This window comes from Peromyscus maniculatus, chromosome 18 (genome assembly GCF_049852395.1).
Source record: "Peromyscus maniculatus bairdii isolate BWxNUB_F1_BW_parent chromosome 18, HU_Pman_BW_mat_3.1, whole genome shotgun sequence".
NCBI lineage: Eukaryota > Metazoa > Chordata > Mammalia > Rodentia > Cricetidae > Peromyscus > Peromyscus maniculatus.
In genome coordinates, this window is record NC_134869.1 from 27816202 (window position 1) to 27960380 (window position 144179).

The window sequence follows — 144179 nt, forward strand, 5'->3', positions numbered from 1 at the left end:
TGTGTAAGACCATGTTCTCAACATTAGAAAGTGTAAAACATTGCTAGAAACATGGTGAAGTTATCACTAGTTGGAAAAATCAGCTTTGCTTGTTTTTATTTAAATTAAACATTTTAGCTGGAAAGTTGGCTCAATGATTAAAAATTCTTGCACCTCACAACCACCTGTCACCCCAGTTCTTGGAAACTTGACCCCCTCTTCTGGCCTTCACAGGCTCCTACAAGTAGTGGCATACACTCATGGGTAAGTACACACAGATAAAAATAAAAATGACTGGCGATCGTGACTGCTAAGTGAGAGAGAATCAGCTTTCTCCAGAGACAAGCCCTTTGATGGGTTATCCAGACCTAAGTGGTCAGCCGCACACATATGTATATACAGACAACAAGAACGGGAATTGGACTCAGGAGGTTTTACATGTCTAATTATGAAAGAAGACATGGATTCCAGAAGGAGTATAGGAACACAAAAAGGGGCTGGAACGGGGGAAGATGGATGGAAACGATGTAAGCATGATGTACAAAATTCTGGAAAAAGTAATAAACAATATTAAAAGGAAATAAATAAAAATAAATCTTTAAAAAATAAAATCAATTAATTACATGTATAGATTATCATACAAAGTAGTTGAATCCATCACAATATCTTCCTACATGTGTCTCTATAATTGTTTTATCATTCATTTTTCCACCCCATCTTCCTTCTGGCTGGTTTCCTTCTCTGTCTCAGTAATTCCAAGCTATGCTTTCCTATGACATTTATTCCTTTTCCTTCCATTTGTCACTTACTCTTCCTCCTCCCTCAAGATTTACACACACACATACACACACGCACACTCACACCACACACACCTCTCTCTCTCACACACACACACACACCACTCACATGCACTCTCACACACCACACACACACCTCTCTCACACATACACACTCATACACACCACACACACAAACCACCAGCACACACACACCCTAACACACACAGCACACACACACTCACTACATAGCAAACACACACCACACACACACCACACACACACACCACTCACATGCACACTCACACCACACACACCTCTCTCACACACATACATACTCACACACAACACACACACACACACACACTACACACCAGGCACATGCATACAGACGCGCGCGCGCGCGCGCACACACACACACACACACACACACACACACACACACACACACACACACACACACACCACCTTTTATATCTAGGTTATGGATTTGTGAGGGAACATAAAGCGTTTGTCTCTTCCTGCTCTTGTTTTACTGCCATGAACCGGACTCTGAGGGAAATTGAAAACTAAACTGACTCAGGATTGCCATCTAGTGGAAATTTCTTGTGTAGCAACAACAGATTAATCCCCTTGGGCTTTTCTTAAAATAAAACATGAACATTAAACTGGAGGAAGTGTTCTGTCCAGAAAATGGTGTATGCTAGCTAATACCTGGAAATTAAAAGAAACCGTTTTTAAAACTAGAATTGGATGTAGGAAGCAATTAAAGTCATAGTTTCTTCTCTCTCTTTTTGCCAAAACTTCCCAGCCTAGGAGGAAATTTGAGGCAGGAGTGCCCTGGAAACCCTGTACATGGAATGGCTGATACAGGTTGAGGAGGCTTATCTCTGTGTGCACATATTCTTGGTGGGAAGGAGCGGCATGGACATAAATATCATGAGACAGAAAAAAATGACAAAGGAAATAACCAGGAGTTGAAACAAACCATTAAATTTTTGATCAAACAGTTTGGGTAGTGGTGTAGATGTGACTGTAAAAAATTTTTAAATTATTGCTAAAAATGAACAAGAGAAAGAGCAGCCTGATGGAGATGAGAGGGACAGTCATGGATCCCAGGAAGGAGGGAGTCATACACTTAAGACAAAGATGTTTGGAGCACCAGTAGACAGACACCTAAGATTCCTACTTGAGGGGGGAGGCATGTAGGCCTGTGTGGTGTAACTACAACTTACAGTTTTCTATGAGGACACATTTATGTTTTCTGAAGTTTTGTGCACTGTGGAAGAGTGAGACTTTTGCTAAATGCTGCAGTTTGCTCCACGTTATCCCGACAGGTGAAAAAAGGAGTGTGTCTGTTGCTACTCTGTAAGTGGACTTCTTAAAGAAGTAGAGCCCTAATTTTAGTATTTCCAAATTGTACCATAAGGTGCTTGTTAGCAATGTGGCACTTTTGATGCAGAAGTGTAGAAAAATGGCGTCTGCTGAGCCAAGAGAGAATCAACTGGTTGTTGGTGTCTGCCGGACAGCAGCTAATCCTGAGAAGAGGTGAGCACATGTGAGATTTTGGGCTGTTGATGGTACCCAACTGCTCTTTGGATCTGAAATCTCTAAGAGTAACTGTTCATCTTTGATGGTCTGCAATTTTGCTAGTTTCCACCCCTAGCTAATTTTTTTTCCCCAGTTTTAGTCCAAAGTTCCTCCAAAGGATCGTGAATTGTTGAAGACACCAAAAAGAAAGGTTCACAAGGTTTCTACGAGGTGACACAGTGAGAACATCAGCTGCTGGGAACATATGATAGATATGTCATCAGCTGCTGGGAACATATGATAGATATGTCATCAAGAAGAGAGTGAAGGCCTCAACTTCCTGATAGCAAGGAAGGGCAAGAATAGAGTTCATGGCACTTGATAAATGCCATTAACACAAGATAGTAGATGCTCTGCTGTTAGAAGACAGCTATTCTATTTTTAGGATCTAACATTCTCTTACTTTCCCAAGTAAGAGAATGGTAAATTAAATGACAAAATCTGGGTTATAGAAGGCAAAATGAGTTTGGTATAACTCATGGTCAGGAAAACCAGAGTGATTTTTGAGTATTGCTCCATCCTCATTCTTCAATTGCATTCCTTGGATACATAGTGTAGTTTTTCAACACATCTTTTCTGCGATAAAAAATATTTCATTAGTGTATTTTGAGACCCAAGAGATCAGTTCTCTGCGTTGATGTTTTAAGTTATTACTAAAATAATCAGTAAAGGTGTAATAAAAAGACAAGCTTAGGGAACATATATGACTCTAAATACAGACAAGGAGGTTACACATGTCAAATCTGCCATATATTATATCCACTTGTGAATGACTTCAATTTCAATGACAGAAATCAAAAACTGCAAAACAGGAAACTGCCCAGCTAGATCTGTTCCCTGACATTGAATACTTTCTTGTTATGCACTATCCAAATATAAGATATCCCTTTCCTACATTGTTGAAGAATGTGGACATTAGCAAAGGCATGGCAGAAACAACCAGTGGCCAGTACAAATGTGTCTTCTCAACAGCCACATAGTCAGCCATTTCCTTTGACTTAGTTTGGAAACTTTCCAGCCCACAAAGGGAAGAGGAAATAGCATGTGCTACAACCAACATTAGTCCATGGCAATCTGCCACACATTCTCTTCAACAGACATTTAATTTTCGTGCAATCTAGGACTGTGAGGCAGAAGATGTTATCAGAAACCTCATTTGAAGATAAAAGCTCTACACCACCTCTTACCCAGGAGATGAATGATGGTTAGAAAGGCATTGAGATCAGGTTTTCACCTGACTGTCTTCTGTATGAGAAAGGAAAATTCCATCAAGCAATGGTTTGTGGGAACATTACTAAAGTAGTTAGGCAGCATTTACGAATTTAAACCAAATCGTAAATTAGATTAAATTGTGGAAGGATTCCTTCTACAACATCCTACAATAGAAGATATCAAGAAAATAAGTATAAACTTTGCTTTGGAGTCATGTTTCTTCAGTGAAAAATGTTTTTCCTAAGCCTGTTCATTTCCCAGGAGAAAACTCTTACATAGAAAGTTATTTTGCAACAGGCAAGTGATATTTTTTTTTGTTTACTTCTACCAAAGAAATTAGAGATTGTAGTCTTGTAGTAAAATTTTCAATACAGGGAAATTTTCATTTTGCTTCTGTATAACATTTCTTCAAATTAAAAATCTGATTAATCATGTTTTTTCAAATTATCAATCATGTGAGAGGTCTCTGAATTTTGTGTCCATATTTGAAGAAGCGCTTATATCCTAAGGTCTCATAGAGGGAAGAGTGGTTCAAGCATGCCAACAGCTTGAGTGGAGAAAACCCTAGGTGAGGGAAGTGGAAAGTTTAGTTTTAGTTGAGTCCACACATTCATGGTCACAGTTTTGGGTTTCAAGCCGCATTGCCAAGATTAAAGTTTATAATTAAATCCCCATTTTACAAAGATGTCAGTTAGTTTATTCAGTGGTTTTATGATTTAATTACCGACTAAGACAACTTATTCCAGGCATGAGTAGTTTTAATAGTAAAGTATAGCTTTGATTATTAACGTGGTGTTCCAGAGGGACTGCTCTCTTGTGAAAGGGCAATTCACTGTGAGACTTCCCAATGTTCAAACTTGTTCTTGCTTCATGCAGGGCATTTCATGACTCAGTCATGTAGTTTCCACACAGCCATTTTAGGGCAGCTGCTGCCTGGCCTCTCCCTCTCCAGCACACATACATTCCCTCCCCCTATGAATGTAGTTATGCATGTGTGATCCAAGGCTACTGAAAAGAGGATATATACATATGAATCCATAGAAATATGCTGGCTCAAATGATCACAGTTTCTACATCTGTTCATAGTTCCATGAAAGAAGAAACCCAAACCAATAACAATGATCTATAGTACACAAGGCAGTGATAGGCAGATCCTGAAGCATGTACGTAAAAGCCTTATTACATAAAGCTGTGACCTTGTGTTCCCATTTGATTGTCATGAGGAGGACAAGTGCAAATTTGTGTCCCAGAGAGATAGTGACATTTGCTACTGTAATGGAAAGCAAAATAAAGGACAGCAATGGACTTAACTAACAATAATTTAGGAAATCAAAAGTGAGAGGGAATTATAGAATCATCCAGTACATTTTATAATTAGTATTTCCGCAAGCTATGTAGTTATAGAACCACAAAATTCACTAATAGAACCTAAATAGAGCTTACACATACTTGATAAAACTCTAAAAATAGAATTCAGCTGAGTCTATAATTAAAAGTTGAGAACCACTGGCTACATCTATACACACATACAGAGTAGTCATGAGTCACTTAATGATGGTGATGTGCTCTGAGAAATGAGTAGTTAGATGATTTTGTCATTGAGTAGACTTTCTAGAGCACACTTATATATCTAGATGGGAAAGTATGCTACACACTCAGCCTATGTTTACATCTTATGGGGCTGAAATTATATATAATCTGTTGTTGATGTAAACACTGTTATTTCTATACAGTTCATAGCTGTGTTTTATGATTTTGTCAAGTAAGGATGGAGAAAAAGTGAGAAAGAAAGAGAGGCAGAGAAAACAAATACATTACCTCCATGGATTAGACTAGATGAGATGATATGAAACAGAGAAACAAGATTTATGAAACAAAACACAAAATGATGCAATAATACAATATGTGTTTAATATCAAAGCTAAACTACACGGTACTAAAGGAAAAGTTCTGTCGTGTGATATGAAATCTGAACACAGTAAATTCAGTCTCAGATCTGTAGTGGTCAGGTTGCACTAATGAACTCATTTCACTTTCCCATACCTCAGTAAGAAAAATCTATAAAATGCCTTCCACTTCTAAATTCCTGGTTTTAATTTTAAATGTAAGCAAAATAGGAGGAGAATGCTTTTACTCTCAAAGGGTTTTTGAAGAGAACAGGACTCGAAATGGGCTTTTTTTTTTTTTCGGTTTTTTTGAGTCAGGGTTTCTCTGCGTAGTTTTGCGCCTTTCCTGGAGCTCACTTGGTAGCCCAGGCTGGCCTCGAACTCACAGCGATCCGCCTGCCTCTGCCTCCCAAGTGCTGGGATTAAAGGCGTGTGCCACCACCGCCCGGCCTCGAAATGGGCTTTAACCAAAGAGTAGGTTCTAGAAAGAATGAAAGGGAGGCTTCCAAACATGGGAGTGTGAACATGAGGTGAAACCTGGTGTGTTGAATGGAGTGGCACGTCCATCAAACCCTGAGATGTCATGTGAATTAGCAGAGGGTCCTCAGCAGAGGCAGGAGTTGTATCAGAGGAGATGTTTAGGAAGTCAGAGTGGGAACAATAATGAATGTGTTTATGAACTGACAGAAGCAATAGAGTGAGGGGAGAGTAGAAAGGATTGAGTGTTGAGGAAGTAGTTAGACAAATAAACAGAATCAAATAATTTAAGGAATAAAATGATGCCTTTATTTATCAGGTCTGCTAGTGTAAAGACCGCTTAGTCAAACAGTATGTTCTGAATGAGAATATAATTATGTCAAATGGGTATACAGATATACCAATTTTAGGATACGGCTAGTCAAGGGAAAAACAGTAAAGGAAACACGCCTATTTTTATTTGTTCATTTCATGAGTAAGGAACAGACCTTCATTGGGCCTGATAATGGTGTACCTATGACCCCATTACTGAGATTGAGGCTGGAAGATCACCTTGAGTCTAGGACAGTATAGGACAAAATAAGTCAAGAACAGTAGACAGTTATATTCAGATATGCCTGTCATCTGTGTCTATAGACACAAAGCAACCATGGTTTTCAATATCATCATAGCACTGTAAAAATGACCACCTGAGTTTTCTAAATACTTTCAATGAATAACAAGCAAATGGTGATATAGAGTGTTCAGCACAGACCACGATGAAAGTGTTGGCACACGTGATACAATATTCTAGCTGTATCATCATAGGTAAGACAGCTTTTACAGTGTAACTGGTAATTTGTGGATAGGTTTAAATGTGAAAGGAGTGCATTGAGTGTTTCATGGAAAGAGGGAGAGGATTCTTGCCATTTTGCAGTAGATCATCAAATTTGTCCCATTCAGAGGAAGTTCAATGAAAAACGCCATGTTCAGGTACAGTGTGTAAAAGTAAAAAGAAATGTATAAGAGATGAGAAAGTCTGACTAAGACAAGCTAAGAGGATGTTTAATACTTCCTCTATGTGAAAAATTGCTGAAGCTGAATTTGTTTGGGAGCGGTTGTTCTCTCTAGACAGGAAGCCACAGAGCACTTAGGTATATTTACTGTATGAGTTGCTTCTGAACAAAAGACATGTAAGCCAGGGGAAGTTAAAGGAGTTTTCATAATCACAGTGAGAAATTGCAGAGTTATTCACTTATCTGATGCACAGACACGTCATTGTAAAATGATGGAATAATAGCACTCAGAGATTTGGATGGGAAATATTATATCTGAAGTCTGTCTAATGAAGAGTGACAAACTACAGGACTAGAAATGAATATTGAATGTATTGTATATCCAAAATGCTTCCCTCTGAGAAACTATGATAAATAGTTTGTGTTTGTCTTACATATTCATCATTCTTAAAAAAAACAAACACAACCTTATTCTTGCACTAAAGGAAAGTGTTTAATTACACGCACAGCAACATAGTGTAGTCACAAATCAGTCTGTCATTGTCCAGAAAGAGTCATTTTATGTTTAGATCAACAGCACTGTGGATATATTTTATTCACTTACTAACTTCTTTCAGTTTTATTGAGGTATAACCATCAATACATTGTACATATTCAAAACACAGAATTATGAGTGGGATCTGTGTTTTACTCATGAAACTACCACCACAAAGATTGTAATAACATGAGAAGGAACACTGGGCACAATAGAGACAATCATCGCTTGCACTATGTAATTACTGGCATAAAAACATTAATTAATAAGCGTTGACTCACTTAGTCATCCTAAGAAATGAATGAAGTAGGCATAACATTTATCTTCCTTTAAGAAAATAATGGTATAAGTCAGTTAAGTAAACTGCTCAAGATCATTCAAGTAGTTAATGTCAATCTGAGTTTGAACCTAGGCATTCTAGAATATAAATTGTTCATGTAAACATATTGTTCTCTCTATATAATGATAGAAGCACCAGATAGAGATAGAATTTCTTTTACAAAAACAAAATCACATTTAAAGATTACATGTTTAAATTAAAAGTAGTAAATTTTATTTTACTTGGATTTAATAAAATACATAAACAGAGGTGAAAATGAAGGAATTATTGAACTTTAAATAAATCCTTCTTCATTACTACAGATATTATTTCAACAAGATCCCCATAAGTTTAAAAAATAAATTTCTATAAGCAGTAATGTGATAAAAGGAAATTATGACCCTAATTTGGTTAGTTTAGTGCCCCCTAAGGTTTAGAGGTAAAATATTATTCAAATCAAATGCAGAAGACTCGTATGACACTTCCTAGGCAAACTGCCACTTTCAAGCAGCTCTTTCTTTCTCTGTAGGTCTAACTATGAGAGTGAGTATATGTATAGCTGGGAATTGACACTTTTAAGTTGGTTGAAACCACTGGGATTTTATTGAATCCAAGGTAATATTGAGATCTGACTGTGTCGTGCTCCAAATTACTATGTATTGTGAAGAACAATGTTCTGCAGACTGTGCCTTCTTCTAAGAGACTCTGTTTTATAAACAGCTTTTGACTCCATTTTGAAGACAGAGGATGGCTATGCACCAGGGTAGACTCTAAGCAGTACTATCTATTCAGTAATTCCCATCAGCACAGATTGGCAAAGACTTAGTAAAAAAGGTGCATACCTATAAATTTATTGGGATGAATTTGGACTGTAGGGGTTCATGAGCATATTAAAGCCATATTAGGTAGACCAAGAACTAATTGGAAGCACAGGACCAAAGAAAGCATACAACTCCCTCAAGTGAAGCACAAAGAAGTGGACAGAACATTAATGGTGGCCCCTAACACTCTATTGAGAACCTTGTAGTTGCTCAGTTCACAAGGTTCAATGCCTCAGCAGTTCCAAACTGATGATGAAGACCTTCAGAATTCCTAGAGTCACAAATTCCAATATCCATAAATGATGGCAGCAAAAATAGCAGCAGCAAAGAGTTAGATGCACTTCTCATCAGTGAAAAGGCAGACAGGAAAATATGTTTTTTTCCTCAGATCTCTCTATAACTGGCATACCAACTGAAGGTGCTTCCCACTCTAGGAGAATGACATCCTCCCAGTTCATCTTTCTAGGAAAACATCTTACACATCCATCTTGAGGATCGTTGGAGTCCATTCCAGACCCAATTAAGCTGACAACCAAGAAAAACCACCCAAATTGTTTTGTTTACAAAATTCAGTGTCTAATAACACATGTGTGATTTCAAATGTGAAAGCCAAAACTCTCAAGATCGTATCACATTCTTTTTTAATTAAATTTATGTATTTACTATACATCTCAACCAAATTTTCCCATCCATCCCCTCCTATCCCCTCCCCCAACCTCCTCTGTCTGCCCCAATCTACCTCTCCTCTGTTTCTGTTCAGAAAAGGGCAGAGCTCCCATGGATATCAACAAAACATGGCTTATCAAGTTGTAGTAAGACTAAGTACCCCTCCACCCCCTTGTATTAAGACTGGGAAAAGCAACCTAGTATGAGGAATAGGTTCCCAAAAGGCAGCCAAAGCATCAGGGACAGCCCTTTTTCCCACTGTTAGGAGTCCCACAGTAGACCAAATTACACAACTGTTACATATATGTAAAGAGCCTAGGTCGGTCAGTGCAGGCTCCCTGGTTGTTGGTTCAGTCTCTGTGAGCTCCTATGAGCCCAGGTTAGTTGATTCTGTGGGTTTTCTTGTGATGTCCTTGACATCTCTGTGCTCCTACAATCCTCCCTCCCTCTCTTTAGCAGGGTTCCCTAGCAAGCTCCACTTAGTATTTGGCTGTGGGTCTCTTCATCTGTTTCTGTTAGTTGATGAATCTAGTATCACATTTCTACAGTTTTAAACATCTTTAGTAAAATTTTATAAATTGATTGTTTCAATCATCTCAATCCCTCCTTTGTGATCAGTCTATCTAATTTTCCTATATCTGTTTTTGAATAGCATTGTGATATAATCATTAATGTAGCCTGATATTATCATTTGACATGATTATTCTAATTTATACTTTGTTAATAAATACTATACAGTTGGAATGAATGGGATCTCAGTTACAATCTACAATTTATTAAATGTATGAACATGAATAAATTCTATAGTAAATAAATTTAAGCATTTATTTTCTATAAAGTATGAACATTATGAAGTAGCTGCTAAGCAGAGATAATATGTTCAGCATCATTGTCACTATGACAAATGCTAAATACATATAGATTTTTATTGTTATTTTTGTTGGACAATAAAAATGATATTTATTTAGTTGAAAGTTCTTCCTGTTCCAAAGTATTAGCCACAAAGATGATTGCAACCATACTATGATTGACTTAGAAATATTTCGGCAATTCTATGGTACTTTTAAACTTGATTCATTACATATATTGTGAAAGAAATTTTCCAAACAGAAAATAAATAGACCGTTTTTAGTACCATATGTCTACTTACTAGAAACAGGAGACTAGGGAGATCAAACAAGTGTCAGCTGTGACAACCTTCTCTTTAGGCTCACAGCAGAGATGATTTTTAATGATGGTAGAAGTCCAATTCCATTCCCTTTGACAGAGAATGGTGAAAAGTGACTGTATCTACAATTGGTATTTTTACAACACAGAGTTAGTAAAAAGCAATTGCTCCAAGGACTGTGATGAGTGAGTAACACACTACCAAGGAATGTTCTGCTAAAGACAGAGACTAAGTAGTGATATCTTCTGAGAGAAGATTCCACGGAAAGCACACCAGGTTTCTCTATAGTAGTGGAGTTCATGTACAAAGCCCTACTTCTCACTGACATATTAAGAAGAGATGTAGAAAATATTTGAATGTCAGCAGAAACCATAGACACAAAATGTTGGGAGATGTGTCCAAGAGAAGGGCTCCTGTGAGTTTAACACAGCTAATGGTAGACTTTGATTACTCTCCATCAATAGTCTGCAGTTGTAACTGAAAAAACATTAATAAGGCCGGGCGGTGGTGGCGGCGCACGCCTTTAATCCCAGCACTCGGGAGGCAGAGCCAGGTGGATCTCTGTGAGTTCAAGGCCAGCCTGGACTACCAAGTGAGTCCCAGGAAAGGCGCAAAGCTACACAGAGAAACCCTGTCTCGAAAAACCAAAAAAAAAAAACAAAAAAAAACCAATAAGTTAAAGGGAAGTTTTCTGTGCATTTAGCCAGAGTAAACTGTGGCAAAATAAACCCTTAATTTGGCAAGAAAGAAAGGAACTCTGGTCACTGGGTTTGGGGATTATATTTTTGTCAAAAGAACTCAATGTCTCAAGGGAAGAAACTCATTCACTGTGTTCAAAGTAATTTTCAGATAATCATGTTCTTTTAAATCTTTTTTCTCTGGGTTGTTTCCTGAGCCATTGAACACTTAAAGTTTAATTCTAACTCAAGTACACTGTGAAAGTTCTGAAAGTATCCCTCAGAGTGAGAAAGGAGTCTAATCCTCCCTTATTTAAAAAGGAGAGCTGTTCTGGAAGTCAGGCTCTGTACTTGAATTGAGACGTCCTAGAAATAAGCTTCCTGGCCACTGCCAGATTGATTCTCCTTGTCTTGTGATCAATGTGTTGTCTTCAGCAAAAATAATCTCACTGTCAAGTTCTGGTGGGCAACCAAGAGCAATAGCAATCATCTCTATTGTTTGTGAGGTCTCTGGTAACCCCCTGACCAGAATCTCTGTGGGAGGTCTTCAAGACCTGGCATCAGGCATTTTGTATGAGAACCATTATTTTCTGGAAGGAGTGTGATTTCCTGTTTGGGGTGATACCATTTAAACCCTTTTAGTGTAGGTGTATTTTGGAAGTTTATAAAATAGTGTATTTCCACATGGCTTTTAAAACATCTTTAGGGATGGCTATAGCTATCTTTGCCCATTCTCTACCCTACTTGCCACACTTATAACCTTCCCCATTATTATTCCTTCACCCTTCATATCACCTGTGTTCTACTGTCCCTATTTCTTAAGCTCTTTTCTCCCTCATATCCTAATGGTCCCTTTCTAGTCTACGTTTACTCCAACTTAACCACATCAATAAAAAAGGTTTATTATTTCAACTCCACACTTCATAGAGGTCTAATATCCAGATAAGGTAAAGAACTCAAGAAAGAAGATATCAACAAACCAAATAATCAAATTTAAAAATGGGGTACAGGTCTAAATTGAGAATTCTCAACAGAGGAAAGGCAAATGGCTGAGAAACCCTTAAGGAAATGTGTAACATCCTTAGCCATAGGGGAATGGAAATTAAAATTCCATCTTACACATGTCAGAATGGCTAAGAACAAAAGCACAAGTGACAGTTCATGCTGGAGAGGATATAGAGCAAGGGGAACACTCCTCCATTGCTGGTGGGAGTGAAAACTTGTACAGCCACTGTGGAAATCAATATGGCAGCTCCTCAGAAAATTAGAAAACAATCTACCTCAAGACCTGGCTATATCACTCTTGGGCATATACCCAAAGGATCCCTATCATGCCACAAGAACACTTGCTCAACTATGTTTATTGCTACTTTATTCATAATAGCCAGTAACTAGAAATAACCTATGTGTCCCTCAAGAGAAGAGTGGATAAAGAAAATGTGGTACATGTACACAATGAAGTATTATTCAGGTGTTAAAAATGATATTATAAAATTTGCAGGCAAATGGATGGAACTATTAAAAAAGCAGCCTGAGGGAGGATAACACTGATCCAGAAAAGGGGAAGCAATGGATGAAGAGAGCATGGGGAAGATGTCCCACATTTATGGCACAGAGTGGAAACAGTGCAGTGGAAGCTTCCTAGAATCTATGAGAGTGACCCCAGTGAAGACTCCTAGTGATAGAGGATACAAACTCTGTAGCCAGGCAAGGTATCCCGTGGTGGGTCAGGGTTGCATTTGGTTGAGCTGTTGGCCAAGGGAGTTCCATGGAGATATCCAAACAACCCAGGCTGATGCTAGGACAGAGAGTCACTCTCTGCACACTGAGAGCTGAGCCACATTGCTGAGAAAAAATATCCACAGTTCCTTGAACTTAGAGGTTGAACTGGTACCAGCATGGAGTCTTCATCCCTATGTTCAAGTCTATTTAGCAAAAGAAGGTACTCTGCAGGTTATAGAAAGAGAAACCTGGACACTAAACCTGCCACAAAACCCTTGGCCTACAATTTGTCCCGCCTGCAAGATGTACTGAGATAGTGGTGGTGCAGAACTTGGAGTGTGGCCAACCACTGTCTAGCTTAACTTGGCTGACTCCCTCTAGGAGAAGGAGTCCATGCCTGACTCCGCCAGGGCAGCTAGGAACCAGAAACTGGATAACCCAGAGACCTACCTAGAGTAGAGCCAAACATGACTGAAAAAAAAAATCAATGAAATGATTCCTAATGGTATTCTGGGTGACTTGTCATCATCAGAGAGGCTTCCTCTGGCAGCAGATGGAAGTGGGTGCAGATACCTACAGCCAGACATTATGAAGAGAGCCTCATTGGAGGTCGCCATTGGTTTCCACCATTCAGAGCTCAGAGAACCTTGCAGAAGAGGGAGAGAAAACATTGTAGGCATCACAGGAGATTAAGGACACCAGGAAAACAGGAGGACATGGCCCAGTAAATCAACTAGGCAGGGCCCATATGTGCTCACAGAGACTGAAGAGGCTAGCACAGGGCCTGCATAGGTCTGCACCAGGTCCGCTGGGTATATGTTATGGCTGTTAGCTCGGTGTTTCTTCATGGGACTCTTAACAGTTGGAGCATGTGCTTCTCTGACACTTTTGCCTGCTCTTGGGACTCTTTCCCTCCTAATGGGTTGTCTTGTCCAGCATTGAAATGAGGATTTTTATCTTGTCTTATTGTATCTTCTTTTCTCCTGTTTCATTGTTTTTCTCTTGGAGGCTGGCTCCCTTCTGAAGGGAAATAGAGAGGAAGTGGATCGGGAGGAGAGAAGTGGCAGGGAGGGCAGCTGGGAGGAATGGAGAAAGGGGAAACTATGGTTGAGATGTATTGTATGAGAGAAGAATCTCTATTTATATAATTAAAAGGTTGAAAGCCAGGAGCCACATATGAGAGCGAATATGTGGAATATTTCTATCTGTGTCTGGATTACCACTCTCATTATGATTTCTTCTAGTTACATCTAAAACCTGCAAATTTCATTGTGTCATTTTTCTACTGAGCTGGAAAAATTCCATCGTCTATTCATATTAAATTTTCATTACATATTCATCAGTTGAAGGGTGTCTAGGGGTTTTCTTTACCTAGCTATTGTGAATGGCACAGCATTGAAAATAGATGAGTATCTATGTAGTAAGATATAGAGTCCTTTGGGTATATGCTGAGGAGTGATAAAGCATTTCTGTACAAGGAGATCTGTATCCAGCTTTGTGAGGAACCTCCATACTGATTCCCGCAAAGCCTGCAATCTCCTCCACAGTGAATATATTTTCTCCCTTTCTTGTATCCTTGCTAGCTCACACTACCATTTTTTTATTGATCATAGATATTCTCACTAGGATAAAATGAAATCTCAAAGTCATTTTTTACATGCATTTTCCTGATTGCTAAGGATCTTGAAAACTTGTTAAAATAGTTCTCAGTTCTTAGTCATTTATATTTCTTATTTTGAGAGCTCTCTATTAAGTTGCATAGATCATTTTGTAATCAAATTGGGTGTTTTGTTTTGGGTGTGTGTGTTTAGTTTTTCTTTTCTGTTTGTTCTTTATGTATTTCAGGGACTAATCTGACACATGTATGGTTATCATTGATTTTCCCCATCCTGTAGGCTGCTTTTCACTTTACTGATGGTCTTACATGATGTACAGAAACTTTTAGCTTGATGAAGTTCTGTTTGCCAATTGTTGTTCTGATTTTCTGAGCTACAAGTCCTATTCAGAAATTACTTAGCTGTGTCTGTAAGTTGAAATATGCATCCTACTTTTTGTTCTAGCAGTTCAGGGTATTAGCTCTTATTTTGAAGCCCTTAGTCTGTTTGGATTTGAGTTGGTATTCAATGTTCCCAACACCATTTGTTCAAGATGCTATCTTACCACACTGAATGCACATAATCTAATCTGATATATCATACATATATTGCTGTTTAGTGCTGCCACAAAGGCATGCGTATAGAACCATCTGCCAGAGCATGGGCAGTCTCTGTGCCTTTACACTGGAAGAAAATTGACTCTCCTTCTCCTCCAAACCATCAGTTGCTGATAGATCCTCAGCTATAGCTAGGCATTCGTTATCTCATCCTTATTTCATGCCGGGCTTTTGTCTGGATTGATCTTGTGCATGTCTTTAGTGTACAGTCACAGCTGACATCAGTTTATATATGCAACTGCCTTGCTGTATGCAAAATCACTGTCTTGGTGTAGCCATCCACTGCTCTGGCTTTTGGAATGCTTTCACCCCCTCTTCTGTCAGGAACCCTGAGCACTGGGAGAAGGGTGTGATATCAATGTCCCAGTTAGAGAAGAGCACCCAGCCTTCTGTTACTTTGTGCACTTTGGAAAAGTTGCAAGTGTCTGGGTTAATTGCCAGCTACTGCAAGAAGCTCCTCTGATGAGCACTGAGGGATACACTAATGTATGCTGTGATGGTAGTTTTTAGGAGCTAGTTTAATACTATATTCTTTCTTGAGAAAATTATTGAGTACAAAAAATCAATTGGGCTGTATATTTTAATCATCCAGATGAAAAATAAAACCACTACCCTTTATGTTTTATGAATATAGCCATAGGCCAAATAATGATATTGCAGTCAACAAACACAGCACATACACAGTTGATCCTGGTGTATTCAATTGTCCAGTGATATCTTAGTTCCCATAATATTAGTGCCACTATTGCACCAATAAATCTTGAAGACAAGTTACTGTTGTAGGTCATGGGTTTGCAGTTGGCCTTCCATTTTCTTATGCCTCCCCCTTCCCAACTCACTTCCTCTTCTCTCTGGAACTTCTGCTCTGCCGTTAAGTACACAATGAGAAGATTTATTAAAAATCACAAGTTCAGCTTTCAGCTTCTTTATCTCTTCATATCTGCTCCCTAATTTCTCAATGATGTGATTTCAACACACACAAACGTTCTCGTTGGATGTTTATACAAACTATCGCGGAACAAGGATGACTGGACTGCTACTCACATCACCAGTGAGGCTACCTGGAAAACAGGACCCCAAGAAAGACATGGGGATCACCCAATGACGGAGAAATGGATGAAATCTACATGAACAGCCTGGACATGAGTGGGAGCAATGAACGGCAAGGGTCGAGGGAAAGAGAGCGGGAGATCCCACCTGGATCAAGAACAGAGAGGGAGAACAAGGAATAGGAGACCATGGTAAATGAAGACCACATGAGAAAAGGAAGAAACAAAGTGCTAGAGAGGCCCACAGAAATCCACAAAGATACCCCCACAAAAGACTGCTGGCAATGGCCAAGAGAAAGCCGGGACTGACCTACTCTGGTGATGGGATGGCCAAACACCCTAATAGTTGTGCCAGAAACCTCATCCAAGTACTGAGGAATCTGGATGCAGACATCCACAGCTAGGCCCCAGGTGGAGTTCTGGGAGTCTAATTAGCGAGAAAGAGGAGGGTTTATATGTGCGAGAATTGTTGAAACCAAGGTTGGATAAAGCACAGGGACAAATAACCAAACGAATGGAAACACATGAACTATGAACCAAAGGCTGAGGGGCCCCCAACTGGATCAGACCCTCTGAATAGGTGAGACAGTTGATTGGCTTGATCTGTTTGGGAGGCATCTAGGCAGTGGTACCAGGTCCTGGGCTCACTGCATGAGATAGCTGTTGGAAACCTGGGACTTATACAGGGACGCTTGGCTCAATCTGGGAGGAGGAGACTGGACCTGCCTGGACTGAGTCTATCAGGTCGATCTCAGTCCTCGGGGGTGGCCTTGATCTGGAGGTGGTGGGAATGGGGGGTGGGCTGGGGGGAAGGGGACGGGGGCAGGAAGGGGGAGAACAAGCTGTTATGTAGAACTGAATAGTATTGTAAAATAAAATAAATAAATAAAAAAAGAATAAAATAGAAAATTCAAGGACTAATTTTTGTAGCATTTGACCACATCTACTTTTTCACAGTTTTGGAATACTTGCAGAATTGGTGTTTTGTGGTAATATTGTAGCAAAGGATCTCACCTCTCTTCATGTGTTTACCACGTGTCAGGCACTGTCTCTAGCTTTTGTATGCTCAACAACCATGTGATAAAAGTACCTTCCTAAGGTGATTTCACAGGTGAGAAGATGGAATCTCGCAGGTTATATTGAAGAGTTCCTTTTGATGATTAATACAGGGAGGGTGTAGCTGGAACTTTTCCAGTGTCCCGGCTGGCCAGAGGTTGGGACAAATCTCTCCCACTCGCATCCCCCAAGTAAACATACAAAGGCTTAAATTACTCACAAGCTATATGGCCATGGCTCAGGCTTATTATTGACTAGCTCTTACACTTAAATTAACCCATAATTCTTATTTATGTTTAGCATGTGGGTTGGTACCTATACTCAATTCTGTCTTGTCATATTGCTTCCTCTGTGTCTAGGTGGCGACTCCTGACTCAGGCTTCCTCTTCCCAGAATTCTCCTTGTCTGCTTATCCTGCCTATACTTCCTGTCTGGCTACTGGCCAATTAGCATTTTATTTATCAACCAATCAGAGCAACACACATTCACAACATACAGAACGACATTCCACAGCAGGTGGGGAAGAATAGAAAGTCAGATTCGTAGAGTACAGGAAAGTACAAGCACAGTAAGATGCTGAGATGGCCTCACTGTGATTTGTGTATGCGCACATGAAAGCCAGAGGTTGACATAAGATTTTTCCCATATTTTTGAGACAGGAAGTCTCATGGAACATGGACCTGACAGTCTGAGCTTGAGTAGTTATTCCTTGGGATCTATCTGTCACTAATCCCTCAAGTGTCAGGACTACATGCTGTACCTGGTTTTTCACCTATGTGTTGGAGATAAAAACCAAGTCCTCAGACTTGCTGAGAAAGCACTATATTATCTTGATCATCTCTTCAGTATTAAGGGAGAGATTCTTGTATCTCTACTCAACCTCTTCATAGAGCAAAGAGGATGGAGTTTATAAATGTCTATTATTAAAATAGAGACACACATTCATATAGGAAGACTAAACAGAGTATCTTTGAAGGAAATTGAAGTGAAGTTAATTTTACCAGTCAAGCACTTTTAGATTATTTTTAATTTGTACTATGTATCACTGAGCAAGTGCTTAATGCTTGATTTTTTTCCTCCTTTGGATTAGTTTCCTAGAAACTTCATATATATGACTAGAAACTGAGAACATAGCATGATCATTTTAAATCTTTGATAAGATTGCTTTGAAGCCTCTTGACTCTCATAGTTATTTTTTTTTCAGCGTTAATTCATTAGCTTGGTAAACCACAAAATTGGTCATAGAAATGTAGAATCATGTTATAAAATTGTAGCAAATTTTAAAACCTCAATGGAAAACATTAGGATAAATTAAAATATAATCAGATAACAATGAATAATTGTGATATTTTGTTTGTGATCTAACAAAATTTTCTTGAAGATGAGAGGGTGGAGCTAAGCCACTAGTTAGCCATAGAGGCCATGCAGTGATGATACACACCTTTAATCCCAGCACTCAGGAGGCAGAGTCAGACAGATTTCTGTGAGTTCAAGGACACCCTAGGCTACACAAGACTAATCAGGTCTAAAAGAGAAACAGAGCCAGGCAGTGGAGCCTCATGCTTTTCAACCCAGCACTCTGGAGGTGGAGACAGGAAGTGATATGTGATATGGCTGGGCCGAGAGAAGACCGGAGCTTGGTGTCTTTTGGCTGAGGATTTCGTGAGGTAAGAAATAGTGGCTGGCTGCTCTGCTTCTCTGATCTTTCAGCTTTCACCCCTATATCTGACTCCTTGTTTTTGTTAAGATCAATTAGGATACATGCTACAAATAATGCTGTTTTTTTTCTTTCCAAAAAGGAATTATAGTTACTTCCATGAATCTGGTGATCATTTACTTCTTGCTGGGTCATTGACTTCAGATAGAAATTGTGCCCGTGGCTATGTCAAGACTGCCCTCAAATCATTTTTGTCACTTCCTTGATAATCCATGCTCTATATGTTGCTCACATTGTTATTAATTTTTTTTTCTAAAACTGATTATGTCTTTCTCAGGGAAAGAAAAAAGTAAGTAGGTTCCGTTACGGCCAGCAGGAGTGGCCCTTGGCTTGCCACCTCCAAATGGAGGTAGGAGGGGACATCTAAGAACAGCAAGGGCCAAGCTGCCATCAAAGAACTGTGCCTCTTCTCCCTAAACATGTGAGTAAAACACACATAATTACAGAGACCCACGAAATAGTTGAAAACAGTAGACCTGTGTTGGATGAGAAGGCATAATAATCAGTATGTCTCAATTCTGGTTTTGCTCCAACAGGATGGTAAAGGCTTTCCCTTGTCAAACTGATGTTTTTCACCATGCTCTAGAGAGCACTTCTGGTGAGGAGTGGAGAGTCAGGGAGAATCTATACCGTTCTGGGTAGTGAAGTAAAAACATGAACAAGTTGAATATATATGTGTGTGTGTGTGTGTGTGTGTGTGTGTGTGTGTGTGTGTGTGTGTGTGTATACACACATATGTATTTTTCCAGCTCTGCTTAACTAATAAAATCATTTCAGATATATTATATACATTTGTCTAGCGCCATGATTGCTACATAGCTGATTCTGAAAAAAAAAAAAACAATTAATTGAACTTACTATGTTATATTTACTATGCTAAAAAGTGCAAGAGATATGCATGGCAGAAGCATATAATAGAGAATATTTTCATGAAGTGCTTCTGCAGTGCAAACAGCACAGAGGTATGTATCTTTAACGTGGATAGCAAGCCTATCACGTAATTACTTCCTAGTAGAAACCAAGTACATTCTTATTTTCTTCAATACTTGCTGCATGGAGTTTAACTGGATAAGACCTTCATATACTGAGAAGATGACATTGAACTTTAGCCAATACAGTCCCATAAATCAGAGTGTCTTTAAATAGTCCATAGAATTTCCACACTCAAAATTATTTCAGTTTATTGCCCCAAACATTATGCCCATTCTTCGTTGCATTTGTTGAATGCTTTTCTTGTTTATATCTTCCTTTCCTCTCCTTGTACTATTCCTCAATGCATCCTCTGTTTGAGTCAGGTAGACTGTAAAGGAGTTTTGCTTAATTTAATTAATGCAAAGGAAATGGCTATCCTAACAAGAGAAGCAAAGAAAACAGTCTCAGAGTTCCCTCTGCCAATGAATGAGACTTTTATTGCCATGTGTAGATATGGGCTAAGAATAGTAATAGAAGAAAGGAACCAGACACATAAGCTGAAATAATTTTGAAGTCATTGGATTATTTGAAGAATTTTTTTAAATCCTATTTATAACTATGATTTAGTTGTATTGATATTCTCAAACTCAAATTTCAAAATATAACAGAAAATAAAATTTATGGAATGGTGAAAGATTTTAGTACACCAAGAAGTGGAACATATACAAACTATCAGAACATACCATTTAATTTATTCCTTAAAAAACAGTCTAATATATTAATGGTATCCTAGGTTGTATTATAATGTTGTTTTAAGTTTGAATAACAGATTTTATTCTTCAGAACTGGACATATAGAATGTGTAAAATCTTGTTAGACATAGTGGTTATAATCCTGTGCCAGAAAATGCCAAGGCAGGAAAATCTCAAGCTTGAAGGCAGCCTGGAATACATTGGTAGACACTATCAGAAGGAAAAAAAAAACATGAAAAACAGAAAGTGAAAATTTTTCACCAATCAAGAATCTTAGATTTTAGCTGAAGGCTAAAAATCCAGCTAGTCTAAACATCTTTGTTTATCAAATTTTTTTAAGTATTTTAAAACTTACAAAAATATGGACAAATCCCACCAGCACATGGGGGAGGGTCAGAACTTGAAGAGGACCCTAGCTACACAGGAAATCTGAGGCCAACCTGGACTGCAGAAAACCCTGTCTCAAAAGAATATATATATATATATATATATATATATATATATATATATATATATATATATATTCATATAAAATCAATAATTATTGATATATAATTGACATATTGATGTGTTGTATAAATTATATCTAATTATATGAAAATTATATATGATTTATATGATAATCAAAATAAATGTAAAAAATCCAGTTGCTCAGTAAGTCATAACTTTATATGAGAAGAGACTGTGACCAGGGGATTAAAAAGATGTCACCAAGTTAGCTTGAAAAGGGATTAGGCTGCCAGTACAGTATAGTAATGTGCCAAGGACAGAGATTTCATGCTCAGTCAGGATGATGTGATCTCCTCATCACATTTTAACTCTGTGCTCAGGTGATCACATGGCACTCATTAAATATTCTCAGCTGGTGTGCCTAGACGATATATCTGTAATGTCTCAACAACAGGACCACCCAAACACGACCTGAACAAGGAGGATACCAAAGGACACGCCAAACTGCACAGGAAAAAGCCCATGGGGGCGCAACCCAACACTAAGAACTGAGGTAACTGAGGAAAGCTGAGAGCGGAAGAGGTAATCGCCCTCAGGGAAGAGCACACCAACTGGTTGTGCAATGTCAAACATTCATTCCTGAAAAGATACAGATAAGTATCATCATTTGCACCAACAGGTTATGTTTAGGAATATGTATGTTTAGGAATATACAATACATATATCATGCAATGGCAATTAGTGAAAAAAGCGGCCATGATTTCGAAGCCAGCAGTGAAGGGGTATAGGAGCAGTTGGAGAGAAGAAAGGGAAGGGAGAAATGCTGTATTTAAATTGCTATCTCAAAAATAAACAACAATAAAACCATAAGGCTGTTTGAAAAAAATATATAAGATGAAGTTATATTCAAACTATTTCTCTGTTTAAATTTTTCAAATTTATAAAAATAGTTTCTAAAACTCCCATATACTTTTCATATAGATTTGCCAATTGTCAAACATTTCTTCAAACATTTACATAGATATAGGTAATATATAAATATAGACATAAACATATGTAGATTTAACTTTCTATCATTTTCAGAAAAAAAATCTATAGTAAGTAGCAAGTATGATATTTTTATCCCTAACTGTCATAAAACCTTAAAATATTGTCCCCTAGAACAAGGACATTTTCCTACATAACTGTAGTAACATCATGATGCCCCTGAAACTTAACATCAATACAATAATAGTCAATAATAGCTATTAATGTATAAGAAATCTTTCCAAACCTATGTATTTTTTCCTTTCATCAAACATTAAATAAAAATTGAATTGTCCATCCATTGTCTTGTCCTGTTATCATCTTTCACCTAGAGCCATTTAGACTTTGTGACATTTACATTTTTCATCAGATGCCAGTTGTATTAAGGAATGTCTGTAGCTTTATCTAAATGTATTTTCACTGTTATATTCAGATTATACGACTATACTAAACATCTTGTTTCCAGGTGATGCTGTGTGGGGGTCTAATATATCATATATTTGAGTCTGTCATATTATTGCTAAAGCTACTCTTAGTCACTTGAAGAAGATGATGTACCCTGGGTTTCCTCACATTGATGTACTTTTAACTTTTCCAATTGCCATGTATTTTGTAGTAACAGGTATGGCCAATTTAACTCAAAATTCCCAAGCAACTTCCTTTTTCATTTCTTGTCTTTCCTTCTTTGTCAATGATTTTATTGCACACAGATGGCCTGTTGTTAAATCAGTTATTACATCCATATTTAAAACTGGTGGGTTTGGTTTCCATAATTCTTATCACTCTATTCATTTGATACTAGTTACTGTGCAATCTGTTGTTTGTGTTATAGTACTGATTTTTAAGCTGTCTTAAACTTGGAGGTGAGGGTAACAGGCTGGCTTTTTTTTCTCTCTAACTTTAGTATGACCCCATTCCTCTTTGTGCTCTTCAGAGGCTTCTGCCACTCAAAGATCTTTCAGGTTCAACTTTTGTGTTTATCCTCAACCTGAAAACAATTGAGATTTACAAGCTCTTCTTGGTGGTGGTTATGTTGTTAGATAGCAAGGTCTTGGAACTCAGGCAGCTCAAATGTTACTTGGGTTATATTATGTTTTTGTATCATTCTGTGGATGACGTTAAGGGGAAATACATGCCAAACTCTTGTATTCTGAAGCCATATGACATCCAGCCTTTGAAGGGTTCTAAGTGATTTGACAACATGTTCTTTTAATTTTATTGTACTTATTTGTGTGTGTGTTCATGTGTACACATGTGTGTCATGGTGCATGTATGAATGTTAGAGGACAACTTGTGGAACTCAGTTCTCTTTTAACATGGAGCTCCAGGGAATGGAACTTAGGTCTTCAGATTTGTTGGAAAGTTTTTAACCCTGATGACCCATCTCACTGGCCCTTTATAGCATTTGATGTGCAAAATCTTTAGCTCTTATTCTGTATCCTCTGCTAATTCACCCATAGCATAACCTTTCACTTACATCATCCTTTCTGTTTCTCAGACATGAAGACTCCTATTATACGCAACAGCTTCTCACTATTGTAGAAATTATCTTCCAGTTGCCCCCTTGATATGTAGATTAGCATCTCAAATAATTAGCATTTATTCAAGTCAATATCACATCCTCTATAGACATATGAAAATCTAATAAATGAGCTTATATGACAACTCAGATATGCATTGCTTATTATTTTGCATGGTTATGCTAACAGCCTGAAACAGTATTATGTTTATTTGATCCTAACTTTATGATGGTTTTATGTCCACAGCAGTCTTGCCCTCTTTCATTTCCCATACACCAGAATGAAGAAGCTTCAGCCAACATTTTAATTATGGTCTGACCCAAGTTTCATTTTGTAATAATAAAAGCTGGGATTAGTTTTACATTACCCAGTATCTTCTATAATAATTTACTGTTTGATGGTGTATTAATTAATTGTTTAATGTTATCTACCCAACTAACCAAAAACCACATTAAAAACAAATTTGTTAATATTTAACTTACTTAAACAGTAACACTAAAAATAATGTAAAATATAACATTATTTTTGAGGAAAAAATATCCGACCAAGGAACGCAAGAAAGGTGGGTTATATTTACGTACACAGTTCAAGATTTTATACTTCGTTGTGGTGCAGGAGGCAGGGTGGGAAGGGATGGAGGCAACTGATCTCACGTCATCTATGAGCAAGAAATAGAAACACAGGGAGAATGCTGGAGCTCAGCTCACATCCTCCATTCATTTAGTTGTTCAGTTAGTTAGTTAGCTAGCTAGTTAGTTAGCTAGTTAGTTGGTTAGTTTAGTTAGTTAGTTAGTTAGTTAGTTAGTTAGTTAGTTAGTAGGGTTTCTCTGTGTAGTTTTAGTGTCCTGGATCTCACTTTGTAGACCAGGCTGGCCTCGAACTCACAGAGATCTGCCTGGCTGTGCCTCTCCAGTGCTGGGATTAAAGGTGTGCGCCACCACTGCCGTTTTATTTAGTCTGGCATCACACCCCGCAGCATAATACCAGACACAGTTAAGGTGGGTCTTCCTACATCCCCCAACCAATCTAGAAACTCCTTCACAGATATGCCCATAATTGGTTTTCTAGGTGATTCTAGATTCTGTCAAGTTGACAACCAATATTAACCACAGAAAAACACATAGTGCTTTAGATACCATGTTTCTCTGTTCATTTATAAGAGGAAAGGAAGCTTTCTTGTCTGGTCAGTTTTCTAGCTGGTAAGGTACTATCAAGTACCTTAAGCACACTTTTCAAACCCAATTTGGAAAAGTAAAATAATTGGTTTATTAGTACTGTTCCTATATTTAATGTGTTATTTTTATGCTTTCCCATGTTAATGGCCCTTGAGTTTGAAAACATAAATTCACACTGGGAAATACGTTGCTTCGGAACAGAAATACAAATTTGACACAGCTTACTTGATTTTCTATTGGGCCTGGTAAAATTGTACATACATAAACTTTTAAAATTTAGAAATAAATAATGAATTCTAGCAAGGAATCTAAGAAATAGAATTCACATATTTTAATCATATCTATAAATGTATAATCTTCTCCTCTCTTCAGAAATTACCAATGATCTGAATTATAATTCCTTCAGAATCCTGAGGTTGTCCTGAGCTCATTTGCTGACTTGACTTTTATTTGATCTATTCGGCTGCCTGACACACTTAGTGCTTTTGACGATCATGTTTGTATCTGGCAGGTACAGCTTTAAAACAAATGAAGGCAATCGTTTGTCTGAGCTTCCGTACCAGTAGACAGCTTTCAGAATGGAATCAGTGTTTCTCCAGCTAACAATCCTCCTGCTGTGTTGTACAGGTTCTTCCTTGTATATATGAAAGAGGTGGTGCTACTTCTCACTTATTCTGTGTGTGAAAGTATGAGACATGCCTGACTGGTATGTGTGCGTGTGCGTGTGTGTGTGTGTGTGTGTGTGTGTGTGTGTGTGTGTGTGTGTGTTTGTGTGTGTGTGTGTGTACACCTGTGCATCTCTGCACATGCATGGAAGCCAGAGAAGGATATTGAGGCTGTTTTATTATCTCTCTTTCCTTACTCCCTTAAGGCAAACTCAGTGGTAGCACAGTCAGATCTCTGTGAGTTCAAGGCCAGCCCGGTCTACAGAGTGAGTTCTTGAATAAACATAAACAAAGAGTGAGTTCTTGAATAAACATACATACAAATATACATACATACATACATACATACATATATACATACATACATACATAAATAAATACAGAGCGAGTTCTTGGATAAACAAAAAACAAACGAATGAATGAATGAATGAATGAATGAATGAATGAATGAATGAATGAATGAAATAAGACAACTTCTCTCAGAAACCTGGACCTAGGCTCTTGACTAGCAAAAGGCAGTAATCTCCCTATAATAATGGTTCTCAATGCTACTAATGCTGTGACCCTTGAATACAATTCTCAATGTCTGGTGACCCCCCCCACCATAAAATTATTTTGTTTCTACTCTGTACCTGTAATTTTGCTACTGTTATGAATTGTAACATGAGCTTCTAAGATGCAGGATATCTGATACACAGCCCCCAAAGACGTTTCAACCCATAGATTGAGAACCACTGTCCTAATGTATTGGGATGACGTGTGTGAGTGATCACACTCAGCTTTTTACAAGGTTACTGGGGATTGGAACTCAGGTCCTTATGCTTTGACAGCAATCACTTTTTACCTTTGATCCATCTCATTGGCCCCACAGCTTTTTACTAATCTCATCACAAAGAAGGTTAAACTGGTTTATTTGTGGATATTTTCATTGCTTTGGTTTAAATCTCTGTGCAATATACAAGGGTTAAAATCTTATATTGCACCACACACATGCACATAATTACTATACATCACTAAAAATGTTTAATTTTCCTGAAGAATCAAACCTTACATAATGCAGCAAAATGTGCTATAGTGTCATTTTCATAAACTGATTCTAATAAAATTTTATATTCTTACCCACAAGATGGTGCTATTTCCCTACAAGCAAGGCTATGAACTGATCTGTGGGATGAATATGAAACTATAAAATTCAGTGTATGGGACAAAAAGTAAATATTTTTCTATATGAACAGAATCACAAAGAACTGTTTGCTCTCCATGTCTATCTTCCTCAAATACTCTTAGACTATTAATTTATTTATCAATACTTTAATGCCATGTTAGCATATAGGACAAAATAGAAATATTTTATAAATGAATTAGAGCCACATAGAATCAATTTTTCTTCAGGTCCAGATCTCAGATACTTTTCCCTTAGAGCATAAATCTATTTTTTTAAGAGTTCCATGTCATATCTCATGAAATACTCAGTTTTCTCACAAATCAGCAACTGTCAAATCACTACATCCAAACGTGAGCTCCTGACAGAATAGGATGAACCAGCCCAGCCACTTCCAAACCTGCTCAAGCCACAGTTTGCTTGTCTCATCCTTGTAGAACTTACCTCTTCAAAATCTCTGTCTCATTCGGAGTGCAATCCTGGGACACGGACTCTCTTCTTCCATCCTCCGCTCTTGTCCTCTTTTCCTCCATGCCAGTCAGAGAGCCTCTGTGACTGTCTGCAAACACAATCAATAGTTCATTTCCCTTCCAGTTCTTTCCTGTGCTAGTTAGAATGTTGTTGACCAAGATATTTGCCACGCCATCTTTGCCTCCTTTTCAAGCAGATCTTTTTTGGTGAGTTCTGACAGAGTTGAACATGGCCAAAAGTTCACAAAAAAAACCACTTTTTATCCACCTCTTCAATGTTGCTAAACCAATACTGCAGAGGATTTAATTACAGTTACACATATGTGTGTGTGTGTGTGTGTGTATGTGTGTGTGTGTCTTCATTCCATGAGATCAAAGATCTTATTTGTATAATACATTCAAACCATAGGTCTTGAACAGTAGATAGTATCTATCAAATGAATGGATTTATTCTAAGTATTAATAAGTAGTGTTGAAGCAAACAAATTTGATTTGTAATTTACAGAAGACTCTCTACATAGAAATATGGAAAAAATGAAATAAGATATCAGTTTTACTACATAATTGGCATGTGTCCAGAGTAGAAAAAAAACAGTTTCCCCGAGCCCACTGGGCATGGTCTGCTATAATCTGATATTGTTCTTAACCTGTAGACAATGATAGAAATTGAAGCAGAAGGTTGTGACAGACACACTAAGTTTCCCAACGTATGTGACACAAACACATTTGTCATGTGTAGACATACACAGACTTCCCTTTAGCCTCAGCTCCTTGTTTTATGTGAGGTTTTAATTGTGGCTTTTATGCCTAATCTGTGTATGTGCTAAGTGGAGGGAAGTGGTTGTGGTTAGAAGAGACAGTTTGTCTGATTCAGTAAGACATCACTATGAGAAGCTGATATGGGATATGTAGGCTTCTAACAATTATACAGAAATGGAGTCAGGATTTTTCTAAACCAAAACTTTTGGCCATGTTCAACTCTGTCAGTCTTTTGGGGATGCTTGAGGCTATAACTATATGTTTTATCAATTGGATTGCTTTTCATAGTTTTACTACTTTGGCTAAACACACTTGCTATTAGTTTTTGGCTAAATTGAAAAATGAGTAGTTAGTAAACTCTAAAATTAGTTAAAACGTCAAAACTGATTACATAGAGTCAGTGCAAGCGCTCTATAAAAATGAGTGTTCCCCTTCCTAAGAATACTCAATTCGGTTTCCAGAGTGTGGCATCTGATGGCTGTCCCGCCTCTCCACCCACAGTCTCAAATTTGGCTATCATCAAGCCCAGCTTCAACATGTTTCAAAAGCTGAGTAATTGAGTACTCAGCTCTACATTCACAGTCCTTTGTACATCTGCCAATTTCATCCCATAACTTTACAAATACATTATGTTTTGTTCCCATTTTCTGATATTTTGTGCTTTAAGCTTATACATCTTATAAGTTGCACCTTTCAACTTTATTGTGTGAATAATGGGTGAGGATAAAAAAGGAAGCTAGATATTAAATAATTTAGCCAGATCACTCTCAAATGGTACTTCTGTCTTAGTTAACAAAATAATTCAAGAGCCTTGGTTTCTTGGATATTATCTGATCAAGGTTTGTCATTAAACAAGGGTGATTTTTCCATTTTTCTATTTTGTCTGATTTAGAATTGCTTATTCAAATATCTGAAACAATTTTTTAAAAGTTACTTTACAGTTTTTTGTCGTGTTTTAGTTTCTGTTACACATGTTTGCCTGTCTTTCTTTTATGTGCAAGACCCTGAAGATCACTGTGTGTGTGAAACACACACACACACACACACACACACACACACACACACACACACACACACACACACACACAGATAATGTAGGTATAAGACAAATGCTGTAAACAGAAATAACACTTGATATTTGTAATCTGGATCTTTTAAGAACAGAGTGGGTTCCCTGTTATCTTTCTTTCCCCCCTGAGAAACATGGACCCAGCTCAATATTCCAAATTTAGTAGAACCTGAGATGAGTGGAAAACCTTAGCTAATTTCCTACAGTAATGGTCCCCACTGATGTCTGAGATATGTGTGAATATTTAGGAGATAAATTTTAGAGTAGCTAATCATGCTGACTAATTGAAAACTATAAAATTATGTGTTGTTTGGGGAAAATGCACAGTAAATTATGCTACCTTATCATTATTAATTACATAGCTGGTAATGACTTCCACATTTTAGTTTACTGGTAATGTCTTTCATATTTAATTTTATTTAAAAATGTTTAGTTCAACAGTCCCCCTTGAGAAGGACACTATATTGCTAATTGTATAATCAGCAGAATATCTACTCTCTGCTAAGTAATGTGATATGACTTGGGCTACAAAGAGGCATGGGCTCTATTCCAACCAAGTTTAGAATCTCCTAGATAGTCAGCTAACAAATAAAAACCACACCAATCCAACAGGACAGATTCCCTGGAGGAAGAGCTTGGTGGTCAGGAACAGGGTGTGGTCTAATTGGGAAACCCAGGAGGGCTGGCAGGAGAGATCTAGGTGAGAAGTCATTCTCAAAGTCTGAAGCTGAGATCCACATCAGTGATGGAAGACTGGACCTCTGCAAACCTCCCCATCTTCCCAAAGAAACGTATCTACAATGACATCATTGTCTGGCCGAGAAGAACCCCCGCAAAATCGGAGCCAACATTATAATTGCCTACAACTTGATCCCGGGAACCAGTGCTTGAAGTTAACGTTTTAGGGAAGGGGGAGAGAACTTATTTTCATGCTTGCAAATTGAAGTTTAAAGCTGAAAACAAGTAGGAGCAAAGAAAATTAATTCTCTCCCAGCTCAAAACATTCAAGAAACTGCACATTTGGCAGGGAAATTCTAAACAGTCTACAAGTGCCAATATCAGAAGAACAATCTTTACACTATGTAGAAAATTGCCTGTTAACCCTTCTCCAAAAATTTAATTTTGTAAAATGAAAGCAAGTTCTGTTCTTTAGCTATAGTAGAAGAGTATGTAGTTCTCTTAAATTATTGGAGAATGTAAGTGAGATTTCAAACAGATTATTTCAAACAGCTTTAGACAACAATCTTCCTAATATACTGCTCAATCCTTTGTGTTTATAAAGTGATTGGTGCTTTCCAAAACATTTTTATATACATTATCTCATTTGATTCAAATAGATGAAATGTGCATATAATTACATTAAGATGTGAACGTCTTGGCAATACCACCACCACCCCCGAATTAAATGAGGTTACAATGTAAGTAAGTCCTGTCTGTCCAGGGCCAGAATAAAATAAAATCACATCCGAGATAGTATTAGATGACAAAAGACAATGAAGGAATCCACGGAGCACTGGAACGACGCCTTACAGATTCAACTCCGCAACTATCATCACGATCACACCAATTCTGTACAGTCATAATCCATTAAAGTATCTATGGGGTGTTTAGCTCAATTGAAACAATCCTCTTTCAGGACCTGCATTCCACCAGCAAGAACGCCTTTGTAGTAAAACTTTCTCCTTCTTGTCCTTAAATGTCATCTAAAATCATTGGAACCCATGTACTTAATTTAAAACAGGATGATACAAGGGTATTTTAAATGTAGAACCAGATGTTACTCCCCCGCCATTAAGCACTCCTGAGATTTTCCTCCATAGTTCTCCTCAAACCAATCACCTTTTTTTTTTTAACCCTTGATCTTGTAATTCTATTTTCATCACAGCCATTAGAATCTGCCTGCCAGGGCGCCAGCAGGATGTCCAGGAAGGGTCCTCATGGGGGGGGGGGGGGGGTTAGCATCCAAGGTGTTGGAGACCAGGGGCCTTGAACCAGACCAATGACTCTGCAGTGAACACTTGGAAATAGAGATATAGGGAGCAGGGAGTATATGGCGAGACTTGTTGGGTCACATTGTGGCTTCCATGATGAGATTTCTAATTCCTTTCCTTTTTTATTTTTTAAATTCATCATTTTATTTTCATTTTTTTTCTCCTGATTTATTTATTTATTTATTTATTTATTTATTTATTTATTTATTTATTTATTTTTACTGGATGTTTTGGCAGGGCGTGCAGGAGCAGAGGGCAGCAGCTAAGGGATGGGGAATGAATGGGATCAAGATACATGATATGAAAAACACATAGAATAAATACATTTTATTAATAATTTTTTTTAAAAAAAGAATCTGCCTGCCATGCTGCTTTTTAGGTCATTCAGGGTCATTCAGGACATCCTACCTCACTATGCGCTCAATATCTCCTCCCCTTCCCCCAGTTCACTCTCCTCCAAACAGAAAGGCCCCTTGCTCTGCTTAGAGTGCTGTAACGTCAAATCTGCCAGCTTAAGATATGAGTGCCAGGAAAAATAAAATCCAAGCTCTCTCGTAAAAAAAAAAAAAATTAAGGATCTCAGGATCTTGATCATTTTCATTGCATATCCTTAAAGTCAGTCCATTTATGAATCTGAAACTTATTACCACACTTGGTAATGTACCTACCATGTTTAGAAGTTCAAGGCTATCCTCAGTTGAACGGCAATTTCAAGACCAGCCTGTGCTACATTAGAAACTGCTTCAAAGATCATTTTTTAAAAGAATGTGTAACTCATTATACCTGTGCACAGTTGCCTCGAATACCCACATGCTAAACTATGCAGCATCCTCATTGACAGCATTGGTAATGTGGCAGCTTGCTCTGGATCCAATGTCTGTATCTCCATCAGTCTATTCAGGCTGCGTTAGATAGTAGTGTAGACTGTGTAACTGTTCTGGTTTGTTTGTTGTTGCTGGTGGTGGTTTGATTTGGATTTTGTGTTTGTTTTGTTGTTTGTTTTGTTTTCTTTGTTGACTTGCCATAAGCTGGAGTCACTGGGGAAGAGGGCCCTCGGTTGAGAAAAATGCCTCCATCAGATTGGCATTTAGGCAAATCTGTGGAACATTTTCTTTGTTAGTGGTTGACTTGATATGGGAAGGCCCAGTCCACTGCAGATGCTGTCACCTGCGGGCTGGTGGGACTAAGTGGCATTAAAAAAAAAAGCAAACTGAGCAACCAGGAAGACCACGCAGCCAAGTAAGCAGCACTCCTCCACAATCTCTGCTGCAGTCTATGCCTCCAGGCTCCTGCATGAATTCCTGCCCTGAATTTCTTCAAGGATAGACTATGACCAGGACATATAAACCAAACTAACCCTTTTATCCCCAAGTTGCATTTTTGGCCAATATATTTATCACAGGAATAGAAAACGAACTGGACTCCACTTATCATAACATAAAAGCAATTGCCCATGGTTCTGTAGGCTATGAGGTCCAAGATTGGAGCACTAGAACAGTCGAAACCACATGAGGATCCATTCCTCCTAGAATGGATCTTCTGCCTAGTAGTGCTTTTCATGGTAAAAAGGAGGTAATGGACTCCTTTGAGCCTCTTTCATAAGAACCATATTCCCGTTCATGAGAATAGAACTCTCATAAGCAACCACCCCCAAAGGCCCCTCCTGTTGCTACTATTGAACTGGGAATTAAAATTAAACATAGGTATCGATTGGGGATGCAGGACACATATTTAGATTATAGGTGCAATTCAGTTAGCACTTATTATGGAGAGTGGTCATTATTACGTATCAGAGCGTGGAGATTCTGATAGCAGGACAAGAATGCAAGGGTTCCATATGCAATTAAAATGATTAGTGGACTGGTAGTCTCAAATGAAGTCCAATGGTTTTTGAATGGATGGTGAGTGGTAAGATATATTACACAATAGAGCAGTGCATCAGTCTGTAGTGGGTAGCTACATTCCATTCCAGCTTTGGTCTGGAAGTTCCAACCCCCATTGAGGCCTTGGTAACTACCACACCTACAAGGTGGGGCCAAGGGAGGGCCCTGAAGACCCGAGATCAGGATGCGGTTCTCTTCCTGTTTTGGACCCTGGACGCTAGAGGTAGACGGAGGAGAGTTCTCCAGAGAGAACATCGCCGGACTGCTCTACATCTTCCCCAGAACTTGCCACCTACCTATCCCTTCATTTGTAAGTTACACCATTAAATAAATCTCCCTTTTAACTATGTGGAGTGGCTTTAATAATTTCACCAATATCAGTCATGGAAAGGAGTGCTTGAAATTAATAATTCAAGAGGCGCTACCATCACTGATCATAGCCAGGACACAGGTACTACCGAATAGACAGCTATCTTTTGGACTGGGAAATATTCTCTCAATTCTGTATGTTGAAACTGTAGTCCCAGTGGGCACACTTCCTTGAAGGGATGGAAGCATCAGGAGGTGGAGTTCAGTGTCATGGGAGTTTTGTGCCTTTGAAAGAGGAACAGGGATTCAGGACCCTGAAGTAATTGCTTGAAAAGATTGCTGAAGCCATGGGCCCAAGTTCATCTTTCTTCAAGTTAGGTTGATTTTCTCGGTTATTTTGCTACAGCAACAGAAAGCTGACAAGCACGGATATTCCTTGAGGTGTTTACAATGAAAGAAATCCAGTTTCTCTGTGCAGTTCTCCAGTGAAAAACAAAGCCTCGCAAGTGCAACATGCATACAGCTTTTGACATCTTAGGAGATGTGGAATGATCAGAAGAGATATTATCAAATGACAAGGTTAACATATATGTTCTGAAATACTATATCCACTTGAAGAGAGAAAACTTGACAAACTATTGTTATGAATTGTAATGTAAATATCTGACATACAGGGCATCTGATATATGACCTCTGTGGAAGGGTTGTTCGCCCCTCAGGTTGAGATACACTATTTAGAGTATGCCAGCATTAACTAAGAAGTACAGAAATGCCAGGTGGCGGTGGTGGTGCAAGCCTTTAATCCCAGGACTCGAGAGGCAGAACCAGGTGGATTTCTGTGAGTTTGAGGCCAGACTGGTATACAGAGCGAGATCCAGGACAGGCATCAAAACTACAGAATTAGGGTCCCAAATTAAATTCTACTATGGTTGAACAATCTCAAAAAAGTGTCACTATTTGATAACTAGGGAGAAATCTGAAGAACATTCAATAAAACAGATCAGGACCCCCAAGAGGTCACACAAGTCCTAAAATCCACAAAGCATGACGTTTACTGATTAACTTTTCCCTTGTCAGTCATATCATTTTTCTTTATTAGAAAAGTAAAGATGAAATCACATCAGAACCAAGAAGAAATAAAAAGAAAACATGTGGTTCAGTGTTACTGAAGTCAGGAATTTTTGTTCCATTAAAGCAAGAATTTTCAAATAAGTCAATGTGGAGTGTTGAAGGATATACTGTAGTCATAAAAATACACTCTCACAACTATAGCCATGAGTTATTTCACTAAAACATTCACCTGCTTTTGTAATATCCAATGAGTTCTACTTTAGTGATAGTTAGCTTAAGTAACAAAGTTTCTGAAATGTAATTAATTGCAAGTAAATATGTTTTACAACTTTAGTATTTCCATATTTCCTCTTAGAAGAAAAAGAAAGGACTTTTTTTTCTTTTAATACTATAATGATTGAGCTAACTTAATGCTGTTGACTACCATGCATTAGATTTCCAACTAGGCCACACACTGTGATGGAACATGAAAAAAAAAATCCTGTTTTAGAAAAATGTGAGCAGGTATTTCATGGTCTTGAGGTAGCCATAAAGAGGAAAATTAATGAGAAATATACTAGCACTGAAAATTCCTGTTTTCTAGAATATTTCATTACAAAAACAAAGAGACATTGGATGAGGTGGGAATATGTAACCACAAAGGAATATAGACATTTCCCCCATTTTTAAATCATATTTTTATACAATATATTTGATTATGTTTTCCCCTACCCCAACTCCTCCCAGATCCTACTCATCTCCTTACTCATCCAAATTAATGATTTTTTCCTCTCTCTTCTTCAAAAAAGAAAACAAACAACAAAGAAAACCCAAGAAACAAAACCAAATAAGCAAAAAAAAAAAAAATCAGTGGAGTGTTCAGCATTGTTAGTCACTAAGCCATCCAACATGGCAACTTTTGCACTTTAATCCTTCTGCCTAAGGCTTTCCAGTAGCTGTGATTACAGGTATGTGTCACCACACCTGACAAAAGCTGGACACTTATATGAGTTTAGACAATTCAATCTGATAATATATCAGCTCACCAACATGGTGACTTTTAATCATCCATCAGTATCGAACCCTTGACCTCTGACTATTGACTAGTGTGACAGAGGAATAAAATGTTTAGTTTTATTTAAAGAAATGGGGCTAGAGGCCACCACATTAGACAGTTCATTTTCAAACGATTTTAGCTACTTAAAATTATTGGGTTTGGGTGATTCAATTCCTCCTAATTTCAAAATTAATACACTGCAATAGACAGTTTTGATGGTCACAATGGGAGACTTACACATTGTTAGTAACAAGTTTGCATTATATTCACTTTATCCTTTGAATCAACTCTATTCATATTATTTAAATTTACTCATCCAATTACCATATGTAATTATTACTGAAATAGTTAAATGTCATTGTCTTAATCTAATTACTTAGAAATATCATTACATCCCTAAGTGTTACCATCTTACGAAAACATTATAAAATGATGAGGAGGAAAAAGCTTAAAACTCACTGAATTTCATAGTATTTTGATTGTCTACAAGATTGTCACCATACTTACTTAAAAACGTGTTTCAAGTTAGTCAAAACAATTCTACAAATAGTTTTGATAAACAAGCTTATTTTGTCTAATTTGAAAGGTATTAAAAGGGATTCTGTCAAGAACATTTTTCCATCTGTCTGGATCATAATCCTCAGCCTTCACAAGACCTCTTTGTTTCCATGCTTGCTGCCCTTGAGGATGCCTTGTACTCTAGAAGATAGTCTACTACTACTGCCTCACTATGATGGTATAATTCCTGACTACATTCTAGATTCTCATCCTTACACCACAGAGAAGTGTAACTCTCATCCCTCACCTCTCAGAAGCTTCTTTGGCGATAGATGGGCACTAGTACCGAAAGCCACTGCTGATCCAAAGACAGAGAACAATGACTATGGGGTACCCCAGCACAACTGAGCCTTCTGTATGACCTTCCTTATCTAAATTCAAGGAGTATTATGAAAGAAGGTGGCGAAGATAGAAGCGGTAGGACCAGGGTGCCTGCTTGGAGAGAGTGTCTCCTACAGCTGGGAAGCTGCACCCAGGTAATCTCAATGACATGGCTCCCTAAACAGGACATCAAATCTAGCAGCACCAATCGACATGCCAACAAAGAGGGGCAATTCTAAAGCTTCAACCCTATAAGAAGAACTAACTACAGGGAATTAATGGTTGCCAAAGGAAGCAGACTTAGTCCTCTCCAATGGCACGCCCCTTGATAGGTTAATCAGTCCCAAGAGGTCAGCCCTAAATACACACAAGCAATGCTAAAGGATCTTAACAGAATGTATTTATGAACTAGCACACACATACATACACACACACACACACACACACACACACACACACACACACATATATATAATAAGAGGCCATGAATTTGAGAAAAAGTAAGGGTGTAGTTGTGACACAGGAGGAACTTGAGGGAGCAAAGAATGCTATAAATAAGGTACTCAACACGTAAAATCCTCAGAAGACTAACAAAAGCAATACAAAAGACACGGCATTTGTTACTTCTCAGTTTCGGCATTAGAGCTGTTTTTGTAAAGCCATACATCGTGAACATTGGGAATTTTGTCTTCACAACGACAACAATAGCTAGTAGCGCCTTCTGTTGCACCCAGTCATTGTACTCAGAGTGACCTGCTGATCGCACACTTAGGTTCACATCTCCACTCCCCAGGCAAGTCGACTTGAAGGCCCTGTCTTAAGGAAGTCTCTCCCACCTGAAAGCACCTTAGAGTTCCAGTCTAGCCTCCATGTGTAGAACGAGAGGGTGTAAAACAATCACAAAATCCCATTATATGAAAAAAATGCTAAACAATACAAAGAAAGTCATCACAATGCTCTGCAGCATTTCTTATCCATTTCTTATCAGAGCTGGTACAACACTGAGAACAGTAGATTTCGCCAAGTCAGTTACCCCACGTAGCAGAAGCCAGAACTTCAAAAGACAATGGTGATGTGAATTAGCCTTCCAAGCTTGGAAGAGATCTCAAATAAAATAGAGTAAATGTAAACCTCAAATTTATTGTTAGATATTTTATGAGCTGCTTGGACACACACACACACACACACACACACACACACACACACACACACACACACGCAATTTCTCAGGATAAATGAAACTTCTGAAAGACATCATCTTGTAGATCACATTAGTGATGCTTATTTCCTTAGATGCAAAGTCTCTTAGATACGGTCTCAATGCCTTCCAACAGAAATTCATCTTTCTACTTTTAAATTGTAGTGCAAAGAGTGAGTCATGCTGTATTTTAAATGCATGGCTGAAGTAATAAAATTATTCTTTTGTTGTTGTTGTTTTGTTTTGTTTTGTTTTGTTTTCAAAACAGGGTTTCTCTGTGTAGCTTTGCGTCTTTCTTGGATCTCTCTATGTAGAACAGGCTGGCCTCGAACTCACAAAGATCCTCCTGCCTCTGCCTCCCAGGTGCTGGGATTAAAGGTGTGTGCCACCACCACCTAGCTGTAATAAAACTATTCTACTTTGTTGTGCAGACATTATTATGTTAACTGATGATCTATACAGGCGTTGAGGAAAATAATTTTATTCTTCATAGTTATTTTTTTTTTTTTTGGAATTCCAGTTAACGGAGTTAAAAGCTGTTTGCTTTTAAGTTTCTGTATGTTCTCTAATGTAGAACTATTTTCAAATCTTCAGCAGGCTGCACAAGAGTAAACCAGAGCAGAGGTCTGAATGGCGTTTGACACTATAAATTAGTAATCCTATTAGAATTACAGTAGTTATGAATTAATCCACTCAAGTGATGTATCTTAAATTAGATTTTCAGTTTCCGGCCTGTGAGTTGGCTTCAGTAGTATGGCCTTTGCGCGCCCCCCAGTGGACAAATATATATGGACTGCACAATTTATAAAAAAAAAAAAAATACCAAGCTACTTTAAAAGTCCAGAACTCGTTATTTAATATATAAACTCACGACCATCTGGATGAAATCTCATCTTGGGAGAACTCACAGTTTTCATTTTCTTCTGGAGCCTGGGGATCCAGCAGGACATGGTGTGGGCACCCTAGAGGAAACTCTTCCAAGTTTTTCTGCCTTGAGCATATGGTTAGAATCAGCAGTTCACCCAGCGCCAGCTTATGACAATGGGCGTGCATAGGAATAACATGCAAGCAATCAGCCGAGAGCCGGCTTTCACATTCTCCCCTTGTAGAAAGGGCTTTTTACACCTTATGGAAAAGGTAAGCTAGACGGGGCTAATATTTTCCTCCCCAGTTAAGGCAGCGCGACTGCACCTAAAATGGTGTCAGACTTTCCATTCCAGCTCCCGATTTTCAATACTTTAGCTCTCTGTTGGAAACCTTAAACGAACAAGAACAACAGCAAACACATACTCAGGGATGCTATATCTCAGGCCGAAACTTTGTCATTAAACAAGTAGTCTGGATATGAGAGCCACTGGGTGAAATTGAGTTCCATTTTTAATCGAGGTGGAACAAACGGAGGCCCACATTGAAAGTTTATTTATTTTTTCTAAACAACGAGTTTTTTCCAAGTGTCTTGGAAGAATCATAATAGATAAAGTGTGTCCACAGGACTCGTGCCTATAAGGCATACCTAGACATTCAGATTATTATAATGCTGTACAGGGACCTTCTTCTGTAAAATCAGGTCAAGGCAGTATCCTCCCGGCCTGTCCTTCTAATTCACACACACATACACACACACACACACACACACACACACACACACACACACACACACACACACGTCATTTATAAAATATGTCTGAGCAAATAATCTTAAGTTTCTCTCACCCTGGTCGGTGTCGCCACAGCACTCAAAGCACAGCCCAGACAGGTTGAGGTTTCTGTGGTCTGGGTTCCTCCCTCCCCATACCTGTTCCCATAATTAAAAAGGCAGATATCAGTCTTGGTGCTAAGAAAAGGCTTTAGTTCTGGGTATGCAATTCATCAAGGATTTTTTTTTTTTTATTTTAACGTGAAGATCATCAGCTGACCGAGGGACTTAGCTCTCTTTCATGTGATGTGCATTTCTCCGTGTAGGGGATGGTGGGATCTCAACTCCCTGCTTTCATGGCATAAAAGGAAAGGAAAGGTTCAGAAGGGAAGAAGAAGGGAAGGAATGGATGAGGAGAGGGGGAGAGAAAGAAGAGTTAAAAAGGTAATCCAGTGAATTCAATATTGGGGCAAACCTATGCTTTGGGCATGGAAACTTCTCTTTAAACTTGTGAAAACATTTTTTTTTCATTGCCTTGGAAAAGACATACAGCAGCTTTTTTTCTGAATAAAGTGGATAGATGGATTTATAGAGAACGCTTATAATACCAAGTGGTATTTGGGTGGATTTATTTCAACTTGTATTTGAAACAGGAATGAATATTTGTCATATGTTTAACTTGTCTTATAATATTAGGGCCGTGCCTCAAGCAGACTAAAATGATTATAGCCTAAGCATCGTGTCTAACGTGCTCCCCACCCAACAACCTCAACCTCAAGGAGACCAGAGTTCCAGACATAAATTTTAATTTCCTGGCTTGTGAGGATGGATGTTAGTCCTGGTGTCCTGCATATTTTTCCTCATGTCTCTCTGTATTTCCTTGCAGTAGCCCATGTGGCTTATAAATGTTGCAAATTTTATAAGTTTAAATGATTTTCGTATCGCTTACGTTGGCCATCATTCAAAGAATGGAAGAATGGACATCGTCTAACTTGGGATCGTAAGACACACTGCCCAGGAAGGTCAGAGCTTTCAGAGGCCAGGCAGGCAGGCAGGCAGGACACAATGCTATTATCATCTCTCCAAACCCCAGACGTTATCAGTCTGCAAACGAAACCCAACCCTGAGCATAAATTGCATTTCCTAAAAAAACACAATCTTGCCTTAAGATACCAACCTCCCTGATTACAGAGAATGTCTGTGTTTACACATTTGTAAAGAGCATGCTGACTGTGTTAGTGTGTTAGGAAACAAACTGTGTGTCCCCACAACAGACCTGCTGCTAGCACTGGGGAGAGAAAGAAAAAGAAATGCTGAAATCAGACTCCCGATCTCTAACTCCTTTCAAATTCCTGAAGCACACTAGCTTCACTACTGCATGATGTACACGGTAGTATTTCTTCTAATGAAATCTGACTAAAAGATTAAATGAGTTTAATGCATGAAATGTATAAATAAAATGTGGCCTTGATTAAATTTAGACTTAATACATAACTTAAATGGGTAGCTCACCATCAGTTCTGGTATCATGTGTCCGGACTATTTTGAGCTTTTCAAAAGTAGTTTGGATTTTATCAGTGAGCATAGAACTCTTTCTATCAGTATATGTGCAAAGCCGAATTATATGAAAACCCAACTGAGAAAGTGCACCGTTATTGAAATATGTAAGAAGGAGAAAATTTTAAAAAGCGTTAGAAAGTGAACATCCACCCAATTCTGAAGCATTGCTAAGCAAAGAACAGTTTATATACAAGAAAAGGTTTGACTTGGAATTTTTTCACTGTGTCTCTTAATTTCAAGACCTGGAAAATATTTTTGTTTCTTAAGCGCTCTGTTTTCTTCACTTTTACTTACCTCTCTCAACATCCACCTACTTCGCATAATGATCTGAATGACTGCTTGACAGAGATACAGCAGTCTCGTTAAAATTTACATTTTTTAGCACAGAAATTCCCTACATTCACATCTCAGATTTACAAAGCAGATACACTTCCTAGGTAGCATGTAAGATATGTAATCCCTCCCGAAGAGAATAGATAGCATTCTCGACTTTTATTAGAGGTAAACAGACTAGAAGTCTCTTGGAAGGGCCTTAACAACTTAACAGAAAATTTCACAAATTGGTTCTGAAGTGTGTGATCTTTGAACCTGAACATCCTCAGCCCCAATCCTGCCTTTTCACCTCCATAAGAACAGTAATATAAATGTAAAATCGAGCAAGTTAGCATGCCTTCATAAGCCTGCTACGTGTCACCAGTTGGTAAATGGAGATAAAAATCTGTTAAATGACTTCGCTGTGATGACTAAAAAACACACTTGTTACACCTTGTATGCAATGATAACATGTTGAAAATTCTTTCTCATTTTGTATATATCATGCAGATACCACAGTTTCAATCCACTCACACCTATAAAAACATAGAAATTATTCCATTTCAAACCACTCAAGACTTATGCTTTATTAGCAACATGAAAAATGGAGTATGAATACAGCAGTCTCTCAAACTGAAGATAAGGGGAGGTGTATGGCAAAAGAGTCATCACAGGAAACACAAAAATGGGACAAAGTGGCAAAATGTTCTCTTAAATCTCGGAATTCTAAGCTAAACCACCACCAAATGCTGTTTACCTTCTTTACTCCTTTTCTTTTTCCTTTTTATTTTATTTTTTTAAGTTTGCACAGTGCCACTCAGTTTCGGGCATTTAACAGAATGAAACCAGGTGAGTTTGGGCCAATTCTGCCTTTCATTTTTCAAGTTTGTTTATTACTTTACTTAAACCACAACATTCTGAGATCTCATAAGAAAAATCTGTTTCTGTGAAATTTTTAGCCTGACTTCCAAACCAGGGAAGGAGGTTCAAATAAACTTGGGTCCATTTCAAAAAGGCATCTGAGATTCTGGATGTTTATTTGAAGCAATCTGGACTCCTGACCTTTGGAGGTTCCCCCACCAGCAATAAAGGGAGCCTACAATGAATTGACTGTGTAGAGACCTATGCTTCAGTGTCTGAATGGATGAAAATTCCATCGGTCACAGGGAAAGCTGTTTCGGAACACACTCAGTGGAATCGAGCCTTAAGCAGATCTATTGATACCCTCCTTTTAGGAAAATGCACCAACCAATCAGTGTCCCAGTTCAGAAAACCTGTAAATGGATGATTTATTCAATATGCCTTTTGAGTTTAAACAGTATTCCTAAGTTGACACCAGTAAGAGGAGGTTCTTGTTGGAGAGTCTGAGGCTTGAGTATTTCCTGAAGCACTATAGACAAATTCAGACCAAACTGTGCCTTTCTTACAGAGCCGCCTTTAACGTTAATGTGGAACTTCAGAAAGGGGGCCAGTCCTCTCCTAGTTCTTAAATCTTTTCAAAACCTGAATTCTGCCACTTTTGAAACGATGAACACTGAGAAATTGGATTTGAAACCACAGCATTAAATGCTTAAAATCTGATCCCCCTGTCAGGACCTGGGATAAATTAAGCTGATGTACATTATTTTTAAAGAAAGGAAAAAAAAAATATGGGAAGCGGGTTTTGAAGCCTGAAGGCATAGAACAAAACAAGTTATGCAGCTGATACAAACCATCTTAGTCCATTTCTGTAAAGGCTTCCTGCTTCCATATGGTGGCCCACACTGGAAATAATTCTTAGGAAAACACGTTTGTATGTGATAAATAAAACATTATTTTAGAGGTTTCTGTTTGTATTTTTCAGACATTGCTACTTTTTTTATTCAGTGTTCAGACTGCTGTTGAAGTCTACTTCTAAGTTGGGTGTCCGAGTTTATTTTTTTTTTTCAAAGAGAGTGGCAGGGACCATATGTAGAAGGGAAGGGTAGGAGGTGACCGATTATCAAGTGCCTCCATCACATGACTTTAGTGCTGCTCCACGCTGTGTTGTAGAATTTAATCAAAGCTTGGGAATTTAAACAGCAAGAGGGTTGGGTTTCTCTTTGGAGGACTGTAAACGTTTAAGCAAATTTTTCTTACGAATATGGTGTAGATCTTAATAATTTCTGATTCAAGAAATGCAGTGATGAGTGGGTAATTTGGGTTTTACTTCCCAAGGTAAAGTTTTATTTCACGATAGTGACAAAACTGATCAAAGCCTTCCCAACTTAGAGAAATCTCTATAAAAAGATAAAGGATTCGGGAGGTAGCAATATGGGAAGTTCAAATATCAGAAGAGACGAAAGGTAGCCGGGTAAAGGTGTTTTAATCTTAGCAGTGGAAGTCCTTAGCATGCATTTCTGTCACAAAGGTGACTCTTTCTATCTAGAATAAAATTTAAACTTCTATACAGACATTGAATATTTGTACAGCAGAATGAGGAAAAAGAAGATATCTAATCAATGTCTAATCAATTTTCACTTTTGGAAAAGAAATATCTATTCATGATACACCAACTTTATTACCATACTTAGGATAATGTGCCAACAAAGTTTTTCTCATTGGACTTCTAAATTTACTGATTTTTCAATATTTTCAGGAATTTTATTTCAAAGCCTTGTATTATCTAGCAAAGTAATTAGAGCATAAAATTTTCTAAAATTAGAGTTTAAAAAATAGGAGACATTGTACAATATGATCCCCTAATGTGGACCTCAAAATATTTAAGATGAGATAAATAAGCTGAATGAGGGTCATTAGTGTCTTGGAAATTTGGGGGAAAATGAAATCCCTGAAGTTCCCATAACTGAACTAGATATTTCATCTATATCACACAGAATTTGTCTATTTTCTCCAGCCAGGCCCACGTTTCAGGAAAGAGACAACACAATGTTCACTGATAAACAACAAACTGGTTTAAGCTTGTGACGCTGCCACACCCACACAGCCCGCATTTCCAACTGCTGCATTTCATTTCTCATCATCAAAGGTGAGCACAAAACATACTCCTAAATCAATTAACACAACATGCAAACTTTTTTTTTTTAAACCTTGATTCTGAACAGTGCCTGGAAAGTGAAGCAAAGGGTAAAGCAGTTTTTCTCGCAAACTTGATCTCTGTGTCCAGTCACCAATTAGCTCTAATTATCCAAGATCTCAGATCCCTAGTCTTGTGATTCGGAGCACAAAGTGCCTAAGTGTTTTCTTTCACATTACTTTACTTAGTTGGACCTGAAATTTCAGGGGAAAGCTACAGGATGCTACAAGTCTCAAGACTGTAAATACTCCTGTGAAGGTAGGTGGCTCCTTTTGTATACTGACTCTAAGGTCAAAGGTATCTTGCCTTTAAAGCATATGTGTCTGTATAATCTTTCTATTTCAAACCAATGACTGGTAGGATTTTTAATCAAACTTTCTTCAGTAATATATTTTTGTTTTGCTGGTTTATTTTCAGACTATTTTATTTGATAATGTTTTGGATACATTGAACACTTCTAAGAAGCATTCAAAAACTACAAACTGATTCATAAAAATGTCTTCACATTTGCAATATCAAAGTGGAGTTTATATGTCAGAGGACCCTTAGCAATATATAACTACCATTCATCCATCAATTTTATGCCAATTTAAAAAATACATGTTATATCAGTATCCAGAGAGAACATGTCTATAGTACACCAAAATTCATGTGAAAACATTTTTATTATTTCAAAAGCTTATGGTAAATGGAATACCAAAACATGCTCATACATTTTTCCTAAAGTAGTTTTAATTTGATGGAAGCATTTAAACAATTCAGATTTTATTGGAAATTATTCTTGTGCATTACATTTTAATGTGAAAAATCAGGTAAATTATTACAACTTAGCCATTTGATTTTACACAGACCAAAAATTGTTCTACCTGTTATCAAAACCTGCATGCATATAAACTCCACTTTGAAATCACAAATATAAGATAAATTTTATGAATCAGTTTGTAGTTTTACAGTGTTTCTTAGAAATGTTCAAAATACTCAATATATTATAAAATAAAATCAACACCTTGTGTAGTGGGTATTATTGACTGGCTATCAGCTGAAAGGAAGAATTTTTTTTTTTCTGTATCCAAAAGCAACTGAAAGTACATTTCAAGTTAAGCACTGCTTCAAGTTGAAATGTAGCCACGCTAGAAAAACTACATGAGCTGTCAATCACTGTATGGCCACTATAGCTGATGGCAAAACAGTGGATTTTTGGCAACCATGGCAAAAACCTTTTCATACCCAAAATACAGTGGTGTCATTATTTTCAGAAAAGGAAGTCCAAACTTTTTGGCTTTTTCCTCAAGGATTTATCCAGAAAAATTCTACCAGACCAAATCCATTACTTATTTAAAAACAAAAATCCTCTTGAGGGAATTGACCACATGAGATAGAAAAGAAACCTGTTAAGAAATACTGAATCAAGAATTTTCCTCTTGTCCTAAAGTTTACAAAACCAGTGAAAGTTTTCTTACTGGGATGTCATCCTTACCAAAATCTATTTGCATCTAGTATTCCAAACACTAACTTCCAGTTGAAGTATTGTCACACACACACACACACACACACACACACACACACACACACACACAGAGAGAGAGAGAGAGAGAGAGAGAGAGAGAGAGAGAGAGAGAGAGAGAGAGAGAGAGAGAGAGAGAGAGAGAGAGTTTGTGCATCTGTTGTATTGACTGTTCCCTTCTGTAGTAATTATGAAATAAGTTTCTATAATGGTTGGAATTCTTAAGAAAATAAGAGTAAACTTTGTAAAGTCATGTCTTCATTTGCCATTCTTTTTTTTTTAATTTTAAATTAAAAAGGAAAACTAAAGTCTTTCTTTCTTACTAAGATTTTTTTCATGTAGTGTTCATTCTTGCAACCCCTGGCCTCACATGAAAAAGCCAGTACTTTAGTAATCAGCACAGCTCAGTCATTATAATAGAAGTTAATGGCAAAATGAATGCTAGTTTAATGCTACATGTAGCCTCAGTGTTTCATGAGGTTTGTTTTTTATTCAGATGGCTTATGAATCTCAAACTAGGAATGAAAGTTAAATTCAGTTTCTAGGATACCTAATGTGTTCTTGTTACCGCCGGAGCCCCATTTTCTCAACTCCCCACTATAAATACATGATACTGAGGTTGAGGTCTGGTGGAGTAGTACAGCTTCCAGTTGTTTTCTCTGCTTCTCAAGGAGGTGAAATGAGTTCCCACGCTACTCCAAAAGGCCTAGGTCTGTGACCTCCCTTAGAATGCCTACAGATAAATAAGTGATGAGGTAGCCACTTCAACGACTGTTCTCAGATCCATCCATTGATTTCCGCCTCTCTTTTCTCTTTACTGATGAGACCAGCACACTCCAGGGATGAAGAGGTGGAAAAGCAGTAGATGGCCTGAAAAAGCCAAGCAAGAATGGATCCTATTGTGCGTTGTGCAATGCCTTTTATCACACTATAATTAACAGACTATGGGTTAGCAAACACCATTAGTCATTTTACAGAGTTCTGCACAAAGAATTCAATATACTACCCAAAGTAACACATTCAGCAAACTAGACATCAAGGAAATTAATTCAGAATTGTCTGGGCAGGTATGTTGTGTTCTACCTTATGGTGTTTTAAGAGGTCAAAATGCATGCCAAACCACTCTCGAGGAATTTCCGCGCTTGCTTAATTCGCCAATGTAACCACAAAACTATTACTCAACTTTGCCATATGGCTTTTCCAGGGAGGCCCTTGCACATGTCAGAACATCGGTTCTATTTTATTTATGTTTCCATTCTATGCCATTTCTTTTACATATTCGTTTGTATATTATATTGATGCCGCAAACTTTTGATTCCACATTTAGGTTCAAACACTTACCCTGCTATTTATTAGCTGTATGACCTTGAACATGTCACGTAAACAGTGTGGGTCTCACTTCTTATCTATCATGGGGTAAAAAGCCCTTTCACCAACTTTCTCTGGCTGCTAACAATCCCTGGAGAACAGTAATAGTAGGCTCCCGCAAAACTTACCATGTTCTCCTAACACCACGTTCCCCGTTTCCATGGGACTGCCTGTTTGTAAACAGTATGAAGAGACCTGGAACCCCAGTTTCATAAGGAAGTTCAGACAGGTTTTCTGAAGCCAACTCAATGAAGAACATAATTTCTTCACCTTTGGTTTTCTCAGTTTAGATAATATTCTTGTCGTTTCCTACACAGACCTCACATTGTATCAGATCCCACCTTTTTGATTCATTGGTGACAATCGATCCCTTCCACTAAAATTAATTCTACACTAAGAAGTAAAAGGTTGCAATGTATTTACCTACAAACCTGAGTTCATGTAAGTACCAACGAGCACTTAAGATATAACCCCTGCCTACCTCTTCAGCCTTAACAAAGTATAGCATCAGGGTGATACCTGATTCATCTTCCATTTGCTTTTAAATTGGCCTTAAATGTTATTCAATATGTCCTGCAATACTTTAATGAACCTCTGACTTTATGAGTAGTATATGAAAGCCGTGAACACCAACCTCAATGCCTGAATCATAATAAGGACTCAACCATTTACTACAATAAGCCCATGCTTTAAGTGTCTCTTTATGTTAAACAGGATAAAAGAATCTATTGGCATTAAAACACAGGATTCTCTCATACTTCAATAGAGAAAACAGAAGCACATTACTAAACGCTATGATCCTGATAAAAATATATTGAAAAGTTTTGTTATCCAACCCAAGAACATTAAATGAAATAGATTTTCTTCCTACTTTCCTATGTTTCCAGCAGTTTGACAAACCCCATTTATCATTTTAAAACGTACCGTATTTGGAAACAACTATTAGAATACATACACACATCAGTCCTCATAGTAGATACATATGATATATGATATACATAACAGATACATTATTTTTTAGTTTGTAAGAAAGTGAATTGTTGTTACCAATGCAGTTACTCTGAGATCTGTGCAAAACAACTTTATAACTTTTGGCTTCTATGGGAAGATAAGACAGTTTTAAACATAATTGAGTAAGGCAATGGAACATCCCAGCTGTTGGGAAGAACGGCTATGCTGATCCTTCGCCATGTAGTACAGTTCTACCTTTTCATTCTAAGATGTACATATTATGTTTAATTTCCTTTTCCATCCCCTATCGAATTTAGTGTCCAGGTTATTTTCATTTCTGTAACTCATCACTATTCATCAAGAATTATTAGTGCTAGTATTTTCTGCTCAAACAAATGTGAAACAAATTTAAAACCAAAGGAGCCGATCTTGAAGTAATCCTAGAAGAAAACATGGTTTTCAAATTCTCCACAGCCTGCACAATAAATTAGGTTGAGGAGAGAAAGGCTTTTTTACAGAGAAACCCAACAACATATGTAGAATACTTATATTTTTCCTCAGTGCTCATGTTTCTAGATTATTTTTCCTCCAAAGCTAATAAAATGACATTTGATTCAAAGTGAGCACTTTTCACAAATGAAATGTAACTGGGACCCACATGTCTGCATGTCACTCTTTAATACTTTGCTAGGTACTTTTAGTTCATCTCTGAATTACCTGAGAAATTTTCTCTTGTACCTATAATAATATGTAATCATGGCTCTTTAGCGGTTGCTTTTTCAATGATTTAACTTCAGTGGTCTGAAGTATATAAACTCACTAGCAAGAAAAATACACATGCTTTAGTTAAAAACCTACAATCTACCAGGTTGGAAATCGCTGTTGATTGTCACAGAGCCGTACTACGTTGTCCTTCAAAATGCAGCACCAAAGTCGCCCATTTTGGTTTACCATACTATCTACCCCTGGTCTTTGAGAGATGGCATACTTTCAAATATTCCAGACTGGCTCACAACGCTGTCATATGTCACATTGGATTACCTTAGCCAGCTTGTGTTATGTTACATCAAGGATGTGACTAACATTAACCACATGTAACACAGCAAAGCAATATTGTCCGCCAAGGAAATTTCTAAATGGCGGTTTTTAGAAACCAGAATTTTAGTAATATCTGGTCATTAAGGGGGGAAATAAAGATCCTTAAATAATTTTAAAAGAGATTTCTATTTCTTTCTGTTTTTACTCTCACTTTCAAAGGAGTTTGCAGTTGCAGGCAAATTACAACTTTGCATGCTAACATTCTAACTTGAACATTGTACAGGAAAGAAAATGACTTGATACATCACAAGAATTTTCTAACAAAATCAACCAAGGGTTAAATGTACCTTCTTTAGAAGACATTGTACAATTAAGTGTTTGTAAATGAAGAAAATAATTTTAATGAAAGAGAAAAACATGCCACATACTTGAACTACATCAGATGCCACCAATCACTTTTATTTTTGCAAACAATTACAACTTTACATTTTTCAGGGATCATAAGGAATCATTTCATTTACCAACAATGTAAAGAAATATTTTGCATATGAGCAAAATAATCAGATAAATAATGCAAATTATGTTTCACATAAGTAAACCTGAATTTACAAAAATAAACAAATGTATGTATTGAGACTTCTGTTAACACTACTAAGAAGCTAGTAATATTATCAACATTAATAGTTCAGTAAAACCCTAGTACTCTATGAAACATTAAAGATACTAAGACTCTTAATGAAGACCCTGGATCTTATCAGCAGTTAACAGACAGCCAAATGGGCTTAGTAGCTGACACCTATAATCTCAACACATAGAATGTTAGGGAGAGAGAATCACTATCAACCTAAGGCAAGGCTGAAATACATGAGTTCAGGTAGCCTAGGATAAGGAGTGAGACTGTTTCTTTTAAGTAAACAAACAAACAAATACAACGACAGAAACAGATGCAGAGGACTCTGGTTCAGTTTGTGCCCTGGTTAAAACTGGAGTCACGGAGCAGCCTGCTTCTTTCCTGAAAAGGAACTCTGCCTAAGGTTTAACTCCCAGCCCCATTCACACATATGCAATCTTAACTAGTGTTAGAACAAAGACAAGGAACTGCTACATTAGAACTTGCTAGTAGTTCATACCTGTTAAAATCGCTTATTTCTAGAAAATCCCATCTTCAACCACTTTGAAATCTCTGAACTCTTCTTGTCTCATTTCTCCATCTTCCCTGGATTTGCCTTGTACTAGACTCACAATAACACATACAAAAAAAAAAATGTGTTCTTGTTCGCATTACCCACTCATATCCATGACAATTATTCCAATTAAAGAAAATTCCCTGAGCCGTGTATTTTGGAACCAAATTAAATTTAAGGTTTCTGGTGTCAGCATGGCTATACGGTTTTCTTGTTACTCTGTTTCTTCTTGGTTACTAACACTAAAGTGGTGTCTTTCCACAGAGGATCAGTTTGCAGATGGCATGTTGGGTAAGGTCTAGAGACATTTCTGACTGATATGAGGAATGATCCTGGCATCTGATAGATAGCCGCTCAGAACATTCTAAACCCTTCACAAGGCTCAGGAATGCCATGAACAGAAAAAAAAAATCCTAGGCCTAAAACCAGCAAAGATGAAGTTAAGAAAAATCTGATTAACCTTTGTTCATACCACCTATGTGTCTTTGCATTAACGTTTCATACAAATAGGTGCTGTTTAAGTATTTGAAATTTACATCCAAATACCTGTATAATAAATATATCTACTTGTATGTCCTCAAGCCACTCAGATTCAACTTATTACAAACTGCATTTTTTTAAAAGTCCTCAGACCCAACCATGGTGCTTTCATACCACCCACTACCTAATACAAAAGTCACATCTTCATTTGTCCCTTTCCATTTTTCTTCTTAATTACATGCCATGGTCATTGCTAAGTTTCACCATTTCTACAGATTCACGGTCATCTCAGATGCACTGATTTCCTTTTAGTCTAGTGTCAAACAAGGGTATGTTTTCTCGATTGTATCTCTCACTTCCTCACTAGCTTGGTATGGACACCTGGGCAGTTTTAGAAGCAGTTATCATAAATGGCGGAGATTTAATCAACCTGACTCCTTCAATAACTCAACAAATAGAGGTCCTCCTACGCCCACTGGAAAAATATGTTATACTCTAAAGCGAAATATAAACTCACTTTATTGAAAGTAACTACAATTTTATGATTTATTTTTGTGTTTCTCTCTAAACAATTATTAATGCCATCAAAAATATACTATGTACTTACTGGAGGGATGGGGAAAGTTGAGCTGGATGAACACTTGTCTTGGATACACAAGATCCTATGTTCAACCCCATAGCGCAACAAAAAAATCAGTTTCATAAAAGTTTAGAGGTAAAATGGGTTATCTGGTAAACACTGACAGGCATAAAGTTCACTTCATACAGAAAATTAGTTGCATGGTGTGGACATTGGTAATATATCTGGTCTGGAGGGTTTCTTCCAATCTCTAAAAGGTGAAAGATCACAAATGGCAAAGATTTGCAGTATTAACAACTATTCCCATATCTAATTATTTGAAAGTATAAATTACTAGGAATTTTTATGTTAATTAGAAAAAACTCAATAAGCATAGTATAGTACTTAAAATTATATTTTTCAGAAAGCTTTAAAATGATTAAATCTAATGACCTAAATTTCATTTACAGTAATATGTCCAAATATGGTAAAACATCTATGTTTTCCAAAAAAAACATAGATTTCCATTTATGCATTTATTTCCATTCTTACATTATTAGTTCATATAAAAAATTGTAAATGAGCTACATGTCCAGCAAAAAGACATATATTGGGGAAATTGTGGCATAAAATGCTTTGTTCTATTATTATTCAGCAATTTCATCTATGGTTTTGAAAATAATCAGTACCATACTTTAAAAAACACTGAATTATAAGGTCAGGGAAAGTGTTCTATAAAAACCAGGAGTGTCAGTATCATCCTGTGATATCTGTGTGTGGTTTGTGACCTTGTGTTTATTTCTCTATCTCTGTATATTTATGGGTATCATAACTCTATCATGAGATTTGTCCTGGCTGGCTTTCCTCTTTATATTTTGTCTGCTATAATTAACAATATATCCACAATTACTTGTTTACTCTTTAGTAGGCTAACTATGAGAAATAGTTACATGAAATTTATCATGTGTCTGTGATGAGGAGTGTATTGAGGATATACTACTTCTAAATCATGATATATTATTTCTTTATTAGTACTAATGAAAAAAAAAAACCCTTTCCGTTCTAGTCATAGTGGCAGTGTTCCTGGAAAAGAATTTAATGTTCGTCTTGAGCTACAAATAAAGGGATTGAGAATTCCCATTTTGGCTGCTGGGGACCTGAGAATCTAGGTTAGGGTATGTTTCTGACCTGTGGACAAAATTTGGGACCCACATTCTGTGTCCTAACTTCCAAGTGGCACCCTTCCTTACTTTTAATTTGCATTTTACTTTTTATCAGATTTTAATTATTTATTTGAAATTAATTTATAATATTCTAGAGCTGGAGCTTTGAAATAGCTGCTTTAGGGGACAGGAAAAAATGTGACTTTGAAACAGGATGATGTCACATTGAGAAGCAGCTAGAGAGGAAAGGTCAATTCCTTAATGATGTAAAAAAAAAAATCAGTGTTCTGAGTTTAAATTAAGCACATATTGACAAATTAGCAACACTCATACTTCTTTGTATTCATTTATTGTACACAGAGATTCCAGTTCTTTTCCCTAACCATTTCATTTATTTTAATCAGGGTTCCTCACTGGCTTACAAACTATAGACTTCATTATCACGAGAATCTTCATGACGCAGGAAGCCTGCCTGGAGAAACTTGTACATAGATTGCACCAAATTTAATTGTTTGAATGGGACACTTTTCATTTATGTAGAATTTTGTTTTCAGTAAAAGAGACAAAAGATTGCCTGAGGCCAGATGTCATCTCTAGGCCTTAATGGTTGTTATGCTTTAGGTAAGCTACTATTTACCTCACTTCCCTCCTCACAGTAAATTAGGAAGAAGACTGGCTGTTCTCCTAAGTGTATGTGCTAAAGCATGAAATGAATGGAGACGTGTAGAAATACAAACAACTGAATAGTACTGTAAAATAAAATAAATTTAAAAAAAAGAAATACAAACAAAAAACAACAATAAAAACTCTGAGCTTGACCCTCCAGTGCACTCTTTGTGTTGGCTGTTGATATTCACCTCCTTGCAATTAAAATATGTATTTGAGATGATTGATACACGAGCTTGTCATGAGAAAGACATTGAACCATGTAGCCTTTACACACAGAATTGGCTTGTGTCATTTGCCAATTATCAATTGGAGTGGCCATTACTGCTAAAACACCACATGCTGACTGGTGTTCACAGCGGGAAGATGAGCTAGCAAAAGCACCCATTAGGGTTTTGTTTATACTTCCAGTGGGAAGAATGATTTGTTAGTTTAAAGGGAACCTCCTGTGCTGATTACAGGTGTCAGCACCTCAAGTTTGGGTTGTGCTTAAAACCTGCTGTGAGATTCAAGAGGGAAGAGCCCCAAGACTAATTGTTTTCCCTCAATAATATCTTCATTTACAACTCTGTTGGTTGCTTTAGGCTCAAGAATTTACATGAAATAAGGATGTGAAACAGATGAAATGGTTCCTTATTGCCTGCATAGCTTCTGAAAAAAAAGAATAGCCGGTCTTTCATAATTAGATGAGTGGTGGATTTATTATATTTTTCTCTTATGGAAACTAGCAGTTCAATTTGCCTGTGCAATAGACTACAATGTTTAATTCTTGTGAACATGGCCAGACATTTGTTTTTCAGATAGAAAATGAAGGAATTGAATTAACACTAAATCAGAAAAGGGTGTCTGAAGGAACTCACCAAAAGTGCACTAGCTTGAAAACAACCTCTCAAAATACTCTTTACACATGTTAGAGCATTGTAGTTTCCACTGAATTTTATCTCTTTTGTGGGGGTGTGAAGAGAGGGACAGATTGGAAGGAAAGGTGAATATATGCCTTCACGAAAAAAAATGATAACTTGTGATCTTGATTTCTATGAAAGTGAACAAAATATTATTTTACTATGACACGTGCATTTTTTCAAGGTGACTTTATAGACATGCACACTTTAAAATCTCATGACAGAATTATTTACTATTATTTCGTAAGCAGTTCTCTAGGATTCAACCCCCAAGGCAATTCTCCATAATATTTTGGAAACTCCCCCCCCCCCCGCCCCATCTTTTAGTGATTGGTGACATTTTATTGAAGGAATAGAGGTGGCAGGCATTTAGGAAAGAGGAAGAAGGAAAGGAAAACATAGAAAAGAAGAATAAGAACAAAAAGAGGAGGAAGACGGAAGATGGGGAGCAAAAAAGACGAAGGAGGAAGAGAGGAACAAGGAGGAGGAGGAGAAGGAGGAGAAGAGGAAGAAAGAGGAGGAGGAAGAGGAAAAGAAGGTGGAGGAGGAGGAAGAGGGGGAGGTGAGGATGGAGGAGAAAAGAAAGGGAAGCATCATAATCACAGCATCTCCTCTTTAGCTCTCAACAAACTGCAGATCTCTATTTTATTGACTTTAACTTTTGGGTCTCTAAGCTCAGGCTGTAATAAAATAAACAACCCAGGATTGTCTTCTCTGTTTAAGTTAATTTGAATCAGAATACAGTATTTACCTTTTCTTAGAGTTTGTGTGATTCAAGGTTAGTCTGTTTTGGAAAGACTGAGTGAGGCTAAACTAATCCTTCCCTGGAGCCCATTAATGGGAAGCAGGACTACACTCAGGTGCCCTTTTCTAAACTCAAGAGACAAATTAAGAATTTAAATGAGGTGAAAACTCCAAAACTTGATTCTCCTAGTGACTTCTTTTGTTTACACAGTAACACTCTAAAAAAATAAAGCTGACATCACCAGGGTCAAATTTCACCAGTTTAGCTGATAAGCTTCGCAGAGCACATGCTGGCTCCCTATATCCCTGCTCTTTTTGACGGCGTGTAAGTGATCTATGGGCAATTCTCCCTTTTAACAAACAAGCCCATAGATTTGAAAACAGTGGATAGAGGGACAGAAGCAACAGCTTATCAGACAGAAAACTGAGTGGATAATTTCATTTATTTAATACTCGGTATCATCACATACTGTGATGTTTTAAGTGTCCTTTAAGCCTCTTCCAGAGAATGGAAATACACTTTCACTGCATATGCAAATGTGCAAAGATCTGTAACAAAACAGCCTTTTTTTTTTTTTTCAAAATTGTGCAATGACCACACTGTTAGAAATCATTCACTGCTGCAGTCTTCTCTACAATAAACCCCAAACTATGAGTGAAGGTGAGCTGGATCATAGATAGAAATTCTTAGAGTAGTTTTAAAATCTCGTCTTGATCTTTTACATTTTCATTTAACCAAAGAATTTTTTCACCAGTGACTAAAAAAATTTCTTGGTCCTGTGAATTACTCATAAAATGGCATTTTAATGCATTTCTGCAATATAAAACAATACTTTCAGAAATGAAGATTGTCAATCATTTTTATTCAGTATATGTTTTTATGCTAAAAGAATTGCCAATATTATGTTTACTCAAACACCTCGATGATAATTCTGTACTAGGTGGGTTTCTCCTTAAATTGTATTCCTTCTAATGTCTGCTTAGTTAATATCACTTAAGACTGTGAAAGGTCACAAAACCACAATGGCCACTTCTTGGAATCATATATGTCCTTTAAGAGCTGCCTACAATGATATGTCCTTCACAAGCCTTCTGAGGTCTCCAGACAGAGCATTTGGGCATTGACTTCTTGTTGTATATCCTACTTCTCTTTGCTACTTCTTGACAGTTACTTATGCACAATCTCATTGACTTTGTCATTTTAAAACCCAGTGAGAGGCTGTGATGACCAGCTACCAGCTTTAATACTTTTCCTAAATTATTTTATAAACATTCCATCTCACTTAGGGGTCTACTCATTCTACATTAGCTACATTACTTTAAAAAGCAATGTAGCTTTATCGAACAAGGTTAAATTGCTTGATGAGATCAGTGATCACACAATCATCCTAGCAGGATCATGCTTGGTTCAGTTTTCCTTCTTATTCAATGGAAACATTAAACCATCATTTATTCGATTCACAGAGAACAAAAAAGGCACTTGAAATGAGGTGTAGTGTTTGGTTTATACCATTTCGAATCTAATTCTGTCAGCTCTTATGGGAGGCTTCACCTTCTTGTAGAAGGGAATGGGGGATAAGTTGTGGGGAAGGCTGGAGAGGCAGGAGGAGGGAAGATGGGGATCTGTGATTGGTATGTAAATGAATTTAAAGTCTTTTAAAAAAAGAAAAAAGCATCTACTATCAATAATTTCGATAACTATATCGAGGACTATGGGGGTCCAGCCCCTCGATAGTACCCTCCCAGGGTCTGGGAAGAATCCACAACCAGCTGATAATTGATCTTTGATGAATAGAAATAAATCTATGTACATGAACCTCCTTAGTTCATATACATTATTATTCTGTGATAGTTCTCTCTCTACACAGCTTCTATTCTGCTCTCATGTCTAGCTCCTTTCTTGTCTGATTTCTCTCTATATTTATCTACTGTCCCCTCCAGGTTCTATCTTAATTCCTTCATCTAGTTCTGTCCCTTCTAGGTTCTCATCCATCTAGTTCTTCCTCCTATCAGCTCCTCTCCCATCTCCTTCTCTCTCATCTGGCTCTTCCTCATCTTGTTCTTCCCCATCTGGCTCTTCCTCATCTCCCATCTCATTCCTCTAGTACTCTCTTCTAGCCCTTCAATCTAGTTCTTCCCCATCTCAGTTTGTTCCTTTCAAGTTCTTACCCATCTAGTTCTTCCATTCTTTTTTCTCTTCTCTGTCCAGTGCCCTGGAAGTCCCAGTATAAAAAAGGGAGGGTCCGAGCTAAATTGTGTAAAGCTATTACTTAATGTCCACCTGACCTAGGCGGTGTCTCCTTGTGGAATTTACCTTAAGTTAGGAGACTTGCATGTGGGCTGTTATCACTGTTAGTCCTTGAAAGTTGAGCATCAACCTAGGCAGTGTCGCCTGTTAGTCCTTGAAAGTGGCTAAGGGAGATATCTGATTCTAGGTAAAGCTTTTCCTGAGGCTGTTCTCCAAAGTCTTGGAATGTGTATGTCCAGAGAGTGATCAGTCCACACTGTTAGCCCTTCTTAGGGAAAAATCATTTGGGAAAACTATGAAGGCACACATAATTTTCATAACAGAATACAGCTGATATATAACAAGCCAAATAACACCAAAAACTCCTTGGAATTTGGCTTCCTCTGGAGGAATTCCCTGATCCCTCCAGGTAGTGACTTTGCCATAACCAGCTGAGTTCTTATGATATATTCCTATGGCCTGAAGCATAACCATGTATGCTTACCCTGTTAGAGCACGTTGAAATCAATAGTATCTATCTGGTAAATATCTTTTCATGACAATGGCAGCTTCTTTACTTCTCAAGAAATCTTTACTGAAAATGTTAAGGTCTTAGAATGAATTCTATATATTTACTATACACAACTTAATAAACTTGATATGTGTTCATATTCATCAAACCATCACCAAAATATATTGAACATATTCATCAGTCCTGATGCCTTTCAGGACCTCATGGAATTCTTCCTCTCTGATTTGTTCCTCAACATTCCATGATACACTCTACACCCCCCCAGAAGTTCATGTTTACCTCCTATTATAGAGGAGTATATTTTGTAGATTGTTTTATAAAAGATTTTACTATTTTAATGACATGCAATATTTTTATATAGAAGATATAGTACACACATTTCACATGAGAATAATGATCACATCAGAGTTATAATCACTTCTTTAATATTTATTCTATGTACCAGGAAACATCAGAATTCTCTAATAACTTTGAAATATATGAAAAATTGTTCCTCTGCATCTACAGACATGACAGTTCATGAGAAGATAAATATTCAAATTTAGGAAGACAGTACAGTGACATCAAAGGGAAATTGGAGAGAATTTTTAAAGACTTGGCATTGTCTGATAATTTGATATGATCTAGCTAGAAATGGAAAGGCCAAGATACAAAGCATAAAAGCACAGTGCATTTGTAGAGCAAGGGAAGATCTGTGGGTTGAAGCATGGGGAAGGGGATTGTGATTGGCAAGAATGGAGAGCAGACAAGAAGAGAAATGCTGTTTCACTAAGAGGACTGAAGATCTAGAGGTCAGAGACAAACATTTCCAGATCTGTGCATTTGAAAGCAAACATGGAATTCTGAAGAGTGGGCCAGTTAGAAGAAAGATTGTGAGCGAAAGACACTTAGGAGGCCAGGCCACAGTCAACCCTGTTGTCAGCCCGGAAGTCACATACATACAGGTAACAGCAAACTGGCCCAGGAGGTTGTATTTATATATTTATGCATAGATGTGTATGTAACGACAATAATTAAAGAAAAAGAAACCATGAATTTGAGAGGGATGACATGGGATATGTTAGAAATGGAGGAAAGGAAGGAAATGATGGGATTAATTTTAATTTTTTTTAAAAAAATGATGCAGAGTCTAGACGCATGGTTTAGTTTCCAAAGACAGAAACATTCGACATGATACATTTTGAGAAATACTTTTAAAATCAATCCCCCTCCTTCCCTCAACTCATTCCCCAAAGGACCAAGACATGTTCTTTACTAATTTTCAATGAAATACCCTACTTAAGGAACATTTGAACCCTTATCACCTACCTTTCCTTTTAGAGATTTTTTTTTTCCTCTTAATAAGAGGAAATCCACAAAACTGTGAAACTCTTAGCACAGACTTTGGAAGCTCAGCAGAGGGTTTTCATTATACTGTATATGTCCTGAAATCTGGGGCCCTATTGTCTCCGGTAACCCCATTAAGTAGGAACAATTATTCTTGCTGTGCACGACAGAGTTCCCTAAGCAAAATGCATAGCATGTGGTCTGACTCGAACCAGTTGCCTTAATAAAGAAAAAAAAATGATTAACTTAAAGTGATATATGGTGTAAATTTATCAGTAATATTACTGCCTGGGGTATATAAAAAATCTATCATTTATGACTAAAAATTATAAAGGGGCCTTTTCCAAAAATTTTATTGTTCCATAAGAATGAGCAATAATTTCACAGTATAATAAGGTGGCTACATGTATGTTCTATCAAATCCATCTTAATATGTCCCATACCCTAGAAGGAGCTGAAATGTATTTGGACTGCTTGCTTCTTTGCACACATTCATTCTGAAGGATAGAATGAATGTAATCCTAAAAATACTTCCTATACACTGCAGAGATAGGTTGCTATACAGCAATGGCTGCTAACTGGCTTTCTGTGTTACCTGAGTCTTTTCAAAACATACATATACACATATTATATATGTATATGTATATATATATATATATATGTGTGTGTGTGTGTGTGTGTGTGTGTATAGGTATACATATATTTATATAATAATCTAAACAAGTCCAGTGGGGTCAATTGTTTACATTCTGTCTCTTAATTAATATATTTATACCATAAATATTTGCCTATGTTATGTGTGAGATATGAAGGTTATCCAGAAAGACTGACTTTCTTTTTTTTTTAATTAGATTAATTTTATTTTATGTGTATGAGTTTTTGTTTGTTTGTTTGGTTAGTTGGTTGGTTTTTTTGTTTGTTTGTTTTTTTTTTTTTTTAGTTTTTCGAGACAGGGTTTCTCTGTGTAGCTTTGCGCCTTTCCTGGAACTCACTTGGTAGTCCAGGCTGGCCTCTAACTCACAGAGATCCGCCTGCCTCTGCCTCCCGAGTGCTGGAATTAAAGGCGTGCGCCACCACTGCCCGGCAAGACTAACTTTCTAATAGCTGATATTTTTATCATACGGTTAATGTGATCTCCAGGATTTAAGGTACTTGAATGACTTCCTACTTCACAGTTTCTCAGCATTGGCCCTGTCACCAAGTAAAGAAGGCTGGTTCTTTGTGACAAAGGATTGTGCTGCACAGTGAAAGAGTGTAAACACCCTCTCTGTTCTCTACCCACTAAATGCTAGTGCCTCTCCTTACTTACATGAGTGTAAGTTGTCTCCTTGGTGTGGGGGGGTCAACCCCTTTGGAAGTGTTGTTCTTTTCAAGCAAGGGACAAAATGCTTTAAAAGCAAGTCTTTAATCTCTAAAGAGTAAGAACACTCTAGGAGGTATTACAATATCTGACTTCTTCATACAATAGAGTTATAGTGATAAAGACAACCAGGAACTGGCATACACAATACAAAAAAAAATAGAATTAAATGTAGGACCCAGAAATAAAACATTAAATCTATCCCAACTTAATTTTTGACAAAAGAGGCAATGATATATTCTGGGGAAAAAGGAACAGCCTACACAATAAATGGTGCTGGCAAAACTGGATTTCTAACTACAGGTGAATTAAATTAATTTCTGTCTTTCAACTTATACAAAAATCAATTCAAAATGGCTCAAGGATCACAATTTAAAATTTTAAACACTGGAACTTTCAGAAGAAAACATCTCTCAAGAGATCAGATATTGATAATACTTCCTGCAGTGTTCTTGCTCTTTAGGATTGTTTGGGCTATTTTTGGTCTTTTGTGGTTCCATATGAAATGTTTTGTTGCTGTTTTTCCACAAATATGGGAAATATGAAATGGGTAATTTCAGTACATATTTCAATGATTCATTAAATTAATTTTGGTAGTATAGACATTTTCACAATGTTTTTTTTCTGCCTATCCAGTAACACAGAGTGTTTTTCTACCACCTAATATCTCTGTGATTTCCTTTTTCAATATCTTGACATTTTTTTTCTCACAGAGGTCTTTCATTTTTTTACTTAGATAAATTTTGGGAGAGTTATTTTGATGGAATATTTTCCTAAGTGCTTTCTTGGTATTTGAAACCCAATGTTTATGCTGCTTTTATTGTTCATAATAATTAGTTGAAATCAAAATAATTGTCTATCAACAAATAAATAGATTATATACACATATACATATACATATATAAACCCTTTCCAGGATTAAAGAAAGATGAAGTTAAAAAATTTACAGGAAATCAGATGGACTTAGAATTTAGCCATGTATATGCATATATATATATATATATATATATATATATATATATATATATATATATAAGAATTTTATAACATGAATAAAAGAATAAGAAAGACTAAATATAAGGGAATAGGAAGGACTGAATGTAGGTAATTGACATGTTATGAAAATAAAGCTAATGATTTTTCTAGTTATGATTCTGTCATGGAATTTTTGTTGTGGGTGGTGGATAAATGCATCAAATTCATTCAGTACTGAGCATGTAAAATCTAGAAGAAGCATCACAGCTTCAGTTCTGAGTGCTTATTCTAACTCAGAAGTCTATTGAGTTATATAGGCTTTCCTCTGCTCCCTTCTCACGAGTCTCCTACACACTCATAGTGGAACACCAAGTGTTTCCTGCCAGGGAATTTTTATCAAGATATACAAATAACTTTCTATATTTTGTCTTTATATCTCACCTAAAAGTCACCTCCATAGTGAGAATTTACCATTTCTTGAAAGTTTTATTATTTTAATTTTTCTTATTTATAGTTATTTTGATATCAGTAGACTTCTAAAACTTCTGTAGCATGTATTTATAGTCATTTTGACATACTTACCACACTAAATGATAGTTTAGTTGCCTTCCTTATAGTTGTATCATTGAGTCTAGCATAATATTTCATCAGGGTAATTGCTGAATAAGCATTCACTGGAGAAGGAAGGGAAAGTAAGAAAGTAACAAATGCTCAGGTATCTTCTGTAAAACTTAATGCCCTAGTAGGGAGCAGGGCTCTCATGCTCATTAATTTTATGTGTCTAGGAGGATTTATCAAACCATATCACATTACTTTGTATTTCTATTTGTTTGCTTCTAGTGTGTTTGGCCTAAGAAACATAAAGAAGAAATTCTGTCAAAAAAAAAAAATTAGAGCTCATTATATGTAGTGTTCCATTTTTGGAATTTATCCAACCCTTTTAGAGATCCACACTCACAACATTCAGAACTATTCAGAAAAGCATAGTGTTATTATTGTATTTTGTTAAATAATTGGGTAAATACTAAAGATGTGGAAGCCAGGATAAGTTAAGTAAAGAAAAGAACATGCCCTAAATCCATACTTCGAGTCCTGCATTTTCACTGATGGAAACAACAATACCTCAACCACTGTTACTTAAAAAGAAAACATTGTACTGTAGAAGCTGTGACTGATTTCCTGTGTGGTATTAACTGCAGAGTTTGATTTCAGCACATGTGGAAAGCACCCCCTAGTTCACAAATCCCATTCAATTACCTAGAAAAGGAGCTTCAGACCTGCAAAGTTATGAATGGATGTCCTTTTCTGATAGCTCTTGTTGGATTACCTTCTCTGGGGGCTCCTGTAACCACTGGGAAACATGAGTTGGTAGTTCTGAACTTACTAACTAGGGCTTGTTTTTGACACATCAGTTTACTATTTTGAAGCAAGCAGGGTAGGCAGACCCTTTATTTTAAGCTCAAACTTAACTTTTGGAAATACATTGAGGGGAAAATTTCAGAGTATTGCTGCCTTTAGGCCTGTCTATCTTCACATCATGACATTTTTCAGGAGGACGGGTGGGCTGGAAGCTGGCTCCAGCTAAATTCTTTTCAGTGCTATGCATTTGAAGGGTGGAAAGTGACAATTCCTATCAAGCAGCTGTTTTGTTTTTTTCCTTCTCTTGCCAGACTCCAGGGCAATCACATTACACTGAGTAAAACCACAACTTGACTGTGGACCTTCCACTTAATTTTTCATACAAATTTAAGGTCAGGCTGTGGTTTAGCAACCTCAGAGGCTCCCGTTACATCGACAAAGTTGCACACAAGTGGCTACTTTGAATGATCTATACCTGTTACCTGACAGTTGAGAGACAGATTAAAGAGGGCAGGAGAAATGGAATTTGTTTGGTGTGATGCTTTGTATTGTAAGCTACAGTGAACCTTATAAGACATCAGGTTTTATTTCCTACGCACTTGAGAGGCCTGTTAATAGGCAGAGGTGATGTTTGAGTCATACTTTTTGTATAAGCATCTCTTCCTTTTAGAAGCATTTTTAGTTTTCTATATACATTTATTTAGACATATTTATAATAAACCATTATGGAAGGAGAGGTATATGTGCTTTGGAAGCTAACATTTTCATTCAGGTGCCAACTATATGTTCTATCTCTCCTTTCTTTTGTGGGAGCACATAATTTTTTAAGTAATTGAACAAAAATATCCACATATTACATAACTGATTTTGAGGAAACATCCAGCAATTGCTTGCATTTTAAAAATAACCTTGAATTTTTTTTTCAAAAGTGTGGTCGTCCTTTTTCCAATTATTCCTATGGAGAGTGATAGAAACATTACTCTCTGCATGTGTTGTGAACCAACTCTTGCACTGTCCTCCAGTCTCTGGGTTAACATCTTCCATGAATTCCCTATTTGGTGCCTGATAGAGTCCTGAACTCTATGTTTTCCTGATGACTAGATTTGCCCTTCAGTAACATTTGCTCATCAATAGTCTATGAAATGAGGTGACGTTTCATTGGCAGAAACAGATTGAAAACTTGTGTCTCCCACTGTGTCCCATCTGGGCAAAGCTCCCAAATGCCATTGTTTTTCCTTTCTATTAATCTTACAAAGAAATGTTAAAACTGAAGGGACTGACCCTGTGTTCAAAGTTATCATCAGAAACAGTGAAGTCATAGGCTTCTGTTTTCAATAATGCCTCATAAAACACAGAGCATCATTAATCATAAATGACTGCAGATTTCCTAGACCCCGGCATTGCTATGGGGCTTGAGCATTTTTAAAGGTCGTATAAATTTGAACAGACAAGAGTCTCATGACATTGCATAAAAATTTAGCTGTGATAGGAAGATGAAACAACAGTTGAAAGCATTAAATGCTTAAAAACTGAAGATAGTTTTATTGCATTTCAATAAAATATTAGTCTGATTTTCAACTACTTTTAGTTTTTATGTTCCACTAACGTATCAATCAATCAACAAGTATTTATTGAGTGGTAACAATGCCTTCAGTCCCATTTAGCAGTACAGGGAACACAGAGACATGAGAATTCCATTATTTAAGAAACCTTATGTGAAACATCTGAGTGCATGGCTCTGTGCTTTGGAAGTTGCCCTCTGGTTTATGAAGACAAAGAAGACATAATTCCTTTCTTCAAGAAATCTAGATCCAAGCCAGGCGTGATGGCCGACTTCTGCATTCACTGCTCTCAGGCTGTTGAAGCAGGAGTGTATGGAGTTCAAAGCCAGCTTGGACTAAAAAAAGAGACTCTATGTGAAGACAAGATAAGAGAAATACAGAGCTATGTCCACTTAGGACAATATTTCTGCTGGAAAAATTAACTGCCCATGTTTCCTGTTCTCAAGCCAAAACAGTGAAACATGGAGACTTCTTTGACAATAAAAATGTGAGGAACCCTCTCTGCAATTCACACAATCACACATGGCAGTAAAGAAGTTACTTCTGCCGTAACAGCAAAGGGAATCCTACTCCTTTCTGATTTTATCTACCTAAAGATAACTGCAGAATTCACAGATGAGGGACACAGTCCCTAAGACTCTCCCTCCACTTGATCAGCCAGTCACAAGCCACAAGTTGCTTTCATCTATACTTCTGGCCAACCCCATATAAACCAACGTTGTGCAATGCCCCTGATTTGGTTTGAGTGATATACTTGAAAAGTACACAGAATACACGAGGCATGCTTATTGATTTATTATAAAGAATACAGCTAGAAAGAGGCCAGGGTGAGGTGTAAAGGAAGTGTACGGGGAACTTCTATACTCTCTCATCTGCTGAACTTGCTTCCAGAGACTTTCAAATGCCTGTCTGATTAAAAGGTCTCTGATCTTTTCTATGTGCATTTTTTTTTAATTTTTAGTTTCCTTTTTATCTTATTTTTTATGATTATTATATAGTGATATCATATTTCTCTTCCATTTCTTCCCTTAAAACTCTCCTATATTCCTTGCTTTCTTTCAAATTCACAGCCTCCTTTTCCACTAGTTGTTATTATATGCATATATGTATACACAGGTAGACAGAAGTTTCACAGTCCCTCCCGGCCCCATGGTCCTGACAAATCTCTTCTTCTCGTGGTCCCGCAACTGCTTATAAAATAATTACACAGAGGTTTATATTTTAATTACAGACTGTATGGCCTATGGCTCCGACTTATATTAGCTAGCTCTTTCAACTTAATTCAACCCATTCCTATTAATCTATGTTTGCCACGTGGCTTCCTGGCTTACCGGTGCTTTCATAGCTTCCTTCTTGAGTGGCTAGATCATGTCTCCCCTGACTCCACCTTTCTTCTCTTTCTATCTCTCTTGGATTTTCTACCTGGCTGTAAGTTTTCTTGCCACAGGACAAAACAGCTTTATTTATTAGCCAATGGTGCAACACATATTTGCAGCATACAGAAAGCCATCCCACAGCACTCCCTGTCTAATCAAAAAGGAAGGTTTTAACTTTAACATAGTAAAACTATGTATAACAAAACAGTTATCAAGCAGGAATAACAGTTACCATATCTAGTCTATTTGTATTTGGCAAAATTATAAAATATTCTATCATCTATCCTATTTTTGTGAGTCTAAAGTTTTATATCTAATTTGTCTTTTATCATGACTAAGGAAAACTATAACTATAACTTTCTAGTCTTCAACTCCATCAAAGACCCCAGAAGGATAGATTACCTAAGTAAACAGGAAGTTCATTGCAAGCAACTTCCAAAATTCTAGAAATGACAGAAACATCTGACTGTCTGGACAGTCACCCAAAGTTCTTCTGTAATGTTGGGGCATACATCTTGAGCCTACAGGCCGAGAGTCACTGGCAGACTTTTTATTGAAGCGGGAATTTTGAAGGATTATCTTGCCTTTTGGCAAAGTTTGTCAGTTACTTTCCTTTGTGTCTTGCAGAATGTTTGGCAGTCCTTTCTGTGGAGTGGGAACCGGAAGGACCAGCTCACCTTGTTTTGACAATGTTCAGTGGTCACCTTCCTATGGGTCCTGTATGTCCAGTTTATACAACATATTGTCAAGCAGTCCAGGAAAGAGCAGTTTTTTTTTCCCAAATGGCTAACTTTTGACATAAAGAAAGCAAACTCCATGTGGAGTTTCTTCAGTGTCTATTATCTTCTCTGAAGTAGATTGATGCTGCCAGAAGCAGACATGTTCTCAATGTCCAGAAAAGTCTAAGTTCTTAAAACCTTTTAAATGCCATATTCTGTAGGTCTTTGAAGTGTTTGAAGATTATCTACCTAATTGAAATATGCCTTTGTGTACCTAAAAACTTAACTAACATGACTATAAGTTTGAGTATTATAGATGATTATTAATCTGTCTTTCTTAATTGTATATTATAATTTTAAATGAGTTGCATAAACATAATATCTTAAACAAAAGTAGAAATATACATATAGCATAACAAAATTAACTTTAAATTTTTATCAATAAACTAAAATCTATAGCAATGGAATATATTTCAAATGAATTACTGCTTTTTAAAAGTAGATTCAGTAATCTATCTTTTTATCCTATCATATCTATATCCCCTTTTATTCTTTAGAAAGAGATTGCATTTATAACCAACCCAATTTAAATAAAAATAAATATTTATAAACAATATTGTTGGAATTTGGGAGTAGCTCTTCATACTGCTTCCTGCTGATTGGGGGCACTGACAATATTATGGGGATCCTAAGAAAATTCGGCTAAGAAATTCTAAGAAAGACCAGCTACAACCTGTCAAGGTTCAGGAGATCTCATTTGATCAAATCTGGTCCATCTCAACCTGGAAAAAATCCATAGCCTCTTGCTTCCTGCAGAAACAAAAGCAGAGCTCCTTTCCAAAACAACAAATCCTTAGATCCAAATTTTGAAGTCAAGATACTTTTAAAATAAATATATTGGTTTAAGTTAGCAGGCTTTACAATCAAATGTCTTTCAGCAGTTAGCTCATTAACAGTAAAAATTTTAAAGAAAACACAACATACACAATCCAGACCCTCTGTGTAATTTCCATCTTCGTGTGGCTCATTTTCTTTATATTACTTCACTCCCTTTTCTAAGGACTTTATTTTATTATTTTAAAACTATATATTTCTTATGACTGTCTAGACCTTCTTTTTACTTTCTCAAGCCTGTGTATATTTTCATACATATTGTAAAGCATTTAGAGCTTTTTTTTTTCCCCCATCTGAATCTGTCCTTCTGTTTATCTGCAGTCATTTTTTGACCAGGAGAGAATTTAAAGTGCTCAGCTGTGAGGCTAGGACAAAAGCAGCAGCCTTGGCTGCTGGCTCTGGCCCCTCATCTTTTTAACATGGTGGAGGTATGTTTACTGCCAGCTCTGGGAGCCATGCTCACCTCCAACTCTGGGAAGCAGTGGGTCTATGTCTCTATCAAACAGCCTGTAGCCTAGAAAACTTTTTTTTTTTTATCTCTACTAGCAAAAGGTAAATCCACCACACAGCACACTGTGTGACTTGGAGATGCCTCTGTGTACTTCGGCGGGAATCCATCGTGCTGTGTTCAAGCTCGAGTACTGCTGTATCTGTACCATGGCCTGCATGAGAGACACAAATTAGGAATCTGCTCTTAGCTACACTTATAATCTCTTCTTAAGCTCTCTCAGGTTTTAGGTGGAAACTCTTGCCACCATGTCTGAGCACCAAATGTAGGTTCTCAGTTCCAACCAGCCTGCAGTCCTGACAAATCGCTCCCACCCGGTCCTGCAGCCACTTATAAAATAATTACACAGAGGCTTATACTAGTTACAAACTGTATGGCCAATGGCTCCTGCCTATATTAACTAGCTCTTTCAACTTAATTCAACCTATTCCTAATAATCTATGTCTTGCCACATGGCTTCATGACTTACTGGTGCTTTCACATCTTGCTACTTGGGTGGCTGGATTGTGTCTCCCCTGACTCTGCCTTTCTTCTGTCTCAGATTTCCTGCCTGGCTGTAAGCTTTCTTGCCATAGGCTGAAACAGCTTTATTTATTAGCTAATGGGAGCAACACATGCACACAACATATAGAAAGAAATCCCACAGCATATGCATATACATAGAAAGTCTTAAATATAATTTGCCCAATCCCTATAATGTTACTTATATGTAATGTAGGATTTTAAGGGGGGTAATTTTTATAATACTGCTGCTAGTGACCTGAGTTAGAAAATTCATGAAGGCCTTGCTTCAGCAATTCTTTGGAATGAATAGTGACACACTTCCTCTTTCAAGGCCACACCTTCCCCAACAAAGCATGCCTCCTAATAATGCCACTCCCTATGGGGACCATTTTCTTTCATATAATCCCCTATAATATGAAAATTCAAATGTTGTTGGTTTTGTTACTCTTTTGAGGGCCCACCACCCAGCTCCCAAATAAAAACATGGAGAATTATTCTTACTTATGAATGCCCAGTCTTAGCTTGGCTTGTTGCTAGTCACCTTTTCTAACCTAAATTGTCCCATTTCTCTTCTTCTACATTTTGCCTCTTGGCACCTTTCTTATTCTATATCTCTTCTTTACTTCTTACTCTATAACTGGCTATGTGGCTGTGTGGCTGTGCGGCTGGTCCCTGGTGTCCTCTTCTCCTTTCCCCTTTTTTTGCTCCTCTTTCTTCCCTCTTCTCTTGAGCCTAGATTTTTCCTATTTATTCTCTCTGCCTGGCAGCCCCACCTATTTCTCTCTCCTGCCTAGACATTGGCCATTCAGTTCTTTCTTAGACCAATTAGGTGTATTAGGCAAGGTAACACCGCTTTACAGAGTTAAACAAATGCAACATAAAAGAATGCAACACATCTCTGCATTATTGAACAAATATTCCACAGCATAAACGAATGCAACACATCTTAAGCTAATATTCTACAATATCAAAAGGCAGATCATGCACTTTCAACATGTAATGGCACAGTATATACATTACCATTTCAAAACCTAGGGAAGGGAGCATAGTGAGGAAATACTGGACTAAAGCAAGGTGGAAAGCCAGCTGGGCAAACTCCAAATGCTGCACCTCCATGTATGACGTCAAAGGACTCTTCAGATCTACAACTCCATTTATTTTTGTGTACTGTAACACATTTCTTCCTTTGGGCTGTTTCCACTCCCTGTTAGCATCTTTCCTTGACAGATATCCCATGACTCTGGCAGGCGGCTTAAAATATAGATTTATAAATGGTACGGTGATCCCTTTAGTGCAGTTTAATATGTCATTCTTGCGTGAGATTAACCCCTAAATAAGTCATATTGACATGGACAAAAATGTTGACTAAAGATCCTCAGTTAGGGTCAGAAAAGAGTAGGTAGGAAAGGTTTGTCTGGCTAGATAGATTTATAGCAACAATATGAAAATCCTTGAGGGAAAAGAGGAAGCCAAAGTTGATGTGTAATACTTATCGACAAGTACAAGAATTTATATTGAAAATTAACAGTGATTAAAAAGAAAACAAGGACACTTTTTAAAATACTAAATTTGAAAGGAAGTGGGGGGGCTTGTTTAGTGACAAAACATTGCAAGGGAATCTTAATATTTGTCTATGACTTCATATGATTTGAGCTCTTTGTATGGTAGAACCTCACTTTATCTCTCATCTTGAATTTCTCTGCACATTGTAATTCTTGACTATCTAACAAGAAGTAAACCCTCCTCTCCCCATCGAGGTCAGTCCTCAATTTATTGCTTATCATGTTTTATGTCATGATATTTCACTCTTCTATGTATTTTTAAACTACTTTTTATATCTGTCATTACTAAGTGTCTGGACCTACAGGATAGAGGAGCCAATATTCATATTGCTGATCATCATTTCCCGAGTACTGAGGACTAGAATAGGCACAAAGAAGAGAATGTACCAGGAGTGTGGCGGTAACGCCCGCATTACCGATACCCGTTTACCATGTCTGAGCGAAGGGCTGCGGATTAATCCCAGTAATCAGCATACCTGGAGAACTTACCGACGTCGTAGCCGTTCCTGGCGAACTTACTACCGACATCACCGTTCCTGGAGAACTTTCTGACGTCACCGCTCTGTGTGTTGAGTTCTGAATCCTCTTCGACCCCTCACCTGGTGTCCGAAGTTTCCTTCCTGGGTTTCGACATCAGTTGCTGTCCAAAGTTACTTTCCCGGTCAGGGAACCAGTTGTGGCGCGCTCCTCGGCCAGCAAGGAAGAACGACCACCACGCGAGGATTCTTCTCAGATCACACTTTATTGGAGCGCCTCTTGATTAAGGGAACGCGGGAGGTGAGGGGCCCCGAGGACTAAACTGCAGCTGCTTATATAGGGAATCAGGCAAACGTGCCGTACTGTGATTGGGTCCCGCCAGAATGCTAGCACAGGGAGCCATGGGATAGGCTGAGGACATAAGGCCAATTACCATACTCGTGCATCATAGCCAAATATGGAGTTGTTTACAGCTAGGCTATCAGGAAGCCAGCGCCATCTTTGAATAGAGGCTCCCTGCACAGGAGAACACAGAAGAGATTTGCAAAAATGTGTGGTCATTTGAACTTATGTGTATTAGAACTCAAAAATTCAGTAAGTGTTTCAAATTCTTTATTATTAGACTTTGGAAGTGAAAAGCATCTGAGCTTTATGGATCACTACTTTCTACTGAGTTCATGGGTAAGCACTAAGTTATGTTACGTGATTTGCCATCATAGTAACTTTGATGAATGAAAAACAAAGGTGTATAGTTAAAAACTTATAGCACCGTTATCTAAAAAGACAGGTACAGAGCAAATTTTGAAAAGACAGATATAAACCCACACAGACAAAATAGCATTCATTTCAAGTGCAGAGCTGAATTTAGATGCCAAAAGAATAAGATCATGGATCATCTTCTCCTCGAAGTGGATTGAAAAGTTAGGCACAACAGCTCTCCAGATGACTTTAGTGTGGTTTGAAACACAAATACTATACTCTTAGGGGGAAAACTGCATGTCACTATTTCTTCTCTCACAGAACAAAAAATGAAGAATCGTACGTTTTAAAAGAGGAAGTTCATTTTCACCAAACTTTTAGCTCCAGCTCAAAAAGGACAGAATACTAATGTTTTATATAAACATTTGTGAAAATTTCAGCTTTTAACATAGGACAAAGGATTTGACAGTGTTTTGTAATTTGAGAGCTTTTGTCCAAAAGAATATTTAAGTGCTATAATTGTTCCTTAAAAGTTACTGAAATGAAGCCAGGCAGTGGTGGCGCACGCCTTTAATACCAGTATTCAGGAGGCAGAGGCAGGGGGATCTATGAGTTCGAGGCCAGCCTGGTCTACAGTACAAGTTCCAAGACAGCTAGGTTTATACAAAGAAACCTTGTCTCAAAAAAGAAACAAACAAACAAAAGAATGTTTTTAAAAGTTGTGGTTGAGTCAGCATATTAATTATGCTATATGTTCTCTCTGTCTTGATAGCTGCCAGGTTGAACTGCACTAATAACTAAATTTTCTACAGTGTACACTGGAAGATATTTCTGAAAATAGGTTTCCACATTTGTACTTGATTAATAAAGACTATAGATGATACAATGTCTCAATATATTGAGGTGACTTAACTCCTTGCTAAGAAACACACAAACACTCAAAAAATATTTCAAATTGTAAAATGAAATGAACCCAGATTCTTACTTACATCCAGAAATACTTTTGATATGAGGTTAAACCATAACCTTTTATACTATGATCCATGAAAATACAATTTAAATTTTTACATAATTTTATGTATTTATGCTTTTGAATGTACACACTTGTGATTCTGGCACTCGGAAGGCTGAAGCAAGATAATCGTTCATTTTTCTTTTATTGAAAATAGATTATTTCTCTCAGGTAACATATCCTGATTTGGTTTCGGCTCCCTCTACTTCTCTCAGATCCTGCCCACCTCCCATCCCACCCAGATCCACCCCCTTTCTGCCCTCTCATTAGAAGACAAACAAGCTTCTAAGGAGGAATAATAAAATAAGATGGGACAAAATCTGACCCATCGGCATAAGACAAAACAACAAAAAATGAAAAGAGCCCAAGGGAAAAAAACAAACAAACAAAAAAAAATACACAAGAACCAGATATCGACACAGAGACCCAATTATTCCAACCTTAGGGATCTCATAGAAGCACGAAACTGGAAGCCATAACATGTACCCAAAGGACCTATAGGGTAAAAAGGGAAGATATACAAATTAGATTAAAATCAAGATAGAAATAAGATAGAATTTTAAAAGCCCTGGCACATTATGGGACAAGGAACCTCTAAAGATGCCCCTAAGTTTGTTTTCTGTGTCCAGCTTCTGCTGGTGCTGCATGCAGCCTACCATTAAAAAACGGCTTGTTTACCCTGCGAGAGTCCCTTGGAACAAACTAAAACTTTATTGGCCAGTGGTGTGTGGGATCCCCGGAGATGGCAGCCAGGAAGCCCTGGCTGCAGTAAGAGGTCTGTTGAAGAGCTGGGGAGGAGACAGGGCCTTTGGATTTGGAAGTGAGGAGGGAGAGGTGAGGATCTGCAGTTAGCCTGCCTGCTTCCCTGATTCCAGTAGCCTGTGGGTTCCCACGGAGTACCTCTGGAGCTGGAGAACTTACCTTCTCTTTAATTTTGTTAGTCTTATTTAGGCACTCTAACATTAAATATTTAAAACCTAGTTTAACTTACTAAACATGTACAAGTATTTTTTTTTTTACTTTTTTGGGGGATTTCATATGTGTATGCAATAAGTATTATGTTGTCCACCCTGTTTCTATTCTGCAATTCTCCCTAGATGTCCTTCCACACACTTATGGAGGAGACATATCCGAAGAATTATTTCATAGATAGGTAAATCTTTTCTCTTGAGTGGCGTGGCTTGTACTAGTATTTTCCAGTAAGTTCTCCATCAAATGTGTAGTAAGCAATAAATAAGTAAGCTCCCGTAAAAGAATCTTTCACCAAGGTTCATAGCTTCCCTTGTGCAGGTAGAATTGATGTCATTGAGATGACATTCATTTTTCCCTCCTCAGTGCCTATAATTGTTCATTTACTTAGATCAGAAACAGGTACCAAATAGTTTCTTGTAGTACAGGCCTACAGGAAATCTCTGTACAGGCCTATGGAGATCTCTGCTTTTTATCACAGACAATGAGTCTAATGCCCCCAAAAACGTACACAGAAATGCAGGGTTTTTACTACTTATAAATTATTTAAATATTCATTTTGAATGTTTTCCTGCATGCTATGATAAAAATCAGTCATTTTCTAACTACTACAGCACACTGAAAACCGGACTGAAATGAGAATTGTCATACATTATGTGACTGCTAGTTAATCAATGCAGTGTTCGATTTCGTCACAGCAGATTATTGTTGTAAACATAGTCACACAAAAACCAGAGACTTTGAAAGAGTTACAGAATCCTGCAGAGCTAGAGGGGAAAGGAGATATGACTGTTAATTTGCAAGTGATCTGGATCTTTTATCCTTGTCTCTCTCTACACGCATCTCATAATACTTCACAATCACTAACAGCTAATACAGAAAAATCCATCTTTTACATACAAACAATTTTTTTTTTTTTTTTTTTTGGTTTTTCGAGACAGGGTTTCTCTGTGTAGCTTTGCGCCTTTCCTGGAACTTACTTGGTAGTCCAGGCTGGCCTCGAACTCACAGAGATCCGCCTGGCTTTGCCTCCTGAGTGCTGGGATTAAAGGCGTGTGCCACCACCGCCCGGCACAAACAATTTTAAGGAAATTTCACAGTCATACAATATTTTAGAAAAAGTTAAAAAAAAAATGTAAATAGTGTCATAAGAGAAAAAGCTCACTAAATATTACTAGAATAAACATCATCCAGTATTGCAATATTCACACCACCACCTAAAATAACAGCAGCCAAAGTGTTAATGCAGCAATTTCCAGTGAAATAAAGGATGAGAATGATAAGGACTCTTCATAGTTGTACAGGCTGCAGTAGGAGATGAGCACTCAACCAGATAGCAAGAATAACTGGGAGAAGCCACGAAGGAAATACAAATAAAACAATTCCAGAAACACCACTTACATTTCAGAAAGCAAAAGGAAACAAAGTAATGAGTTTGAAAGACAGGGAAATGTAAATCAGTATGCATATAAATTAAAAAGAAACAAACTAGACAAAATGAAAATATCTGTGTGTGGTGATATTGTGTCCCCCAATATATTGTGACCCTAATAAACTTATCAGAGAACAGAACAGCCACTAGATAGACATAGAGGCCAGAAAATGGTGGCACACACACCTTTAATTCTAGCATTCAAGAGGCAGAAATCCATAAGGATTTGAGTTCAAAGCCACACTGGAAACAGCCAGGCATGGTGACTCACACTTTTAATCCCAGGAAGTGATGGCAGGAAGCAGAAAGGTTTACAAGGCATGAGGACCAGGAACTAGAGCCCTTTTAAGCTTTTAGGCTATTAGCAGTAGTTCAGCTGAGATCCATTCGGATGAGGACTCAGAGACTTCCAGTTTGAGGAAACAGGATCAGCTGAGGAATTGGCGATGTGAGGTTAGCTGTGGCTTGTTCTGTTTCTCTGGTCTTTCCACGTTCACCCCAATACCTGGCTCTGGGTTTGTTTTTACTTAATAAGACCTTTTAAAATTCGTGTTACATCTATGCTGTTAAGAAAGATTCTGAACTACAGCTATATCTCTTCCATATTGAATGATCACATTACAGATCACATTTTCCCAGGAAAATAAGGATTCACTTGGGAAAAAAAACAAAAACAAAAACAAACAAAGTCTACCCATTCAGTTAAAAAATGAAAGCAATGAAGATTACATCACATACACGAGAAAGGCAGCATTGCATAAAGCATTCCACACGACTCTCCATGTTGTTTGTTTGTTTGTTTGTTTTTGAGACAGGGTTTCTCTGTGTAGTTCTGGTGGCTGTCCCGGATCTCGCTCTGTAGACCAGGCTGGCCTCGAACCCACAGAGATCCGCCTGGCTCTGCCAAAGCAAGCCATTCCACCAGCTCCTCGATCTCTGATTGCTGGGTTCCAAAATAGGGAAAAAACAAATGTTCTTAAGTCAATCAGTGTCAGGGACTTACGGCAGAACCACTAATTCTGCCAGACTAATAAACTAAATGAGATAGTGTGGCTAAGGTAGTCAAACTAAAGAGTAGACGGAAACATCTTTTAATAATTTAAGAACAAAATCTCCCAGAACAAAAACATAAAAATTATGAAAAAAAAAAAAACCCAAAAAACAAAAAAAAAAACTAGGCTTACTACTACTGTATAACAGTGTCAACAATTTAGGTCTGTCAAGTGCCACCATATACAAAATTAGTAACTAGATGCCAAATTGAGTTTTTTTTCTCACATACAGAAGTTCCATGCCATTAATAAAGACAAGTCTAAAATAAGCCAGCAAAGCATATTGTTCATTTTTACCAGAAATTTAGATCCAATGGCTTTTAACTATATAAGCAATATTTACTCTTAACCAGAGTTTGAAAAACTATCAACTCAATTATTACTTTTTAATCCTAACATTAACAGAATTTAAATAGTAAAATACATTTGATTTTTCAAGGCTCTAGTGAAGTAGGACACTGGATACAGAATCTGATTAACTGCAGAGAACAAGTTTGCAATTTGAAATGAAGTTCAAGCATATTTACTCTTTCACCTACAATACTTGGTCCCGTATACATGCCAGCATATCTTTGCAACAATATGCATAAATACTTGTTCATTGTAGCATCCATCATTAAATAATCTCTACTTCTAAATTAAGAGGAGTGATAAGATTAAACCATAATGCTTCTACTCAATGTGATGTTATGAGCTAGAAACAAATGAACAAAAACGGCTTCTACACTTGATGATGGTGGCACACGCCTTTAATTCCAGCACTTTAATTCCAGAGGTAGGCAGGTCTATGTAAGTTGGAGACCAGCATGATCTACAGTGCGAGTTCTGGGGCCAACAGTAGTGTTACGTACAGAAATTCTGTCTCGAAAACAAAACAACAACAACAAAAAACAACCAAACAAACAAAAACTGCTTCTAAATATTAAAATATTAATGTGAAAATAAATCCATGATCTGTGTACACGTGTATGGAACAGTGTACATGACTTGCTCCATATATATATATATATATATATATATATATATATATATATATATATATAACAAAAGGGGGTAAATTATATGTACACTTTTACACTCATTTACCTGTTGGTTCCTTTTAGTTGAAGAAACATTAAAAATACAAATGCATACAGGGATGTATATAGACACACACTCATGAAACACACACATAGACACCAGAAGAAACACACAATTTCATGAATAATCAATTCATAAACAAGAAGAAGAGGTTCTACAATGAAAACTGAACAGCAAAACCTTTAAATTATTTCAGTAGACATAGTGACTATATTCCACTTGAGTAATATACAGAATGTGTCATTCGATTAAACTAAAATTAGTAGTGATGATTGAGGCATTTCTGCAGATATCCTTATTCATTTGGAAGTAACTGCCTCCGGCACCTGATCCATGAAAAAATTGACTTTTCTATCTCAGAAATTCAACTATGAAAGAAAGATGTATGTAAAGCCACTTCTAGAAGGCACCAACTAATTTTTTAAGTCCAATAAAATCTATTATTCAGTGTGCTCCACTATTGTTCTGATAATAATTTTATGACCACATCAAAATTTGATTGTGGAAATAAAATTATTATTGAGCAAACTGGCGATGTTTCCTGAGTCATTTAAAACAGTTGCTTCCACCGAAGATATTAGTGACTCCTTTGGTGTAACTGGAGCATAATCGATGTACAAATTTGGAGTAAGTTTTCTTGAGTCTGCTGTTTTCAAAACAAGTCATGGTAGGAGCAGAAGAGTCATCAATTTTTTTTTCAAAAGATTAACAGTCAATTAGATGGCAGCCAACCAAAATAAGATGTGTATTGGAGGTGTTAGCCTATTCCTTACCTAATGAGGGGTCCTTCTGTGTTATCATGAGTACCCCAGAGAAGAAATAGGTGCCAAATATTTGTCCCTGGGGGCCGCTCTCAACAGTCACAGAAGTTCTTGAGTTGCCTAGCAGGATTATTCTGATAGTTTATCGCAGATTCTTAATTCTCTAAGAAAACATTAACAAGTGGCTTCTAATTGGCCTCCTGCAATGGTTAAAGATTAACCAAAGGGGGCCTATTTGGACAGGAAGCATTCTGATTAGATCTAGAGAATTCCTCCTGAAACAAAATGGAGTAGGGAGTTCAAACCTAATGGACATTGTTTTAGAAATTAAAGCATACTCCTGTTTGTGAAAGTTTTACGCATGATAGGTTTTAACTGAATACAAGGACTGGAACTATTCACTTCTTGTACTTGCTCAGTATTCCAAATGTAAGTAAAAGCTGATAACCATAAAGATTTAATGCATGCATTAGCTCCATATCAAACCCTAGAAATAAAATGACATTCATGGCATCTCTCTTCTCATCTTTCTCCTTATTAAAATCAATGAGGTAGAGGAACATGCAAATGACAGGAACAGATCATAGGGTTGATTTATTGATGAACAACTGAACGATTAATCTCGTCTCAGAACAGACTGTAAGTTATAAAGGAGAATCACCAAATCAAGAGAAGGCTGAAGATTCTATACCTCAACAATACCACAGAATTAAGATAAAGAGAGTTTAGGAGGCTCAGGTAACAGAAGGAAGCCATAATGCAGATGATGTCATATAACTGAGGGCTCAGTCTGCCATGTACCTGCTAAGAACATCAGGTCTATTTAATACGTTTGATAGTTTGAATAATCCAAAAGAAGTTTATTGAATTATCCTCAAAAGGGATTGAGGTACCTTCCTCGCTCCTCTCATCTGTGTCCTGGCAACTCGCTGTGCCGCATCCTCATATGACGATGATATTCTGTATGTCCGGAGGCCAATCACATAGACCAACAATCCACAGGCTGGAGCCTTACAACTGTGAGCCAAATTAAGTCTTTTCTTTTCATGTTAATGATCTTTGGCATTTCCTTAAAGCCACTGAAAAGTAAATAATAATAATAATAATAATAATAATAATAATAATAATAATAATAAATAATAATAATAATGGTATACTAGTATTAAAAGTAAACATTAGAGGAAAAGAAACATTTTGGGAAGGACTGAGGTTTAAAATTTACTTCTATTTATGTTGAATTTAAAAGTTGTATTGGCAGCATTAAAAGAGTAGACTGCATTTAAACAAACCTTGACATGGGAGAGTACAAAATTACAGATATGCATTTGGAGGCCATTGTTTTGATGTCATAACTAGGAGCTGGAGGGATCTGGGGATGGGGTTAAGGCTGAGGGCAGTAAGTAAACAACTGATTCTAACTCAAAATGGCCAAAAGAGAAAACAGGAGAGAGGCTGGTTGTTTAGGGAAGATAGAATCACATTAAAAACAAGCCTAGGTTCACTAAAAATAAAAAGTGATAATGATTACTATTTCAGAAGCTCTAGAAAGACTTTGTGGGAAAATGAGAATAACATGAGGAGCAATAAAGGAAAACACCCAATACCATCTTCTGGCTGCAGGGTGTACAGGCACACACACACACACACACACACACACACACACACGTGAACTGGGGCTGGGGAAGCTTCAAAGAACTACTTCTAAGTATTCAATCCTGTCAATCCTGTGCTTGTGCTTCTATATTGTTTCTCTCTCTCTCTCTCTCTCTCTCTCTCTCTCTCTCTCTCTCTCTCTCTCTCTCTCATTTGGTTTTTCAAGACAGGGTTTCTCTGCGTAGCTTTGGAGCCTTTGGAGCCTTTCCTGCGACTCACTCTGTAAACCAGCCTCACGGAGATCTGCCTCCCAAGTGCTGGGATTAAAGGCATGTGCCACCACTGCTCTGCTTTGCTTCCTCTTTCTCTTAATGCTTTGTGTATTCCCTGACTCAAAGCATGTAACCAAGTGCCTGTCAAATGACAACAGACACTGAAAATCATCATAAAAGACTGTGCTAAAAAAAAAAGCAACCCAACAAAACAATGTTGAACTCACGAATGTCAGGTAGCTACTGAATACAATGAAATTATTCAAACCAGGTCATTTATATCTCTTTAGACTTACAGCCAAAAGGAAGTGCTGAATGTTAGCGATTGAAGAGATAAGGAAATTAAAGCTTTAGAGCTGAAATATTTCCCCTGTGTCACATTGCATGTCATGGTAGAGTACAAATCGGAACATATGTCTTTCTGGTACCAACATCAGCGTTCTTTAGGATATGTTATTTGATACCCTTGTAAACTTTGAAAGTCTTCATTTTATACCTGGAAATTCTATATACTTTAATCGGAAAAATAAGTGTTTTTATATGAATTGATACATTTGATTATGTATATGACTGATAGTTTGTTGCATATACTACAATTCTTTCTATATTGGTCTTGAATGCTGTTGGTAAAATAATCTATTGGCTAACAGGAAGATTAGGTTCTAAATGGGTTCCTTATTTCCAAATGTAATGCAAATTAGTTGCATTCTCATTACCAATTAACATTATTTTCTTATTATTAACAGCAGCTATCTACTCTAAAATGTAAACGGAAATCTAAGAGGAAGATTAATACTCAGCAGAGATTTCTTCTTTATAACTATGAATATATTAATATACAGGCCTTATAATATAGATATCAAAAACTGCTAATATTTTTCCCATATAAAAACGTAAATTAATAGAGACAAACCAGTAAGATGGCTCAGTGAGCAAAGGCCCTTTATGTCAATCAAGTCTGATGATATAAGTTCAGTTCCAAGAGCCAAATGGTGGATGGGGAGAACCAGCTCTCACAACCTGTCCTGTGGCCTCCACACATGCACTATGACATCTCCACCCCTGACAATCACACTAGAAAGTAAATAAATAAATGCAAAACACAAATTTTAATTAAACTTAAGAATATTGGTAGCTTATTTCTACTTGTTTCTTCACTTGCTTAGTAAAAAGTGGAAGCCAGAAGAATAAAATCAAAACTTAACACTACTATATTTTTGAAAAAGTAATCTCACACTTACAACTATAACCTATTATGATATATGAGTTATTAAGTTATGAAAATTCAGATATTTTTGTTCTGTGCACTTATTTGTATATAATAAATTTATATAATATAAATATATAGTTAGACATTTTCTGTTGAAATATCAGGATGCCGTGTTGTTGTTTGGGTATGAGTTTCCCTCAGAAATGCTTATATGTTGAAGGTTTATTCCCTAGCTGGTGGCTCTACTGAGAGATGATGGTATCCTGAAGTTCTTCCTATCATCCACAAATTAATTTAAGTTCATACTAAATTACCTAATAGGAGGTAGGATCAGGATAAAGGAATTAGGTCTCTAATCACTGAGAGCATATCACCACAGGATATTCTGTGGCTGGGTTCATTCTCTTCCTGCCCCACTAACCCCCCCTTCTCTTTCTCTCTCTGACACACACACACACACACACACACACACACACACACACACACACACGCCTCCTTTCTGTTCTGCGATAAACCATCTTACTCCCTCATACCTTTCCACCATAATGTATTACATCCCTGCACTCTTAAGTGAGGGAGACAGACAGCTGACCACAGACTGAAAACTTTGAAACTCTGATTCAAAATAAAATTCCTCCTCTTTTGTGTTTTTTTTTAGATCAAACATTTATAGCAACCATTATGACCTTCCAAATATGCAGTGACTATCAGAATTGCTATGACAAATGTTTGTATTTAAGCTTTCTTAGTATAATATATAAATAAAAACTTGCAATGGATTTATTCCTTAAATGCAAAGAGTGTTTATAATAAAAATTCCCAGTGGTGACAACGAACTATCAATCAGTGCTATCATTAAAGCAGGAGTATTTAAATTAGCTAAAATGAAATCATTTGCTGCTGCACATATGCTTGTTTTTGCTCACTCGCAGCTCCTAGATTGGCAATTAGTTTAGAGCACACAGGATAATCTCCTTTAAAGACTTTTACTTTAGGAGTTAGCAAAATTGCCGGGAAGTGACTGAGGAAAAATACAGAAAACATGAACTGAGATGAACGACATGAGCGATCATAAAGGTAAAACTTACAGAAGTCAGTGTTCAGGGTTATCACACATATTAATCTTTCTTGGAATTTGGGAGGAGAATTGTGTGAGAACAAATCATGTGACAACGTCAATTGTAAATTGTTTTTACAGTTGGCTCAGCCCCTCCAGAGAAAGGACTAAGAATTAGAATGTTTTAAAAGTACTTTCAGCTACTTCTCTAAAGTGAGCACTCCAGGTAATATCTGTCAAATGTGTAAATTATCACTGTAGTCTATCCTTGGCACAAAATACTTTCCTAGAAGTGTGTGCGCGCGTGCGTGCGTGCGTGCGTGCGTGCGTGCATGCGTGCGTGTGTGTCTGTGTCTGTGTCTGTGTCTGTGTCTGTGTCTGTGTCTGTGTGTATGTGAAAATCCAATGAAGTGTTTCCTGGGGTATTAGTGATCACAATATGTTCACTGAATCAGTGTGGTAGATTCCAAATTGCTAGAGAAATATAGATTTGTTCCTGGTTATACCTTGTTTCACTGCATTCAAGGGTACAATCCTAGATGTCTGTTTTCCCATTTTATCATTCCATAGAAAATGAAATAGAAATAATGAACCGACAGAATATTTCTTGAAATGTCAAATATAGCAGGAATTAGGTCTCTATGAGGCTCAGTGAATATACCCAGAAACCACAAGCAGTATTAGAGAATGAAGTATTAATTTAGAATGAGGTTCTAGATGTTTCCAGATGTTTCAGTGGAGATTGCTGAGGTTTTGTTTTGTTTTATTCTTCTCTGTAGTCTTTATTCCACTTGCTTAGTCCAGTATGTACTCACCGCTCAATCCAGTAACCAAAAATATCAACCTTTTTATGTATCTACTTCTGTTATTACCCCCTAAGACAACTAGAATCCCCACCCCAGGAACTATCAGTTATTTGTAGAACTAGATGTGCTTTTAAAACTTTTTTAACCAGAAAAAAAAAATATGTATTTCCCAAGCATATTGTAAATACATCTACATGTGAAACAAATCACATAAAATGAGTTATCAGCTAAAATTTTCCTCTGAGATCGTTTGAAACCCAAATCAAATTTGGCCAAAATGCAGAAGATCTCGTTTTCTTTAGCCTAAAATACGTAGCAGTTAAATTCCACAGAGAGATTTGGCAAAGCAGTAATATGTTTCTAACCAGGGCCTAATTTCTTGTTATTACCAGTGGTTTCTTTTCAAAGTTTTACAGTCAGCACATTGTAAAAGGCATTTGGGGAGCAACTGAACTCACTCTCTGCCAAGTCTAAATTGGGATTTCATTCTTGGTAGCTTATCTACACATATCTTTACAGGCATCCTGTTCCCAGACTGTGGTAAACAAAAACAAGCAGGTATCAGACAAGAAAAACAGTCTGTCATCATCATCTTCATTTTCCAGCTTGCTTTCTTATGCCCAAGAGTGAACAAGCCAACGCACAATGAAAGTAAGTACAGACCCAGAGGAATGAACTACACAGTGTCTTACCATGCTGTAAGCTTGAGAGCGAAACACACACAAAGATTTAGAGCTTATCAGTTGTTCTAAAAGATTCGGGGCTGCTCATACAGCTTAGCCTTAGGCAGGGCCCTTCGATTCAGATTCCAAAAGGTTTCAAGATGCCAACTGACTGAGATATATGTCTATTCTTATTTTATAAGCATAAGAATCTACTAGGAACCAGGCATAGTGATAGACGTTATGCACGTAAAGTTGAATAAATTATATGTTCTGACACATTATCATAAGAGCCAGAGGACCAAGACATCTGCTGTGAGACAGTATCATCTTTAAAAAATAAATAAAAAGGACCGAGTGGGAAGGCTAGGGAGGAAGATTTACATATGGGAGGTTTTGGGGAGGCATGGAAGGTAAATTTGATCAAAGTAAACTATTTTCAAAGAACTAATAAATAAGCTGCTAAAAGAGAGGTAATTCCTGTGATTAATTAAACCGGTCTTATGTTTTTTTGTTTTTTTTTTTAAGCTGGCATGTGATTCTTTATGTAAATGTCAGTGCATCATAGATGAAAGAGAATGAAAAGTCATAATTCAAAATATTTGACCAGGAGTAGCAAAATATAACATATAACATAACATACAACCAACCTACAGTCAGTTCTTACAAGCAGAGTTTTATCAGAATACAGACACACTGCTCATTAACTTCTGTTCACAACCATCTGTGTATGACAAAGCCAGAGTTGGGTAGTTGGCATAGATACCTCATGGATCAAACCTTCAAAGATTTCTAATTTGTCTCTTCACAAAGTTTTCTAATCTGCTATCACTCTGCTAAAGAAATTCACTGCTGGCTACCCTGCTAATATACATCTTCTCCATCCTCAAAGGGAATCATCACTAATACATTTAACTCTGCTGAACTGCAAGGAACCTGCTTGAAGATATTATTCTCTTTTCATATTTCCTATTAGTTACTTCATATTTTCCTTTTGGTATTCATACATAATAACAATCCTTTTACTTTTCTGATAAGTTTGCTTAACAATGTATTATTCATAAATGTAACAGAAACTATTATGTTATTTAAAGCCTGCTCGTTTTATTAATTTCATAACCTCCTTTTTTGCCTTATTAATTTTAATGCTATATTAAATATTATCTATGCTCCTACACTGGAAAAAAGATCTTGGTGAAATGCTTGCAACAAATTCTAGCTAATAAGAACCAAGGCCAACCTAATATATATGGGAAAGATGATTAACTGACTTATAATTTATATTCCTGGTCTAGTGCTTTTGGCTGTAACTGATCTAAGGTGATAAATAACTGTTTAAATACTTTCATGATGCATTCTCAAGTTGGGAGGGAGGACAGAGGTGGAAGAGGTGGGCCCTGTGTTTGGTAAGATTTAAGACTGCTGTTATGGTAAAGGCACAACACAAAGAGGATGGGTCCATAGATGAAAGACAGAATTCGGTGGCTTATAACTCCCGCTGCCACACAGGGGAAGGAGGTTTGCTCCCTGGGAAGGAAAAACACCGGGTTGGAAATGGAGAAGCAGCTCATGTGTGGCCAGAGAGATAAGATTTCCTGTGTGCTAAGGTTTTTGTATGTTTGTTTTGTTTTTTGTTTGTTTGTTGTTTGTTGTTGTTGTTGTTGTTGTGACTGGCTAGCTTAATAATTTCTGGTGCTCCAGGACAATGGGGATTTCCCTGGTTCTCTAACACTTACCCCTGGGATAACTGAAGTTGATAGAGAGCAGAGTGGGGAAGTCTAAGGGAAATATGACTTAAGCATAGACATAAGCTGTTCCACTGCTCATGAAGTGAGAATTGACTTGTCAGCATCCAACCTCACACCTGAGTGAAGAAGTCATTTAAATAGATCAAAAATAGCACCAGTAAGATGACTAAGAGTATAAAAGTCCTTACTCTGATTGTTTGATAACCTGAATTCAGTCCTCAGAACCAGCAGTGGAGAGAGAACTGACTCACTTGCACACCTTCAGATGCGCGCGGGCGCATGCGCGTGCGCACACACACACACACACACACACACACACACACACACACACACGCTATATATATATATATATATATATATATATAGCGTGTGTGTATATATATGTATATATACACACACACACATAGTAAAGGAGGAGGAGGAAAAGGGGGATGATGATAACAATGAAAAGAATATAGAAACAATCAACAAACAATAGACACTGTATTTTGAAATCTGGATTTTTGGATTCAAGTGTGATTAAAAATACTTGCTAATGCTGTACATCTGAGCCAGTTATACAAACACCTAAAGCTTCAGTTTCTAGACCTTTAAACAACAAAAGAACAGCTAGATTTCAGAGTGTGTTGCATTATGAAATGAGTGATTCATAGAATGATTTTGGTGCCGCATCTGGTTCCTAGCAAGGACTCAGTGTGTGATATGAGTTATTATTATAGATATTTTCTCCAAGCCAACATTGAAGATACATTATTAAAACATCCTAACACAAAAAGTGCTATTCTAGAAAATGGGCTATCATGTAGGTCTGTCACTGTTTTTATGCATGCTTCTTTACTTATAGAAAAGCTAATGTGTATAAACTCTCTGTGATGCCTAAACACATTTTCTTTAACAGCTTGTTTGGATAAAGCTTTTCTGATGATCACATTATACTCATCTTGGAATTGGTTATACAGGGAATCTGAAGTAGTTGCTTATAATTTTGAAAATCACAGCTCAAGTAAAATTGCTTTCATTGATTTCTTTATAAAAATAAATAAGTAGCATATAATTTTACTCTTCTGCAATAGCCATAGTAACCTGGGTATAACTACGGTCTGTAACGTCTTTTAAAGCTTAAACATAAATTGATTTATTCACTTGCTCTTTTACTATATGAGGAAAGCAAAGACTAACTGTAAATAAAATATCACCTGAAGCTTCTGAAATACAACACATTCACATATTAGTTCTTCTTCTATTTTCTAAGTGTTCACTGTTGTGATGCCATATCTTGATTATTTAACATGTTTTTTAAAAAAACATATTAATATGAGAATGAACATTTCAGAGAAATAAAGCTTAGAGTTTTATGTATGTATACATTCATAAAAAGGAGATGAAATATATGATTTGTGTGTGTGTGTGTGTTAGTTGGTGCTACAGCTTAAATGTAGAGTGTCTCTTAGAAGCTCATGTGTTAGAGCTTGTGGTTCCCAATGGGGAACATTGCCTTGAACTTAGCTAGCCAGCATTGGGTAATTAAGAGCCTAGCTGCTTATTTGGTCTCTAGGTTCTGCTGAGAGACAAAGAAGTGAGGAATCTCAGGAACTTGAAGCCATGTGCCATCTCCTGAAGCCATGTGCCATCTCCTGCCATGCCTCCACAATGCCAGATTGTATCCCCTCAAACCATAAGTTCAAATAAATCTTTCTTCACTTCAGTTGCTTCTTGTCAATGATTTGGTGACCATGACAAGAATAAGCAGAGAACACAGTGCAAATGAGACCCTGACCGTCCAACTGCATCCATCTTACTTCATTGTTTCCAAACATGATCCTCCCTCCTTCAGAATGTTTCTGTGAAAGGAGCTAGAGAGATGGCTAAGCAGTTAAGAGAACTTGTGGCTTTGGCAAACATGGTTCACAACCAATCGTATCTCCAGTTCTAGGGATCCAACACCCTCCTTGGAACTCCAGAGGCAGCAGTCACTGGAAGCCTCGCCTAAGAAGATGACCTGTTAAGACTTCATATCCTCACTGCATTGTTTCTAGACCACCCCCAAGTGTCTTCTCCCAGTTTTTTAAGTATATCATTGTGATTCTCTGGATTTCCTCAGTGTCTGTTGTTATGTCTCCCATTTCATTTTGTATAGTCTCTCTCTATATATATATCAATTAGTTAATTTGGATAAGGGTTTGATTTTTCTGAAAGAAGCATTTTTTTGCCTCACAGATTTTTTTGTAATGTGTGTTTATTTCTGTTTTACTGATTTCAAGCTTGAGTTTGATCACATCTTACCATCCACTCCTTTTGGGTGTAAATTTTTTTCTCTCAGTTCTATAGCTTCCAGGTGTTCAAATAAGTTACTAGTATGAGATCTCTCTCTGTATTTCTTTTTTCAAAATGTAGGTACTTGGTGTTATGCATTTGCTTAGAGCCTCCTTCATTGTATCCTGTGTCCTGTAAGTCTGGGTATGTTGTATATGTATTTTAATTAATTTCTAAAAAGTTTTTAATTTCTTTATCTCTGTCTTGACCAATTTTTCATTCAGTAGTGAGGTGTTCAGTTTCCTGGAGTTCCTAAGTTGGTTTCCTACAGAACGTCTGCCCGAGTGGAGGTTAGCATAATGAGATGAAAAGGTTGAAAGAGAGTGGGAAGAGAAGGTCTGTGTGGCCCATTGGAGATGCAGATCAGGGAGGGAGAAAAGACGGCAGTAGGACTTAGGGCTGGGGATGAGACTGGGGGATTGGATTCGGAGGAAAGGAGGTATTAATGCAGTTAGCCTACTCATTTCCCTGGTGGGAATGGCCTGAGGATTTCCTGAGAATATGGGCTGGAATAAGTTGCTAGAATAAAGCAAGGAGTGCAGGCAAAGGTGGTTGGAGGAGAGGTTCCACAGTAATTTTTTAGAGATGATGCCGAGGGGAAGTTGAGTACACATCATGTGATCTATACCAGATCTGGATTAGACTGGTAAATTGGACCTTAAGGAATAGAGGGAGAGATAAAGATCTGCAGTTAGCCTACCTACTTCCATGGATGAGCTGCATAAAATAATTTTTAATAGAGTGTTGAACCAACATTAATTCTATAAGTACTTGCAATAAAAAAGTACCCTTAAGAATGGTGGATCTAAAACTACTGCAACCTAAGCAATTATTGTGTTTTCATATCCCTCAGATCAAACGCTGGGATTTTACAGAAAATTCATTAAAGTTCTAAAGAACTTTTAAAATAATCGCTTCGGGGAATAACCACTTATGGATAGGAGGTTTGCAAAAGAAGTTTTCGTTTAAGCATCTTGCCCAGGGAAAGAAAAGTTAAAGGCAGCTCCACCCTGAATACATGAGCAAACATTCCTGGAGGGATGGCCAAGATCAACAACATGTTCCTGGACTGCTGAACTTATTTCAGCACCCATTGGTTGGCCTGGTATCTGCACTGGCTGCTCATCTAGAGAGGTATTTATTCTCAGAAAAGAATGCACTTTTGGTTTCTAACGTCACATTTACTTCAATTGGGGAAGCACCGAAAATGATGTGATGAAATCATATTTTTGTAGCAGTTATTTTCATTATTCAAGTCGTATTTTACATAGTCAATAAATGACATTGGACTGACGACAAACCACAATGCATGCAGAGAATATTCTTTCCCTCCAAATAATAAGTAAACACCTAAAGATTGTGCTTTCCATGGGACCCAAAGTTTTAGTGCACAACAGGACATGCATATTCTCTCAGGTCAGTTTTCGAACTGGTGTCATCTTCTTCTCTATCTCTCCTCATTTCTGGGGTCCTCATAAAATTTGCATTGTTTCAGAAGGACCATGCCCATAATGCATCAAAATGAAAGTCCTAAACAGGAAATCTTGGACTTAAAATCCATTTTTACAGAACAATGAAGTGACTTCTGATGACAGAGCTCTACCCATAGATCAGTGCATTCCTCAACTCTCATCAAAGAAGCTTATTGCAGTAAATGCTGATCAGCACAGTGACCCACCATTGGACAATGTGCATAGAGCTAGAAATAGCAGAGTGCTCAGGTCTCAATGGGATGTCTTTATCACAAACTTTCCCTCTGAGCTCAAGAATCTATGTGGAAGAGGAGCGAGGAAGATTTTAAGAGCCAACAGTAGTGGATGGCTATAAAGAAGCAGCAGGTTAGATGAGCATATGAACTCACAGAGGCTGAGGGAGAACACACAAACGCTTACACAAGCTCAAGCCAGACAAAATCCCACCACGGAGAAGACAGTGTGGTCATATTGTCCCCTAACTAGCCAACAACTACTGTTATCAATTGATAGTTGTCAGGATAGGGCAAGTCAGTTTTCTTCAATGGAGTGGCATTGGGTAAACCAATCACACTTTATGGCAGACCCTATACATACATGTCCAGGAGTAGCTGATCAGCACAAATTAGACTCCTTTTTTTTTTCAGTGTTTACCACCCCCCCAATTTTTTTGTTTTGATATTTTTGTTGTTGTTGTTGTTGTTGTTGTTGTTATGTTGTTCTAAGAGAGAGAAAGAACATGAAGCTTGGTGAGGAGAAAGTTGAGAGTGCCGGAGCAGAATTGGGGAATGGAAAAGAATGTGATATTGTATGAAATTCTTAAAGAATTATTCTTAAGAAATAGAGACTCTCCCAGACCGAGCCAAGCGTCCCTGCATAGGTCCCAGGATTCAAACAGCCAACTCATGCAACTAGCTCAGGACCCGGCAACAACACACAGCTGCCTCCCAAACAGATCAAGCCAAATGACTGTCTCACCTGTCTCACCCTTGATCTGGAGGAGGTGGGAATGGGGGGTGGGTTGGGGGGAGGTGGAGGGGGGCGAGAGTGGGAGAACAGGGGAATCTGTGGCTATTATGTTGAACTAAATGACGTTGTAAAATAAATTTACTTAAAAAAAGAAAAGAAATAGAGACTCATGGAAATAAATAAAGTCTGCTTTTAGAGAGGCATCTTTTATTCTTCACTGACTCATGTGTGTTGTCTATGCTCTGATATAGTTGAGTCTATGTTAAGAGATATCTAAAAAGTTTTTAGAGAAAACTTTTGAGAAAGTCTCACTATGTAGGTCTAGCTGGCCTGGAATTTTCTATGTAGACTATGTTAATCTCAAACTCACGGAGACCTGCCTATCAAATACTAAGATGAAAGGTATGTGCCACCTCATCTGGCTTCTAAAACCTTGGTTATCCAGCACCAAATGCTCAGCCCTGAAATCGTACATGCAACTAACAATATAGAGATCGAGCCAGTTATATTTATGAATATATATGTATATGTATATAACAACTAATGAAAAAAGTCATCATGAATTTGAAAAGGGATAAAGGAGTAGTTTATGGGAGAGTTTGGAGGAAGGAAAGGGAAGGGGAAAATGAGGTAATTATATTAAATTTGAAAATCAAAGAAATAATTAAAAAATGGTTTATATGTCTACCCAAACAGTTCATTTAGTTAGACATTTTGTCTTCAATTTTGGTGCTGGGAATTGAAGCCAGTGTCTTGACACAAGATCACCATGGGTTCTGCTTTTGAGATGCCCCCCCCCTCGACACACACGCACAAAAATTAACATATTTGTTTCTTAGTAGATTGAATTTCCAAATGAGCATACATAATAGTAAATTGGTGTTTCTGCATTTACAGCGACTGGCTCCTGCAGTTTAAAAAATCTTGAAAGGCAATTCTGAAAGTTAGAAGGAAGCTACTGTTTCTATATAATTTTTCAAAGTTATTACAGAATAGAGCTCTTTGATTGCTTTCTCATAGAAAAAGAACTTAGAGTAAAATTTAATGATAATTTCTGTGTTTCAAACTCTTTATGGGGCAAGAACAATTCAATAAAATTCTCGCTGCATAAACAGAGAGACTTGAGTTTGGATCACCAGCACCCATATAAAAAAATGAGTGCTTTGGCTCATGCCTGTATTTCCAACATTGTGGCAATAGAGACATGAAGTTCTCTGAGATTTGCTGGCCAATCTAGTTGAGTAATATACTCAATGGGAGTCATCTTCAAAATTAAGATAGGGCTGGGGAGATGGCTCAACAGTTAAGAGCACAGGCTACCCTTCTAGGGCCTGAGTTAGATTCCTAGCACCCACAAGGCAGCTCGAAGCCATCTGTAAGTCTATCCAGTTCCTCTGGGTCTGACACCTTCTGGCCTCCAGAAGCACTATGGTACGCAGGCAGATATGCAGGCAAAACATTCATACACATAAAATAAAAATTTTTAAAACAAAGTAAGACATTTGAGGAAGATACTGAACATCAACTTCTGGACTCCAAACACATGTATATTCATTTATACACACACAAACACACACACACACACACACACACACACACACACACACACACACACACACACACGTATATACATTGAACTCCAATTGTGTAATCTGTATTTATTAGCGCATAGAGATAGAGGAAAATATCTCAATTTCAACATTTATGCAGATTTTGTATGCATAATGTGTTTGGGGGTACAAGGAACACAAACCCTAACAAACTTTTATCACCAAAAACAGGGATAATGGGCCAGCTGCATGACCATCAGCTGGTGAACTGAATTATTATTGCAAATTTATTAACATCTACAAGTGATTTGTGTAGACATTATTGTTTGGAAACTACTGTCCTGCTCAAAAGTGTTGTTATTGTCTCCCGAGATCTGAGAGTCCCAGAAATTCTAGCTATGTCTTTGTCATCTAGCTTTGGAGTCATGTTCCCCACACAGTTTGATTTCCTGAGACGTTGTTCAAAGGCAAGAAGACTAGCCTCCTTTGTGTCTGTTCTTTTGAGGTTATTGGTCCTTGCTTCATGATTCCATTAGTGGAACGCTGGCGTTATGATTGGTTAAGACTACCCAGTATTTTCTCTGGGGCTAAGAAAGAGTCAGGTTTCTTGTACACACAAAAACACTCTTTCTCAGTAGCTTTGCCACAAGTATTTGGCTGCTTCTGGTTCCTGATTCAACAAAGACGTGTCATGAGACTCAGAATGATACCACAGGAATCCTGTTCTGTGGGAAATGACTGTAATTCAAATGTCAAATATAAGTCTTAAGACAATAATAACATATTGCCTCTTTTTATGAACTTTTGTAAACAGAAAAATGTACATAGTGTATGTAGAAGCTCCTTTTTCACATTGTTTATCCTGTTTTAGACAGACTGTAAATTTTGTCTCATTTAGTCTGAACACGTAACAAAATGAGAATGATAACCAGGTACTTGTATTGTTTTTAACAGACCTTTGGGGTATAATTCACACATCATGGAATTTATTGATTTAAAGTTTGCAATTCAATGGTTTTTAATATGCTCCTAATTCTACAAATATCACTTTTGTCAAATGTTAGAGCTATTTTCATCATCCATGAAAGAAGCTATGCATACCATTGTGTATGCCTACATGTAAACAAAGTGTCATGGTCAGACAAAGATAATTTCAATATTCATCATCTCACAAATTTAGCTTTCATTTGTTTTAGAAACATTTATAATTTTTCAACTGAATTTTTTGAGATATGTAATTAACTCTTGTCAACCATAGTTTTCTGATTGCCACAATGTTATCTACCTAACCAGATCTATCCTTATATTTGGTAACTGTGTCCTCAATCCCTTCATTCATCAGACACTTCAGTGTTCTACTTCAAGCTTTTTGTATGTTTGATTTGGTTTTTGAGATTTTTTTTTGAGACCAAGTCACTGTGTGTCCCTGACTGTCTTGAAACTCACTTGTGTAGACCAGGCTGGTCTTAAACTCACAGAGATCTACATGCTTCTGCCTCCTGGGTGCTGAGATAAAAGGCATACACTACCATGTTCAGAAAGCTGACTTTCTTAAAAATGATTTGATTCATACTGAAATGTAATTACAGAACTAGGTAATTTGTTTTATTTTTATTTTGTGTGTGTGTGTGTGTGTGTGTGTGTGTAAGGTAGGTCTATAAGGGCTAGAAAAGGTCATCCGATCCTTTGGAGCCAATTACAAGCATTTGTGCATCACCCAACATGGGTGCTAGGAACTGAATTGCATCCCCTGCAAGAGCAAAAATAGCTTATAACCACCAATTTCTCCAGTCTCGCAACCAGTTGATTTACTAAACAAATACTGTGTATTCCAGGCATTGGTTAAACAGTGAGTGTGCAAGGATGAGTGTGGAAGTACAATCCCCACCATTATGTGTCCTCAACAGTGATTTTAACTGAATACTGTCTGGCCACACGAGATGTTTTCTTATCACTGTGACAGAATGTGTGATATAAACAACAGAAGAGAAGATTCACCTTGACTTATGGTTTCACAAGTTTCATTCCATGAGTGCTTGGGCAGAACCTCATGGTCACGAAAACATGTGATGACGATATTCACTACCTAACAGGAAGGAAGGAGAGTGGGTGAGGTGGTGTTGGCACACAAGAGCTCAAACCAGGTACAGATCCAAAGAGAGGTACCAGGTGCGTACTTCCTTCAAGGACGGTATCTCCTACCTTTTCCTTTTCCATCTCCCATTAAGGCAAGTATGAATCCATCAAGGATCAATCTACTGACTAAGTCAGAAACCTGATGATGTTACCATTCATAGAAATGCTACCATAGGCATACCTGGATGTGTCTATCACTAGTTTCCTCCTGGGAATTTTTTAATACAGCTAAAGATGAAAAGCCAAATGGATCGTTTATGAAATTTTGTCTACCTGGGGTCCACAGTCACAGAATAGGCAGCAACCATGGGCTTATATAATGCTATTGGAATTTTACAAAACTGGAAGAGTTTAGTCGTTGTCAAGGGAAGGCATGAGAAAGAATGAGGGGAGGAGAGGAGAGGAGCAGGAGAGAGAAGAAGAGGTGGGGAAGAGAAGGAAGGAATGATAAAACATCAAACACATCTTCTCCTAAAGCAGGAGAACTCTGCAGTGTGCCTGAGTTCACCTCAGTCTTTCATTTTAGCTATACATCAGTCAGAGGCCCGTTTTGTTCAATAAAATTTACTGAGTAGGTTCACTTCCTTGCAGGGCAAAAGCCCCTAAGCTTTACAAATCATTTGTTTGTTACTTTGAGAAACTTCAGTTTGAGCTCATTTTCTTATTGTACACCTGTGAGAATCAGATACCTGCTCACTTGGTACACAGAAGGGTAAAATTCTAGCATCAGTAGACTTAATGAAACTGTTTGAAAAGATCAGTGAGATTTTGAAAAATGTTGCTTATCAGAGTTGTTTCAGCACCCAAACTGCTGATGTGGAAAAACATCTGGGCTGGTTCCCTTTGGTCCTTTTAAAAGGACACTTAATGAAATTGCACAGATTATTGTCAGCCAGCACATCTCTTCCATGCTTGTGTTTGTGGTTGTAATACAGTGGGTGCATGGTCAAAATTAATGAGCAGTTCATTTGAAACTTGAAACCTTCAACAAAAAGTAAGGAAAGTTAATTGTTTTACACTAATACAAATAGAGGCATTTGTGTAGTTGAGAAATAAGTTTAAGCAAACTTATCTAAGTATAATTGTAACCAAGAAGAGCATTAAACACCAAATGTCAGAGCAAGATTCCAGGTATGAATATTAAAGCAATGTTTCTTTTCTATACTACTGTGTATCAGAAAATACACAGGAAAAAAAAAGCACCAGATAGAGTCAGAAACCTAGACTTCTACTCTAGTATCAATTAAACATGTGATTTGTTAAGGTTATTTAAAAATACTTTTAGCTTTGGGCTTTTCAGTATGAGAATAAGACAATAATGTTTAATCGGGTTCATTTAGAGCCATACAGGAGCTAAACGGCATGACTGATGACATACACTGAAAATTATTTAACTTATTGTTGTAAATAAGATTCACTTAGTCAGGTATCTACTGATTTACAAGGAAAAGCCCGTTAAAGAGCACTGTGCATTTGAAGGGCAGAAAGATCACTGAAAACCTTCCATGCATGTCTGCTGAAGGTAAGGGGAGTCGAAGGGCATATAAATCATCTCCCACCTATGCTGTCACTGTTTCTTCTCATGTTGACTTCTGAGTTGGAAAGATTGCCTGATTTCTGAGGGAAGCTTAGCCCTTGGACATAAGACAGACGAGGCAGGTTATCAGCAGCGCGTTCGGGGAGGCCAATTTATAACTGTTCAGTTTATAGCAGGATCCTTTCCAAATTCCATTTGAAACCTGGACAGATGTGTTTTGTACAACTTCTGTTTTTGTCATATGATTTTTATTTTCCAAGCACAGATTTGGAGTGGGCAGTGAAGTTTGAGAATACTATTTCATATTGTATTGTGGCTGCTTGTAAGCCATGGGAAGCAAAGAACAGTGGAGAGGCTGACATAAAATCTATATGAACTTCAGGAGTTTGGGCTAGAAGCTAAAACGCTCTCTTACAACTAGTATTCACACATCCTTTCTGATGTGGCCTGGGTTATAAAGGAAATGGAAACTCTCACTCTTAAAAGAACTTAAGAAATAAAGTGTTATCACTCCAGCTGAGGTCAGAGTTGCTTGTGACCTTAGAGCTGGCCACAATGGAAAAGTCATGTTGGGTTTCAATATGCTACTCACATGGAAGTTTTTACAAAGACATAAATGCACATATGATTTTGATCATCTCATGTGAGATAGAAAGGTGTTACTATATAGTAGGAGAAAAAAGATTTTATTTGGAACTTTTCACACAGAGTGCTAAAGATATTGCATATATCATATATCATACCATACAAATGATACAATGTTTCCTAAATGTTTAGCTGCCTGGCTTCTCAATAAAACTAAAGCCGTCAAGGCTACAGGGTTTGGGGCTTATTTGACCTCAAATAGTCACAGAAAACAAAGCACTAGAATTGATTTTCAGAGATTTGGAAGAGAAAACAACCCCACTGAGTTTATCCATAAAGGATTATTAAATGTAAAAAGAACACATGCATAAACATTTTATGAAGAAAAAGTTTCTTCATAAATGTGAAAATATAATAGATATTAAGTGTAGGAAATTTTTGTTTGTTGGTTTTGTTTTGTTTTTGTTTTATTTTGTTTTGTTTACTCTTTGGGAGCTCTCCACCCAGCTTCCAAATAAACACATGGAGACTTATTCTTACTTTTTAATGCCTAGCTAAAGGTGACTTATTTCTAGTCAGCTTTTCTAACTTAAATTAAACCATTTCTTTTTAACTATGTTTTGCCTCTGAGCATTTTACCTTTCTTTAAATTATACATCTTTCTTTACTTCTTACTCTGTGGCTGGCCCCTGGCATCCTCCTCTCCTTTCTTGCTCCTCTCTCTTCTTGTTCTTCTTTAGTCTAAATTTCTCCTCCTATTTATTCTTTCTGCCTGCTAGTCCTGCCTATTTCCCTCTCTTGCCTCATTATTGGCCAATTAGCTCTTTGTTAGACCAATCAAGTATTTTAGGCAGACAAAGTAACACAGCTTTACAGAGTTAAACAAATCCAACATAAAAGAACGCAACACATCTTTGCATCATTAAACAAATATTCCACAGCAAAAAGACAAATGTAACACATGTTAAACTGATATTCTACAACACTTAAGTATTGTAGAACATAGAACACACACAACCTTAAGTATTAAGTATTAAGAAAATCTATGGATTAAAATAACAAAGTGCAGCATAAATAAGCTTGTCTTATTGACAATAACAATAATGAAATCAATAATTAATTTACCTCATCTAGAAAAATTAGCATTTAGGGCTCAAAATATCATGCTAATCGCATATTTCATAAGTTATATTATGATCTCATTGACATAAAATTCAAGAACTGAAAAAATGTAGCAAAATGTTAAGTTAAAGGGCTATGTACTTATTAACACAAACCAATACAATAAACAATGTACATAATAGTAGTTATATGTTAAATAAACATTCTGTGTATACACTGTATCTATATATTTTGTAAGGATATATTGAATTTATACATAGAATTTGGTGTATAGATTGGGGAAAGTGAGATGGCAGTGAAAGGGACACAGAAGGGTACAAAATCCTTAGTAACTATTTCTAAAATAAACTGGTAAGTGTGTAAAAGTTAAATCTCAAGTTTTTTGGATGTATTCTAATTCAAATCTTTGAGGCTCTCTCTTATGTCTATCTTACTTCACATTTCCCAATCAGTAACATCCTTAAATTTTATTACATTTATCTATTTTGTATATATATATATATATGTTTCCACATATTTGTGTTGGCAAATATGCTCAGGCACACATGTGGAGATCGGAGGACAGCAGGAGGAAGTCGTTTCTTGCCTTCCACCATGGGGGTCTTGGGAACCAAATAAGATCATTGGGCTTGATTTAAAGAAAAAACCCTGCTTATTCATTGAGCCGTCTTACTGGTCCACAGTTATTATCTTTCTAAACTTTTTCTTTAATTCTTGTAATTTTGGTAAAAACACACTTAAATTCAACCCTCTTAGCAAAATATTGCATACACATGGACACAACCCATTAAATTTAAAGTTTCATCTTTGCAGATAGGATCATTCTTTCTTTTTTCTGGCTTTCCTTCATCAATCTGTGATTGGATAACTTCCCTCTTTGCCATGCTCACAACAGTCTTTACTAGAAAGGTCTTTTTTGATCTGTACTGAGTTCCATTACCAATGATACCATGTGCTTATTTGCTATGTCAACTTATCTGAGTCATTGCTCTTTTTCTCCACTGGATTATAAACTCCACTTGATTGCAGAATATTTTTTTAGCTATGCAGAGATGTGTTGCATTTGCCTTAACTATGTAAAGGTGTGTTCCATCTGTTTATGTTGCAGAATATTTGTTTAACTATGTAAAGATGTGTTGTTATTTTACCTTGCCTGCTTAAGGCATCTGATTGGTCTAACAAAAACTGAATGGCTAACAGTGAGGAAGAAGTTATAGGTAGAGCTGCTGGACAGGGAGAATAAGCAAGAAGAGGAATGAAGGCTCAAGAAAGAAAGAAAGGTTGACAACAGGGAGAAGCCAGGGGCCAGACAGACAGACAGAAAGGAAGCTGGAAAGTAGGATGTACAGGATGAAAAGAAAAGGTAAAAAAATCCTGAGGCAAAACATAGAGAAATAAAAACAAGTTAACATAAGTTAAAAGAGCTAGTGGGACAAGACTAAGCGAAGGTCAAACATTCATTATTAATAATAAGTCCCCATGTCTTTATTTGGCAGCTGGTTGATGACCCAAAGGAAATGCCAACTGCACCTCTTGGGCCAGTTCTTAGCCCAGACATTGTTACAAAATGCATCATCAATAACTGTGTCTTGAATTATTCAGTTACCAGAAAACTTCTTGTGACGGAGATTATAATCAGCACAGACTCTCTCTTCTTCACTTCTAGTCTTCATTATTCTAAAATATGGCTTCTAGCTGGGCAGTGTTGGCACTCACCTTTAATCCAAGCACAGGGGAGTCAGAGGCAGGTGAATCTCTAAGTTCAAGACCAGCCTAGGCTATAGAATGAGGTCCAGGACAGCCAGGGCTTCAAAGGAAACTGTCTCAAAAACAAAATAATAAATAAATAAATAAATAAATAAATAAATAAATAAATAAATAAAATAAAATAAACTATGATTTCTGTCCCTACAAATCCATTGTCCCTATTTTCAGAGAATGAACTAGTGACATAATTGCCTCTTAGTTATTATAAGTCCTTAACCAGTATGACTTTTGAGGTATTTGATACCCCTGAAAAAGAACATTTGGTGGTTTAACAATTATTGTTTCCTACAGTCAGAATGTGTGACAATACTGCCCTTTAATCCCATTACATTGCATTCACCAAGTTTGTCCATGTTTTCTGCTTTTCTTCCTATTTTCCCAGAGCCCACCTTGCTTTCTTGTCTTTATCAAGAGTAACTCCCAGCCCTTAATTCTTGTGCGTCCATCTTTATTCTTTTACAAGTTGGATTTCTGAAGTCTCCCTGTTTGTTCCCTCTTAAACTACTATAGTATTCTTATCATTTCCAGCCCAAATCAAATGGCTTATGTAGAACTTTCAATATATTGATGTCTTAATTTGGGTTTCCATTGCTGTGAAGAGAAAACAAAACTAAGGCAACTCTTACAAAGAAAACATTTAATTGGGGTGGCTGTCTTACAGTTTCAGAGGTTCAGTCCATAATCTTCTTGGTGGGGAGCATGGCAGCCTGCTGGAGAAGTAGCTGAGAGTCCTACATTTTACAGGCAATAGGAAGTTGACCGAGACATTGGTGGTATCTTGAGCATAGTAAATCTTAAAGCCTGCCCCCACAGTGACACACTTCTTCCAACAAGGCCATACCCACTCCAACAAAGCCACACTTTCTAATAGTGCCATAATCTCCTTATGAGATTATGGGGGAATAACTGCATTTACACTACCACAACTGGTTATTTCATTAGTTGTGTTAAACTTTATATTCAGGTGATATACTTGTCGTCTAGTCTGTGACATATTAAATTGAAACCTGTAATATAAAATGACAATAATATTCCCCAAAGTAACATTAGACAGAATATCAGAGAAGAGTAGAAGTAACAAAGATAAAACAAAACTGTCTGTGAAATGTAGCTAGAGTTTTCCTGCCTTGCCCACAGTCAGGACAAATCGTTGTCACCCTCCAGTCCCACAGCCGCTCAGACCCAACCAAGTAAACACAGAGACTTATATTGCTTACAAACTGTATGGCCATGGCAGGCTTCTTGCTAACTGTTCTTATAGCTTAAATTAATCCATTTCCACAAATCAATATCTTACCATGTGGCTCATGGCCTTCCGGCATCTTTTCATGCTGCTTGTCAGGGTGGCAGCTGGCAGTGACTCCTTCTGCCTTCCTGTTCTTTTATTTCTCCTCTCTGTTACTCCCACCTATACTTCCTGCCTAGTCACAGCCAATCAGGTTTTATTTATTGACCAATCAGAGCAATTTGACATACAGAACATCCCACAGCAGTGAAAAGGAGTAACACGTGATACTATGAAAAGTGAGTAGGGTTCAAAGAGCAAACCTCTATAGTCGATGCTATGGGATGTTTTGTATATTGTGAATGTGCTGTTCTGATTGGTTGATAAATAAAAAGCTGATTGGCCAGTAGACAGGCAGGAAGCATAGGCTGGATAAACAGACAAGGAGAATTCTGGGAAGTAGAAGGCTGAGTCAGGAGATGCCAGCCCACCATCCAGGGAACAGCATGTAATGGTACATAGGTAAAGCCACAGAACACGTGACAACATATAGATGAACACAAATGGGCTAAATTTAAGTGTAAGAGCTAGTCAGTGGTAGGCCTGAGCTAACGACCAAGCAGTTTTAATTAATATAGGCCTCTGTGTGTTTATTTGGGTCTGAGCAGCTGCGGACTGGGTGGGACACAGGACAACTTCAGTGACAAGTCAGCACTTCAACAACTCCCTAACCCCCTCTTTCATAAGATACTGTTCTACTATCATCCCTTGTTCATTGGTCCATGTCCACATTGTATCAGACACTAGGTTTCATAGAAACCATCTTTAATTTCTAATTGGCAGGCTTACCTGGGAGAGGATAGAATTCTTTGTATCTAGTCTCTCATTAGATATATAAATAAATAATTTTTTTTTCCTCACAGCTATCTCTGCATGCTTAACATGAGTTTAAAGGAGACAGGCTCATCTACATGTTGTCTGACTGAATGTGAACACCAGTGCCATGCTGTTTGCCTTGTTTGAACACACCATAGGCAGTACAGAAAGGCTGGCCTGGAACTTAGAAATCACAATGGGAAACTCGCATAATACAATGTAGCTTGAAGAAAAAAAAAAAAAAAAACTTGCCCTCTTCCAGGGATCATTTTGCAAGAAATATGTTCATCCCACAGTGACTGAACCTGGGGAAACCCTATAATGCCTAAAGTACAAAGGGCCTTCACTGGAACTGAATTGTAAAGTTTTTGTCTTTTAAATACAAATTTCATACTTTTCATGAACAACACAGGTTTGTAAAGATTTGAGAAAAATTAGAAAAGGCATAAAAAGTTTACAACATAATAGGTAAAACTCACACTTGCCATTCTCACTGAGGAATTTTAAGATCTCCATTTATATTTTATTCAATTCAACTCCATATCACAGGAATATTTATTTTACATAACCTAAAATTACCAGTGTCAACCACCTTACCAAATCATCTGCAATGAATTCAATGTGCTGAAATCATTAAAATAAATCTATCCAGATTTTCATCATTATTTTCAACCACGTGTAAGACCACAGAGAAAAATCTGTGATGAAATAATATTCAGTGTATGTAGACACAAAACTCAGAAAACTTGCTTTAGGTTATTATTCTCACAATCATGAGAAATATCACTTGGAAATCATTATATCAAGTTGTTTTACATATTAAGATAAGTAGCATGTAGGTAAATAGGCTTTGATGTTATGACTTGAAAAATAAGTATGTAAATGACAGATAACCCAAAGTTTATTGGTATTTAAAATGTTTAGGAAGTCTTTGTTTATTAACATATAATTTTATTGAAAAAAAAATTTCATAAAATATTTTCTGGTCACAGTCCCCCTCGCCCAGCTCCCAGATCCCCCTCAACTCCCTACCTATTCTACTCCAAACCCATTCTCTTTCTTTTTTTTCTCTGTTTTTAGGAAACAAACAGGCAAACAAAAAATGAACAAACCAGAATGAAATTAAAGCAGAAAAACGTACAAGAAACACAAGCACACACTAAAAAAAACAAAACAAAACAAAAACAAAAACAAAACAAAAAAACTCCACAAAATGCAAACCACAATATACAAGCAAAGTACTGGTCATATAGAAAATGCCCATGCAAATCAATGTGAAACCAAAAACGTTTAAGAAATACACTTGAGTTCCATTTGTGCTGGCCATCTACTGCTGGGCAGGGGGCTTACGCTTAAGTGTGGTTTATACTTCCACTGAGAGTAACTTTTCCCTTGCAAATTACTGCAATTGGAGATAGGGTCATAGTTAGAGGTGGGAAAGAGCTCATGGCCATTTCTACATCTCAGGGCTAGGATCTGGCTTGAACCTGTTCAGGTTGCAACGTATCTGTGACTTCATATGTGTGTCAGTTCTGCTGCATCTGGAAGTCACTGTTTCCTTGGTATCATCCATCCCCTTTGGCTCTTACAATCTTTTCGCCATTAGGTGGTCTTTGCAGGTAAAATACCACATGTTCACTCACTGCTTTTCAGTGTTTTGAATGATGTTTTAATTTTATTTCTACTAATGTTGAAAGTACATTCATTTTTGAATAAACTTAAAAAAAATCTGATCAGCATAAATGCTAGATATAAGATCCTACTGTAAAATTCCATGACTTTAATTCATATTGAATAGTGAATGGATGACATTCTGTCATTCCTTCTATAAAACAATAGCAAATTGAATGATCCAGGAAAATAAGTCACCCAAAGCTATCTGTGAGAACTATAAACAGCAGAATGCACTTTGAATTAACATTGAGTTCCCTCTACGCACAATATTGTTTTCAAAATATCTCAGTATAAACATCAGTCAATGATTCCTCTAACATTTCCCAACAGAATATCAGTTGAGAGTGTAGAAATAAAAAATTAAATTTAGAAATATTTCATAATTCTTTTCAATAATAATCCTGAATTTTGATCATCTAACAAAAAAAAATTCGTTAACACAAGAAACAGAAGGTCTAAATAAATTAACTTGTTATTTTATCAGCATTGGGTATTGAACCCATGCTAAACAAGTACTCTAGCCATGAGATGTATCTCTAGGAAGTTAATGTCTTAAATGTATTGTTATTTTTGAGACAGGGTTTCATTAAGTATCCCATGGTCTTAGAATTTACTATGTAGACTCTGGTTGCCCTTAACACACATGAGCCCTGCTCTATTGATTTGTAATATTGTCTCATGGTTTCCACCTGTTCCCTGGCTTCTGAAATCTCAATTCCCCATGCACTTGGGTAGTTAGAACATCACAACATTAAGTATTTAAGAAATGATTCAGAAGCTCACAAACTAGTGATGTCCAGCAGGTAATCTGCCACTTTCCTCCACTTCAGCTACTCCCACAGGACAAAAGTATACAGACAGAATTGTAGATATTTAGTATAAATTCAAAAGTACTGTTCATATGTTCCGATTTATTATATACCATTATAAATTTCTCTGGTAAGCTGGAAAAATATGAACATTGAGGGGAGGTGTATAAATTAGATGCTAGGTTTATAGTAGAGAAATCTTTTTAGGTAAAGAATTAGGAACATGATGTATTTTTCTTGTTTGAAATTGGTCATCCTATCTCTGTGCAAAGAATGCAACATAGACCCCAGGATTAATATGGACAACTCTGATGTTAATTACTCATTTCTCATGGTGCAATCTACACATATTAGTGTATATAGGGATTGAGCCGTGAGTCCAGCAGGAAATCACAAACTTCTGGACATTAGTGATATCCAGCAATACCTTATGAAGGACCTAGGAAAATTGTTTTCATATGAAAATGTCATCTAGCTTTGAGATTTCTAATAACAATATTACGTGCTTCTAACTTATCCTAATCAAATGTCTCTTTTTAGTCCATCCCTGTCACTGGATGCCTGCTAGGTATGAGGCAATAAATATACATATTGTTCATAGGAAAAATTCAGAGTTAGTTAAGAAATAGAAAAATAGAGAAATCCATATTCTGATGTTTACATTTTTCTGTGAAATGAATTTCAGTCACAATGGCTAGAGATTAGTAGCAGATAGCAAGACAAATAATAGATATTCTGAGACCTGTGGAAAGAGGATACCAGAGATTTAAGTATCTATATTTTATAAATATATTATCAAATTATATATGTATGTATATTCTATTATTAAAATTACATGTCAAATTACATGTGCTAAATATAAATCTTTACCTTTTACCTTGGTGCGTTTTTTCTATATTATTCAAAGGACTTGGGATTTTTTAAAGCAAGATTATAACAGCAATTATCCGAAAAGCACATTTTAAATAAAATAACATGTCAGAAAAAAAAACGCCCCATGTATAAAAACCTGTATTATTGATTTCTTGACATCATTTTTATAGAAAATGACCATTTTAGATTTCTGATTACAACCATTATGCTCCCCGAGGCCTCACTGAAGTGGTTTTACATGTGAGATGTATTAAAACTCCAAAGAGAAGTTACTGCATTATAGATAATCCATTGGCTAAATGAGTTTTTTAAACCAATCGACTAAAGTGGAAGCCACGAGAAATAGGATTGTAGATTGAATCTATTCAAAGAAATTGTTCCCTATTGACTTGGGTTTAAAAAAAAGAAAAACTGATTTCTTCTTTTTTATTTCTGAGACTGTAGTTAGTAACCCAAAAATGGACTTGAATTTTTTTTTATTAGTCGTTTTCACAGGGAAGTCAAGCAGTTACTTCCTCACAACTGCTGGGGACCTTGTGAGGATTACTTTAGGTGCGAATTGTCAGGTATTTCTTCCTGCTATCAGACCCTAATCCTGAACTGAGCCTAGCAGAGGTTCCTGGGGGCCCCCAATAATTCATTTCATCAGAGGACAAAAAGAAAGCAGAGCATGGGGGCTCAGGGTCAGCAGGGGACACACGGCAGAGCTGGCATTTTAAAATTCTTACCGGACTTAAAGTCCATGGCATGTGAAATCACTTTCAATGTTTTTCAAATTAGTTGGAACTAAATTTACTTAATCAGATGTCTACAATCACTTCACATTTCTCTTCATGACTGGAAAGATTTTGGAATTAGAATTGCAGATATTACTGATGATGTATAATTCATCAGTAGGAAAAAAAATAGTCAGAATAACCCGGGTTTCAAAATTAAACATATTGTTGTTGCTGTTTCAAAACTCTTGTTATATTTTGGCCTTAGGTCTCATAATGTATTTATGTACTGACACAGTGCCTGTTACTATACATTCTGCTCATTGCAGCAACCTTTGCAGACTACTTTCTAGTCAGAAAAAAATATTATTTTTATTTATAAGATACTTAAAAAGATATTACTTCCACTGACAAATCTGAATAATCTCAACAGAAAGCAGGTGGAAATACACATCTGTAAAACCATTATACATAGGTTAAGGATGTTGTTCTACCTAGGGGTCAACGGCTTCCAAAAAGAATCAAGACACTCAATCATAATTGTTAAAAATAAGACAATTGAATTATATTGTCTAAAAATTATAGTGAATTACTAAAGTACAAGAAAACAACAAAGAAATTTTGAAACAAAAATTTACTTAAAGGGGAATTTGAAACCAATATTTGACTACCATCCCCTCACTAATGCATTAGCCCCTGGCATGAGAGGAGGATAGTGAGAAGATCAGATTGTACATGTCTCTCAGGATTAATTTCCCATTTTACACATAAAATTGGATAGTTATATTTCCAGACAGGTAAATATGTGATTATATTTTTATTAATAAATCCATGTTGTAACTTCTTATTAAAATATTAAAAATAATCTGAAAAGAAAGAATTCTGAGAACTACAACATTTGTCAATGAGAGTTCTATGAAGACTGTCATTTTTATTTTGATGGGGATCGCACTGAATCCATATATTGTTCTGAACACTATTCCATTTTGGTAATATGCATTTCTCTAATTCATGAATTTGGTAAAGGTTTATGTCTTTCAGTGTCTTTAATTCTCTCATTGATGTTTTATAACTTTTATTATTGAGGTCTTTTATTTCTGTAATTTATTTTACTTGTGTATGTGCATGTATATGTATATGTGTGTATGTGTGTATGTGTGTGTGATCTTAGCTGATTGCATTTATAAACTCATACACATACATACACACACACACACACACATATATATATACATCTGTATATAAATAGATATGTCTGCATATACATGCTATATTTTTCTTATCCATTACTCTGATGTTGGACATCTAGTTTGATCTGATAATTTAGGTATCATGAACAATATTGAAGTAAAGATGTACGAGCATGTTTGTGAGAAGATGACTTAGTCTTTAAAGGACTTGTATATCTAGATCATATGAAAAATTTATTTTTAGTGTTTTGAGAAACCGATTTCCATATTGGCTTGAGTACTTCCCCACTAGCAAGGTATAGGGTTTATCTCTTGTGCACATTCTCACCAGCAATTGTTGGTACTTGTTTTTTTAATGGTTTCCATTCTGACTGGAGAACACAGAATCTCAACATAATTTTGATTTACATTTTCCTGATGATTGGTGAATTTGAACATTGTTTATTTATTGTCCATTAATGTGTTGCCCATGTCATAATCTTATTCCTGACCTTAGACAATTTTTTTTCAATTCATCATGATGTTAATGGATAGTCCTCTATTTTTCCATAAATTTTATCATGAGTAGTTTTTGAATTTTTACATTTTAATTCCATTTTATGTGGGTCCATGTATGCATGCATGTCACAGTGTAGATGTGGAGGTCAGAGGATGACCTGTTTGAGTCAGTTCTTTCCATTATTCATTTAGACAAAACTTAGATCATAAGACTCCTAGGTGCTGAATTTTATGAAATTCTCTATATGTATGTATGACCACTCACATGATTGTATGATTTTTTATACTTCATTCTGCCTACATGGTGGATAATATTTATTGAATTGCATATATTGAACAATCTGTACTCATGGAGTAAATCCAACTCGGTCATGGTGTGTGATTTGTCTGTTGTGTTCAGTACAATTTACTTGTACTGCATTATGGATCTCTGCATGTCTGTCTATACATGCCAGGTTTGCACAGCAGGGTAATGCAGTTCTCACAGAATCAGTTTAGAAGAAGTCCATCCTTTCAATTCTATGGCATAGTTTCAGAAGCATTGCTGTTAGTTTTTCTTTAAATGTTTGTTAACATACAACAATCTACACCATCCTGTGCTTTTCTTGGTGGGGAGATATTTTATTACTGAAACAATCTCATAATTTGTCTATTGGTTTATTCAATCTTTTAAAAAAAATTCTTCTTTGGCTCAATTTGGTAGATCATATGGACCCATAAATTAATTCATTTTGTCTATATTTTCTAATTTCTTAGACTAAAGCTTTACAAAACAGTATGTAATAACCTTCTGCAATTCTATGATGCCAGCTGTAAAATCTAGATCATTTACTTTGAGTCAGTTATTACTATCACATTAAAGTAATACACATAGTGGGAGAAGAGAGCACTTGCCAAGGACCCAGGTTTGGTTTAAAAAACCATATGGTGACTCAAACCATCCATAACACCAGTTCCAGGAGATCTCTCTTCTTACTTCCACAGGTACCAGGCCCACATGTGGTGCATATATTACCTACAGGCAAAAACACTTATGCACATAAAATAAAAGGAAATACAACTTTAAAATAATACATGTAATATACATATGTTTTAAAGCCTGAACCAAAATCTAAAGCTATGTGTTTAAAAGCAATAGTTTGGGCTTCCTAATTTAAAATGATGTAGATTTGTATTTTCAGGAAAAAAATAATTGAATAATGATTCTGTTCAATTATTAGGAGTTGTAGTTGTAGAGACCTACAATGATGCCTCTTTTGCTTTTTTTTCAGGGTGACTACAAATTCATCATTTGCAGCATTGATGCGAATGTATATGTTTTCTCCCTTTTACTTTTGTTTTCATTCATCACTCAGAAGCATGACTTCTCTCTCTCACCGTCTCTCTGGTACACACACACACACATACACACGTGTGTGTGTGTGTGTGTGTGTGTAACACACAGTGCATAGGAGGCATGTTAACTATTCACAAATACAACATATTTGTATATGAATGGTTACAACTCCTTATGTATATTTTATACCAATTGTGACACAGTCTTGTGAGTATTCACTATGTTCTGATTATACAAACCTAGATTCATGTAAATACTTTTTAGTCTCATTAAAAAAAAAAAAACACCCATGTACCAATTCATAACAAAGCAAAGACCAGTGTTTCTTATAATTGCATGAGCAGCTTTCTGGTTTAGAGGAAGCTATTAGGTGATTCCACTGGGTTTTCCTAAAGAGATTTTATTTTAAATAATTAAGGTACCCACTAGATCCTCATGAAGTTTTGTAATTTTTGGATACAGTTTTACAGTTTCTAACTATGGTCAAAAGTCACATGCTGGACTTCTATGATAGTGGAATGGATAACATTTATTTTTGCTAAGACCAGTATTTTAAATTAAACAGTAAGCCCATGTCAATAGAATTCATAGGTTGAAAATTGATTGAAATTTTTTCAGTGTTCTAGAATCTTCTGTTTTCTTTCCTGTAACTAAACCTGGAAACTTGTTTCAGAATAAAATATTTCCTTTCAATGAAAATGTTTAGTATGCAACATCACACTTAAAATTAAATATGTTCTTTCTTTCTTTTCTTTTTTTAATTTTTATTTTTGGTTTTTTTGAGACAGGGTTTCTCTGTGTAGTTTTGTGCCTGTCCTTGATCTCGCTTTGTAGACCAGGCTGGCCTCGAACTCACAGAGACCCGCCTGGCTCTGCCTCCGAAGTGCTAGGATTAAAGGCGTGTACCGCCACTGCCCATTTAATATGTTCTTTCTTTAAAGTAATTATTATCCATATAGAAAAATAGAAAGTTAAATAAAGTGTTTTATTTACACAATAAAAGTAAAACTGTGTTGGACTGTGTCCCTGCAGATAGTAGACCATAGACTTTAAGGTACATGCACGTGCAAAGCTTAGTGTTTCTGAATTTGTAGTAAGATGCAAGATGTACCCGTATTCTACCTAGAATTAATCTTCATTCACATAATTCACATATTATCAAATTTAAATATAAGCATATAAGTGCTTTCCATCTTAAACTATGTGCAGGGTTAGGAAGACACAGATTGTTTAGAACGAAGATGACAGAGATGCTTAAGTAATAGAAATGAGGCCATCAAACACCAGGCAAACATTCTTCAACATTTCAGTGGATGCGATGCTGATCATGTGCTTTTTCATTTCTGTTTTGTGCCGTATATGTAGAACTGTTAGTGGGTAACAGTCAGAGAAAGGCCATTGCCAAGGGTAGGCATAGTCTCTGTTGACCGGCGGTGGTGGCTCACGCCTTTAATCCCAGCACTTGGGAGGCAGAGGCAGGTGGATCTCTGTGAGTTCGAGGCCAGCCTGGTCTACAGAGCGAGTTCCAGGAAAGGTGCAAAGCTACACAGAGAAACCCTGTCTCGAAAAAACAAAACAAAACAAGAATCTCTGGGAAACAATTGAAACCATAGACCAACTTTTGCAATGGGAAATAGCTTGATGCTGTAATGTTTTGGACTTTTATTTCAGCTCGAAAGTTGTTTTTATCTATCTCTCTAGAAAATTCTGCAAAAAAAAGAAAGAAAATCCATGTACTCTGGTTCTCTGTCCATCACCAGGCGTTTTATTTCATCAAGGGCATCTGACTCATAAACAACATTACTGACTAAAAGATACATAGCAAGAATAAAGAAAATGTTCCTATGGTATATGGAAATATGTTGTAAAAATAATACACATTTTATCTATTTTATCTGTTAAAATATCCCTTACAGGCCAGGCAGATGGCTCAGTGTTTCAAGATGCTTGCTGCCAAGCTTGATAACCTGAATATGATACTCAGGACCCATACAATGCTCCTCCAAGAATCATGGATTATCTATGAAAGCTCTCAATACCAGGCATGAAAAAGTGCCTTCTGAGTTGCTACTCAGGGACATCAAATAGACTCATAATAATATAGGCCATTGCTATTTTTCCTTGAAACTGATAGTAAGAGTCCCTATTACTGAATATGCTATATGTTTTTGACATATGACTCAGGAGATTTAAGTTGAATATAACTCAAAAGCACTCATTCTTAGATCTAGCTTTCATACCACAAAGGCACAAGCAAGAGGAGGCTCTCTTCAGCCTCTCTGAAGAGCAGAATTCCACCTTAACCTTTGAATCTTGAGTTCTTTAGAGGGACAGAGGTTTAGTTGAATTCCCTTGGTGGCTTTGCAAGAGTTGGCTCCAGAGGGAAATCTGCTCCCTCTGGCTACCGCCCTTGTGGGCCTAACCTCTGCTGGTAGCAGTGGAGTTACAGTTGCTGGTTCAGACAGCTGTGGCTTAAAAGGCAGCAGCCATTTAAAAAAGGGCAAGAAGAAAGAACAAGTAACATGTGAGTTTTAAAGAGTTCCTGGGATGTATTAAAATAACTGAAGTACACTACATATTTATTCTTATGCAATCTATGAAGTGGGTAGCCATTCCAGCTTTGATCTGGAGGTTCCAACCCCCATTGAGGCGTTGGTAACTGTCATGACTACAAGGCGGGGCCAAGAGAGGACCCTGAAGACCCGAAGAGATGCGGATGGGCTGGCGATCTTGGTTCCTGGACCCAGGATACTGAAGGTAGACTGAGCAGAGTTCTCCAGAGAACACCACCCGGACTGCTACACCTTTCCCAGACCATGCAAACTATCCCTTCACTTGAAAGTTACCCCACAAAATAAACCTCCCTTTTAACTACATGGAGTGGCCTTAATAATTTCACCAATACATCTATTAACCTCAATATATAAACTTTTCATTCTTTTGAATAGAATTACTATTTTTAATCTAACTAGACTTTCATAAAAGATAAATTTGCATAGGCAGCTTAGTTGTGTGCCTAGCAAAATTTGATATGCACTCATTTTTTCAGTCATTCGCCACATATTTTTATTAGTTTTTAGTTCTGGGATGTTCTTTGCATTAAGTCTGAAAATATAAAGGCTTTCATAGTCTGTTGAGCAAAACATACATACAAACCATAATTTATTGAGATAAATGAGATTAAGAATGTATAACAAGTTAGCATGCATTAAAAAAAGAACAAACACAATATACAAACACTGGAATCTGATGGAAGAAAAGCAGGACAAATAAGGTCAGTCCTCAATTTCAATCCCAATGTTACACAACTAGCTTTATTATGTGATAGAACCATAGAAAAATATTTGTTTTCATATCAAATGATATCTTCATTTAACAACATTATTTGGGGTACATAATATTTGAACGAGACTATCTCAATCTATCCTGTTTAAAGCAAACTCTTTATGTGTACTATTCTCTGAAATGTTACCATGTATCTGACAGTGTCCTAAGAAGATTACACATACAACTTGCTTACTCTTGGGAATGGATGATTGAGCTCAATCTTCCCACTACATACACTCTTCAAGATCTGAAATTTTCTACCTCCACATACCCAGTTGCTGATCTCATCTAATTTGATGGATTTAAGGGCTGTCGAGATACTGACCTAGCTTTATTGTTGAGTGCTCTGGTTTGACCTTCTGTTTCTGCATCTACCTAATTACTTGGGGGTATAGAATGATTTTTGAACTTAGAAAAATATTTACTATGCTCTTTTAATAAGATTTTTCTCTATAAGGATTTTGTCTGTAGTTTAATAGTGACTAATCAAACTAATCACTAATCAAGCTATAGGTCATTGAGCTATCCTTGATTGCGTCTTCCTGTTTGCCACAGTGCTTCAAATACAACATTTGTTGCTTCTTTCCATGAATACTGACATTATTATTGTTACAACTACTACAAACTAGCCAGTCTTCATCTTAAATAAACTGAACTATTTTATTTCGGTCAAGCCCTAACTACACTTCTGTTTCTATTCTCTGCACTTCTTTCAAACAGAACAACAGTATGGTGAATACACAATATGCAACAGCCTACTATTCTGCTCAAAATATTTTCAATACTTTGCAAATCACTCAGAGCAAAATGAAAACTCCTAGAAATGCTAAAGAGGCCTATAAACCCTAGATTTTTTTGCACCCTCCAAAAATGTTCATACCTGTTAGTCTCCTCTTCGAAACTTTCTCCCATCTCTGTAGAATCCTCTCTTTTTTCAGAATCACTCTCAAGTACCATTTTCTCATTGAGGTCTTTCAGGACACCCCCAATGAAGGGCCAATCCCATCTACTCATGTTAACTTTTATCCATCTTCCTACTTTTTTTCTACATTTTTCCTTAGAGAATTTCACTCTGTAACATTGTACACATCTTGCTATTGTTGTTCAATGTGGTCTTCCCTTAGGATGTAAGAACTATTGCACGATGCTTCTCTCCAATATTGACTCCTGAGCACCTAACGAAGAGATTGGAATGAGTTAGGGAATTAATGACCAGGTTTTAGTTGTTAAACAAACCCAGGCAATGTTTCTCACGTGGTAAGCAGGAATACCACACATCAACTTCAATGGCTTAATTCCATGGTCCATCTTTTCATCCATGGCATAGTTCTGAAATGACCATCTCAACTCTGTGTATGCAGTCTTTCTATCAATCTCCATCTATTGAACTACTTTCCAGAATTTCTCTACTATTTGAACTCTAGCGCCACGTGTTAGTTGAATTGATGCAAACTAGTGTTGTTATAAAGGGTTATTTTAAGAGAAAGTGAATTCTTAGAGACACATAGAACATGAAAAGTAGGATAATGCCATGCCAAACAGTAGCTAATTTTTTGTATGGTTCCTGTGTGTGTGTGTGTGTGTGTGTGTGTGTGTGTGTGTGTGTGTGTGTGTTAATGATAACCAATGAATTCAGCAATTTTAAAGAAGTTCTTTACATACATATCCCTTGCTTTGCCTCTACAACATACACACTGAAATGGCATTGGCATTTTATAATATTCTACTCCCTAAAAAGAGACATAGCTATATGGGTTAGTATTAAGGCCAAGTCGACATTATGTTTTATGCACTGGATTATTTATTGGCCAAAGTTTTTTTTTCTCTTTTCTTCCATGGAGACTTCAGCTTAGGGGTGACTCTAATGGAACATAATAGAACACATATAGGGAGTACTCAACCATTTTACAACATGTATATTGAACACCTTCTCTGTCCAAAGGCAATGAGGCTAACAAGGAGGACACAGAGTAGCGTTGTCTAGAAGTTTGAACCTTGAATAGGAAGAGAAAACTAATGCACACATAAAATCATATTCACTGAGTTTGGAGACAAACTGTGATCCTGGATGGAGACAATTAGGATTAAAAGAAGAAACAAGGAATAAAAGTTGCTATGAAATGAAAAATTCCTCAAGCACCTTTTAATCCCTGCTACGCACCAGGTGCCATGTGTACACTGCATCACTTAATCATCATAGCAACCATATGGCAGCTGACTTATAGCACTATTTTTATAGGTAAGGAAATTGTTTTGAGGTCTGTCCAACCCACATTTTTTGCAATCTTGTAGCAATAATTTTTTACAATAAATTTGTATTAGCAAGGTTGGCAAAATGTCCCCAGTTAAAGGTACAGTATCATTGTTGTCTACCCTCTATGAAGTAAAAAAAAAAATCGAATTGCAGAGGTTGCCCGCAAGATAATTGAATATAATTTCATTTTAATGTTGACACATACTTATAGAGTCAAGCCTAATTTCTAAGGAATCAAGAAACATTCACCCACATTTATGGGTCCCAATGACATTTTTTGGAGGTAGCATGTCTGTACTAAATAATTAAGGATGACAGGGGGTGAAAGCTCTCTTTAGGCAGAAGAAGCTAGAAGAACAGTCAGAGAGTTCTGATTCTGCAGGCTATTTTTACTGGTCAAAGTCACAATACCTATTAGAGCAGAGAAACTCTCAAATAAATATTGGCTCACATATTCTGGAAGTGAAATTTACTCATACTCTTTATCAATGATTTTGATTTCATGGAATTTCCTCTTGGAGTGGTGATTCTTGGAACCAAGATATCTTCATTTTATATCTGTTGCATCATCAATGAGGCTTCCATAGAGTCCAAGGGGAGAACATGGCTGTTTGCCTGGGATAGGTTTTTATAACCACTTTTTGACCTAGTTGACTTCCCTTGCAATTGTCTAGGATATAGTTAAGTGGCCACATATATTCTATGTGTACATTAGGTCTTTTGGACAGAAAGGAAAGCAGTATTTTTTATTGTTAGATGGGAAGAACCATGGTGAGACTGATGGCCCAACAGGAAGTTTAAACTTGAATAGGTCAATGTTAGTAGGATGCAAATCCAAGATGAAAGGTGGGCAGTCCCATTTTACAATATACAGCCAATGGAGGAAAAGTCGTTGGTAATATCTACATTCTGACTTCAGTGAATAAAGAAATTGCTTTACTACTAGCTAAGGCATGGAACAAATAACAAACAAACAAAAAACAAAAAAGGAACATTTAACCTGAGGAACAAGATAATTCAGTGAGTTAATTTTTTTTTTCCGTAAACATGAAATGCCTGTGAGACATTGTGAATGTCAACCAGAATGTTGAGTGGTGTGGTAGGAAGATCCTCCTCACTGTCCTCAATAGTGAGAAGCTTTGCAGGTAAGATTAGACATTGAGGTGGGAAGATTATCTTGTAGTTTCAGGTGGTCTTGATGCAATTGCCCAGGTCCTTCTTGAAGAGTATAGCAGGAGGATTAGAGACAGAGAAAGATAGGGCAAGGATGGGAGTTTTGATCAGTTGGGAGAGCAACAACGAAGGGCTAGCAGCAGAAGTTGGGGAAGCAAAGAAATAAAGTCTGCGCTACAACCTTGAGAAGGAACCAAGCTTTTTCAAGATTTGGATTTCCACTCAATGAAAGCGATTTTGGCTCGTTACCTCCACAATTGTATGATATTAATTTTCACTTTAAGCCACTATGTTTATGACTTTTACAGCAATAATAAGGGAAACTAATGCAGAGGCATGTATTTCTTTATTCCGAAACAAAGTATATATAGGAAAATAACTGTAGAAAAAGTGTTTTATACTTTCTGGATTACCAACAATGAGTAAGTTGACTCATACTTTGAAGCAGTTTAAATAATTGAGAAATATATAATTCTGTTGGAAAATATATGTCTTAAATTCTACAATTGCATAAAATGTGCAAAATATAATTTAAAAACAGACTTCAATATTTTTAAATATTCCACATCTTTTTCTTAATGAAGTGCTTCCTCTGCAAACGCAAGTGGTTTCATTTTTTTTTTTCATGTTTTTCCCATCTAACAGATTGTCTTGCAATTTTGCAAGTGTTGGTGCAAGTGCAGCTGTTGTTCTAAGGAGGTGTTCATACAACTTTGTGTGCAAAGTTCATCCATCATATTCTACTCACATTTCCCAAGAATCATAATGTACAATAATGCTGATAAAAATGCATATAGTGTCAAGTTAGACTACAGATTTGCAATGTACATAAGGAAAAGTTGAAGTCAACTAAACCTCAGCACAAATATAAGGAACAGTTCTGTGTAACCATTTACTCAGACAATCACAAAGATGTTTAATATCAGAGTTCCCAACCAGACTTAATATTGATTATAAACTCAGTATTGAAAATACATTACTGCAAAGGACAAATGCAAAACCAGAAGTGTTTTATTTACTGTTTATAAATTCACTCTGATGAGCTTGACATTCTTATATCTCCTCCTCTGTTTCAGAATGGATTTTGTGTTTGTGTGCATGAGTGTGTGAACATATCTATATATATATATATATATATATATATATATATATATATATATATATATATATATATATATATCATGTGTTTGTGTGTGTGCCAGTGTGTGCAGTGCATTTGAAGGTCAGATGACAATGTAGAGTGTAATTGCTTGAATGTCATTCATCAGATGATATCCACCTGGTTTATCAGAAAGAGCTATCTATTGATCTGTTGGCCTGGAACTGACAAAGTCGGTTATGCTGCGAGGCAATCAGCTTCCTCTCTCTGCCTACCCAGAAGAAGTACTAAGATTCTAAGCTTCCTATCACATGCAGCGTTTTACTTGGGTCCTCGTGCTTGTGAACCAAGCCAACACTTAACTGACTGAGCTTTCTCCGGACCTTAGAAAGATTGTTTGGGTTTTTTAAATATATTTTTTATTTATTGTACGAGAAAATTAAATAAAATATATGCAATATTTCTTAATACTTCTAAACATAGACTGGTTCATGCCACCTTCGAAAACAAGTAACTGCCATTCTTGTCCAGGGGATATAATTTAAACTGCTTTACCACATCTTCTGGAAACACTTCCCAATGTAGCATGGAGTTTTTAATGTCAGACTCAGGTTTTACTTATTCTCTATGACACAGCCAGACACAAGTTTACTGTGTCCCATACATTCACATACCACCATGTCAGACATGGCAGGGCCATTCATTGTACATAATAACACACAGCGTCTGGGGATGCATACACAAGACCTGCAAAAGATCAAGCCAGCAAAAAACACCAGCGTGAGGGAGGGAGCAGCTCATGAAATCCTATACCTAATTGACGAGCTATTGGCAAATGATGGCCACTGGGGAATAAGGAATCCATTTATCTCAAAAATGAGTCCAATAAGATGATACAGATGTTCCAGTAGTTGGACCTACATCCTTGCATATACAAACAGCACTGAGCAGACTTAGTTAAAACAAGGATACATGGATTTAAGAGGGGAAAGTGGTATGAGAAATAGAGAAGAAATGGAAGCGAGGATGAGGTACTGAATTTGGTCCAAACATTATATGCATGTCTGAAAGTCTTAAACAGTGAACAACTGTAACAATTCTAAAAGTATTCTGTTTTTAAAGAAAAAAAATGGCGCATAGGATGTATGATCAGAACAGAGATTTATGTAGCCAACACCGCTTTAAGATGATCAGAAATGTACATCATAATTTCAGTGCCTATAACCATGTGTAATTTTCCATCATTGATATTATCTCTACCTGAAACCAACATATTTAGTCGTGGCATAGCTATCCATTTTCATCTGTGTTACAGTCACCCTCATCAAATTGCCAATGGAATACGTGGGATATGCACTGAAAACCTTTGGCTATTATTCCTGTCTTGGACTATGAGCTATAAAAAATAGGAACCATATTTCAATATTCTTCAGAAACTAGCATTCACCATACTACTAATTCTTAATTGACTTATTGGCATCCAAAATTATTTTAGAATATAGAAAAACAACATAGTACATCTGATATGTCATGCAAAGGGCACAGACGGTTTTCTGAGACCGAATCCTGCAATTACTATAATAGTATTTCTACAGTGACTCATAATGTGGTAATCATTTACCAAATATTTCCAGTCTGTCTCCCATCAAGCACACAGGAGGATTATGCTGCATGTGGTTTGGAGAAAGGCATGGGAGCAGTTCTTGTGGCTAGTGGTATTGATATCAATTCAAATATTATTTATTTTATTGTTTGTTTGTGTGTGTGTGTGTGTGTGTGTGTGTGTGTGTGTGTGTGTGTGTGTGAACACAGGTACCTCAAGTGGCCAGAAATTCTCTGGGGATGAATGAATATCAGGAAACTGTGAGCTGCTCAACATGGATCCTGGGAATCAAACTTGGGTCCTCTGCAAGATCAGGAAATGTTCTTAGGCACCTTTTCAGCCTCCTAATTACTCATTTTGAATGCAAAATTCTTCAGAAGGCACTACACCTCTCTGGAATAAGAGCCATCAGTATTTGAAGTGAATGATGTGCTAACAACCCACTTTCTTGACTGTCGATACAAACATACTAGACTTATTATTGTCCTACTAGACTTGGGGACATTTTTTTCATTGCATCAGAGCTTAATGCATTAAGCTGACATACAAGCATATAAAGGAGGTATAGCAAGAATACAAAAACACTACAATTATATTATTATCTCCTATCAATGTTGTAATATCTTTAGTTTGGCAGCTTCAGGCTTTACTAATCTTGTTAGTTGTGAAACATTCTTTAAATTTTTAGATATGGATTTTTGAGTTATTAAAGTGAGCAAACATATAAAACTTAAAGCAATAAAGTGTTTCCAGAAACAGAAAACTTGAAATAAAAGCTGATTTAAGGTAAAGAGAAATCATCTTGAATACAGGGAAAGAAAATTTGTTTTGTCTTTTATCCTGGATGTATCTTAAAATTAATAAGAAAACACGAATATGAATATACTGACATTAATATATCATTTAGTTTTTATTCTCATCACCACTATAAGATGTAGAAAACACTATACTTATGTATGATGAAGAAGTTTCATTCCCATGAGGAAAATTTCTTACAGCCCTTTTCTGTGTATGTATAATCAAGAAGAGATACAAACTTAGCTCTTCTCTTGACATGATGTAGTAGCTAGGCTAACTGGCTACGTAGTATGTGCAGGCACTATTCTTAACACTCCTTCTGCATTAACATAAAACAGTGGACACACTTTATCTGGCATTACAATAAGGCTAGTTGGATAACACAAGGCAAGGAAATGAAGGAAACAGATGAAACTTCTATGAGATTCCGGAGTGAATATGATTCATGTCTGGAAGATACGCCTTAATTACTATAATAGGAAGGATGTCCTAAAATGACAACCCTAGACCCGAGGAAACAGAATTACATGGTAACATTACTTGTATTTCACTTAACTTGGGTTTTTCTTTTTCTCATTTCTATCACTTTCTGTTCCTCCATGAAAATTTTCATCAGGATCTTTCATAATGAGCAACTGGTTCCAAAATTTAAGAGGAACCTCACCATTATACAATCAATGCCTTTTAAAATACCAGTTCTGCGTTGCTGGTCCTTATTTTGTCTGTCAACTATTAAATATAACATATGCATTTATAGAAATATGTAATAAGTGCCCATCTTTTTAAATTTTGCTGTTTTAATTTAATCTTAACCATGCATAGATAGTAATAAATAATGTAGAGCCAGCCATCATGTATCAAACACATAATATTGTAAGCCTACCCATTTTGTTCTCATGTCACATACTCTGGACAACAACCATTCAACTGCACATTCTTAATTTTATTTCACAGATGAGAAAACCAAGATTCAGCAGAGAGTTAGCAACTGAGAAGTCAAACTGGCTTTTCCAAATGAGGTCAGCCCTGCTTTGATTTCTGTGTTGTGTATTATATGGTACAGCAGGCACTGGAATGGCCCTGTCACTAGTCAGTAAACTTAAAACCATTTAGTAATTGAGATTTCTTTCAACAATTTTTTATATCTCAAGAAAAATAGTGCAAAAAAATGACAGTAAACCATTGCATTTTAAAAATCCATTGGTAAAAACACAATATGCGGTTCAACACTGAGTGAATATGTGAGAGAATTCAAGAATCTTCTGCTCTAGCAACAGCTCCAACCTGCCAAGTCAGTTTACATAAGATGGTGGTAAATTTTCACATTAACCCGGAAATTGTGGTTTGGTTTCTTTAGACATTAGTTTATACAATTTAACTTGACAGTGAAGCATCTCAAAGAGGTATAGTCATTTCTTCAGCTACTTTCATTTCTGAATATAGCCCACAGTGGTATTCTTTGTAGAAAGAAACATGATCTCTTCAGTTCTTGAGGGGGAATATATCTTAATATGTGTTTTCTGCTGTGGATCAGCATCAATAGCCCCCATGCATATGGCATTTTAAAGAGCTTTAAGGATCTTAACTTTAAAAGATGCACAGTGTTTGTTGAATTGTGCATAATTCAAATGCAAAAATATGTTAGAAGGAAATATGATAACACTTATACCAAGAAATCTGGTAAATCTAATTTTAATAAATTGTGGTGGTTATTTACTACCAGATACAGCCCGGTTTTCCTTAGTAATAACTCCTCCTTAGCAACCAACTTCAGAAAAACTTATGCGATAGAATACCAGAGGCGGCATAAATTCCCTAAAAGAGCAATAAAATACCTTTGCAAAGAAACCAAACCCAGATTCCATACCATAATTCAGGCAGCACTGCCCATCATAAACAAAAATTCATTATGCCCGCTGTGTGGAAAAATGTTAAGCAAGAAGAAATAAACAGAGAATGTTTTAACAAATCATATTAGCCAAATGAAAAAAATAGGATAAAGCCACAGTTCTGAATGAGACTGCCAATAAAGCTTAAAACTGAGCCAAATTTGGAAGAAATCTAAACATAGCCAGACCAAGTCTAAATCTTCCTAAGATATTTTATTCTGGGTTTTTCCTTTCAACTATTTCCTTTAAGTTTTGGGGGGAAAAACCTTGACTAGATCGAGAGATGTGATATTAAATGCATGCTGACTGTATCCAAACCTAAATTGAGGATACAATTGACTAAATTTTAAAGACATAAAACAGATCATCATTGCCCTGCAAGAATTACAAAGTGCATCAGAAGAGAGAATAAAAATTTCTGCAGGTTTAGAATGTTCTCCTTCTAAAAATAACCCTCTAAGAATAATTATTTATGGTCCACTTCTCCATGAATGTACAGAGCTTTGAGTGATTGCAGTATGTATGTTCTTTGAATGCTTAGTAGCATGCACACAGTAAAATAGTCTTCTGTGGAGCCAGATTCAATCTATGTGCTCTCTTATTAGACACAACACACACAAGGACACGCAGCTGCTGAGAAAATCCAAGGAGAAAGGAAAGCTCTTACCATGCATTACAAATCTGTCATTTATACAATGAAGTAGTCTTAGTCCCTTTCTACCATCTTACGTATTTACAGAAAAATAGCCTCTTTCCAATGAAATTAGCATATATTAAGGAACACTGTATATTTTTCAAGGTGAGAAGATCATCTTCATGTGCCGGCAGGTCTATGTCCACGACTGTGATCTTAAAAGACACTGGGGGTAGCAAGCAGTGAGAAAGAAGAAAAAGGAGGAGAAAGTGATCTTAAAATGTGGAATTTCTTTCTTGTCCTGTGTCTGTTAACACATACAGGGTATGTACCTAAGTGGTAGAGTTAAGCTAAAGGAGAGTTTGAGAATTATCTCGAAATCTTAGCCATCATTTTCAGCATTGTTCCCTTTGAGTGGGGGGGAACGATCTACTGGTTCCAATCAAGTAAATTGTGGAGATGTTTTAGTACCGAATACCTTTTAAGAGTATAGTGTTTACATACAGTGGGAAAGAGTTAACTAGATGCATTGATGTACCAGCAACAGCAACTGTGATTAATCACGTGTGTTCACAATTGAGACATAGAAAAGGAATCACATAGACTAATCACCAGGAGGGATAATTTATTAGATGGTAAGATATTGCAGTGCCTCAGCTTTCATGTTTTTTTTTAAGCTTCCAGATACTGAGTTCTCTACTTAGAGATAATCCGTGTTTTCCCATTTCAGACAATCTTCAAGAAAGAAAGCGATGGTAAAAAACATGAAACAAAAGTATACAGTATTTTCAGTACCACATAATTGTACATGTACTTCATTTCCAAAGACCATGTTTTTCCTGTCATCCTTCACTTTCCAACTTTCATTCTGTTTTTACAACCCTTCTTACTTTATCTGTGTCGTCCTTGATAGAAGAAGGTAGGGTAGAACCAGAAAAGGAAGGAAGGAAGATTCAGGAGGGGAGGGGAGGAGAGGGGGAGAGGAGAAGAGAAGAGGGATCTATACAAGTGAAGAAGGCAGTGGACGTCAGAGAAATGATCCTTCTGTAAACGAGAGATTTTGACATGAGAATCATATACATGTATAATCCATGAAGGTAAAAATTATACATATATATATATGTGTGTGTGTGTGTGTGTGTGTGTGTGTGTGTGTGTGTGCGCGCGCGCGCGCGCGCATTGGGACCTTAATTCTATTCAATGGGGTAAATGACATTAGCTAGTTGACATTTTAAGATTTTTAAATAATTTTTAAAATTCCAAATCCTTATTTTAATGAAGGAAAACTTTATTTTCCTGTGTTTTTGCTCACCAGAAATACTAAAAATAAGAAGGAAGAAAGAAAAGAAGGAAGGAAGGAAGAAAAGAATAATTAAATACAGATTTCAACTCCCTTTGGGTCTTCTGACTCTACAATAAAATGAATGTACTTGTATTTAAATAATGCAAAAGAAACAGTATGATTGCAAGCAACAATAAAACTATGAAAATTTAACTCAGAAAAGCTGGAATATACTTAGTTTATAGGTAATACAGGACATGGTTTATGAATATTTTTCTTATAATTACATATAGCTATATCCTGACATAAAAACTTGAAGATGATCCAATCATAAAAAATAAACTCATCAGAGACTCTGTTTATTAAAGACATTATTTGCCTAAACCTTTTGAAAATGTGTTTGTTTGTTTGTTTGTTTGTTTGTTTGTAAAAAGCTAAAAGAAATTCATTCACCAATATGAAGCTAAGTCAAACATCGCTTTCTTGAGTCTTAAAATAAAACTCTCAGAAGACAAACTTGGCATTATTTATTTTTTATGACGTGTAGTATTTCACATTCATTAAATGCTATCAGAATAAAACCTGAAGCAATGAATCTGTTTTAGGCTGATGGCTACCTAGTGCAGTTTGAATAGACATCCTTTTTTCTATATTCTTTTCAACAAAGGTTGTCCTTATACTCTTCCCAAGGCTGGCAGCTTCTATTTAATTTACAGAAACTGAAATATCCATATTTATATTATCAATAAATCATTTATGCTAGAATAGGTACAGAAACAAATATTTTTCTGTTTTCTCACATGCCTGTAAGAATCACAACTTCTTCATATAGCCAGATGAGCGTAGTGATTTAAGTGACATTCTCCATGAGCAAATTCAAGTTGGGGTGACTAGCAAGAGAAAGAGGTTTGTTAAGAATAAAAAAATTAGAGGCAGGAGGAGGGGAGAAGGGGATCTTTGATTGGTGTGTAAAATGAATGAAAATTTTTTCTTAATTAAAAAAAGAATCAAAATTAGAAAGATTATGCCCTCTCTTTGAATAAACTATTTTACTAAGTTATTTATTATTTTGAAATTTCATCTATTTTGTTGGTGTGAATGAGTCTCACTATTATGCATTCCAAATTTTATTCAAGGTTATTATTTTCACATAAAGCGTAAGATCCACTCAGACACAACTAATTACCAATAATAAATGTAAAAAAACAATTTCCAAGTTTTAAGCTGCTAATTCAGTTTAAGCTGCATAAAATATGGAAATATTGGCTCTAAGAAGAAAACTCAGATGGCAAAATTAAATGAGTGATTACCCCAATAGTATATCTCACCCCCATGTTATAGATAGCAAGAGCATTGTGGCTTTTTTTATATTCATTAACAATGGGAAAAGCTCCTAATATTAACATTTTGGTTAATATATCTGTACTTTAGTCACTAAAACTCAGAACCTTAAATCTTACATACTTTCAGCATGAATATTGGCATTCTGATTTTAATAATTTCTATTTTGAGTGGCATAGACTCATTTACCAAAAAAAGACATGAACACAAAGCATTGTTTTAAAAATGTCATTTAACCATCATAAAAAAGATATGAAGTGAGGTGTGAAGATACACATGTATTTACATCCATTTATATGTATTTACATCCATCTACATGTATTTACATCTATTCTAACATATTCAGATTCACTTCAGGAGACACAGGCATGGATATGTGACATCACAAATGCCTCTGGTCACAAACACACTTCTCTCCTCTCTTTTCTTCTTGTTCTTTTATTTCTTCTCTCTGCAAGTGTATCCAGGTAGATATATGCATAGATAAATTTTTACAGAAGGTTTTCATTTTTCAAGCAGTATAGTAATTATATGGGTTCCATAAATTTTACATGTTATAAACTAAAATAATATAAATAGATTTAAAAAGCAGCTTTATCAATTTCTATACCTTTATTCAGAAGTCTACTTTGTACAAGTCATCTACATGGACATCCACAGAACATATGCTACCAATTAAAAGTTACATAAGCTTAGGGCTGAGTAAAAGCTTCAAAGCGTGTTGGCTTCTGAACAACATACATTAGTTTAAATTCAATGAAAAAATACACTTTCTATAAATAAGCCTAAGAATTCTTCTGTATTTTTTTCCTACAAATCTATAAAGTCATGAATAGGAATAAGCAAAGATGACCTATTTCCAACTTTTAGTATAATCTAATCAAAGACTCACAGCACAAAGGATGTTTTTGTTTGAAATCAGGTATCATATTTCTTGCTGCCATTTCTTAGTCATAGTCTATTTTGCATAGTGATAATTTAACATGCATTTCTTTTTTGTTTTTTACAATTTCGAGGCAAGCATTTACCATGTACAGACTATTTTCATTAACATTTACTAAATAAAAGGAGCTCAATGACATCCTAAAGAAACACAAAAACTACTTTATGAAGAATGTACATTCTAACAGGGAAAACATTTGTGTATTCATTTGACTGTACTGCATTGAAGTAATTGGGGTATGATCAAAGTGTAGTCGAAACATTCTAGAGAGGCTGGCAAGTTCCAACTCATGTGGGGGAGCAGGGTGAAACCTGGAGATTTCACAGATATCTCTCTTAAAGAGTAGCAGCAGATTTCAAAGAAAATGTAACTTGAAATTTATCTCAAATGTCAGGAAACCCATTGCTGGTTTTAGCAAATAAGACAAACGAATTATGTCATTGAGTTACTTACCACTTTGACACTTTGACTGACTTAGTCAGGTCAGAAAAAAACAAAGGGCATTTTTTTTTGTAATTTATGTGAATAGGAAACACAAAGTAGTCACATCCATTTGTACACACAAGGAACTATTGTGCAGGTGTGTGGGCATCTCATAAGGCGAGGGCAAAGTACTCAGAGGAGATAGGCATGAGTGTGGTCATGATTTAGTGACCACATTCTTGTCTCTACTTCACAAGAATTCTGGAGAAAACAGAGTGGGGGGAAATGCATCCTGCCAGAGCAAGTAGAAAGAAGAGAATTTAGGAGAGGTGGCAGGGGATGGATAGTGGAAGCTGGAGGGTTCAAGAGTATAAATAAAATGAAGTTTGACAAAATGTTAGTGGGACAGATAGTGGGCAGGGCGTGAGCAAGGAGGAGAGGAAAGAGTTCTGAGAAGGGAGCATGAAAGTGAGTATAAGTCACTGGAGGAAAAGAAAAACTACCTCAGGAGGAGGAGGAGGAGGAGGAGGAGGAGGAAGAAGAAGAAGAAGAAGAAGAAGAACAAGAAGAAGAAGAACAAGAAGAAGAAGAAGAAGAAGAAGAAGAAGAAGAAGAAGAAGAAGAAGAAGAAGAAGAAGAAGAAGAAGAAGAAGAAGAAGAAGAAGAAGAAGAAGAAGAAGAAGAAGATTGGCGTTCTGGTTGTGTGAAGGGAGAAGAAGCTGGCAGCTTGAGTCACAGTACCATGACTTAGACCCTGGAATCACTAAAATGCTTTCTTTGATTTCCTGCATCCCGGAAAAGACTGAGTTATGTATGCCCATCTGTTAGGCATGGTTCTCCACACTAAGTGTCTCTAAGACCTGGTTGCATTCATCCACTAAGAAGCACATGCCTACCTTGAACAAAAATGCACCAAACAGAAATGCCAGCAGCATGAATGTGAAGGAAGCTATTTCAAACTAAGCTCCTGCTTTTCTTTCTTTATATAATGTTTAAAAGAGCAAAGCAGCTAATTTATGCAGGTGAGTAGATAGTAGTATTTACTGAGTCTATTTCAGCCCTGTTGACCATATAATTTCTATTGGTCCATTAAGCAGCCCCAGCTACACATTGCTGAGTGTCAGAAACTTCCTTGATTTTGTTATTTAACATTTTGTATAAAATCTTATTTTCCGATATGTTGGCTAAATTATAATACAAAATTATTTCCAATGATTAATTTTTACTTTATGAGTTGATCTATTTTATGGCCAAGTACAAATTGAAATTTTCATATCTTTGAGCCACACTCAAGGACAGTGTCTGTCACTTGACATAGTATTCAAAAGAAGCATAGTAATTCATAGTACAGCTCTAGTTTCAGACCTGATAGGAGTCAAATCAGCGCAGGCAATCTCCAGCTGGGTGGTTCTGGTGGCAAATATTAGTTGCTTTCTTTCATTTTAATTCTCTTTAAAGTGTGCAAAGGCCTTCTCTCTTAAGTGGAATTCCTGTGAAAAGATTACTATAATTGAAACCTTCTCAGTGAAATAAATACTTGTAATGTTAAGTTTCTTTCATTTGGCGAAATAGCTAAAATTTAGTATGTGTCGATGAAAGTTAACTTGCCAATGGTAAGCACTTAGCCATGAGGCCTTTGGGGGGCAGTCAGTCCATTTGTGGAACAGTCTCTCCAGTGATAAGGGACTGGGCAGAGGCACACTCTGTCAAACCACATGTGTCAGCTGTAAAATCCTTCTTTTTACACTGTAGATATCTCAAAGAAACTCTTTGTCTCACTCTTGGTATCCTTTACTACTGAAAGATACTAGCCTGAGCTTGCTGTCTGTCCAAATATTGAGCAACATGAAATGATGTGGGCTACAGTGAGCTATATTACTTGTTAATATCCTCAATAATAGGCTAATAACCAATGCTCTAGAGTCATTCTAGAGAGGATCAGCATATAGGAATATTTCTTATAATTAAATTGAAAACCAGAGTTTGTGGTACCCTGTGCTTGTCAATATGAATGAATGAAAGAAGGAAAGTCATTTTTACTTTTTTTCTCTATTCCATATTCTTTGAACAAAATAAACCTCTTCCCTATGTTCTTTGATGATTATACTATAATATGAGACATTCTTATAGTCCCAGATATAATAAATTATGATAATCATTATTACTAGAGACACAAAATATACTAGGCAGGTACTGGGCATAATAACAGAAGTCAGTGTGAACACAGAGTTCATGAAACAATTGAATTTCAAGTTGAACTTGATAGATAGGAAGACCGTTAGAGAGAGTGAGAAAATATTGGTTTTCTTAGCAAAGATAATAGATTAAAAATTCAAAACCAAAGTAGGATTTGGAGGATATGGTACATCAAAGAAAGTAACAATTGGCCCCAGGCTAATGCATCAGGTTTAAAGATGGTAGCATGTACCAGGTCATGGAAGACCTTGTTAAGCATGCTGCAAAAGAGATAACTTATCCAAAGCACATGAAAATATGGAAGAATTTTGAGCAAAGATGTGGCTTAAGCATATAAGTCATAGACCTTAAGCATGGATGAGCTAGGGATTGTGCCATATAACATTACAAACAAAATTGGAAATAGAATAGATTTATTTTGTATTTAGAAAGAGTACTGTGTTCTGGTGCCATACTGAATGTATTTTTCATGAACTGATGACTAGCGTACAGATCAGGTCATTATAATGGGTTAAATTTCTATTCCAAGGTGGAAAATTTTCCCTTATCATGGTTTCCATAAAATAGGCAGGACCGTTTTTCACTTTCAAAATAATGTTGCTCTCTTTCCCTTGCATGAGTTTAGTATACTGCTCTGTTACAGTTTCTTCTGAGATGAAAGATTTCTTCTTGGAGGGAAGCTCTTTAAAGCAAAGAAAATTTTCTAGTGAGGTGAAACATTCCATTCTACAGTGTGCCTCCTCAAGGTTCAAGAAATAAATAACCTAACAACTTCAGGAAGTTCTTCAAACTAACCAGATGCACTAGTTTCCACCTTCTCCAAGCATATGTAAAAACAGTAAGGACTGCTGAGAGACGCTCTTACACAGACAAGCTGCTACAGCCTATTGATATGCCTGCAATTTGTGCTGAGTGATCTGTTTCTGGCTGTCACCCATGGCTGTCACCCATGCTTGCATGGGCTTTTGGTGATGCAACTGTCTTTGACTTATTTCTGCTCCTATAAGCAACCCTCACCCATACTTGTAAAATTAATACCAATATAACTCATTGGTTCATCAAGTCAGACTTTCGTGGTATTCTTACTTTGGTTCCCTATCTGTGGTGAGTAGTCATTTGTTAATCTCTCCCCAGGAATAGTGTCACATAATACACACACATTACATATATAATTACAGACACACACATGCACACAAGTACACACACATGCAACTTTGAGATCTACTTTTAAATAACTACTATTAGTGTTTAACAGTTATTCTGTAACAACTCACATAGATTTATTAAGCTTTAGTTTTTTCATAGCTACATCAAGGTTTTAAAAGTTGAGGAGTATTCTTGGTAATAATAATAATAAAAAAGAACAATATGAATTGTTAAAGCATGATCTTTCCCTGGGAACACAGGTTACTTACCACATCAGACTGGCTTTCAAACTTATACAATATTTGAACTATAAATTCACTTAGGATAGGAGCTATGTCTAATTAATCCTTCTAGCATCATGCATGGTTTTTAAGACACTTCTTGACACAGAGTCAACATTCTGATTTTATAAATGACTGTGCTGTCCATCCATTTCTTTCACCTAAATTAATTCAGTTGACACTGAGAGGATGGTTTCAGTGGATAAAGTGCTTGCTGTCCAAATGTGAGGACTGTAATTAGAATCTCCAGAACTCATATAAAAACCTGATATAGTGACCTCCTATAATCTCAGCGCGTTAGAGGCAAAAATGGGAGATCACCAGGGCAAGAGGGCTAGATAGAAAGCTCCATGTTCAGCAAGGTACTCTGACTGGATAAATAACGTGGAGAATGATAGAGGAAAACACTCATTGTCAGCCTCACTCACCATCTTCACATGTATACACACACATGTGTTTGTGAACAAGTATACTCATATGCATCTAAATATATAAAAGCATATGTGTATCATAAATCCATACATGCAAAATGATTACTGTGATAATTCCAAATTTTATTGAATATTTCCTATCTGCCATTCAGCAGGAAATGTCCATTTGAAGTTCATAGAAAATAATTGCATGTTTTCCGTAGCATTGAATTTGCCATATCTAGCACCACACTTAATCAACATGATTAGATTGATTGTTTCATTAGAATTCACATGTCTGTTCCCAGGAGGTGTTTTGGGGTGGCACTGAGACTGGAAACCGATACCACTAATATCACACATGGAAACCGTTCCTTTTCTCCTCTAAGTTCTCCCCTGCTGACTCCCACTTTTGCTGAGTTCTTCTGCAGAAGGCTTTCCAGGGTCTCTGCCTCCAACGCTCTGTCATGAGGTGTCTGATCAGGTGCTAATCCCCAAAGGTCTTCAGCATTCCTAAATCTCTACTTTCCCTTTCTTCTTGATAATGAAAACTGAAAATGTGAAGCCGGTCTTGTAGAGGAGCATTTCTGGAAGGCTGCCAGCCTTTTCCCTGGATGTTAGTGGGACTTGATTTTCATTCCATTCGTGGAACCTTATTTTTAAAAAATGTAGTGACCTTCTCAGAGGTGAAACATTGTTAGGAAAAACAATAGCAGAAAGAACCACAGTTATTTACCACATGTTAAAGGGAAAATTGAGAGAAATCAATGTATAGCACTCAATCTCTTCCTTAGAGGCCTGCAGCATGGGTGCTTGTGATTAATTGCACATTGACATTTTTAGCTTGGTCCTCAGTGAAAGAGACAACTAGGAACAAATAATTGCCATTCGGCTTGCTTGCTTTCTTTCTTTCTTTCTTTCTTTCTTTCTTTCTTTCTTTCTTTCTTCCTTCCTTCCTTCCTTCCTGTCTTTCTTTCTTTCTTTCTTTCTCTTTCTTTCTTTCTTTCTTTCTTTCTTTCTTTCTTTCTTTCTTTCTTTCTTTCTTTCTTTCTTTCTTTCTTTCTTTCTTTCTCTCTCTCTCTCTCTCTCTCTTGCTTGCTTTTCTGTCTGTCTATTTTTCTATTTATTTATTTATTGGTTGGTTTGTTTGATATATGAGTCCCCCATAGTATTACTTATACATTTATTGTTCTATCTCTCATTTTTTGTGATCTTGACAAATATTTTCACTCAATAGGTCAAGCCAGAGTGAAGTAAGTGCCCCGAAACCCAGTGACCTTTCTGGGTTTGGGCCACAGGACAAGCTCTGCATATGTGGTATGTTTCCACACACAATCTTCTCTGCATCACCAAGTGTGCACTAATCTTGTCCAACTTTTCCTCAGGCAAGTGACAAGACCTTGTAGTTGTCCACTGGGTGGAGGGGCTGCTCATCACATCTCACTAGCAACTTCTGTATCCATACTCATCATACCGTCTTCTGTGAACCAGGAGAGCATTCTTGGTGTTTATATTCCAAGTTCTAAGCAGTGATTAAAGACTTCGAGGCAGCACATTTCTTGGAAACTTGTACCCAAACAGCCATGGAAATCAACATGGCCAGCACTTCAAAACATATGTGCAAAGTGAAAGGTTAGTGCAAGGTCAAGGGGGGGTGGGTGACAACTTACCTCATGTCCTTTCAAAAAGTTCACAGACAAAAAAAAAAAAGAAGAAAAGAAAAAGAAAGAAAGAAAAAGAAAGTACCTTGTTCTCAAGGTTACCTAATTTTCTCCCTCTATCAACAGAATCAAAAGTAATAATCCCGAGAAGGTCTCTTCCTCCTTGAGGCAGGAAGCTTCCACACTATGCCACTCACGTATCCCTTGCAACTGATTAAGATCGCCTTAGATGTGGGGAGCTGTTTCTGATCCCCTTATCTCAGTGTAAAGTAAAACATGCTTGACTGGTTAATAAAAATGGAAGATGGAGTTACAAAGAGGAAAAGTTCACTTGAAAACAAAGACTGAAGTCTTTTGGTCACACCCAAAACAGTCAGAGGCAGATAGTCTAGAAATGAGACGTTAGAGAGCCCTTGGCAAAATTTTTCTAATTTACTATTTGTTATGAATAGAGCTAAGGAAGCAAGTACTCTGTATCAACCATCTGAATTTAAATACCAAAAACAAAACAAATAATAAACAACAAACAAAAAAATTTTCAGGTTTTTAGTTCTATGGTCTAGTATGTGATTGCCAAAGACTGAATCTGCAAAAGCAATTTTTTTTTCCTATTTGCAGGGATCGCTAAATGAACCCAGTATATGGCAGAAGTTATTAATATGTATGATTTTTTTTACTTCCCCTTTCATAAATCACCATTCATTCTCTCTAGTTTTTTCCACATAATTCATTTTGGATACTGCACAACTAACTGGTCATATATGTAAACCTTTGCTATAACAATTAAAGAAATACATAAAATATTATACTTCTTATGGGGGCTGGCTAGAATGGTCCTTTCTTTTACAGAGTGGGGGATTCAAGATATTAAGAACTGAAGTTCATACCTGAGTCAGAACTGGGTTCCAGCTAAGCTTTTGCCAGCAGTTGGTTCCTAGAGGAAGAGTTTCAGACATGGGCTGTAGGGCTTGCTAGTTGAGCTTGATACCTACCACCCAAGCCAGGTGAAGTGATTGCAGTTTCTCAGCCTGTTTCTTCATCTGTACACTAGAACAGTAATGGGGTGTATTTTCCAAAGTACTTTTTAAAGTGTTTATTAGGGTAAAAATTTTCCTATGTTACCTTTTGTTATTCATCAACAGTCATTAAGAATTTCACTTCCAGTTTTACTATGAATGATGAAATTAGCATTTGATCCTGGGGAAGTTTGGTTGAAAGGAAATGTTTGAAGTCCAACAACCACCATGAAAAATTCCTGGTCTCTGTACTCCAAATCATCTTAAGAGCAGTGACTGATGTAACTAAATGTCAAGTTTTATTGGTGTCAACTGACATTACATAGTCACTCAACAGGATGTTACAGAAAGGAGTATGAGATGTTTAAAGTGATTATCCTAGTATGAAAAAAATGTTAGAAAAAAACATAAACAACTGATTATAGAAAACAAAGAAGATGAAATACTAAATATATAACTGCTATCCAAACTCATTTTTTTGAAAACTCATTTCTGATGGTAAAACTATTTTGTTTTCAGTAGATAGAATATTTTTTAGGGTGGCTTCTTTTTGAGTAAGGAGACTCGCAAACCTCTGCTAGCACATGGTATAATACTCTGAATAGGCTTCTTTGTAGCTTTCTGTGCTTGCAAAGTTCCCAAGAGACCCTTTCCTTTGTCAAGCCTCAAGTCAAGACAGTACTAAACACTTAGGAAGAGTATGTGATATGCTTCATTTTGGTATTGGAAAAACTTCTTCATGATACCCTAACCTCAAATGGCCTAATGTATTTAGCAGTGAAAACCTCAGTTGCTACTAAAACCTTTTTTATTATATAGATAGCTTATAAATTAATAAACACCATTTAAGGTGGCCAGGGGTTTTCTTTAAAATCTTAGAGTCTTGATCAGGATTATTGGTTAAAGCTTCAGAGATGGCTCAGAGGTCCACATGCTTGCCATGTTCGCAATAGGACCAGAGTTTAGTTTGCAGAAACAATATGAAATACCAGGCCTAGTAAGCTTTACAGCTTGCTTGTAATTCCAGCTTTACCTACACATTTCAAGAAGACAAGCTGGCCATCAGCCAGCTCTGGGTTTAATTGCTAGACTTTGCTCAAAGAATAAGATAGAAGCATTATCTACGAAGATTCTTAGACATCAACGTAGGGCATCCATAAGGAAGAACACACATGTGAGCATAAATGGCAATACACAGTATATGTACATGTCATACACACCTAAAATATAAATAAATAAAATAATTATTTTGCAGGAATATTTGTTCACTGGCATTCATTTTTGGTTCTGCCATTATATCCTCTTCATAAAGTTAAACTGTATGTTCATGTTGTCCCCAAAACTCACACTTAATGCTTCTGCTGACTCTGTCAGTTTCATAGAATTAATGGCTGTATTTTCTTCCAGTAAAACTTATCCATCCATTCCCACCAAACAATTAATAAATTAAGTAGACTTTCTGAGTCGTGGTGGTTTCCTTTAACTTGTCAAGGATGCCTACCATAGTGTCAGTCATAAGGTCATCCTAACTAGATTTTCATAATTCAGGCTCCTGTCAAATAGAGGTCATTTCAATGCCAACTCAGTTACTTCCTATAGTTTCTGAGTAAAAGGTATTGATGTTCCTAGCTTTAATTTTTCAGTCTGTAAAATGGATGTAAAAAGGAGATGAATTTTTAAAAGGCTTTTAAGATGATCAAATGAAATAATACAAGCAAAAACTTAGCATTCTAGTCAGCTCAGAGATGTTAAATGAGGGTCAATCGTGGAAAGCAATTACTACTTAATTATGGGGTTGAATTAGTGGCAGCTATTGTTAAATGGGAATACTGCAAGGAACTATTAAATGGGACTGTCACCTTTTGCAGTCAACAGTGTTTATGCTAATACTTCTGGCAATACCCTGTCATTCAAAGGATGGAGTAAGTATGCTTTGGAAAGCAGATAGGTGGTTCAGGGGCCTCAAACTGCAGCTCACAGGTGGCCGTGTTCTCTGATCACACATCAGTCTGGCCCTGACTGTTGCCTACAGGGGCTTCAACCATAGCACATGTGCTATTCATTAGTGAGAATTGTATTTTACCTTTGAAGTTCTTGTTTTAAAATCCCACAATACTAAATGTTCGGCAATCCGAATTATATATAACTGCTCAAGAATTTTTACATAACTCCTCATGGGCTTGCCATTTTCTGTGTCAAATACAAACTTTATTTTACATATACCAAATCCCAAGGACATTTATTTTGGAAACTTTTTGGTACTGTAGTTCAAAACAGATGGACATGACTGGAGAAAGCTAGGTCTATTAGATAAATTATGTAATCACATTTCTGAGCCAGACATTCCAAAGGGTCCATATTTAACAACAAAAATCTGGTTGACACACACATTTACCCTGAGGAGAGCATCAAAATCTATATCAGTATTCCCCAAATTAGCTGTTTCCTAATGAAAAGATATTTTTGGTTAATTATGTTATAAAAAAATCACCCTTTTTCTATATTGCCTTAGAAGTTTATATACACATTAACCTATTAAGAATTTTAGAGATTCCTAGAAAACAGAAACCTTTAAAATTATTTTTCCTAGCTGATAAACAAGCTTACAATTTGTTTTCTTTAACGAATGCCCATTATCTGCCAGAGGAATTAGTATTCTTCAAAATATATTGAACAGAAAAATAATTTTTAGAATTAGTTATTTTATGTTTATGTGTTTGTGTGTTTTTTTCTCATATATGTATGTGTACTGTAAGCATGATTAGCACCAGCAGAAGATGCAAGAGGGCATTGGATCCCCTGAACCTCGAGCCACAGATTGTTGCTGGCATCAGAATCCATGTCCTCCAAGACAGTAACAAGAATTCCCAACCACAGAGCCATCTCTAGACCTGTCTGACTATTTTAGAATTAACTAGATTCTAGTTTGGAAGAAGAAAGTAGTTATATTACAGGAGAAATCAGATAATGGCTGACCATCATTTTGAATTTCTGTAAAGGAAAATACTGATCTAACTGTCCAATCTAGAAAACAATTATTATCTCTGTTATTTAGAGTGATAAAATTTACTGTTTCAGCTGTCACAGCCCCTGGACACGAAAAAGAACTAAATGTTTTATTACAGTCTAGACAATTTACATATGTAGGAAGCTGCAATTAAATTGTATATACTTTTGCCTTTGTTTTTAGGGAAGTCAAGGATCAGTTCAAATATTGAAGCCTAATATTCAATGAGATGGCAGTTGGTAGAGAGGCCTCTGGGTGGTGATCAGGATGAGATGAATGGGATTGGTGTCCTTAAAAGACAATGAAGAAACTGGAGTTTCTCTCCTCCAAAATGGTGACAATGGACCATCTGTGAACTGAGATTGCTTCCAGCCAACGCTGAGTCTGCCTCGTCTATCCCTTCATCTTAAACTTTCCAGATTCTTATGTACTCTAAGAAAATTTCTGCTATTTATAAGCCATCCAGTTTGTGCTATATTGATAGTGCCATCAAAACAGACTAAGACAGAATAGTGGTTAAGAACTACTTGATGAATTATACGGTTTTTAAAATTATAAACAAAGAACATTAGAGCTCATACAAAAAGGGTTAGCGCTAAAACACCAAAGTGAAAGGTAAAGCGTATCTAAATAATATAACGTGTAGTAACTCATACTAACAAAAGCTTGGACTCAAAGATGTTTCACTGAGTTATTTAACAATAGATAATAAATGCTTACTGATATCAAGTATTGGATGCCTAGATTACAGAAAAGTTGCCTCTTTGCCCTTAAGGATAATGGCATGGGCTGATATACAACAGGGTGTAAGGACATGAATGATATTGAAAATGGGAATACTATGGAGGATCAGAGGGGTGCTTAGCTAAGTAGAGGGGCACTGTGTCCCCTATGGGGACAAGGCTCCTTCAGAGAATTCTCCCCCAGGACAATTTCACACCAACAGTGAATCACCATACAGTATTTGAAATTGCATTTTCCTTTGGTTAAGTATCACACACCTAGTGGGACATAATTTTTAAAGGTAAATTTTAATGTAAATAAAAAGGAAAAACCAAATAAAGGCATAGGAGACTAGAGGAAGTAAAAGAAACCCACAGGTACGATACAGACTTAAGCACGGATATTTCCTACAGAGCAGGGAAAGCGGGCCACCAAGGCAGGAGTAAGGACTTTGACAGAAAAAAAAAAATGTCACAAACGTATTTTGGAGTCTACTTTCTTCTAAGGAATGGGGCCATGAAATGGTTTTATGTTCAGAGATTTCAGATTTGTGTTTTAAAAAGAAGCCAACTAAAGCCTGACTGAATACAAGGAGTACCTTGAATGCCAGGAATCTTCCTGTGCGATGAGGGTAGCTTGGGTTAAAATGTTGTTAATGAGAATAGTAAGATATTAACGACTCCATTGTCTACTGCTACAGTAATGCTTTAAATAACTACATATGCTTGAAAGTTCAGATTCAGCAAATAGACATCACAAAATTTAAGAATAAATCTACCTTGGTCTATTTCTACAAGAATTCCTCCACAGGCTCAGAAATAAATAGGATTTTCTCAATATTAAAATAAATAACACATAAAAAATGTATAGCATGTGAGACTGGTGGTGGTTCAAGGGCTCTGAGGATGACTGAATGGGTGCAGAAACTGGTACAATATGTCTATTATAGAATGTAGAATAATATAATCATGAAAGGCCAGAGTTGTCCAGAAAAACAGAAACATAAAATATAGTCATCACAGGGGAAGGGGGGCTGGAGAGATGACTCAGCAGATAAGAACACTTGCTGATCTTCCAGAGTTCCTTAGTTTGCTTTCCAGCACCCAGGACAGGCAGCTCATAACTGTCTGTAACTCAAGCAGTAGGGTGTCCACTGAGCCTGAGCTCACATGTGCGTACCACCTGTAGTCACACACAGCTACACAGAGTGAAAAATAATAAGAATAAAAAATTTAAAATAAAATCAAGGTAACAAACATTTTTACAAGGTCTCTTGTCTTCCAGGTTAGACTAACTGACAATGTAACTGAGAATGGTTTTGAACACCCGAACCTCCTGCTTCCACCTCCTGGGTGCCAGGGTTATAGACATGTGCCACTATGTCCAGTTGCCAACTGTTGTGACAGGGAAGAAAAGGTGATTCCGGGGTGAAAAGATTACTTTCCTAGTAAGCAATTCTGAACAACTAGACATCCACACATGGTAGGAAAGAGTCCAGGATATAAAGCTTACGCAATCCATGAACATCAACTAAAATTGTGTCACAGACTTAAATGTAAACCAAAAACCTATAAAAAAAATTCTAGGAACCCCACACCAAAGAAAATCTAAGCACTGGTGTTCAATAGCTTGACATTGTCAACTTGATCTTTCAAACAAAAACTGGACTGTAATCACTAAGATTAAAAGTCTGGGCTTTGAAAGACACCGTCAAGAGAATAAAACAAGACAAGTTACAGAAAATGGAAAATTGCAAGACATATACCTGAAAAATACCTTTTATTGAGTACACACAACACTACTCAAACTTGAAAATAAAGACCCCCAAATTATTCCCAAAGTTCAGGCTACTAACTAGTAGCCTATTAATTATGCAAGGTTACAAAACATCAGAAGTAAGAGTTTCATGTTCCCACTTTAAGTGATTGGATACCTTCAGAAGGGTGACTGGGTTGGGACATGGAGACAGGTACCGCAGCAAAGGTACCTGCAAACAGAATTGGGGGTGGGGCACCAATGCTTGAGCAAAGAGGAGAGCGCACTGTGAAAGACAGGAGAATAAGGATGACAGGAAAACAGGTAGCCCTTAATCTGCCTTTCACTTGAGGGAGGGGTCTATATCAGTGTGCCTCAACTGAGTTTCAGAATTTTACTGCATTCATTTCCAAGTCCATAGGGAGGATGGATGTGCCACCGGTTGGATGAATGAGAACACCAAGAACATATAGTCTCACGGAAGCTAGAAGTTCGAAGTATTCCTTCATAGAAACAGTGGCTCTAGACCCTCAGAAGAGAAATTTGCTCCACAGCTGTCAGCTACTTTTTCCGCATTTGCCAGAAGTTCTTGGTGTGCCTTAGCTTGGAGACTCAGTTCCTCAATCTCTGTGCCTTTATCACGTGACAGCCTTCCCTTATCCACATTCCAATTTCTCTGTTCTTGTAAGGAAATCAATAATTGGATTAGGGTCAATCTTAATCTAATATAACCTTATCCTAACTTGATTATCTGCAAAGACCATATTTCTAAATAAGAACACATTCACAGGTACTGGAAATTGACTTGAGGATGTCTTTTCAGAGAACACAATTTGACTCAGTTAAAAAAAAAATTGATTAAATACAAAACCAGAATATGACCATTATATTTAAATTGGTGACCTTGAAAACAAATATTAAAAAGTTGTGATTATGATGATCAGTTCTCAGAGCCCAACTGTAGAAGTTTAACTAGTGCACATGAAGAAAAATTAAAGAGAGGAACATAGATACCAATTTTAGGATGGTCAAGGGCAAATCCAGAAGCAATGATTGGACAGGGAGATTTTCTATTTTTAATATATGTCTGTATATATATATATATATATATATATATATATCATTGATACTTTCAACAAAGTATATATATATATACGTATATATATACATATATATACGTATATATATATCATTGATACTTTCAACAAATAATATTGCATAAATGGCTGTAAAGATACATTTAAGCATAAATAAATGCCATGAAAACTATGAAGAGATGGAAAAGGATGCAACACAGGAATCAGATTCAAATTAGAAAGAGAACAGAAATTTTTCCCAAGTACACATTAAAAGAAAGCCACTAATGAATATAAATGTATTGGCTACAGTGGCATTCATTGTTATAGTGGCAGAAGTTGGAAGAGATATTATAAAAATATATATCTCATTGTTTTGTGTGTAGCTGCAATAAAACGGATAAGCAAGAGGTTTAAGGAATGACCAAACTGTGATGTTTGTGGTTTGAGAGCCGAAAAGAAAAATGACTGAGTTCAAACATGCAGTGGGTCCCTTCGGGGCTGATGACCCACATTTTTAGTGATGTTCGAATACATGCTCCGTATGGAACTAAACCACATACTTTTCTCATTTCTTTGTAGCGATATTCATTAGCCCAGGTGGAAAAGGGTGTCATAAAAGAAAACCAGCAGGAATACAGAGATAGCGGCCTGGGAATAAAGAACGGACTGTGATGTCAAAGCTGAACAGGAGAGGAAGTGAAGTTAGAAAGCCGTGTCAGAGAAAGCACGCAGAGGTCAAGGAACTGGAAATCGTGACGGGATTACATACTGGGCCATGCTGAAGAAACCAAGTCAAAACTCTTGAGTAGCACAGGGGTCCAGGAAAGGAGGGGAGCTTCCAATATGATAGGATTGTAGATACCTGAAGTACAGGTGAGGCAACAGTTATGAGGTCCAGGGCCCCAGGTACTGAACACGTCATAATCTGTATATGAATGCTGTTTGCAAGCTTTCCCTAAACTGGGAAGACGATCAAACATACCTGGACAATTTGAAGTGTGTGTGTTTGAAACAAAAAATAGCTTTACACGAAGGGAAACGTGGGGCCTGTAGATCTATGTGCATGGTGCATGGCGTTTTCACCCTTCCTGCTTTTGCTTGTTACTGCTGGCTTGCTTTTTTTTCTCCTCCTACCCTCAACTCTTCCCCTTGAGGTTACTGTTTCACTCATCATAATCACCTCCTAGAACATCTTTGATTCTCTAGTGGCAGTGCTTCCGACGCTCTTAAGATGTTGATTCAATGAATGAAATTCACGTTAGTGAATTGGATTGAGAGGGGATGCATTACCCCAAATCTTCCCTTGCTTGTTGTACAATGTCAGGGAACCAATCTCTCTGCTTCAGTTTTTCTCACCTGAATAGAAGAATAAAAGCGATCTAAGCACCTAGTTTTGGAAATCAAATGAGTGCTCATGAAGGTATGTTCTGTCACATAGATCTGTTGGGACTTTGAGGTACAATTTAATTGGAAAATCTAGCTTTAATGGAGGGAATGTCACACATACCGGCACAGCTTATATTTCTCTTGCCCTCCATGTCACGTGGATATAAGTAATTCCCATACCTATGCAGTGCCATCTACTGGCTAAAAATAATAAAACAAATAATAAGTAGGTTTAATAGTCCTCAACAATACATTCTTCAGCTTATGTATTTTCAATGCATTAGATTTCCATTTTTTACCAGTCTCTTTCATCAGTTTTCTATTTAATTTTGAAGACTATAGACTTTGCAAAAGTGAAAACAAAACAAATTAAAAACATCTACAGACATTTGAACAAAAGGTGTGCCTTTCCATGAATGTCTTGAAGTGATTCGATTATTTTAGGCGTTAAAAAAAAATCACCCTTATTCTGACCCTAAATGTTCATTCACAGTGTTGAATTGTTTACAAACTCAGTCAGAAAGACAAATGAAATAGTGAGACTCAAATCGTACAGGTTGTTGGTAGATGAACAGCCTTTACATGGCTTATCAGCTGCGTTTATTCAAGACCATGCCACTCTAAAAGCAGGAGCTAAATGTATATGCTAGAAAAAAAAAAACCAAAGAACACTCACTTGGTGTTACTGTGTTCAGCCAGAGAGGGACTTCATGAATGTTGCCAAAGACATAGACATGAAGAGCTGGCTTAAGCTTAGTACAGTCTCCAAGAAAGGAGAATAGATTTTAAATATGTAATATTAGGACAAGTAAATATGTCCTAATCAGGAATGAAAGACTATGGAAGCTAAATCCCAAAGTAGAAGATAAATACATTTAAAGAGGTTCATAATGACTATGAGGATGAATCAAAATTTATCTTGGTTTAGAAGAAATAATCCCCTGATAACAGGTTTTAATGCTGATCTCTAGTTTTGTCCATGAATTTAGTTTCATGGATCGCTTTTAATAATTTGTGAACTAATTTAGGTTGTCAGTATGATTGCTAGGCATCCACACATACCATTTTTTAATGTTTTCTAACTATCTTCTATAAAAAGATTGAAACTAAAGAGGCATGTTTAGTGCAATGTTTGGATTTCTTTCAGGTGATTAGCTCCAATGCTTTATAACACAGGAACTTGGATGTAAAATCAAACAAAACACAGAGCAGCTTCTGTTGGAGCGTCAGGATAAAGGCAATCTGCCTGAGATGGGTTTGTTTGTTAATCACTTTGGTCCACTTTACAAGGTCAAATCCATTCTCCTACTGAAGAATCTCATCTGTTCTGGCAGAGAAAGAAATGTTTTCTTTCACTCCTATGTGTGGCAAGAGATCATTCATCTCTGTAAGTTCTGAAGAGAAACCTTACTACATCAGAGAGAGGAGCATTCAGAGGGCATCTGATGGCCAGGAAGATAGATGGATTTCACTTTCCTGAGACAGACATTCAAACGGTAACAAGTGATAGAAAACAGCTCTATATTTCAGCATTCTGTGTGTTTGCTCCTGATGATTAAGCCCCCTGTGAGCCATCTGCGTTTAATGGGTTAGAACTACTTTGTAGAGCTGCAGCCTTTTCCCTCCACGTCTTTCTTATTTATTTGAGAGGAGCCCGAACTCCACTCTTTAAAAGTTAAGCATGTAAGAAACCCTGCCAAGAGAATCAGAAAGAAAAGGCAAATTTATAGTCTCGTGTTGTTTTAAGAATTTAGCAGTATAAATAAGAAGTGTAGATAAATGTGTACAAGTAGAAGCGTAAGTGACCCTGTGTTTATCTCAGTTACATTATTTGCCTAAATTCCAGAGCTGAATTAACCCAATTAGTTTATGTAATGGCTAATGCTGCTTCTCAGCTGAGCTATTAGGGATGTGCCTAAGTGATGCTGGGCTGTGGGGTGCTGTTCTCTACCTGTACGTCAGGGCTTGGGAACTTCGATTTGTATCTGACGATTTCTGTCGCTAAAAATCAGAATTCAGTGTGGAAATCATTGCAGCTCAAAGCAGTGTACATTATTGGCGCTATAAATGAAATTAAAATTAACTTCTGGTTGTATCTGGCAATGATGCTACTGATAATTCTCTTTAACCACATATGGTTTCCCGGAGTCATGTCACTTTTTACTAACATCTCATTATTTTTCTCTGACTTAGAAAAGTCAGCAGCTATGGGTACTCAATAAATAGTTGCTGCATTGAAATGGACCCTGAGGACTGAAAGGTGAGATGGGAATGGTCTGGGATCAGAACCTTGACTGTCTTTCCAAACTGTAACTGATCTCAGCCTCAGTCAAGAGAGACACGATATGAAGAATTTCAGATTATCACACAACCGCAGTTGCTAAGCTAAGGCACACGATCACCAGCTACCAGCTTTTCTTGCCATTTATTTTAATTTGCTTTCCCTTTTCATGTTTAGATCTCTTACTAGGTCTTCAAAATCTGCATTAGGTATTTCTCTATGACAATCAATCTTTTCTTCCCTCCTCTCTTTCTTCCTCTTTCTCTCTCTCTCTTTCTTTCTTTTCTTCCTTTCTTCCTCTCTTCTTTGTTTTCTTCCTTCCCTTGAACCAAAAAATATATCCACTAGAGGAAGCCCTTGGAATTTTAAAGCCATTAATCAGTTTCACAGCTGGAAAAAGAAAGGTGGAGATAAGACAGAGATTCATCCATTAAACTTCTATTTACAAATTTCAGGCAACAGTGTCTGATAAAGTGAGACAAATGCTCACTGAACAGAGGCAAACAATGAGTTAAATTAAAGACCCAGAGCGGATAATTCATAACTGCTTCCTTTTTTTCTCTCTTCCCTGGAGTTGGGAGTATTTTCCCCACATTAACCTCAGAATTTTCTAGCAGTCTTTTTCTTGGTCAGAGATCAAGGGGTACACCAGGGTGAATGCTTCTTATTGAACTTTTCCATCAGCTTTCTTTAGATCTCTATTTTGTAGCTGTATTTTTATTTGTTACTGTCTTCTTTTATATTTGGGTCATAGTAAAATATGTTTTCTACTATAAAAGTTTCCATATTTCAACTATCCAAGTAGAATAACTATTTCTTGAATACAGTCTCCAGTGCTTGAATTTATTATAATTACTTCTGGTAGTGCCAAACATTTTAATTCATGAACTCAGCACATATTCGCTGCATTATTTGATAATGGAAAATTCGAAAAACTTTGAAGAAAACAATTATTTTTTTTTCTTTTTTGAATTTGTAAATTCTCATCTAGTTGATAAATGTAATAATTGAAAAAAATAAAAATAATTGATAGTTGTATTGGCATGATGTAGATAAAGAAACAAGAATCATAAGTACTTTAGTCAACATAGCATTTGAAAATTTGCTTGGTCTCTCTTTGAAAGAGGAATATTAGATAGCTATTCTTGCACATCTTACATTACTTAGACCTGTCTCTTCTCTGTGGCCATCAATGGACTATAAAGTTATTAGTTTATTAGCTGCCCTGTTACCTGTTTCAGGGCATTTGGCTTTAGGCACTTCCTGGTTATGGTGTAATTATTCCTTTTACTAGTTCTTTCCCTCTGTCCAGTAGATTGGTGTCTGTGAGTTCTTAGCAAAAGAGTGAGAGTATAAATGTTTCAATAAAATTGCAATACGTTAAATAAAACTGAATTTAAAAAAAGATTTACAAATAGAAGGAATGATAGGGAAAATAGCTAATCTTAACCAAACAGCAGGAAAATTGGTACTGATAATATTTCTTTGAGCGTTTCACAGACTTCCATGAAGTATTTTTCAAACATGTATTTAGATAATTTTTCCTTTGTTGCTTTAAAGAAAGCCTATAAGATAAAACACCAGAGAGTGCTTAGATTTAGAAAATCTTTATATTGACTGAGCATATGCTTCTCTTTATTAAATGCTATGTCACAAAATCATGAAGATGAGACAACAAAATAAATATGAAAAACATTGGGTTCAGATGAAAGTTCATGATAATTTTCAATTATTGGTGAGAGACTTCCCAGTGAATTGAATGACTCACCTAAGTCTTTATCATGCTGGAAGTGGGTGAGATACATTAGGCCTCACTCCCAGGAAGATATTCAATAATCCATTGTTCTCCCCCAATGTCTGTTCTCACCTACTGCATTTTGACCTCTCTTTCATTCACTCATATGTATACGTTGGAACTGCCTGATTTAAAATGTGCTATTGTCTTTAATGCATACATTCTACTAGGCAGAGATGGTCTGACAGATGATTAGTTTACACTTTCATAACATGAGACACCTTTGTGGTGAAAATTTTATTTAAACTAAGAACATTGCTGTGATATGGCTCTTAATGATATGGACCCTAGATGAGTCTGGCAAAGCCTTTGAATTCTTTCTTATATGTTTTAATTTTTTTTTTTTAAAAAAAAGATGCTTAGTTCTCATTTTAAAACGGAACAGTATTTGGGGTCAGGAAAGATGACTCAGTGATTAAGAGCTGATGGTAGGTAGCTCTGATTGTCCAGCTATTTAGTAAGCTCTGAATTCCATGTAGAAACATGGTGCCTCACTCCTCTCATGGGGAGCTTTTGAGTATGAGTCCAGTGTTTACCAACCTACACTGTATATACAGCCTGTAGAGGGCCTCCTTTTGCCTTCTGCTGGAAGGAAACCTGGTAGGTCTTAACAGTGCTGGTAACTGTTCTGTATTGTTCTAGTAAATTTTAAAGCAGGAATCAAAGTAAACAAGAAAGAAAATATAAGAAAGGTGCACATATAATATTTCTGTTCCTCTAGAATCAGGAGCAATCCATCAGCAGCGCTGTGGCCGAAGATTCCAGTGACATCATTTGTTCGTAATTCGAAGTCAGAAAATTCAGATGTACAATTAACTTAGAAATTTAAAGATTTTTTTTATTTAAGAAAAAAAATTGTTTTTCCATTTTACATACCAACCCCAGTTTCCTCTCCTTTCCCTTCTCCCACCCACCATCTCCCCCACATCCCATCCCACATCCATTTCTCAGTGCAGGTAAGGCCTCCCTTGGGTAGTCAGCTAAGTCTGGCATACCAAGTTGAGGAAGGATCTAGCCCCCCACCCCACCCCCTGCATCAAGGCTGAGCAAGGTATCTCACCAAAAAGAATGGGCTCCAAAAAAACCAATTCATGCACATGGGATAATTCCTGGTCCCAATGCCAGGGGCCCCACAAACAGATCAAGCCAACAACTGTCACCCATATTCAGAGAGCCTAGTTAGGTTCCATGCAGGTTCCCCAACTGTCAGTCCACAGTCCATGAGCTCCCACTAGCTCAGGTCAGCTATCTCTGTGGTTAGTCAAAACAATCCTGTACAATAAAGGAACTTCCAGGGGCATCACCATCCCTGATTTCAAGCTCTATTATAGAGCTACAGTAATAAAAACAACAGGGTATTGGCATAGCAACAGATATGTGGATCAATGGAATTGAATTGAAGACTCTGACATTAATCCACACACCTATGAACATCTGATTTTTGGCAAAGAAGCCAAAATTGTACAATGGAAAAAAGAAAATTAAAGATTTTAAATGTTTGGGTAAACACTATAACTGCTCTTTTTTACTTATTTTATTGAAAATATTGTTTCAAGGCTGAAATGATTAAGAAAGCTTTCTTCAATACTCTTTTTTTTCTCAGTATAACAGAGGATTGATAAGGTCTTATTTTCTAATTTTGCTAACCATTTTTTACAACATATTTCCAGGATGAATAATTGCAATGTGTTTAATTTCAAAGGTGAATTATTAATAACTTTTTTAATTTCATGGGGCCAATGAGATTGTCACATGAACCTGGTGACCTCAGTTCAATCCCTAGTTGGAAGGGAAAAAAAAACTTCAAAAATTTGTATCCTGACTTTCACACATGTTCACAAATATCACACACACACACACACACACACACACACACACACACACAATTGTAAAATTTTAAAACTATAAATAAATTCTATTTTTGTACTCACTATATTCTGAAAATATCACATTTTATCAGTTTGCTTTTTTAATTTTTGTCACATAAAA

The 144179-nt window shown here is 36.8% G+C and overlaps 1 long non-coding RNA gene across 1 annotated transcript; it reads left to right on the top strand.

The window, feature by feature from the left end:
- The first annotated feature begins 46085 nt into the window (after nucleotides 1-46085).
- LOC143269330 (uncharacterized) lies at nucleotides 46086-120930 on the top strand. Its single transcript, XR_013045726.1, has 5 exons — nucleotides 46086-47060; nucleotides 80966-81050; nucleotides 82150-82281; nucleotides 117897-117961; nucleotides 120781-120930. It is a non-coding gene; the product is annotated as an uncharacterized LOC143269330 (long non-coding RNA).
- The last annotated feature ends 23249 nt before the right edge of the window (nucleotides 120931-144179 follow it).